Raw genomic sequence first — 123,451 nt, 5'->3', positions numbered from 1 at the left:
TAAAAAAATAACGTTTTCTTTATTCACTCATCGGTTGATGTATATTTATACTGTTTCCATATTTTTGCAATTGCAAATTGTACTGCTATAAACATGTGTGCAAGTGTCTTTTTCTTTTCTTCTTTTTTTTTTTTTTTTTTTTTGAGACAGAATTTCGCTCTTGTTGCCCAGGCTGGAGTGCAATGGTGCAATCTTGGCTCACTGCAACCTCCACCTCCTGGGTTCAAGCGATTCTCCTGCCTCAGCCTCCAGAGTAGCGGGGATTACAGGCATGCACCACCATGTCCAGCTAATTTTGTATTTTTAGTAGAGATGGAGTTTCAACATGTTGGCCAGGCTGGTCTTGAACTCCTGACCTCAGATGATCCGCCCGCTTATCCTCCCAAAGTGCTGGGATTACAGGCGTGAGCCACCGCGCCCGGCCATACAAGTGTCTTTTTCAAATAATAACTTATTTTCCAGGAATTTATCCATCTCTTCTAGATTTTCTAGTCTGTGTGCATAAGGGTGTTCATAGTAGCCTTGAATATCTTTCATATTTCTGTGGTATTGGTTGTAATATTTCCCATTTCATTTCTAATTGAGCTTATTTGGATCGTCTCCCTTTTTTTCTTGGTTAATCTCACTAACGGTCTGTCAATTTTGTTTATCTCTTCAAATAACCAGTTTTTGTTTCATTTATCTTTTGTATTTTTTGTTTCAATTTTATTTAGTTCTGCTTTGATCTTTGTTATTTCTTTTCTTCTGGGTTTGAGTTTGGTTGGTTCTTGTTTCTTTAGTTCCTTGAGGTGTCACCTTAGATTGTCTGTTCATGCTGTTTCAGACTATTTAATGCTATGAACTGTCCTCTTAGTTTTGCTGTATCTCAGAGGTTTTAATAGGTTGTGTCACTATTATTGTTCAGTTCAAGCAATTTTTAAATTTCCTTCTTGATTTCATTGTTGACCCAAAGGTCATTCAGGAGCAGATTATTTAATTTTCATGTATTTGTATAGTTTTAAGGGTTCTTTTTGGAGTTAATTTCCAGTTTTATTCCATTGTGGTCTGAAAAGGTACTTGACATAATTTCAATTTTCTTAAATTTGTTGAGACTTGTTTTGTGGCCTATCATATGATTTATCTTGGAGAACATTCTATGTGCTGATTAAAATATGGTATATTCTGAAGTTGTTGGGTAGAATGTTAGGTAAATATCTGCTAAATCTATTTGTTCTAGGATATAATTAAAGTCCATTTTTTCTTTATTGACTTTCTGCCTTGATGTCCTGTCTAGTGCTGTCCGTGGAGTATTGAAGTCCCCTACTATTATTGTGTTGCCATCTATCCCATTTCTTAGGTCTAGTAATAATTGTTTTATAAATTTGGGAGCTCCAGTATTAGGTGCATATATATTTAGGATTGTGATATTGTTCTGTTGGACCGATCCTTTTATCATTATAAAATTTCCTTCTTTGTCTTTTATAACTGTTGTTGCTTTAAAGCTTGCCTGATATAAAAATAGGAACATCAAAAGACATTCCTCCATCTACAACCATGCAGGTGTTCCAGCAATGAGAACGAGGACAAATCTCTCAGGAGAAACAATGCTCATGGGTGCTCGAGAAAACTGCATGCTTTTTAGTTCTTGAATACTGAAAATTACTTTTGGCCCTTTTTGGACTCTAGAACAATGATTCATTATATTTATTTGTTATTCTGTCATTTCACAGTTGAATGCAAGACTCCAACGTCCTTGTCATTTGCAATATTTTAATCATGCTCCACAGCCTGACTTGCAACCCTGTTAATACTGAATGGCCTTTGATCCTGCTCCAGTTCACAAATTGAGCCCTGAAGTCTTCCATTTTTCCCATGGACCATTACCAACTGAAATCTCACAGTAAGAAACCAGTCTTTTAGAGTGGGTCTACTTAGCCAGGCGCAGTGGCTCACACCTGTAATCCCAGCACTTTGGGAGACCAAGGCGGATGGATCACCAGGTCAGGAGATCGAGACCATCCTGGCTAACACGGTGAAACCCCGTCTCTACTAAAAATACAAAAAATTAGCCAGGTGTGGTGATGGGTGCCTATAGTCCCACCTACTTGGGAGGCTGAGGCAGGAGAATGGCGTGAACCTGGGAGGCGGAGCTTGCAGTGAACCTAGATCACACCACTGCACTCCAGCCTGGGCAACAGAGCAAGACTCCGTCTCAAAATAAATAAATAAATAGAGTGGGTCTACTTAAATTATCCACTGCCACAGCCCAAGTATAAGGTATTCTGGATAGACGTTCACCAGTAAAGACTTCATTTAGTGCTGTCATTCACAAATGTCAGAGTCCTGAAGCCTCAGATCTTTCACCACGAACTTGTCCAATGTCAAGGGCTCTACTATGTTGATTCGAATTTAGTTGCTGTCCATGATGTCCCACAGGATTGGAGTTTATGCTAGTTCCTTCCAGATATGATCTGATTACTGCCTCCATACTGAACTCACTATTATAGACCTTTGGTAAGCCTCCTGGAAAGAAATGTGTGTATTGAACAGGCCAACATAAGTGACCCTCAGGTAGTCCTGGATCAGAGTTTACCCTGTAACTGGTTTAAGTTTGTACAAGACTTTACTCACTGGCAGACGCATTGCACCATCGCCTTCTGCAGCTATGATAGCACCCGCCCAATAGACAGCTTCCTCCTCATATTCACTGCTCTCTACCAGATTAACCTCAACTTCCATATCCCATAATCTGTAATACATTCTACATCTTTGCTGCAAATATGATGTGGTTCAATAATTCCACTATAGCTACATTCCGTCAATGCAAGCAGTTGCTTCCAGTCCTCCTCCAGGAGCTCTGCTTAATGGTGCCACTGCTGTTGAAACTCCTACTGGGTGGTTTTAGCCACCACCAGCTGGGAGGGGTGGAAACCATCATTAGGGTGGCTGCCACAGCCCACCAACTCACATGGCTGCATCTGCCCCAGATGCCAGTGGCCACCACAGTTACCACTGGGCCTTGCAGGGGAGCATCCCATGCCTGGGTTTTGCAGTGCTGCTGCCAGGCCACCTGCACGTGAGGATGGCTGCCAAGCAAGAAGTCTTGGAAATGTCATCTTTCACCCAGCCAAGGCCACAGGCGCAGACTCCTGCCTGTGCTCCCAGCTTCCATCACTAGGATTGTGGGCGGCTGATGCTGCATTGACCTGTAACATCATCCGAGAAGACAGAGGTTAAGTTCAGGGACATGACTGGCCCATGACATGAAGGGGATGTTCTAATGAATTTGTAGTACAGTCTCTTATCTTCTAGGTGGAGTATGTGACATTTTTACGTTTAAAAATCCATCTTCATTTTGAAATATCTTTATTATTTTGGTTACTTCTACTATTGATTCAACAGTATTCCAAGTTAATTTTTTATCTGGAATTTAATAATTTAATCTGAGTGGAGAGGGGAGTCCTGCAGCAGGACAAATAAAACACACCATGTTCCTAGAAGAGATATAGAATTTGAAAATAAAAATCACACATATGAAATGCATGTGGAGGGTATGGCAAAAATACATCTTTTGACAGTATTGGGCACATGGAATGATAATAACAAGGCAGGCAAGGATAGTTAAAGCCAGAGAGTGAATGTCCTTGTGTGTCACAGTGAAGTGATTGATTTTTTTAATTCAATTGAAGTGAATTAATTACTTAAGGAGGATTGGGAACTGTTGGGCATCACCACTGGGGACATTTGCTGAGAGGTGGTGTGGCCAGGCCACATTATTCACCTCACTCTGCTGCTAATTCCAGTGCAGGAGGAGTTGCCTGTTACTTCCAGGTGACAGGCCTGGCTGAGTGAGCATAGACGGCATGTAGGACTCTGAAAAGGATGCATGGAGCACCCTACTACTGACACAGAGCCTGACACAGGGCGGGCATAGCCACCTGTGCATGCCGACAAGTGACTGGCATTTTTCATTTACCATAAACCCCTGCTTCTGAAATCTGAGGAGTCTGTGCTATCTGCTCTGCTGACACCTTCCAGTGCACCTTCTCAGAGGAAAACCCATATAAGTTAACAATAATTTTTAAAAATAAAGCACTAACATTACTAATCTACATGCTGTTGAATTTTTGTTTTATTTTGGGGTTTTTTTGGTTTTTTGTTTGTTTGTTTTTTTGAGACAGGTTCTCACTTTGTCACCCAGGCTGGAGTCCAGTAGCACAATCTCGGTTCACAGCAGCCTCGACCTCCCAGGCTCAAGCAATCCTCCGACCTCAGCCTCCCTAGTAGCTAGGACTATAGGCACATGCAGCCATGCCTGGCTAATTTTTTTTTGAGACGGGGTCTCGCTCTGTCACCAGGCTGGAGTGCAGTGGTGCGATCTGGCTCACTGCAACCTCCGCCTCCCCGGTTCAAGTGATTCTCCTGCCTCAGCCTCCCGAGTAGCTGGGACTACAGGAGTGCATGCGTCACCATGTACAGCTAATTTTTGTATTTTTAGTAGAGACAGGGTTTCACCATGTTGGCCAGGATGGTCTCGATCTCTTGACCTCATGATCTGCCGCCTCAGCCTCCCAAAATGCTGGGATTACAGGCATGAGCCACTGCACCCGTCCCTGCCCAGGCTGGTCTTAAACTCCTTGGATCAAGAGATCCTCCTGCCTTGGCCTCCCAAAGTAGTTGGGATTACAGGTGTGAGCCACTGCACCTGGCCTGAATTTTTTTAATTTGGTGTCCGCAGATAAGAAAATATTTCACCATAAGAAAATATTTCACCATTTGTTCAAATTTTCTTTTATATCAATTACAAAATTGCTAATTATTTTCTAATAGATACATAAAATGTTTATTTTTTATACTGAGACAGAAAAATGTAAGAATTTTTAACTTTATAATAAATTTTATTAGTTGTGAATTTGGCATTTTTTAATTCATTCTAATACATTTTCAGTACAATTTATTTTATTCTTGGTAGATATTCATAGCTTTCAAAACTTTCAAAATAAATGAATTCTGTCTTTATAATACTAGTGTCTATTTTTATTGCCTCTGTTATTGAATTGGCAGAGATTCCAGGCTAAAACCTTGAACACCAGCTGTATCTGTAGCCATCATGTAGGATCCCAGATTAAAATGCAAACAATCCTAGTAATTTTTCTTTAGAAGTAATGGTTCCCTCTAGTTTAAAGATACACAATCAGTAATGCATTATGGAAGTGTATTTTATTTCTATATTTATTTTCATAAAGGCAGGAAATATGATTAAATTTAATGGAAAGCCTCATAAGCATTTATTAGAAAAATCGTGTTCATTTCAGTTTAAATCCTTTGCAATGAGAAAAGGATTAACAAAATGGCCTTAAGAAATCCACATTTTCCACCCTCACAACTGATCCCACCTTTATCCCTCTGGGTCATCATGAGATCCTCATGTTTGAGTCCCAACATATGCCAAGTAACCTTCACCCTCTTCTTCCAGAATGTTCCAGGGCACTGACAGATCTAAGGCCAGTGTCTTCATTGTGTGACAAGTAGATAGGGTAGTTGTCATCTTTGTCTTCATAAACTGTCATGGACTTCTCTGGATCTGGATAATGAACCGCACATTTGCAATCTTGACTCAGCCAGGAGATCAGGAAAACAGTCCTAAGAACTCAGGTGCACAGACACAAGTAGGGCTGGTTTGTTTCTTTTCACAGGATTTTCTGTGCGTGGACAGTCTTAAAATCTGCCCTCACTTGTGTTAGATCCCCTGAAGCACCTCCTTTGTCTTGTTGAGAGGTTCTCTGAGGTGACCCCTGAGCCCAGATTGAGTGGAAAAAGCTCCTGGACCCCGGGTGGCCAGGAGAAAGAGTCAGAGGAAGGGAGGAGGGTGGGAGCCTGAGTCTGGCCCAGCAAAGCTCAGCAGTGAGGTTACTGCCATCTTCTGGTGGCTCCAAGGCTCCGTCACCCCTCAGTCCTTCCCATCTTGCCAACATTAAGAGACACTGTTCAGGACAGGTCGTATCTATGCTGAGAGGATCTCAGTGGAACCATGATCCTGTGGAACAATCTGTGATAAGAGGCTGAGCCCTGTGTCCTACAAAGACCCTGAGAGCCAGAGCCACAGGTAGGTGAGCTCAGTGGGCGGGAGAAGGGATTCTGGAAGCCAGTCCTCTACGGGATGGTTTTCAGTAACAGATATTCATATGGACCACTAAATATACCCTAAGGAAACAAGTTTTTGGAAATTCCTGAAGGGACTTATTTCTTTTTTTTTTTTCTTTCGTGGTGATAGACTCTCGCTATGTGGAAGACACTGGTCTCAATCTCCTGGCTTGAAGCAGTCCTCTTGCCTCAGCCTCCGAAAGTATTGTGATTATAAGCATGAGTCAGCACACCTGGCACCTAAGAACTTACGCTTTTAGAAATTCCTCCCTACTCTGTCTGCATAAATCAAGTTATAATTTTTGCTATGGCTTGAGATTTAAAATCTGTTTCTGAGTATTTGGGGGGTTTGAATGGGAATTTAGGAGAGTAGGATTATGGAATATTAACCTGACATCATTATAAATGGAGATCCCTATGAATAATTTTATGATAATAAAAGTAGGTTCTTCCCAAACATTAACGCTAATAAAAATCTCATGTACAGCTTGTTAAATACAGGCTATCTGTCACCAACACAAGTTTCTGACTTAGTAGGTTTAGGTTAGAGAATTACATTTTTAACAAGCCCCTTGAAAATGCTCCCACTTCAGTGATAAATAAAATATTCAGTCAGCCTCCATGGTCAAATTAATGAGTGAGCATATGCCTGTTAATTCTCTATGAATAAGAAGCATCTTCCTGGAGCACTGGGGTGTCTGTGACTCACTGTGAGCTTATATATTTTGTAGATAATTCTCCCTCCACATTATTCTCGGTGGAGAGGAAGCACAGCCATGGAAAAGTCACACTGGGAAGGTGGACACACCCGGGGAGAGACTGGGTGAGGCACCTGGCAGTGAACCCCTGCATCAGAGACTGGGGCAAGGAGACTCCTCACTCACCGTGTTGACCATTTCCACCCTCTCACTTTCCCTCCTGTCTGTAAGGGCTGAACTGTTCTCAGTATATAAAGAGGTTTTAGTTGCACTTCCTCATAGGTTTAAATCACTGTGGAAATGCCACTACCCATATACAGCAGACAGTAATAATCAGATTCATCATCTGCCTGAGCCCCCGTGATGGTGAGGGCAGCTTTGTTCCCAATGATGGAGCCAAAGAAGCGACCAGGGACCCCAGAAGAGCGAGTGTTTGTGCTGTAGATCAGCGTGCGTGGAGCCTGGCCTGGGGTCTGCTGGTACCAGCTGGGGTAGTAACTAGTAGAGACTGAGCCAGAGCTCAAGCCACAAGTGAGTGTGACTGTCCCTCCAGGGGACACTGAGAACGGTGGCTCCTGGGTCACCACAGTCTGAGAATCCACTCCTAAAATGAACAGGAGAGACACAGTTATGATCATGAGGATGAGAGTAACCTGGACCCTGTTTTCTGTGGTCCCCCCAAGGATAGAGTCCCTTCCCCTGACCTGATCCATATGCGAGGAGTCCGAGGAGAAGCATCATCCAGGCCATGGTGGGGACACTCATGAAGGCTAAGTGTTCTCAGGCTTCCCAGCTGGGGTTTGTTTTCCTCAGGGCCTTTTCATGCCTCCCCAGACCCAATAGGTTAAAAAAAGTTCTTTATGCAAATCAGCTTCCCCTCTCTTCCTGCCCCAGGTTTCACCCTGCTGTCCTGCGGGGAGACCTTGAGAGAGGCAGCTGCTGAGACCTCACACAGACCCATGATCACACAGGACCGAGACACTAATGAATAGGTGTTGGTGCCTTTCCCCAGATTAGCTCTCCCAATTTCGGAGTGGCCAAAGGATGGGGGATATGTCCTCCCTCCTGCCACACAATCTGGTTTATAACTAAATCTAACCCCATCCTTGTGAGCATTTTCTTTTCTCCCTGCTGAAATGCTTGTTGGTGTTTTTTGGGAGCGAGTAGCAGGCCCCAGCATCCTTTGATTGCCCCCTAATGGAATCTCTTTGATGACTGAGGAGGATGAAGGAGAGAGGAATCCGGGCCATGACAGAGATGGCCCCAGTTCTCTAATTTTGAGGCACTCACTATGTCTGCAATTGAGACCTCTATTCCCCAAGAGTCTCTTATTCTGTCTTTGTTAAATTTCAGAATGTACATTTGTTCCTGCTGTGTGATTGTCCATCTGTCTGTGCCTGGACAACCACTCCATCCCCACTGGATGCAGTAGCAGCACCACTGCCCACTGGCATCGTGAACCTGGTGTCCATCACTGAGCTCTGCTGGGGATAGTCTACGTGGCAGCTGCTGTAGCTCTTGCTCAGAGTGCTGGTGAGTTTGACCCTTTGTCCCAGGGAGGCAGATACAGAGGGTGGCTAAATCAGCACAGATTGGGAGAAAGATGCTGGAAAAATAGATACCCATTATGGCCTGAAGGAAGAAGAGGGAAGGACATTCCTGGCATGAGTTTGGGAGCTGATGTCAGTGACCTGGGGGATCAAGATGCTGGGGACCATCCTAACCCATGCAGTGGAGGAGGAGGATGAGGAGGAAGACTAAGGTTATCTACTAATGGCTTGCCATTTTATTTTTGACCTTTCTTATTTACTTGGTAATATTAATACACATAATGTGGATTTGTGGGGAAATGAACCTTTTAGAAACGCAGAATCCCAGGCTCACTCCAGACCTACTGAGTCAGAATTCACATTCTCCAGAATCCCAGAGAATCTGTGGTTTGGACTTACCTTTGCGGGAGAAACGATAAAGTTGAGCAACTTCTTTTTGACTCATTAGTCAATTCATGTCATCTTTTCAGAAATGTCCATTAAGGGCCTTTGCCCAGTTTTGCTTCAGCATATGTGTTGTTGTGTTTTTGTTTTGTTTTGTCTTTTTTGTTGTTGTTGTTGTTGTTTTTTCCAAACACAGTGGTATTAGTTTCTTGGACATGTTAGATAACAACCGCTTTCAGAGATACAGTTTTTCAGATCTGTCTCCAAATCTGTAGGACACCTTCTCTTTCGGTTCATTGGTTTCATTCCTGTGGAACATCTCTAAAGCTTTCCATAGTCCTGCGTGTTTCTATTTGCATGTGCATGTGGTGACTTTGGTGTCCCGTCACAAAAAAAAGGAAAAAAGATCGCATTGTCTGTGGGTTTCTTCCTCTTACTTTTCCCTTTTGTTTTCTTTCCTTTTGGCAATCTGTGTACATAGATTAAAGTTTCACTGAAGTAAACACTCACCCTATGTTTTCTTCTAGGGTGTGAAAACACCCTGTGTTTTCAGTTTTGGGTGGAGATCTTTACTCTATTTTGCACTGATTTTTTTTGTCTTACATAACATGAGGATCCATTTCAGTGTTTTGCAGGTAGAAATTCATTTTACTCAAAGACAATTAGCAGACTTCTGTCTTCACTGTTGTGATATTTGGTGTTCTCTTGAAAAATGCATTCACCATATGTAATTTTGGGCTGCATTTTTGGCTTTCTCATTTTGTCCATAGGTTAGTGTTTCTGTGTGTTTGCCAGTGAGGGATTGTTTGGATAACTATAGATTTTACTTATTGTTTTGTTTATGTAGCTCTTAAGCTTCTTCGTGTGTGTGTGTGTGTGTGTAATAGTTTCTACTTTTATTATAGATTAAAGAGTACACACACAGGTTAATTATATCTGTTGGTTGCATAATACTGAGGCTTGGGCTCCCAACAACTCCATGACCCGGGCAGTGAGCAGAGGACGCACAAGGTGGGACGCATAAGGTCGGGACGCAACGCCCCCTCCCTCCCATTTGCATTTTCTTTTTGGTCTGGTAGTTATTCCTAATGTAATCATTCCCTTCTTTACGTTCAGGTGCATTCATAGTTTAGTTCCCACTTATAAGTGAGAATGTGTGGCATTTGGATTTCTGTTCTGGCCTTGAGTTCACTTAGGATAATGACCTGCAGCTCCATCCATGTTGCTGCCAAAAATGTTATTTTTGGGGGCTGTGTAGTGTTTTGTGGTGTATACATACCATATTTTCTTTATCTTATCCACTGTTGATGGATGCCTAGGTTTATTCCGTTTCTTTACCATTGTGTATAACACTGCCGTGAGCATACAAGTGCCTGTGTCTTTTGGATAGAAGGATATATTTTCCTTGGGTAGATCTTCAGGAGAGGGATTGTGGGGTTGGATGGTAGTTCTAAGTTCTTTGAGAAATCTCCAAACTTCTTTCCACAGTGTCTGTACTAGCTTGCTTCCCCCACCAAGACCATATCAGCCTTTCCTCTCCTCAGCTGCCTCGCCAGTATCTTTCTTTCTTTGTCTGCATAGTCATCGCTGCTCTGAGTGGTGTGGGATGGTATCTCGACCTGCTCTTGATTGACATTTCTCTGTTGATGAGTGAGTTTGAGCATGTTTCCCTCTTTGTTGGTCACTTGCACATTGTCCTATGAGAAGTGTGTGTTCACATCTCTTTCCCATACCCTAATGGGATTTTTTGTTGTTTTTTGTTGAATGATTGGCATAAGATCCTTGAAGATTCTGGATATTAGACCTTGATCAGATGCAGTTTGGGAACATGTTCTCCCACTCTGTATGCTGTCTCTTACTCTGTTGCTAATTTATTTTGCTGTGTGGTGGCTCTTTAGAGTATTAAGCCTGACTTGTCCATTTTTGTTGTCATTTCCTTTGGGGACATAGTCAAACAGATTCTTTGCCAAAACCTGTGTGGAGAAAGGTATTTTGTATGTTTTCTTGCAGAATTTTAATAGTTTGAGGTCTTCCATTTAAATCTTTCATTCATCTGGAGTTTCTTTTTGTGTCTGGTTAGAGGTCGGGGCCCAGTGTTACTCTTCCGCATATGGCTAACCACTTATCCCAGCACCATTGTTTGAATAGGGCATCCTTTCCCCCTTGCTTATTGTTGTGGATTCTGTCAAGGATCAGATGGTTTTTGGTGTGTGAGTTTACTTCTGGGCTCTCTCTTGTGTTCCACTGCTCTGTGTGGAAGCAGGTACCCAGTTTTTCCATGAAATTTGAAATCGGTGGGTGAGATGCATCTGATGTAGTCTGGATGTCTCAGGATTGCTTTGGAAGAAATTCAGGGTGATTCATGGTCCATGTGAATTTTAGCATCATGTATTTATATTTCTTTAAACAAATTTGCCGAATAGTAAAGGAATACAATGAGAGGGTAGAGTGTGACATTTTGGTCTTTGTATACATTGTGGAATGATGGAATCAGGGTATTTAGTGTCTCTGTTATTTCATACCATTGTTTATTCTTTTGTGACGAGAAGCTATTGTATCTTCCTTTCAAGCTGTCTAATACTGTTAACCCTGGCCACCCTGCTGTGGAATAGAAAAACAGGATTTCCTTCCTTTCATGTGTGGAACTTTCTACCCCTTTCCAATCCCTGCCCATTCCCCTTCTTCCCCCCAACCTCTGGTAACCATGATTATGCTTTCTAGGTCTTTGAGATAAAGTTTCTCAGCTTCTGCATGAGTGAGAGGATGCAAAGTTTGTCTGTCTCTGCCTGACTCATTTCATTTACCATCATGTCCTCCAGGTGCAACCGTGTGGCTCCCGTGATGGGAATTCATTGTATTTTTCTGGCTGAAGAGTATTGCAGTGTCTACGCATGGGACAGTTTCCTTATCCCTTCATCTGCAGATGGACAGGTAGGCTGATTTCTTATCTTGGCCATTCTGCATAGTGCTGGATTCCACCTGGGAATGCAGATAATCTCTTCCATGGCTTGATTTCATGTACTCTGTATATACAACTAGTAGTAGATTGCTGGATGAAATGGTAGTTGTGGTTTTAAGGTTTGGAGGGACCTCCAAGTGGTTTCTTTAGTGTGTACTAGTTTATGTTCCTACGAACTGTGGAGACAAGTTCCCCCTCTGGAAATCCACACCATCATTTTTTTGTCTTTTAATATTTTTCAACTTTTTTTTGTAGTATCCATTCCATCTAGAGTGAGATGGAATCTGAGTGGTGGTTTTCATTTTGTGTGTGTGTGTGATTAGTTATATTTGCCACATTATTGTTAATTTGTTTTGAATTTGATGTGTAAAAGTGGGCAGAGGACCTGAAGACATGAGGTTGATGCACAGGTAAGAGATAAGATTATCAACATGGCCGATTCACACCAAAACATGATTGAAAACCACACTCAGATTCTATGTCACTCCAGTTAGAATGAATACTACCAACATTTGATGGCAGTTTCATTACTATAGAGTGTATGTATATAACCAGAGGGTGCAAGGGACATTTTGATATATGTATACGTAGTGTCATGATCAAATCATGGTGTCTGGCTTCTTATTATTTCCCTGTGGAGAGAACATTCAGAACCAACCTTTCCAGCTGTTTTTGAAAAATTCCCCTAGACATTGTTGACCCTGGTCACCCTGCTGTGGAATAGAACATCAGAATGGATTCCTCTCCTCTGAGTGTCACTCTGTACCCATTACCAATCCCTGCCCAGGCCCCCTCCTCTCTCCAGCTTCTAGTAACCCCTATTGAAAGTTCTGCTTCTAGAAGACGGTGTTTTTTGGATTCCATTTGCCTAATGTCATGCAGTATGGGTCTCTCTCTAACAGGCTCATTTCATTTCACCTAATTGTCTTCCAGGTTTCTCCACATGGCTGCAGATCAATGATTTCCCGAAGTGTTACGGCTGAAATGCCTTCCATCGTGTATATATCCAGTTCCTTTATCTCTTCATCTGTGGATGGACAGTTAGGTTGATTCCATATCTTGACTATTGTGACTAGTGCTTCAGGACACATGGGAAGGCAGATACCTCTTCAATGCAGGGATTTTTTTTCCTCTAAATATGTACCCAGTGGTGGGATTGTTAACCTGGAGTGGTGGTTGTACTTTGACCTTTTACTTTTTTAAGGAACCTCCAACAGTTTTGCATAGTGTGTATACTAATTTACATTCCCACAAAGAGCGTACAAGAGTTTTCCTTCCTGCAATTCTACACCAGCCATCACCTCCAACAATTTTGATTTTTATCTTTTGCAATATTCATTTTAACTGGAATTATATGGTACCTGAGTGTGGTTTTGATTCACTTTTTTGTGAGGATTAGTGATATTGAGAAACTGTTAACCTGTGAGTCAATTTCCTGTCTTCTTTACACACATGTCTATTCAGATCCTCTTAGCTTGGGTATTTGTTGTTGTCGTTCTTGTTGTTTTTCACTTAGTACAGTCAGTTTATTGTAGGTGTTAGATAACAATCTCTTTCAGAGGTAGGACTTTCCATAATTCTCTCCTAGTCTTTAGGATGCATTTTGTTTGTTTGTTTCTTTCATTGTTTCTTTCCCCCTGTAGAAGTTCTAAAGTGTCACTAGTGTCTTTGTTTATATTTGCATGTTAGCTGTAATTTGTGTATCCAAACCTCCACCCTACAAAACACACACACATACACACACACATATATAGCCAAGCCATTGCATTGTCTGTGCATGTAGTTCCCCTAATTTTCCCTTTAGTGTTATGATTATTTTTCACCTTTTGCAGCCTGTGTGCATAGATACAGGCTTCCTAAAATATACACCCAACCTATGTTTTCTTATAAGACCTTTGCAGTTTCAAGATTGAGTTTAGGTCTTTAATTTATTTTGTGTTGATTTTGTGTATCGTGCAATGCAAAGGTCTTATTTCAGTGTTTTGCATGTGCGTATTCAGTTTTCTCAAAATCACTTCTTGAACCAGACTCTCCCTTTCCCATTGTGTCTTTCTGGTGTTTTGAAAAATGTGTTCCCTATGTATCATGTTGGGTTGAGTATTTGGCTGCCTCATTCTGCCCACTGGGTCCTTGTTCTGTGTTTGTGACAGTCATGGATAGTTTGGATAACTATAGATTGTGTTTTTTCATTTATTATTTTCTTCGCTTCTGATCTTGACTTTTTCTTTCAATGCTCTTTACTCTTACTATTCTAGTTTAAAGGGTACACATGCAGGTTAGTTACATCTGTTGATTGCATGACACGGAGGCTTGGGGTCCCAACAACCTCATGACCCAGGCAGTAGGCAGAGGATCCACAGGGTGGATCCTCTTTTTTTTTTTTTTTTTGGTCTGGTAGTCATTCCCAGTGTCTGTTGTTCCTTTCTGTATGTTCGGGTATATTCATAGTTTAGCTCCCACTTATAAGTGAGAACATGCAGCATTTGGTTTTCTGTTCGGGGCTTAGTTCACTTATGATAATGGCCTCCAGCTCCATCCACGTTGCTGCCAAGAACATAACTTTCTTTTATGGCTGCATAGTGTTCCGTGGTATATAAGTAACACATTTTCTTTATCTCGCCTACTGTTTTATTTTTTATTTTTTATTTTTTTAATTTTTTGAGACAGCCTCCCGCTCTGTCATCCAGGCTGGAGTACAGTGGCACAATCACAAGTCACTGCAGCCTTGACCTCCCAGGCTCAGGTGATCCTCCCACCTCAGCCTCCTGATTAGGTAGGACTACAAGTGCCTGTCACTGCATCTGGCTAATTTTTGTATTTTTTATAGAAATGGGGTTTTACCATGTTGCTCAGGCTGGTCTCGAACTCCTGGACTCAAGGGATTCACCTGCCTTGGCCTCCCAAAGTGCTTGGATTACAGGCACGAGCCACCGCACCTGGCCTTCTCACAGTTTTTGAGGCTGGGAAGTTCAGGATCAAGGCACTGTCATCTGATAAGTGCCTTTTTTCTGTGTCCTCACATGGCAAGAAGAGAGACAGAGCACACCGCTACCTCCAGCCTTTATATAAGAGACCGATCCCAACCGTGAGGTCTCCGTGTTCAAGACTATATCACCTTTTGAAGGCCTACCTCTTAGTACTATCACACTGGCAATTAAGTATAAATCCTTTTGGAAGGGAGACATTCAAACCAGAGCACGATGAAAACAGCAGCACTGGAAGGCAGGGCTCCTCACGTCAGTCATTTACTCCAGGGGGACGGGAGCCACCCTGCAGAATGCAGCTCAGTCTTGGGGAGAGAGACGAGGGGATAAGAATGGGACTAGGAGTAGACACGGGAGTGCCCCCTGCTCACAGGACAGAGAGGAGAAGCATCAAATCGGGTAAAAATAATGAATGCCTCATTTATTTCTTCTAGCACTTATTCAATCGTTTCAGTAATACATATTCATTAGCCAACTACTCCTCAGGTGTGGGCTCCTGGCGTCAGTGGGTGAATTTGGTTTTTCAGGTTGTTCACATATTGTTATGTGCAATTTTTTTTCTGCTGATTCACTCAGTTAATAGAAGTGTGTGCTATTATTTATAACTATAATTGGGAATTGATTCTTTTCTCTTCCTTAGTCCTGCTAATTTATATTTTATATAGATTATATTATTAGGGACATGTTTTTTGGTTTGTTTTTTTGTGTGTGCTTTTTTTGTTTTGTTTTGTTTGTTTGTTTGTTGTTGTTTGAGATGGGATCTCACTCTGTCACCCTGGCAGGAGTGCAGTGGCGCTATCTTGGCTCACTGCAACCTCCACCTCTCAGGCTCAAGGGATCCTCCTACCTCAGGCTCCCAAGTATCTGGGACTACAGACACATATGCCACCGTGCCTGGCTAGTTTTTTTTTCTGTACTTTTTAGAGATGAAATTTTGCCATGCTGCCCAGGCTGGTCTAGAACTCCTGAGCTCAAGCAATCCACCCACCTTGGCCTCCCAAAGGGCTGGGATTACAGGCGTGAGCCACCATGCATGGACTGATGTGTATTTTATAATTGTTATGTGTTCTTGTCAAATATTTCATTTTATATACATAAAATGTCCCACATTTCCTGATGTAAATAATTTTCATTAAAATTATTTGGTCTGATACCAAGATAACCACAAGAGCTTTCTGCAGGTAAATGTTTGCATAGTGTATTTTTAGCATCCTTTAAAATATAACACACAAGTAACTTTATTTTAAGGAAATTATTTTTATCTGGTTCATCAACACATTTACATTGAATATAATTGCTGACATTGTGTGTGAGTTTACCTTTCTCTTTATTTTATTTGGGCTTTTTGCTTTATTTCTTTTCGCTCACTTTTTATTTTTCATGAATCAAGCATTTCTAACTGTATCATTTTACATTAGTACCTATTTAGTTTTACATTCTATAAGTTCAATAGGAACCCCAGATACTGCAACATATAACCTCACCTTATTAGTGCCCACATTATTTATACATTTTGTGTAATTATTTTATAACACAGAACCTCATAAAAGTTTACACAATGCCTGTCCTTTGTGGTAATTATGGTTGCTAGAGGTTGTATATGCACCTAAGTATGAATGATGAAAACCATTATCAGTGGTAGAGGTGGTGTTTTCAACATCAAAGTCATCTTATTATGTACCCGACACGTTCCCTTCCCTGTGCTGTGACCCTGCAGGATTTCTCAGGTGAGTGCCTGGCAGGTCCCTGTCTCTTAAGCACCAAGAAACTGCAGAAATCCCCTCCACCTGTCTTTCAGAGATTTTGTCTCATCTTTTTAGCCTCTTTCTTAATGTGGGTTGGAATTCAGCATCTGTTTGCACAAGGACCTAATGGGGGTTTGAAGCCCTCAATCTCCAATTTGTTTTTAATTCTCAAGGACACTGAATTACCCTCAAAGCTATTTCAGTATTCTTTGGCATGATCAAGTGCATACTTGCTGTTTAGCCCTTGCTGACATCTGTACCCTCGTCCTGTCTTGTCTTTTTGTCTGGGACAAAAAAAAACCCATCCATTCTATGGGATGTTTCCTCTCCATTTATGGAGAATCTCAGAAACCTGCAGGCTTCAGGAAGCTGCCTCAGGTACAGGGAAGGGCAGGAAGGTGTACAAATTTTATCTTTGACAACACATTCTTCCTGGACCATGTGGTGACCACTCTCACTCCTAACCCCAAACCTGACCTTAGTCATGGACACAAACACACACCAAGTCCATGTGCCGAGAAATCTGGAATCAACAAGAGTATTTTCTGTCTGAGCTAGCTGCCTGTCTGTATGGCAATGCCCAGGCTGGGAATGTTTTATCCTGAAAGCCCAGTATATAGGTCGACTGCATATGAGGCGACAGACCCAGGGAATGGCCTCATTCCATCAGTCCTGGAGGAAAAAATGACTGCAGGAATGTCCTGAGTCAGGTGACAGTCACACAAAATTAAAGTGAGTCTATAGGCCAGGCTGTGGGATCAGATGGGAGGCTTGTGCCTCATGTCCCCATGAGACAGGTGTCCTGGGTTAACCTGGGGCTCTTTCCACATCCTGAACAGTGATCATCACCCTCATCCTCATACAGGATCCCAGAGTATTGCAGAAGCCCAAGTGGCCAGACCTAGAGCAAGAGCCCAAAATCAGAACCCTGCAAGCTGGAGACCAGCAGGCATTACCATCTGGGGCTCCCGTAGGAGCTGGCGGTGCCAGGCCACGCTGTCCACTCGACTCTGCTGCATGTTCCAGTGCATGAGGAGGTGACCTTAACTTCCAGACAATGTGGCCAGATGAGGGAACACAGACTGCATGGAGGACCTTGGAAGAGTTTGCGGGGCACAGCCCTGCTGGCACAAAGCCTGACACAGAAGGACACAGACACTCCTGCACGGTGAACAGTGACTGATACTTGTCATTTACAAGCCTCTTCTTCAGCTCATCCCCATGTTGAAAGCAAGAGCTGCTGAGGTAGGGTTACATGCTGCCAAAAATGAAAACTGAGGTTCAGAGAGTATGTGATTGCTTCAATGGGCCCAGAGTAGTGATGAGATATCCCCAGTGCTGATGTGACAAAATCTTGCCATTCTACTCATAGTGTTGCTTCTTCCAGGGCAGTGGATGTAGGAGTCTCTTCTGGGAGCTGAACCTTTGCAGGAGGCTGGACTAGCAGGGAGAGATGCAGAGAACTGTGGGCACAGGACAGGGTCCACCGATTGCGAAAGCAAGAATGGAATGAGAAGTATGAGCAATGGATCAATATACTAGTCGAACCGAAATAAGATATTGTCAGAACTATTTGTCCAAGGAAAATCAGATGTTCACAACAGAAGTTACATTCTGAGCTAGATTTATCAGAGCCTCCAGCCAGGATCACTGCACCAGGCCTAGAGAGCAGAGGGAAGATTTGTGTCTCACTTTCCCATGGGCCTGGAGCCCTGTGTAAGCCTCAGAGCCACTGTGAAATCCACTGCCCCTGTGCAGACCCCGAGACAGACCCATTCTCAGGCTGCAGCACAGCAACGTGCAAAATCCTTGCACAGGCCGACGCATCTTTAGATCCCAAGATGTGGCTGGGAGCCCCAGAGCCCTGTTTCTTACTTGAGTCCACGTAGAAGTTCACGAGATATTAGATAGGGTTCCCTGGATTCTGCCAGAACCAGTCACCGATTTCTTCTGATGGAATCACTGATTCATTGTGGTGATTATCCAAGGGTGTATAAATATCTTAAAACACACAAAATTGGGCACTTTAAATATCAGGGGTTTATTTTGTTAATTATTCCTCAATAAAAAGACACATAAAAAATAGGCTGAAACAGGCCGGGCATGGTGGCTCACGCCTGTAATCCCAGCACTTTGGGAGGCCGAGGTGGGCGGATCACTTAAGGTCAGGAGATCGAGACAATCCTGTAAATGGTGAAACCCCATCCCTACCAAAAATACAAAAAATTAGCCGGGCATGGTGGCGGGCGCCTGTAGTCCCAGCTACTCGGGAGGCTGAGGCAGGAGAATGGCGTGAACCCGGGAGGCGGAGTTTGCAGTGGGCCGAGATCGCGCCACTGCGCTCCAGCCTGGGCGACAGAGCGAGACTCCATCTCAAAAAAAAAAAAATAGGCTGAAACAAAAAGAACAGGAAAACACACTGAGGACCAGTGAGAGGAAGACACTGCTTTGAAAACTCCTGGAAATAGCAAAAGGATGATGGAGATGCAGGTTCCCCATCAGATGTAGATCTGAGATTTCACTGCTGGATTTGTCACTCCAGCCCCTGGACTTTAGAGCAGAGACCCTGTGTCCAAAGTTGCAGGGTACAGGACATTCTGTTTTCTGGAGGCCGTTTTCCTAGAAAGGGACTGCTGTGGGTGACTCTGAGGACGGAGGGGAGGAGAAGCATCTACTCCCACGTGGGGCCCTGGATGCTCCCAGGCCCACTGGGGAAACAGCAACCGCAGAAGCCACTGGCCAGGCCTGTGCAGTAGCTGCTGGGCACTCACCCTCCTGGGAAAGGAGGAAGGGGGTTCTTGTCTCACTCCCCTGCAAGCCTGGAACACTGTACAAGCACTCAGCAGATGTCACGGGACTGGCAGTGATAATCAGTCTTGTCCTCAGCCCAGAGCCCAGTGGTGCCCAGAGAGGCCAAGTTGCCAGACTTGGAGCCAGAGAATTGGTCAGATACCCAGGAGGCCCAATTCTTATCACCATGCCTGAGGAGTTTGGGGTCAGTTCTTGGGAGCTACTGCCAACAGTTTACGTTATAGCCAGTCCCAGTGTTGGAGCTGCTTCCAGTGCAGGAGACAGTGAGCCTCTGCCTTGTGGCCCAAGACACTGAGGGTGGCTGAGTCAGCACAGACTGAGCCCAGGATCCTGGAAGTGGGAGAGAAACAGTCATGGTGATTCTGGGTTGAGAGACAAAAGGAGAAAGCAGGGCCCATGGGCTTCCTAGGGCTTTAGCCATGGCCTTATATCTAGTCACCTGTGCAGTGTGCAAGGAGAGTGAGGAGGAGAGGAAACCAGACCATGCTGGAGATTGTCCTGAGTCCTGCCTTCCTTCTGTGCCCACAGCTGAGACAGAGCTTCCCCAAATCTCTCCCTTCCCCTCTTCATTCTCTGAGAATGAAGGTCCATCCATGCAAATTAGAGCCCCCCAGCCTTCTGATGACACGCTGGCCTTGGGTCAGGCCCCTCTCGTGGATATCAGGGATACAGGCAAGGGTGAAACTGTGTGTTCCGGGGCATCAGGAGCTCACCACTGTGATCACTGAGCAGAGGGCACCATGCAGGCAGTTAGCTGATCGCAGCTCTGATCTCCCCTAGATCACTTGGTAATGAGCCCTTCATGTCCCCAGGTGTCCACATCCAGACACACTCTCTTGTGACATGATGACCAGATGTCCCCAGAGCCAGCTGTGCATTCCCCCTGCTCTGATCACTGCCCCCAGGCTCAGCACCAGGCCAGACAGACCCTTTTTGTGACCTTCTCATTAACTCAGGGCAGTTCATGCTTTACTGGTCTCCTTAAGGGCGAATCTGTCCAGGGCTTTTTGGATGTTCCTTGGTGAGGACTGAAGTGGTGACTCTATACCAAGTCCTCTTAGGTCAGGTCAAGTCCAGAGCAGCGACTGGTTCCCATGACTCACTACCCTGGTCACGGGAGACACCAGGTCCTTTCTTCTGTGGCTCCTCCCTGCTGGCCAGAGCTCTTCGTCCTCTGTGGACCCTGCAGCGCTGAGGAGAACAGGAGCTCTCTTCTCTAAGGGTGGTGAGGTTATGGGGAGAAGCTCTGGGGGGCATTTCTGGTAAAATTTTGTTCTCTAATTTCCACAGACTTGGGGTAATAGCTATTCAGATGCTGTGGTCAACTTCTCACTCCTAGGAGTCTGTCCTCCAAGCACTGAACAGAGTCAGTGGCATGGCAAATAACTTTCCAGCATTTTTATTGAATAGCAAAAATGGCAAATTTGCTCAATATTTGAAGACTGCAAGAGATAAAATTACCAATTGTCAGTGTTTGATCCCAGGTGAGGTGGAAACATGGTAGCTGGTAGGATCAGCCACTCCAAGTAGGATGTTTAGAAAATATAAATATGGAGCCAGGCAGGTGGCTCAAGCCTGTAATCTCAGCACTTTGGGAGGCTGAGGCAGGCAGATCACTTGAGGTCAGGAGTTCAAGACCATCCTGGCCAACATGGTGAAACCCCATCGCTACTAAAAATACAAAAATTAGCTGGGCATGGTGGTGGGTGCCTGTAATGCCAGCTACTCAGAATGCTGAGGCAGGAGAATCAATTAAACTTGGGAGGTGGAGGTTACAATGAGCCGAGATTGTGCGACTGCACTCCAGCCTGGGTGATAGAGTGAGTCCCTGTCTTAAAAAAAAAAAAAAAAAGAAAGAAAGAAAATATAAATATGGTTTACATTCAGTAATGAGTGCTGTGGGAGTAGTATAAACATAAGAGAAATTATTAATCTCTGATTTGTAATGACATCTAGTATGTAATATATTTTTTAAAAAACAATAAGCTTAAACAAAAAAGATTACTTTATCTATCAAAACATAAAATGAAACAAACTGTGTATGTGGCTACAACAGTTCTGATATTACATTCTGTGAATTCATAATGAATTTTTGCTGGGGTTATGCAGGGGTAGAGAAGGATAGCAGGATTGTCACATTGATATTTATACTGATGAGTAGATTACTAGGCAGTTGCAGTACTGTGAGATTTTAAATACACCATCTAAAATGGAATAGTGACATATAATATCATAATATTGTCTTCTAAATAAATCCAGGCCACATATGGAACTGAAAATAAATGTGTGCCATGTCTTAGATTTGCAATTCAGGGGTGTCATTGTTTGAGGTTTCTCTTCTTCATAAGCTGTGGTTTTTAAAAGCATAATTTACAGTCAGTTTTGTAAATAGTTATTGTTTACAGAATACAGGCAATATTGAGTTTTATTCAATATTAGGTAGAAATACATTATTACCACTGTGCTTGCATCCTGTGTTTTCTTGTCATTGCCTCCTCTGTGTGGATGCATAGAAGTTCCTACCGAATTTTGTTTCCCTTTTCTTCCCATCTGAATGAATAGGGATCCCCCAGTCTGAGCAGTGTCTCACCTGCCTGTGACCTCTCCCTGCCCCTAGGTGCTCTCCCTCGTGGGTGCCCCCTCAGCTCTCAGGCTGAGGACAGAGAGAGGAGCAAGTTTACAGCTAATACTCCCAGTTTAGCCCCATCCTGAGCTCACTACAATGTGTCCAGTGTGGTGAGAGGCAGGTCCGCATTTGGTAAAGGTTTATTGAGTGCCTACCATGTGCTGGGTGCTTTTTGACAGTGGGTATGTGAGCCTCAAGGGAACAGTGTTTTCCCTACCCAGGGAGCTGACCCTGAAGGGAAGGATGAGGATGTGATACATGCAGGGACATCCTTTCTTCGCCTTCACCATTGGAGGTGGTAGGGAGACTGGAGAGGGGACACTGCCACACTCAGGAATCTGAGAGGGGGTGGTGTGCCTGAGCTCAAAGAAGAGGAGAGAATCAGAGCAAACATTTAAGAGTTGAGAGGATAATTCTTTATTTCTAGTGCAGATGAAGAGCAGTTTCTGACGTGGATATAGCTGGAGGAACACAGAGACGAGCGATGAGGTCCATGTGAAGGGGCTGCCAGAGACCACAGGATTAGGATTGAGGAAGGAGAATCTCGGCAGGACCAGAGTCTTAGAAACCCAGGAAGATGACCTCTCTCAGGCCAAGGAGGCTGCTGACTGGTGGGTTTTCATCTACAGAGAGTGTTGATGTTGGCAGGAAAGGTAGGCTGGAGCCTTGAATTAGAGGGTGTGACATGAACAGCACGTGAGAAAATTGAAAGAGGGAAAATAAGTCCTCCCACAGAAATGAATAGGTGGAAAGTGTAAAATGAAGCTCACCTACAAGCTACACATCATCTTCTGGAAACTTCATATAGTGAAATTGTGTTAATGTGTAGATTTCTATGAGAGGGGGCAGATGAAGTTTCTGGTTTTATTAATCTGCAGGATATCAGACAGTTTATCTCCACTCAGAAAGTTTGCATCAGAGGTTCTTTTCTTCTGCATTTTAGATCCTGTGCTGTTAAATGTTCATTCCCAAAGCTTTATCATCCAACTGGCCTCCTCCCTAACATATCATTTGAATGAAGCATTCAACAGGGTAATTCTGTCTTGTGTAAGAGCTATGCGCCTATCATTGTAAAAATTACTCCCTTGCCCCTTGGCAGATGATCCATTGAGAAGCCAAAGAGATCCCTGATCCTTTGTTACAAATTATATTGTGTTCACCCTGAATTTTCATGTTATAACTGAATTGACAATTTATCTGTATTGGGAGATCTGGACACTAAGATAATTAAGATACAATGAGGTCATAAGAATGAGTCTCTAATCCAAGAGGACTAATGACTTCATAAGCAATCTGTACAAAAACAACACACAGACCTGGGAGTGGCCATGTGAGGACACAGTGAGAAAAGAGCCATCTGGAAGCAAAGTAGCTTTCAGCTACATCCATATTTTGCAAAGAACATGGTTTTGTTGTTCATAATGGCTGCATAGTATTCCATGGTGAATGCGTATCACACATTTTATTTTTACTCAATCCACTACTAATGAGCACTTGAGTTGATTCCATGTTATTGCTATTGTGAATACTGCTGCAACAAACGAATGAGTTCAGATAGCTTTTTGGTAGAATTATTTATATTCTTCTGTGTACACACCTGGATTCCTGGGTCCAATGGTAGTTCTTTTTTTTTTTTTTTTTTGAGAAATCTCCAAACTGCTTTCCACAGAAGGTGTACTAATTTACATCCCCACCAACAGTGTATAAGCATTCCTTTTTTTCTGTATTCTTGCCAGCATCTGTTATTTTTAGACTTTTTAATAATACCCATTCTCGCTGGTATGAGATGATATCCCGTGTGGTTTTGATTTGCACCTCTCTGATAAGTGAAGTTCTGCATGTTTTCATGTTTGCTGGCTGCTTTTGTGTCTTCTTTTGAGAAGTGACCATGTCCTTTGTCCACTTTTTAATGGAGTTAAATTTTTTTGTTGACTTAGCTTTCTTATAGATTCTGGATATTAGTCCTCTGTTAGATGCATAGTTTGCAAATATTTTTCCCATTGCGTAGGCTGTCTGTTTACTCTGATGAGAGTTTCTTTTGCCATGCAGGAGCTCCTTAGTTTTATTTGGTCCTGATTGTCAAGTTTTTTGTTGCAATTTCTTTTGATGATTAGACATACATTATTTGCCCACAGCAATGTCCACAAGAGTATTTTCCAACTTTTTCTAAGATTTTAATAGTTGGGGGTCTTACATTTTAGTCTTCATTCATCTGGAATTAATTTTTTATATGGTAAGAGGTAGGGGTCCAGTTTTACTTTTCTGCATTGTAGGCCAGTTTTCCCAGCATCATTTATTGAATAGGGTATCCTTTACACATCGTTTATTTTTATCAATTTTTGAAGGTCAGTTTGTTGTAGGTGTGTGTAAAGCCAAAGGATTTTAAGAGGTGGGCAATATTGAGGATAAAAGAATGGAGTATATTCATAAACGTCTGCTCTTATAATAACCCTTTAAAACCAAAAAAATACAAGTGAAGTTCTACAGAACATGAGAGTTACCTAGACATAAACATTTCTAGCTCTTCTGAGGCACAGCCACATTTGTCAGCGCTGATTGTATTTATTGAAAACTTAAGATGTCAATAATCTTGTGTCAACTACACAGGGTCCTTAATGTTTTCTCACTTAGCTGCAGCTCACCTATACCCCTCACAGGTCCTGAGATCCCAGCTGTGGTCCCTGTCTCCCCACACTCCATTCCTCAGCACCTCCCACTTCTGAACCATGCAGACATGACCTTTCACCGTTTGCGTGTTCCGCCCATGTCCAGGACTCCACAGCCTAATGTTTGTGTCAAAACCAGAGCCTCATATGGCCCTGCCTGGACTCTCACTTCCTCTTAGTTCACTTTATGTTGCAGCAGGTGAATTTTACAACCTTCATCAGTCTCTGCATCTTTGTCATCAACCCCTCTAAGTCTGCTCACCCCACCTCACCAAAACACACCTCTCTTCATTTTCCTAAAGCATGTCATATTCCTATTGATACATTTACTGATGTGTTCTGTTTTCCCCTAAATAGCATCAGGTCCTGGAGGACAGGGACCATCCTGTCTTATCCACGCTGTACCCTGAGCACCAAGAACACATCCAGAATCTGCACATAGTAGGAGCTCAGAGGAATGGAGTGACTAGGTGGCCTCTGCAGCATCACCTCTCCTGGGTCAGACACAGATGGACTCTGGGTCCCTGGACCCCTGATCCTTTGTTACAAATTATATTGCATCCACCCCGAATTTTTTTTTTTTTTTGAGATGGAGTCTTGTTCTGTCACACAGGCTGGAGTGCAGTGGGTGATCTTGGCTCACTGCAGCCTCTACCTCCTGGTTCCAGTGATTCTCCTGCCTCAGACTCCCGAGTAGCTGGGACTACAGGCATGTACCACCATGCTCAGCTAATTTTTTGTATTTTTAGTAAAGATGGAGTTTCACCATGTTAGCCAGGATGGTCTCAATCTCCTGACCTCGTGATCCGCCCACCTCAGCCTCCCAAAGTGCTGGGATTAACAGAAGTGAGCCACCGAGCCTGGCCCCCTGATTTTTTATGTTATAACTAAGTTACCAAGTTGTCTGTATTGGGAGATCTGGACACTAAGATTATTAAGATTCAATGAAGTCATAGGAATGAGTCTCTAATCCAAAAGGACTAAAGACTTCATAAGAAATGTGTACAAAAACCACATGCAGACCTGGGGGTGGCCATGTGAGGACACAGTGAGAAAAGAGCCATCTGGAAGCAAAGGAAAGAGGGCAAAGAGAAAACCAAACGGGGTGGCACCTTCATCTGGTCCTTTCAGACTCCAGAACAGTGAGACAATACATATGTGTTGGTGAAGACTCCAGTCTGTGGTGTGTTGTTGTGGAAGCCCCAGCTGACTGATTCACCCAAATGTACTCCACCACAGGGCAGCTGGCCTCTGGCATTCAGTACCAGCTGCTACCTCTGAGAAAAGAGCACGTGGTATTGTTGCCAAAGAGTGAATTTGGGGCAGATATTGAGAGGGTGAGGACACATTCCCTAGAAAAATTACCCTGAAGAAGTTCTCAGGCCCCAGTTTTAGGACAAACAAGTGAAAGAACACATTGACTTAGCTGCAGAGTAGGGGGTGCATGGGAGAGCTTCATGGCTGGGCACACTGCGTGTTTTGGTCTGACTTACTTCAACCCGGAGCACTGTGAAAGCACTCAGGCTGTTTTTGTAGAATTGGCAGTGATAATCAGCCTCATCTTCAGGCTGTAGCACAGTGATGGTCAGGAAAATGGAGTTGCCAGACTTGAAGCCAGAGAATTGTCAGGGACCCACAGGTGTCACCAATTGTTTTTATAGATGAGGAGTTTGGGGGTCATTCCTTGGAGCTGCTGGAACCAGTGTACATCACACCAATAACCAAAGTGGAGCTGCTTCCAGTGCAGGAGATGGTGACCCTCTGGCCCAGAGCCCCAGGGACTGAGGGTGACTGAATCAGCGCAGATGGGACCCAAGGCCCTAAAAGTGGGAAAGACACAGACATGGTGATTCTGGGTCTATAAATAAGAGGAGAAAGCAGCTCTCCATGGGCTCCCCAGGGCCCCTTCCATGGCCCCATGTCCAGTCACCTGTGCAGTGAATAAAGAGGGTGAGCAGGAAAGGGGACCAGGCCATTCTTGAGATTGTCCTGAGTCCTGCCTTTTTGCCCCACAGTTGAAGTAAAGCTTTTCCCAACTCTCTCCTTTTCTCTCTTTATACTCTGAGGCAGGGAGGATCTCCTCATGCAAATGGGAACTTTTCTGATCCCACCCTGAGCCCTGGATCAGACTCTTCTGCCTGAGGGCGCCACAGGGATAAGTATAAGTAGTGCTGTGAGTGGTTCAGGGGTGAGGAGATCACAGCTGTGAGCCCAGAACAGAGAGCACCAGACAGGGGAAGTGGCTGGTCTCAGCTCCGAACACCCCCAGACCCCTCAGGAACAGGCTCCAAGTGCCTTCTGCTGTCCATGCCTAGACACACCACTTTATAATACGCTAACCATTTATGTTTTGTATTATTGTGGAAGTAAAATAAACTCCAATTACCTTCAGAAATAGGGTATTTTTGTATATATAATATTTTTTGAAACAAAAATAGTTGAAGCTGTCCAAGTTCAATTTCAAATACTGTAGAGACTTCATCTTGAGTGTGACGTTGGAAATGAATATATAATTCACGAATACCCTAGGATCTCCGGCTGTTCATTTACATGGGAGCAGCAGGCATTGAGGACACCATACACCCAGTCTGTGCAGTGACTGGGGCTGATTATGGATCGGTGTCCACTGGAGATATACTGTCCCTCAGTTCTTTGTTTGTTTGTCTGTTTTTGTTTTTTTGAGACAGAGTCTTGCTCTGTCGCCCGGGCTGAAGTGCAGTGGCACAATCTCGGCTCACTGCAACCTCTTCCTCCCAGGTTCATGCTATTCTCCTGCCTCAGCCTCCCAAGTAGCTGGGACTACAGGTGCCCCCCAACCACGTCCGGCTAATTTTTTGTATTTTTAGTAGAGACAGGGTCTCACCGTGTTAGCCAGGATGGTCTCAATCTCCTGACCTCGTGTTCTGCCCGCCTCGGCCTGCCAAAGTGCTGGGATTACAGGTGTGAGCCACCGCGCCCAGCCTACTGTCCCTCAGTTCTGTATCTCCCAGAATGCACTGTGCCACACCAGCCTATTGTGACCCTCAGTGGAGACCCATGAATTTAACCCAATGTCATCTGTCTGCAGCGGGTGCAAAGCCTGCAGGTTTTCAGGTGTAGGGATACCAGCAAAGGATTAGATTTCAGAGCCAGATGGGGACTTGTTCTAAATTACTCTTACTGTCTCTCAAATCAACACATTTTAGTCTCCTCAAATTCTGTTATTGCATTTAGGTGGCATTACTTTCAACTAGCACACATGAGAGTTTTTGTATAAAATATGTTGTTTATTTTACAAAAGCATATAAAATAGAAATGTTGAACAGTAAATACAAGAGATATCATAGATCAACAGTATAAACACACATAAACATTTAACATTTGTGTTTGATTCCTTTCCTTCAAATTTTGTGTTCCTTCAACATAACAGTTTTATAATAACACTTTCTATAGAGAAAGAAGGAAAATAAATCAAATGGAAATATCACACATTGTTTCGCCGTCTTCTGCCCAGGTTAGTGCTGGATGCCATACAGCATGTGCTTGTAGTATATAGCTTCCAGCCCTGCACCGTTACGGCCAGGATCCAGGAGAGTCAGCTCAGTAGGAGGTAGGAGAGATTCCAGAAGCCAGTCTACATGAGATTGTTCTGGGAACAGAAATATTCATATAAACGACAAATCATATTTTTAGCAAACTTACACTTGTATTCCTACCAACTACTGGCTATTGTTTGAAGTCAAGTTACACTTTTTAGCACTGATATAAATATGATTTTGAATGTTCTTGGATTTAGTACAGCCACTATGGAGAACAATTGGAGGTTCCTCAAAAAACCTAAAAATAGGGCTACCATATGATCCAGCAATTTCACTGCTGGATACATATCCTAAATAAAGAAAATCAGTATATCAGAGAAATATCTGCACTCCTATGTTTGCTGCAGCACTGTTTAGCTAAGATTTGGAAGCAATCTAAGTGTCCATCAACAGATGAATGCATAAAAAATGTGGTAAATACACACGATGGAGTACTATTCAGCCATAAAATAGAATAAGAGTCTGTCATTTGCAACAACAGGGATGGAACTGGAGATCATTATATTAAGTGTAATAAGCCAGGCCCAGAAAGGCAAACATCACATATTCTCACTTTTTTATGGAATCTAAAAATCAAAACATTTGAAACTCATGTACATAGAAAGTAGAATAATGGTTACCAGAGGCTGGGAAGGTAGCAGGGAGTAGGGGGTGATGTGGGGATGGTTAATGGGTACAAAAAGTAGTTAGAAAGAATGAATAGTACCTACTATTTCATAGCACAACAGGATACCTATGGTCATAATAACTTAATTGTACTTTTTTGAATTATGTAAAGAGTGTAATTGGATCATTTGTAACACAAATGATAAATGCTTGAGAGGATGGATACCCCATTCTTCATGATATAATTATTTCACATTGCATGCCTGTATCAAAACATCTCATAAACCCCATAAATATATACACCTATTATGTACCCACGATAATAAAAAATAAAAAAGAACAAAAGGATAAGACATTTATCATGCATTTCATCATAAATGCATTATGAATTCAATGTGACTAATGAGTCATCTTGGCCTCTGACAGCTTTCCTGGGGCTGCGTTTCCTCTCCTGAAGGACTGTGCTAATGCAAGTTGCCTGCTCTTTACTAGAGCATTAGTGAGCTCTATTGCAGCATATCCAGTATCTATCTTTCTCTCCCACAGGGTATCAGGGAAGCTGCACTGGAAGCCTCGAGGCTCTTTCCCTGATTGGGGCATCTAACATACAGCTCAGCACCCCTCATACCTGCTGTCCCTCCAAAGTTCATGCTTATTCCCCACCGACCTCACAAATGTCCTGTTCCTCAGCCTAAATCCTAGAGGTCAGAGGTCCAGCATGGGTTCTACTTGTGAATATGCTGAGGAATTTTCACATCTATGTTCATAAATGAAATTGCTCTATTTTATCCAAAACCCAGTGCTCATGTGGGTCCTGCAGCCCAGGTGCAGGAAAGTCATTCTTCAGGGAGGTCACTGCTTATCCAAGTGTGTAAGAGCCAGTGGAATGTTGTCTGATGTGGCCTGGTAACCCTGTCATCTTGGGATCCATCCCACAGTGCCCCCGGCTTGCCTCAGATCCCAGGTCTTCCAGCACCCCTGGTACTGTGCAACCCTCCTGGAAGGGCATTCTGACTGTTGGCAGATGGATCTTTCTGATATCACTACTCAGGGCAGCAGAATGAGTAAGTCTTTCTGTGGACAACACTGCAGCTGGCACATTATTTCTTCCAGGCCATTAATGACCTCTGGGCAGCAAATTACAGGATGTGTTACAGGATTGTAAACCAAAAATAAAATTCTAAGACTCCCATCCATCTAAACAGACCCCTCCTTTTGGCCAAGGGCATTCCAAAGTTAATCTGAAAGAGAGTTCAGGTCATCATGGGAAGGGGGAGCCAGATATGCCTCCTCATTTTTGGAATTTCTGAGAGAACAGACTTTTTACATCTGATAAGAAAGATTTACAATCTATTCTCTCTGCAGCCTGCTACCTGGAGGCTTCCTCTGAGCAACAAAACCTTGGTCACTACAATGCCTTAATTTAACCCAGGCATTCCTTTGGTTCTAAGTCTTTAGACAATAATTTAACTCTTTTAACCAATTATCAAAAAGACGATCTTTGGAGCCCCGCTACTTTGAGTTGTCCTGCCTTCCTGGACTCAACCAACGTACATCTCACATGTGTTGATTGATGTCTCATGTCTCCTTAAAATGTATAAAACCAAGTTGCAGCCTGACCACCTGGGGTACATGTTCTCAGGATCTCCTGAGGGCTGCGTTGTGGGCCATTGGTCACTGACATTTGGCTTGGAATAAATGTCTTCAATATTTTACAGAGCTCGACTCTTTTCATCGACAGTTCCTGTGAGCTCGGGATAGCTCACTCATCCCACACAAGTGATATAAGTTATTTTAAGATCTAAATTTCATCAAAGAACAAGACTCTGAGCAGGCTGAGATTTTGTCCCACTTCCCCACCTGTGTGTGTCAGCATGAGAAGCTCTGCTGTGCTCGATCATACAGTAATAGTAAGCCTCATCCTCAGACTGGAGATCAGATATGAGCAAGAGCCCTTTATTGGACCGGCCTTCCATTAATCCAGAGAAGTGCCTGGGGACCCCGGAGCCCTGGTCATGAAGTGAATTTTGGTAGTGGCTCAGGAGATACTGGGGAGGCTCCCTGGTTTATGCTGGTACCAGTATATCCAGTAGAAATCAGCACTGAAGCCACTGCTCAGGGTGCAGGAGAGTCTGGCTGATCCGGAGGTGCAGAGAGGGAGGGCGGCTGAGTCAGCACAGGCTGGGAGAGGGAACCTGCAGACACAGATGCACATGGGGGTTGGGCCACCTGCCAGCATAAAGTTGCTGTAAGATTTTAGCCAGAGGGGACTGGTGAAGCCTGAGGGACATGCCCTGGACATGGGAGGCCTGTGCCTACCTGAGAATTGAGAGAGAAACAGCAGGAGAGGCCCAGGCCATGGTCAACACAGTCCTCCTGAGGTCCACAGCCGTAGTGGGCTGCCTCAGGCCTCTTATCCTCTCCACTGACCTCACAGAGGAGGAGTTATGGACCCAAATATGTCCCCCACATTGCCTGCCTCTACCTCACCCTATGTATTTATTCAAGTCCTAGGGTCTGGTGGAGGGGGGAGTCTGGCAGGCCAGACCTGGGAGGAAGTGGGTGCTGGGACCACACCCAGGGAGGACACAGCTGCTGAGTCAGGCTCAGTGAGGGCAGGGTCCACTGCCCAGCCCTGAGGAATTTGTGGGGTGGGAGGGGTTGGCACAGCTGTGGATGCCCACTGGGCAGACCTACAGTGTACCCTGCTGCTCTCTGTCCAGACTGCATTCTCTCAGTGGAAATCATGTATGTGGTGTTGGCCTGGGAGCCTGGTGAGTATCAGTCCAGAGGCATTTATGGGCCATGCCCTGGTCATGCCCCTGATTACTGACATGAACAAACAGACTTTTTCAGTAAGTTTTTCTTGGATTACTAGAAAGGCATGTGCAAACTATCACCCCCATCCAATGAAAGGAGGCTGCAGGAAGTTGGGAATGCAGAGGGCTCTGGGAGCAAAGCCCTGAGCAGCTCTTTCCACAGGGGCCAGGGAAGGAGGCGACTGTGACTTGGCTGTCACTGGGATGTGAGGTCCTGCTCTGGGACTAGCAGTCACACAACATTACTAGGGAGAGATAGGACTTTGGAAATGAAGAGGCATTTTAAATGCCAGATTGGATTCAAACGTCCTCACCTGACTTGCCACTCACACTTCACTTGTTCAATCTTCTCATCAATGATGTATTCTGTCATCCCCTTAGGAATTCATGGCATGTCTCTGTGCTTTAGAGTGAGGGGCTTGGCTTGATTCACTATCAGAGGTTGTTTCAGGTTGTGAACTGGGGGCAGAATAGATGAAACTGACACTTTAGAAAGACATCCTTTGGTGTCAGGCTCAACAAAGAGCCTGAAGGCAGCCAAGCAGGAGAAGGGGTGTCGGGCGGGGTGATAGCTGATCCCAGGGATCTGGAAGAGGAAGAAAGTGAGAGATGCCAGGGGAAAAAACCCATGGGATGACTGTGTCCCTCGATGGAGTGTGAGAGAGAGATAGGGATGAAGCTGAGTGTTGTAGATGGGTTGGTTAGGTGGGTTTTATCGTCATTAACTGGCATGCAGGATGAGAGAGAGACAGAGAGCTTCTCCTGGGAGCTGGTGGGGCCAGGCCACACTGTCCACCCAAATCTTCTGCTTATTCCAGTGCAGGAGGAGGGGACTGTTACTTCCAGATGATGGGGCTGGCTGAGTGAGCACAGACTTCAGGCAGGACCCTGAAAGGGAACATGGGGCACACAGCTCCTGGCACAGAGCCTGACACAGGAAGGCACAGTCTGTCTTTTATGATGATGACTGATGGGTATTGGCGCATCCCTGCTTTGACATCTGGGGAGCCTATACTGTCTCCTCTGCCGATACCCACCTGTGCACTTTCTCGAGAGAAAAAACATATATCAATCATCAATAATAAAATGTGCCTTGATAACCTCTCTACTCATTGCTGACATTTTTACCTAGTGTCTTTAAGTAAGAAAATGTTTCAATATTTGTTCAAATTATCTCCTGTATTACTTGCTGAATTTTATAATTATTTTTCTATAGATATGAATGAAGTTTGTCATTTTTAGTGATACCAGAATAATAAACATTCTGCACTATTTTTAAATTGCGTAAGAAGAAATATACTTGATTTTATTAATTATAAACTTGATAATTTTATTATTTATTCCAATAAATTTTTAACAATGTTTTTATTTTATTCATATATAGTTGTCATTAAAATGTTAACACATTTATACAAATATTTTTTGCCATTCTAATATCCTTTCTTATTTCTTAGAAATAAATTTCCACCACAGAGAAAAATATAAGACGTAATATCAAAAACAGAGTATATTAAGAATGTTTAAAACCTTCTAAAATATGACTTCCAAGTAATTTTACACAGCAGGTTATCTATTATGTGTTTCATACTAACAGATCTATTCAAGCAATTCTCTTTCCTTGGGATTAAAGGTAGGTTTGGCATTTTTTTCAAGAAAGTATTTTTACTCTGTTTCTGTGGTGTGGAATTTTACTTCATTATAAAGTGATTTCTTCTGTGTGTCATTAAAATAAATCAAACCATAAACTACATCCAGCTCTGGGAAACATTACATTTTATTTTGTTTATCTCTGATGCATTCTATAAGTTCTTTGCTATGTGTGTCTATGTGGATACTCTTCACCAAAAAAAACAAAACAAAACAAAACAAAAAAAACAGATTCTTCTGGAGTAATTTATTCTTAAAATGTATAAGAACAACATGTTAAATGCTGGCAGAACTAAGAGTCCTTAGCTTGACTCTCCATCCTAGCACTCACAAAATTTACTTCTAAGCTCACTAGACACAAGTTCCATAAGGATAGAGTCTGTTTCATTCATCAACGTATACCCAGCACCTGACATAGGAGAACATGGCGCAGAGTGGGTGTTCGATAAATATTTGTCAATGATTAAACAACAGTTCTAACCAGTAAGTGAACAGAAGCACATGACTTTGAATAAAATGGCATGAGATAGCAACTGTTTCATTATGCAAAAACAGGAGTTTTTATACATATTCTAGGATTATGATAAGTAAATCAAAAATTAGATAAAAATTATTTCATCCAAAAACAAAGGAATTCTCATAATGGAGAAATAAGAAAAGCCCCTGCAGGGCAATTGACCAGCAGGGAGAGATACAAAGACCTGTGAGCACAGGGCAGGGTCCACCTGCAGTTGGCAAAAGCAGGGAAGAAGCCCTGCAGGAGCCTCAGGAGCCTGTGTCTGGGTCATGTTTCAGGACAGTGAGGAGGAGGAGACCCAGGGAAGGATGGAGACACCCATAACCCTGATCCTTAGGACCCAAAAAGAAGGCAGAGCTGCTTCAAATCCCTTACACACATTTATATCCCAAGGAGAGATGAGGCTGAGATGGGCATTTATATGTGTAGTAGGAGGTAGATCACAGTACCCAGACGTATGGCTAGTATTAGGTAGGCCAAAAACCTGAGATGTCAAAGACCTGAAAGCATAGATCAGGGTATACAAGACGTTCCCATAAATAGTGGGCACCATTGCTGTAAGACAAACCCACACTCTTTCTGAGACAGGCCAAGGCAGCTATTGGAAATAACCCTTGATTATGTAGAAAAGGATCTTGGGTTCTCTACACAAAAATGAAAGATGCGGGTTCAATTTCCAACCTTTGGAAAGACAATCAGGGACCCTCATATCACACTGGTGCCCTCTCCTGTAAAGAGCTTTCTGAGTCCTCATCCTCCAACAGATAACAGGTCACAGTGTCCTTCCCTGGGGTGAAGAACAACCAGAACCATGTCACCCCAGGGGCGCACTGCAGGTGACAGCATAATTTCAGCTCAGCAGCACCCAATGCCAGGCCTATTGCACCCACACTCTGCCCATCAGCTTCAGATATGTGTGTTCTGCTCCTGGTCTATGCTCTTCTGACTAAAGCTGCCCTCCCTTGGCTCACCTTGGTCACTCAAAATGACATCTGTGTTCCTGGATTTGGCAGCCGCCTTCCTACTCACCCCTTTCTTAAATACAGTTAGATCCCATGGCAGCTGAAAAGGATTATCCCAGGTCTGTTGTTTCATTGATGTTTTCTGTTACAGTTTCCATTTCTTTGTTGAGATTTTTTTATCTCCTCATTCCCTGCAAACCTATTTTTACTGAAGACCTTACAATGATTCCTTAGATAACTTTGGAAAGAATTGTCATTATAAAAATTATAATCACATTGAGTTTTCCAACTACAAACAAGGAATATCAGTTATTTTAAGGTTTTTTTGTAATGACTCACAACATTTTATAGTTTTCAGTTTAAGACTTTCCATTTTTTAATATTTACCCTTAAATATTTTATATTGATGTTATTATAAATTATATTCTTTTTATTTCAAAATCTGTGATGGTTTGTTGCTAATATAGAGAATACAATTCCATTGTGAATGCTGGTATTGTATCCAATGCCTAGATTGAAGCTCTGGGACCAGAAGCATCTCTGAGTCACTCCTAGACTCCGAGCTGGGCATGGCCCGAACCACTCTCTTTTGGTCTCCTCCAAAGTCTCAATTTAGAGAATGTTTGTCTCTGAGCAAGGGATTTCTGCCTGTGAAAACCAGAAAGAAATGAGAAGGTATGAGCATGAATCAATATGAAAGTGGAATTGAAGAAAATAAAGTCACACTTTCAGATCTACTTGTCTGAAAAAAAGAATCAGGTGCTGGTTGAAGATCTAAAATATAAGTCACCCAGTGAGATAGACTTTATTAGAGCCAGCAGCAGGAGTGACTACACCAGGCCAGGAGATCAGAGAAGAGGTTTTTGTAACCTCCCAGTGGGTCTGGAGTGCTGACTTGGAGCTGCTGTGCAACGTACAACAGTAATAGCCTCACCCTCAGCCTTCAGCCCAGGAATGTACAGAATCCCTGCATTGGCTAATGTATCATTGGATCCAGAGAAGTGGATGGGAACCCCAGGGTGCTGAGCGATATTTGAGTCTGAGTAGTATCTCAGGAGACACCTGGGAGGGCTGCCTGGCTTCAGCTGACCACTATATTGCAAAGTTACCAACTCTGAAGCCACTGCTCAGGGTGCAGGTAAGTCTGGCTCATGCTCCCGGAGATGCAGAGAGTGAGGTCATCTGAGTCAGCACAGGCTGGGAGAGGGAACCTGCAAGCACAGACACTCATGGGGGCTGGGGCAGGAACTAGAGATACATGTCTTGGGGATCTGAGCCAGAGGGGCTGACGCAAGCTAAGGAGCTAACCCTAGACACCTAAAACCAGTTCTCACCTGAGCAATGAGAGAGGAACATGAGGAGCAGAGGGGTCCAGGCCATGGTGGACACCGCCTCCTGTGGCCCCACAGAGGAAGCTGCTTAGCTCAGGCCTCTTTTATCTTCTCCAGTGGCCTGAAAAGGGAGGATCTGTCCACACAAATTTGTGTATCTTCCTGGTAATCTTTGTTCCACCCTAGGAAGAGCTGAAGTCTGAGCATGATTCTTTAGACATGGTGGGCTGGTGGGTGAGACTCAGTGTTTGCCTCACGGGAGGAGTAAGTGAGGAAGCAGCTCCTGCACCTTCCACAGACCTGTGAGTAGGAGACTCTACCCAGCCCAGAGAAGACACAGCTGTGGTATCTTCCTCAGTGAGTGCAGGCTCCATTGCCCAGGGATAACAGATATGTGGGCACCACTGTTCAGAGCTTGGAAAGACCCAGATTTCCCCCTGCTGCACACTTCAGTCTTTCAGTCAGAATCATGTGAGTGGAGTTGGCCTGAGTGCTGGGTCCCTGTCAGGTCACAGCATCCATGGACCACACCCCTGCTCTGTCTCCGGTAACTTATATTCATAACCATCCTTTTTGATTGAGGGATTTCTAGAATAACAGGAACAGGAGAAATGAAAAACATGACAATTGTTCATTGTGAGGAGGCCGCAATAAGGGGAAAATGCAGAGGGCTCTGGGAGCAAACACCTGAGCAGCTCCTTCCACAGGGGCCAGGGAAGAAGGCAACTGTGAACTGGCTCTGAGTGGAGAGTGGGGTCCTGCTTGGGGACAAACAAAGCAAACACTATTTCTAGATGTAGTGCATCTTCTAGAAAATATAGTGATATGTACAAACATTGAGACATCAAATAGTGTGAGGTGCTGGGGAACGGCAGAACTTCTCACAATCCTAGATCTCTCTCATCTGTTGGCTGATTTTTGGCCAAGACACACTATGTATCTCCATTTTGTCACTTTTTCTGCTGCAGATGACTTTTCCCTGCCAACCCAGCACAGTGAACAGATAAGTCAGAAGAGTCTGGGAGCAGGACCCTGAAAGATGGATGTGATGTCGACTTTCATGGTACTTAAGAAAATGTGTCTTCTCATTTCAAAAATATTTATGAAAAGATCAGCACAGGCCAGCAGAGGACCAGGCATAGGGATATAAAAGGTGAAAACATAAAGTTCACTGTGGGTAAGTCGGGGACAGTGAGAACAGGTAGGAGGATGGAAAAAGAGAGGAGAGGTCCCTACTGATGACAACAGCATTTGTCATGGAGAATGTGAAATTAACTTAATTAGTTCTCCTTAATGCCCTGGCCATCCATGTGAGGACTGACTGATGTTTTTGAGGTAGGACTTCTTACCAGTTCAGGCTCTGTCTTTCTTCCTCTTCCTTTGCTGCCCAGGTGAAGGGGTTTTCCAAGGCCACATTCACGGAGGAGCTCAAAAGTGTTACTCTTTCTAGTTTGACCATTTTCTGTTGAAGGCCAAGACTTCTCTCTCGTCCTCATAGAGTGAAACAAAATAGGGGAGGGGACTGTTTACATGATTCTACCATTGATAGACACTGGCAGACGAGCACCAAGGACAATAAAGAAAATCATGCCCCTCAATTTGAGGAATTCAGTTTTGAACAATCAAGATTAGAAAGTGGCCCATGTGCTTTGATTCATTTATATTTAAATATTTACCCAAGGAAGATGGATAAGACATAGTGCATACAGAATTCCTGTAGGGTATTAACAATGAAGTCATGGAGTATAAGAAAAAGGCCAGGCCCAGTAAGCAATCCACTGGAATCAGAAACAGGGAGGTGTCTGCCATGGTCCCATCACATCTCACTGAAAGCAGACCTCCAGGCCTAATTCCACCCACTCCGCCACCTCCATTCCCCTCTCTCGATGCATCCAGTTTCAATTACTTCACATCAAATACTACAAAACTTAGCAACTGCAAAGATGTGCAATCCCACAGTTTCTGTGGGTCAGAAACCTGGGAGCAGTTTAGCAAGGTGGCTCTGGCTCAGATAGGCTCATGAGGTTGAAAATAGGATTTCAGTGGGGGAGCTAAAGCCATAAGAAGGCTTTACCAAGGCAATAGAATCAACTTACAGATTCACTGAGCCACAAAGCTGGTGGCAGGAGGCCTCAGCTTCTTGCTGCATGAAACTCCCTGTGGGACTACTTGAGTGTCCTCACACATGGCAACTGGCTTTCCCCAAAGCAAGTGATCTGAGAGAGCAGAACGCAAAACTCAAAGTGTATTATGGCCTGGCATCAGTCATTTTCTCAATATCCTATCAATTGTACTAGTGATCCCTTTTCAATATGTACAGGGATGTGAGTGCTAGGAGACAGAGATATTTAGGTATAACTTGAAGTCCAGCTGCCACCCATGGTAAATTCTTAGAAAACACAACTCTGAGGTCACAAATGCCTCAGATTGACACAGAGTGAAGCAAACTCTACATGTCAGCAAGACCATGGAATTCCCACACGTCCCCAGAGAATAGGGGCCTTGTGTGCAGAATCTTTGGGATCTTTTTCAGTCTGCATGTCCAGATATCACTTTTCCTTTTATCATCATCATTTCAGTGGACATAAACATGATGTATTAGAGTTGATTTAACAGTATCATGATTCACAGGATATACAAGATAGTCCATATAAATATTCTTATAAATGGGCCACTTCTACCCTTGAACTCCTTGCAAAGGGTAATGAGCCAATAGCTGCCTCCTGTGACTAATGGGATGGAATGGAAGTGCAGTGAGGGGTGTCAGCCCTGGCTTTGGGGAGTACAGCCAGGTAGGAGGTAGTACAAACCGTCACCTGCATGTGTGACCCACAGGTACAACCAGAGAGGAGCCAGCTAGTGGGGAGGCATTGTCCTCCTGCCTGGACTCCCACAGTGGGTGGGTGAAGCAGTTAACAGGCGATGCTCTGTGAAAAGGCACAACAGTGCCTGAGTTGACGGACACCATAGCAGTGATTTAACTGTGAGCCTCATCTGCTGGAAGATGTAGCTCTGGGTGAGCACCTTGCGCTCTACAGCTCTTGGCAAAGATGTCAAATCTAATGTATTGTTTGAACTTCACCACAAGTGAAGGAGGGCATGAGCAATCTTTGTAGGAAGTGAAGTGAAATGAAGCTCTCAGAAGTTAGAGGTCAGCCCTGAACATCACACAGCTAAGTTGTGTTAGGTTCTGTCTTCCTCCAACCCATGTGTATGTTTCAGGTAAGCAAGGATGACCAGTTTGCTGTCTAGAAATATTAGTGCGAGGAGTGGATGCTTGAATGCTTGCACAGGACAAGGCCCTCTGACTTCTCTACGCATCTTATGGAGGGTCCAGGCCCATATTCTAGACAAGGAAGGAAGCGGATGGAAAACAGTAAATGATGAGTTACTTTTAGGGTCTCCCAGAGAAGAGGGAATGAGCAAGTAATTGGCAAAATATGCTAGTAATCTCCTAAATTATCATGCCCTAGTTTCTTTCCATTTAAGGCTTCCTCCCTTACTTCACATTTTTCATCTCAAAATTTTACTGTAAGCAGCAAGAATGAATGAGGTTATACTTTTAATACTTTGCTTGGAAATATTCTCAGCTAAATATCCAAGTTTGCTGCTCACCTGTTCTGCTTTCCATACAATTGCATGATACAATCCAGCCAACCTGTTTTCCACCAAAAAAACAATGATCCCCTTTCCTCCGGTTTTCCCACAAAAGTCAAAAGAGTGCTCTTAATTCCCTGTGAACTCCCATCAGTGCACCATGAGCTCCTTTACTGGCTGTATTTCTTTTATCTTCTTTTCTTTCTTTTTTTTTTTTTTTTGAGATGGAGTCTCACTCTGTCACCAGGCTGGAGGGCAGTGGTGTGATCTGTCTGGGCTTACTGCAACCTCCATCTCCCAGGTTCAAGTGATTCCCCTGCCTCAGCCTCCTGAGTAGCTTGGACTGCAGGCATGCACCACCACACCTGGCTAAAGTTTTTTGTATTTTGGTAGAGACAAGTTTTCACCATGTTGGCCAGGATGGTCTCGATCTCCTGACCTTATGATCTGCCCTCCGTGGTCTCCCAAAGTGCTGGTACTGGCTGTATTTCTACTTCCAGTCTGTATATGTATAATTGGGTATTTGCTAAGAAAAATGTAACTAGACCAGGCACAGTGGCTGATGCCTGTAATCCCAGCACTTTGGGAGGCTGAGGCAGGCAGATCATTTGAAGTCAGGAGTTGGAAACTAGCCTGGACAACATGGTGAAACCCCATCTCTACTAAAATTACGAACCTTAGCTGGGAATGGTGGCGCACACCTGTAGTCCCAGCTACTTGGGAGGCTGAGGCACAAAAATCGCTTGAACCCAGGAGGCGGAGGCTGCAGTGAGCCAAGATTGTACCACTGCAATCCAGCCTGGGCAACACAGCAAGACCCTGTCTCAAAAAAAAAAAGAAAGAAAAAAAAGAAAGAAAATGTAGCTTTTTCGCTACCATGCTTCTGACTTCCTACTGAGCCCATCCCAGCCAAGTCTTTAGCAACCATATCTGCATTAACACCATGCTCAAAGCAATCTAGGATTTTTCTATCATGCTTTCCAAAATTCTGCCAAACTCTATCTCTTGTCTGCTTCCAAAACTATTTCCATATTTTAAGTATTTTTTTTAACAGCAACACTCCTCTTCCATTCTTTTCCACATATTTTTCTGTTCTTGTTGTGACAAATTACTACAAACCCAGTGGCTTGGTGGGTGAATGTATATTTAGCGAGACAGGGAGGAGAAAATGGGGTGATATCTGGGGCTGGATATTCCAGGACAGAAGATGTGGGTTGGTTATCACCTGAGAACTAGGCACTTTGTCCTCTACGGATTTGGAGCTATTAATGTCTAGATCTAGATCTATCTATAGAAATAGATACTTATTTCATAAAAAGGAGAAAGAGGTGCCGGGCTTCTGTTACAGAGAGCTTTCATGGAGTAGAGATTGGACTTAGGTTAGGGTTCACACAAGGAAGGGCAATGTAGGTGTGATGGAACAGGACAGCGCCATAGAGCCAGAGGACAGATCTGGGGGATGTAGAGGATTTCAATCTCCAGCTTCAGTGACCAACTAGAGGTGCCATACGTATACAGCAGAGAAACAAATTAAACTCTGAGGCTTACAATGTCTGTGACCAAGAAAGTGGACATGCCATAAAAGCAGATAAAATATACTATAAGGGGTGCATGTTTGGGAAGATGAGATAACCCTTCCAGCTTGGAGATGAATATGGTATCTGCTTTAGCAAGAATATGTCATGTTTATGAAAAGTGTTTCAAGATAAAACTATTCTCCAATCTTTCTTGCCTTGAATAAATAATTTTTTCAGAGAGTCAATGAATAACAGTCACATCTACAGTTATCACCCATTCCAACAGGTGATTATAAAATAAATGTTTACCTAAAATATATCTTGTTCAATTACTTAGTAACTGGAGGCTCATCCTTTTCCATGGTCTCTGCACAAACCCATGGGACCCAGTCCATCCTGCTGGTCACCTTTCCAGCACTCAAGTTCATATTCCTCTCCTGTTCTCTAAACACGGAGGTCAACATTCTAATTTAATATATCCCCTTGAATCAATTCACAACCCAAACTCAAAATACACATAAAGCAGTAAAAATCACTTTATTTTCCTCAGATCTTTTTCTCTTACTGAGAATTCTATTTAGGTGAATTCACATATTCGTTCAACAAACATGGTATTAATTGGCTCTTTGCGCTAGGCTGAGTCCTAGGGTTTGTAGATACAGTGGTGAAAAAACAGGACAGAGAGAAAAAATATGAATCTTAGTTCCCAGTAGGGGAAGGCCTATTCATCAAATTAGAGCCCCCTGCAAGATGTCATGTTTTGCCCAACCAAATCCAAAGGGGCCTCATGCAGAGCGCAGGGACCTTTCTCTGTGTAGCTGCCTGCTTTTCAGTGTCTTGCTCTGAAAGTCTCAGCCATCTTTGTTTTTCTGACTTCTCATCTGTGTGTTCTGAGCTGTGTAAAAAGCTCACGATTATCTTGGTCACCACCTCCTTCTGGGCCAAAAATTGTCTCCAAAAAAAAATCTGTGGGCCAGGCGCGGTGACTCACGCCTGTAATCCCAGCACTTTGGGAAGCCGAGGCGGGCAGATCGCGAGGTCAGGAGATTGAGACCATCCTGGTTAACACGGTGAAACCCCGTCTCTACTAAAAAAATACAAAAAATCAGCCAGGCGTGGTGGCGGGCTCCTGCAGTCCCAACTACTCGCGAGGCTGAGGCGGGAAAATGACGTGAACCCGGGAGGCGGAGCTTGCAGTGAGCCGAGATAGAGCCAGTGCACTCCAGCCTGGGCAACAGAGCGAGACTCCGTCTAAAAAAAAAAAAAAAGATATACTTAATGTTAAATGACGAGTTAATGGGTGCAGCACACCAACATGGCACATGTATACATATGTAATAGACCTGCACGTTGTGCACATGTACCCTAAAAGTTAAAGTATAATTTAAAAAAAAAAATCTGTGTTGGCTGGGTGCAGTGGCTCACACCTGTAATCCCAGCACTTTAGGAGGCCGAGGTGGGCAGATGAGTCAGGAGTTTAAGACCAGCCTGACCAACATGGCGAAACCCCCTCTCTACTAAAAGGACAAAAAAATTAGCTGGGCATGGTGGTGAGTGCCTATAATCTCAGCTATTCGGAAGGCTGAGTCAGGAGAATTGCTTGAACCTGGGAGGCAGAGTTTGCAGTGAGCGGAGATCACATCACTGTACTCCAGCCTGGGCGACAGAGCAGGACCCTAACTCGAAAAAAAAAAAAAAAGTAAAGAAAAAGAAATCCATGTCCACTGCAGTGCTCATTTGCTTGTTAGGGTCCTTTCTCTGAGGTTACATAATCAAGTTATCCCTGTTGGCCAATATTCACTGTCTGGAAATAGTCATTACATGCACTTGATTATGTCTTAAAGTGTTGTTTATGGTGTAAGAACTCCATTTATTGCATCATGGCAGGAAACAGAAATTGACACACTTTCGGTGTAACTGTCTTTGTCTATTTGACTTTTTAGAACTTAGTAAGCTTTATCCCACCATGACGCTTTCCATAAGTTTTATATCTATGAGTTCCGATTAATGCTGATTAAGGTTTATTGAACTTTTTAGGGATTAAGTATGTTTCTTTTCGTCAAATTTGGGAAAGTTTTGGTTACCATTTTTCAATTACATTATTCTGTTTCTTTTCCTCACTCTTACCCTTCTGAGCCTTTCATTATGTGTATATTGGTACACTTGATGGTGTCAAGAGGGTCTTTAGGTTCTGCGTATTTTTTCCACCCTTATTTCATTCTATTCCTGTAATAGGATAATATCAATTAATCTATGTTTATTTCAATGACTCTTTTATATCTTTTTATTAATATTCTTTATTTGGAGATACATTCTTTTCATGCTTTTTTGAACATTTTTACATTTTTAAAATTTCTTTGAGCAAATGGAGAAATAATGGAGTTGAAGTATTGGTCGAATAAGACCAGTGTTTCTGCCTCTTTGAAAATAGTTTTTGTCAACTTTTAATTTTTTTGTTTTTTTAATGTTTTTTTCTTTGTTATTTTCCGTTATATATGGCAGTATGTTCCTGTGTCTTGAACCTACCTCATTATTTTGCTTTGACAAATGGAAATTTTAAATAATACAATGTGACAGTTCTGGAAATTAGAACCTTTTTGTAAAGCGTTTTGGTTGATGTTGTTGCTGTTTTTGCTATAGTTGTTATTGTTGATGATGTATTGTTTCATGGTTTTCCAGGAGGGTTCTGCAAGTCTGTATTCTTTGCATGTGAAGTTAATGAAGTCTCTGCTCAATTACATTAGTAGTTTCCTAATTACTGGACAGATATTTCCTGAAGCAATACTTCCTTCAGCTTTTGCCAAGGACTCCATGAGATGTACTTATTTTGAAAATAAATAAATAAATAAATAAATGAAATCCTTCATTCCAGATCAGGGTTACCAGGATGATATTCATGGCTATTTCTATTCCTCCTTCTTTGGTAACTTTCTGCTTATCTGTTGTCATCTTCAGTGTGTTGGAAATAAGTTCTCCTCCTTATCCCTTACTCCCAAATCCCAGGCACTGAACACCTGAGAATACCTTCAGAAACCCCCAAAGGGTTTAAAGCTTTTCATCTCAATCTCTATAAATCTTTATTCTATTTTTATTTATCTGGAATATGCTTTCTAGCATGTTGATAGAATTCTAAAATTTATTTAAGTCAGAAGTTTTCTTCTAAGATTGATCATTTAAATGATCTCAATAAGACAGGACTGAGGTATGCAGCTGAGTCCCAGTGTCTGAATATGAAAAGGAGAATTTCTTTGCACCCCCCTATATAGCCACAATACACCAGACCAGCAGGAGGAGACAGGCTCTATTGTAATATTTGCACAATAATTACAGATCAGAGTGCACTCCCTAGAGGCCTGGTCTAAAAAGCTGTTTCCAAGGGAACTTGAAGCAGGAATCAGAAAATATCTGGCTCTCTACTCATAAAATTAAAGCACACACACACACGCGTTCACACACACACACATAACATATTTGAGTATGCAGGTCAGCAGACACTGGTTCTGAGAGCCATTTTTCAACCTTGGTAGCAGAGTAGAAAAACAGTTTTTGCCTCATTTCCCCATTTATCTGTGCTTTACCCAAACGGCACACCAATGCTACAATCTGTACCACAGATATAGCCAGCTCCATCCTCAGACGGGATTGTAGAAATGACACTATAGTGGTCAGCTCCAGTCCTGGAGACTGAGAACTAGTGACTGGGAATCCCAGCCCCCTTGGTGTGGCTTCCATCACTCTTAAGCTGCATCAGGTACTGATGGGCCTTCCCTGGCTGCTGCCGAAAGCATTCAATGGCACAGCTGCTATGCTGACTGCTGAGTGTGGGCGAGCTTGGCCAGGGCTCCCAGGGAGGCAGATGCAGAAGTCGACTGAGTCGGCACGGGCTGCCAGAGGGATCCCGAAAACACAGACAGCCATTATACACCGAATAAAGGAGAACAGGGAAGGACAGTTCTGGCATGAGTTGGGAGGTGGTGTCAGTGAGCTGGGGGATCAGGATGCTTTGTGCCGTCCAGGCCTGTGCAGTGAAGGAGAATGAGGAGGAGGAGTGGGGTCAAGGCCATGGTGCAGACTCCCTGGATCTCTGCAGAGGAAGTCACGCGGCAGGTCTCTCGTGTTCACCCCCTAGCCTTAGAGGAGAGAGATGGGCCTTTCATGCAAATGTGCTCCTCTTCCCCTGCCCAAGTGTGCCCCTCCCTGGGCCCGTGTGCAGTCCCAGTGGCTGGGTCATTTCTGGGAAGAGTAGGCCTGGGATGTACCTGGACTGAGGCTCCCAAAGGGCCCAGAGAGGACCCAGCTGCTGGCCCCAGTGAGCCCTAGGCAGAGGCCAGGGCCAGGTATCATTTCCCAGCTAAGAGCCCCACAGACTCTAAGTGCCAGCCCCACAGCGCCCCCTGCTGCCCAGGCCCAGGTCCATCGTGCCTGTGACCAGAGGCCAGGTGGACCCAACAGAGGTGCCATCCTCCACCGGGGCCTTGACCAGTGCTGGCTCCCTACCTCAGGGCAGAGTGAGGTTCCCTCTCAGAGCAGTTTTCTACATCATCTCAGTCTTTAGTTTTCCACATTGGCCTCCTCAATGGGAAAAAAGACACACAATTCACCGCACTTTATAAGGAGTCCCCAGGGGAAGTGTGTCTCAGGTACACATTCTATGTGGTACACATATCTATTCTGTAATGGGATAATTTCATTGACTAGAACAAAATGTTTTAATTCTGCAGTAATGGAAATGTTGTGAGTACGCATGGGGCACATGAGTATATGTGTTCATAAAAAGCACACTGAAATTTACAATTAAGATCTGCAAATTTCACTTGACATATTATGCTTCAAGATAAGTTTTAAAAATAAAAAAGAGAAAAAATACCATTTTTTCAGACAAAAAAACAATAGAATTTGCCACAAGATCTACTCTAAATGAAATTCTGAAGCTCTTTTTTAGTAAAATCTCAGTAAGCAGCCACCAAAATTTTCAAGAAATAAGTGTTAAAGAAAGTGGGGAAATGTGGATAAACCCAAAGGAAAATTGAGTCTGTAAAACTACGATTATAATAACATCAGTTGATGTATAAATGCATATATATATAACATAAAACATATGTGTGAACTTATGAACATGTATTAATAGATTTGTGTGCACATGTGTAAATATATGACATAACTATGTTTTGACATTATATACATTTGTAGAGATTAAATGGAATTGAAGTGTTTACACTCAGACTCTACTCTCTGAAGTTTTATTTTAAACACTGAGCACCCCTAGTCTGTTCATATTTCCCAATCAAGGGGACAGCCTCCAGGGGATATTCCAGTTTGCATTTAGTCTCCAGAGAATCCCTTTCTTGTGATGATATATAGGAGTAACGCCCCACCCAAATCCCCTGAGCAGGACAATGTATGATAACAGCTTCAGATCAAAGGGCAAGGCTGCCGCAGTCAGAGGGTTAGCATCCTGCAGGGATCTCAAAAGGGCATCCAGCATAGTGAATATGAACAAAGGGATCACTTCTATTCTTTAACCAGAGTTCCCCAGCACACTTGAGGGTCCAGGGCATCTGTGATATGCAATATAATCCCATTATCACATGGTCTGTGACAATCCCAACCAAGCAATCTGACCACCATCACAAGGGGTTGCCTCCCCTCCCCAGATCAGCTCAGCTGTTTCATGCTCCAAAATATTCATATTCAGGAGGAAGAACTTTCCTCACTGGGCACCACCTGCAAAGGAAACAGAACAATGTCCTGTGGCATTGGCACTAATCAGGCTTTATTGGAGGCATTTTCAGGAATGGACTCAGCATGGGTCACAGCCCTTGTACCTCTCATCAGCCTCATAAGAAGCAGAGCTGGCCTGGGCTAGGGAAGCTGGGTGGATTTGGGGCTAAAGTTCAGGATAAGTACTTTGCAAAATGCTTTACCTTTTAACACATTGAGTGGGTGACAGTCCATAAATGGAGATGTAATGAGAGGAGAGTCAGAAGCTGCTCAGGGGAGGTGCAAGGCCAAGACTGAAATCAGTGCTTGTGGCACCTGGAGAATTCCAGAGAAGTTGAGATCTCTGGGGAGGAGCCAAGAGTAGTCCAAGCTAACTAACATAAGGAAACCCTGAGTTAGACTTTGGAGTCACCCACAGACTGTCTTGTTTGACTCTCACTATTAATGGAGGCCAGTAGAAAGGTCCCACCCTGTACTGAAGAATGAAAAATACAAACAACAAAGCTGCTACTGATGAGCCACACTCGGTCCCAGACAGTGTATTGTTGCCTGCCCAAGGCAGAGAGAATGCAGGGGAGGTTCTAATCTCACTTCCCCGTAAGTCTGGAGCACAGTGAAAGTGCCACTGTTGCTGTGATATGTAAAATAGTAATAGTCGGACTTGATCTCAGGCTGCTCAGAAATATGCAGAATCCCTGCACATTGCCCGAGGGATCTTTGGATTCACAGAAGTGACTGGGGACCCCAGAGTCCTGGTGCTTACTTGAGTCTGAGTAGTATCTCAGGAGATACTGGGGAAGGCTCCGTGACTTCTGCTGGTACAAGAATATGTGACAGCCTCCAACAATGCAGCCACTACTTGGGGTACAGGGAAGTCTTATAGCATTTCTCAGATGTGCAGAGAGGGAGGGCAGCTGAATAAGCAAAGGCTGAGAGAGGGAACCTGCAAGCAAAGATGATCGTGGATGAGGAATCAGGACAAAGGGTGAGAGTGAAACACAGGGCAAGAACTCAGGCTAGGGGGCTTCCCCAGGACGTGAGACCTGTCCCTACCTGAGAAATGATAGAATATCACAGGAGAATAGGTGCCCAGGTCACAGTGGACACAGCCCTCCTGAGGTCCAGAGCTGGAGTGGCTTCTCCAGGCCTCTCTTATCCCCTTCAGTGGCCTCACAAAGGAGGGGTTATGGATGCATATGTGTTGCTCCCACTGCCTACCCCCCCAACTCTCCCCATGGATTTATCAGTATCTGGGAGCTGTTGTCGGGGTGTCTGGCACGCAGGACTTGGAAGAAGGTGGGGGTGCTGGGACCATATCTAGCTGCTAAATCTGTGTCAGTGAGTGCAGACTCCATCTACCTAGCCCTGGGGAGTTTGGGGGGGTGGCAAGTTTTGGGTTTTCACTGTGCAGACACTGAGTGTGACTCACAGTGCCCTGTGTTGCTCACTGGCCAGACAGCAGTCTTTCTGTGAAAATCACATGAGTGGAGTCACCTGAGAGCCTGGTCATTGCTAATCCACAGCATCCATAGACCACACCTTTGCCCTGTCTGGAGATAACTCATATTAATAAACAGCCTTTCCACTGAGGATTTCTGAATTACTAGAAAAGCAAAAATATAAGGTCCATCCAACATGAGGAGGCTGCAGTGATGGCAGAATGCAGAAGGCTCGGAATACACAGGGAAGGTCTCTTCCAAGATGGCCAAAGAGGAACAGCTCTGGTCTGCAGCTCCCAGTGAGATCGACGCAGAAGACAGGTGATTTCTGCATTTCCAACTGAGGTACCTGGTTCATCTCATTGGGACTGGTTGGACAGTGGGTGCAACCCAAAGAGCTGAAGCATGGTGGGGTGTCACCTCACCTGGGAAGCACAAGGGGTCGGGGGATTCCCCTTTCCTAGCCAAGGGAAGCCTGACAGACTGTACTGGGAGAAATGGTACACTCCTGACCAAATACTGCGCTTTTCCCACAGTCTTAGCAACCGGCAGACCAGGAGATACCCTCCCGTTGCCTGGCTCAGCAGGTCCCAGGCCCACAGAGCCTTGCTCACTACTAGTGCAGCAGTCTGAGATCAACCTGTGACACTGCAGCTTGACGGGGGGAGGGGCACCTGCCATTGCTGAGGCTTGAGTAGCTCACAGTGTAAACAAAGAGGCAGGGAAGCATGAACTGGGCAGAGCCCACCACAGCTCAGCAAGGCCTACTGCCTCTATAGATTCCAACTCTGGGGGAGGGCATAGTAGAACAAAAGGCAGCAGACAGCTTCTGCAGACTTAAACGTCCCTGTCTGACAGCTCTGAAGAGAGCAGTGGTTCTCTCAACATGGTGTTCGAGCTCTGAGAATGGACAGACTGCCTCCTCAAGCGGGTCCCTGACACCCATGTAACCTGACTGGGAAACACCTCCCAGTAGGGGCCGACAGACATCTCAAACAGGCGGTGCCCCTCTGGGACGAAGCTTCCAGAGGAAGTATCAGGTAGCAATATTTACTGATCTGCAGCCTATGCTGGTGATACCCAGGCAATCAGGGTCTGGAGTGGACCTCCAGCAAACTCCAACAGACCTGCAGCCGAGGGGTCTGACTGTTAGAAGGAAAACTAACAAACGGAAAGGAATGGCATCAACATCAACAAAAAGGACATCTACACCAAAACCCCATCTGTAGGTCACCAACATCAAAGACCAAAGGTAGATAAAACCATAAAGATGGGGAGAAACCAGAGCAGACAAGCTGAAAATTCCAAAAAACAGAGTGCCTCTTCTCCTCCAAAGGACCACAGCTCCTCGCCAGCAAGGGAACAAAACTGGACAGAGAATGAGTTTGACGAGTTGACAGAAGTAGGCTTCAGAAGGTCGGTAATAACGAACTTCTCCGAGCTAAAGGAGCGTGTTCTAACCCATCGCAAGGAAGCTAAAAACCTTGAAAAAGGTTAGACGAATGGCTAACTAGAACAAACAGTGTAGAGAAGACCTTAAATGACCTGATGGAGCTGAAAACCATGGCATGAGAACATCGTGACGCATGCACAAGCTTCAATAGCCGATTCAATCAAGTGGAAGAAACGATATCAGTGATTGAAGATCAAATTAATGAAATAAACAAAGAAGACAAGATTAGAGAAAAAAGAGTGAAAAGAAATGAACAAAGCCTCCAAAAAATATGGGACTACGGGAAAAGACCAAATATATGTTTGATTGTTGTACCAGAGAGTGACGGGGAGAATGGAACCAAGTTAGAAAACACTCTTCAGGGCCAGGTGCGGTGGCTCATGCCTCCTAATCCCAGATCTTTGGAAGGCCGAGGTGGGCAGATCATGAGGTCAGGAGATCGAGACCCTCCTGGCTAACATGATGAAACCCTGTCTTTACCAAAAAATATGAAAAATTAGCCGGGAATGGTGGTGGGTGCCTGTAGTCCCAGCTACCCGGGAGGCTGAGGCAGGAGAATGGTGGGAACCCAGGAGGCAGAGTTTGCAGTGAGCCAAGATCGCACCACTGCACGCCAACCTGGGTGACAGTGGGAGACTCTGTCTCAAAAAAAAAAAAAAAAAAAAAAAAAACCCTCTTCAGGATATTATCCAGGAGAACTTATTCAACCTAGCAAGGCAGGCCAACATTCATATTCAGGAAATACAGAGAGCACCACAAAGATACTCGCCAAGAAGAGCAATCCCAAGACACATAATTTTCAGATTCACCAAGGTTGAAATCAAGGAAAAAATGTTAAAAGCACCCAGAGAGAAAGGTCAGGTTACCTACAAATGGAAGCCCATCAGACTAACAGTGGATCTCTCAGCAGAAACCATACAAGCCAGAAGAGAGTGGGGGCCAATATTCAATATTCTTAAAGAAAAGAATTTTCAAACCAGAATCTCATATCCAGCCAAACTAAGCTTAATAAGTGAAGGAGAAATAAAATATTTTACAGACAAGCAAATGCTGAGAGATTTTGTTACCACTAGGCCTGCCTTACAAGAGCTCCTGAAGGAAGTACTAAACATGGAAAGGAACAACAGGTTCCAGCCACTGCAAAAACATGCCAAATGGTAAAGACCATTGATGCTATGAAGAAACTGCATCATTAACGGGCAAAATAACCAGCTAACATCATAATGACAGGATGAAATTCAAACCCAACAATATTAACCTTAAATGTAAATGGGCCAAATGCCCCAATTAAAAGACACAGACTGGCAAATTGGATAAGGAGTCAAGACCCATCAGTGTGCTGTATCCAGGAGACCCATCTCGTGTGCAAAGACACACATAGGCTCAAAATAAAGGGATGGAGGAAGATCTACCAAGCAAATGGAAAGCAAAAAAAAAGCAGGGGTTGCAATCCTAGTCTTTGATAAAACAGACTTTAAACCAACAAAGATCAAAAGAGACAAAGAAAGCCGCTACATATTAGTAAAGGGATCAATTCAACAAGAAGAGCTAACTATCCTAAATATATATGCACCCAATACAGGAGCACCCAGATTCATAAAGCAAGTCCTTAGAGACCTACAAAGAGACTTAGACTCCCACACAATAATAATGGAAGGCTTTAACATCCTACTGTCAATATTAGACAGATCAATGAGACAGAAGGTTAACAAGGATATCCAGGACTTGAGCTCAGCTCTGGACCATGCAGACCTAATAGACATCTACAGAACTCTACACCCCAAATCAACAGAATATGCATTCTTCTCAGCACCACATCGCACTTATTCTAAAATTGACCACATAATTGGTAGTAAAACACACCTCAGCAAATGTAAAAGAAAAGAAATCATAAAAAACTGTCTCTCGGACCACAGTGCAATCAAACTAGAACTCAGGATTAAGAAACTCACTCAAAACCACTCAACTACATGGAAACTGAAAAACCTGCTCCTGAATGACTACTGGGTACATAACGAAATGAAGGCAGAAATAAAGACGTTATTTGAAACCAATGAGAACAAAGACACAACGTACTAGAATCTCTGGGACACGTTTAAAGCAGTGTGTAGAGGGAAATTTATAGCACTAAATGCCAACAAGAGAAAGCAGGAAAGATCTCAAATCGAAACCCTAACATCACAATTAAAAGAATTAGAGAAGCAAGAGCAAACACATTCAAAAGCTAGTAGAAGGCAAGACATAACTAAGATCAGAGCAGAACTGAAGGAGATAGAGACACAAAAAACCCTTCAAAAAATCAATGAATCCAGGAGCTGGTTTTTTGAAAAGATCAACAAAATTGATAAACCGCTAGCAACACTAATAAAGAAGAAAAGAGAGAAGAATCCAATAGACACAACAGAAAATGATAAAGGAGATATCACCACCCATCCCACAGAAATACAAACTGCCGTCAGAATACTATAAGCACCTCTACACAAGAAAACTAGAAAATCTAGAAGAAATGGATAAATTCCTGGACACATACACCCTCCCAAGACTAAACCAGGAAGAGGCTGAATCTCTTAATAGACCAATAACAGGTTCTGAAATTGAGGCAATAATTGATAGCCTACCAACCAAAAAAAGTCCAGGACCAGACAGACTCACAGCCGAATTCTACCAGAGGTACAAAGAGGAGCTGGTACCATTCCTTCTAAAACTATTTCAATCAATAGAAAAAGAGGGAATCCTCCCTAACTCATTTTAGGAGGCTAGCATCATCTTGATACCAAAGCCTGGTAGAGACACAACAAAAAAAGAGAATTTTAGGCCAATATCCCCGATGAACATTGATGCGAAAATCCTCAATAAAATTCTGGCAAACCAAATCCAACAGCACATCAAAAAGGTTACCCACCACGATCAAGTCAGCTTCATCCCTAGGATGCAAGGCTGGTTCAACATATGCAAATCAATAAATGTAATCCATCACATAAACAGAACCAGCGACAAAAACCACATGATTACCTCAATAGATGCAGAAAAGGCCTTCGACAAAATTCAACAGCGCTTCATGCTAAAAACTCTCAATAAACTAGGTATTGATGGAATATATCTCAAAATAATAAGAGCTATTTATGACAAACCCACAGCCAATATCATACTGAATGGGCAAAAACTGGAAGCATTCCGTTTGAAAACCAGCACAAGACAAGGATGCCCTCTCCTATTCAACACAGTGTTGGAAGTTCTGGCTAGAGCAATCAGGCAAGAGAAAGAAATAAAGGGTATTCAATTGGGAAAAGAGGAAGTCAAATTGTCTCTGTTTGCAGATGACAAGATTGTATATTTGGAAAACCCCATCATCTCAGCCCAAAATCTCCATAAGCTAATTAGCAACTTCAGCAAGGTCACGGGATACAAAATCAATGTGCAAAAATCACAAGCATTCCTATACACCAATAGTAGACTAACAGAGAGCCAAATTGTGAGTGAACTGCCACTCACAATTAATACAAAGAGAATAAAATACCTAGGAATCCAACTTACAAGGAATGTGAAGGACCTCTTCAAGGAGAACTACAAACCACTGCTCGATGAAATAAAAGGGGACACAAACAAATGGAAGAACATTCCATGCTCATGGATAAGAATAACCAATATCATGAAAATGGCCATACTGCCCAAGGTAATTTATAGATTCAATGCTATCCCCATCAAGCTACCAATGACTTTCTTCACAGAATTGGAAAAAACTACTTTAAAGTTCATATGGAACCTAAAAAGAGCCTGCATAGCCAAGACAATCCTAAGCAAAAAGAACAAAGCTGGAGGCATCACGCTACCTGACTTCAAACTATACTACAAGTCTACAGTAACCAAAACAGCATGGTACTGGTACCAAAACATATATATAGACGAATGGAACAGAACAGAGGCCTCAGAAATAACACCACGCATCTACAATCATCTGATTTTTGACAAACCTGACTAAAAAAAGCAATGACGAAAGGATTCCCCATTTAATAAATGGTGCTGGGAGAACTGGCTAGCCATATGTAGAAAGCTGAAACTGGATGTCTTCCTTACACAGTATACAAAAATCAACTCAAGATGGATTAAAGACTTGAATGAAGACCTAACACCATGGCCGGGCACGGTGGCTCACGCCTGTAATCCCAGCACTTTGGGAGGCCGAGGCGGGCAGATCACAAGGTCAGGAGATCGAGACCATCCTGGGTAACACGGTGAAACTCCGTCTCTATTAAAAAATACAAAAAAAATTAGCCGGGCGCGGTGGCAGGTACCTGTAGTCCCAGCTACTTGGGAGGCTGAGGCAAGAGAATGGCAGGAACCCGGGAGGCGGAGCTTGCAGTGAGCCGAGATCACGCCACTGTACTCCAGCCTGGGCTACAGAGCGAGACTCTGTCTCAAAGAAAAAAAAAAAAAAAAAAAGACCTAACACCATAAAAAACCCTAGAAGAAAACCTAGGCAATACCATTCAGGACATTGGCATGGGCAAAGACTTCATGACTAAAATACCAAAAGCAATGGCAACAAAAGCCAAAATTGACAAGTGGGATCTAATTAAACTAAAGAGCTTCTGCACAGCAAAAGAAGCTATCATCAGAGTGAACAGGCAACCTACAGAATGGGAGAAAATCTTTGCAATCTACCCACCTGACAAAGGGCTAATATCCAGAATCTACAAAGAACTTAAACAAATTTACAAGAAAAAGCAAACAACCCCATCGAAAAGTGGGTAAAAGATATGAACAAACATTTCTCAAAATAAGACATTTATGCAGCCAACAGACATGAAAAAATGCTCATCATCACTGGTCATCAGATAAATACAAATCAAAACCACAATGAGATACCATTTCACACCAGTTAGAATGGTGATCATTAAAAAGTCAGGAAACAACAGATGCTGGAGAGGATGTGGAGAAATAGGAACGCTTTTACACTGTTGGTGGGACTGTAAACTAGTTCAACCATTGTGGAAGACAGTGTGGTGATTCCTCAAGGATCTAGAACTAGAAATACCATTTGACTCAGCCATCCCATTACTGGGTATGTACCCAAAGGATTATGAATCATGCTACTATAAAGACACATGCACATGTATGTTTATTATGGCACTATTCACAATAGCAAAGACTTGGAACCAACCCAAATGTCCATCACTGATAGACTGGATTAAGAAAATGTGGCATATATGCACCATGGAATACTATGCAGCCATAAAAAAGGATGAGTTCATGTCCTTTGTAGTAACATGGATGAAGCTGGAAGCCATCATTCTAAGCAAACTGTCACAAGGACAGGAGACCAAACACCGCATGTTCTCACTCATAAGTGGGAGTTGAACAAGGAGAACACATGGACACAGGGCAGGGAACATCACACACCAGGGCCTGTTTGGGGGTTGGGGGCTGGGGGAGAGATAGCATTAGGAGAAATACCTAATATAAATGAGGAATTGATGGGTGCAGCAAACCAACATAGCACATGTATACCTATGTAACAAACCTGCACGTTGTGCACATGTACCCTAAAACTTAAAGTATAATAATTTAAAAGAAGGTTAAAGAAAAGAGTTATTGTCCCAGTGAAGTAAAAAAATTACATTTTTTTGAAAGGTATGACAATAAAAGTCTGTAAATTATGTGTGAAAATATTAACAAAATTTGAACTTTTGAAGTGTAATTTTGAGAAGTTTTAAAGAGAAATAGATGTTAAAATTAAAAATCAATGTTTAAACCTTTTATTTAGAGTAAATTAATATTAAGAAAACTGTGTTTGGACATAGAAAATCAAAATATTCAGTTTTGTATTTGTGTATTTTCAATATTAAAGTTTAATATTTAGGAAGACATAATTTTTAAAATTATAGTCCTGTTAATTATACTTAATTTTATTAAATAATTCCCAAATGTATTTTACTATAATTTACATAGAGTAAGATATGTTGGGACATAATTCCCAAATGTATTTTATTATAATTTACATAGACTAAGACTTGTTGGGACATTTTGATTTGTCTTCTTAAAATAGTAAATCATCTTATTTTAGGACAAAAATTATATAAGATTGTTCAATATAAAATTATGTTCTAATGTTTTTACAAAAAGATATCTATATTTATAATATTTTATATCTCTCTAATTTATTTTATATTGCTTTATAAGTAACCATTATATAACATCTTAACTTGGCAAAATTATTTTAATAAAGCATATATTTTATGACTTTGCTTTTTTAACTTAAAAACATATATTTAGTATTTTTATTTTTGTCTTATTTTATATATTGAATTATATATTAATTAGAATTTTTAATTCTTTTAACAATAATTTTTACTCAAAACCTAGGATGTAAGAAACTTTGAATTGTCTCTCATAAATTCATCTTTTATAGATGAGAACTATTTTAATATTTTTATAACTATATCCAAAATATATATTTTTAATTTTAAATGACCTACACTTTTTTAAAAGAGTACCTATCATTTAATTTATTTTTTAAGATTTTAAATTATACAAAAAGTTTAGATAGAAGTGTTTACTTCACTTATATTCATCTAATTTAGTTACTTAAAAATTTATTTAGATTATATGTGAAAACTGAGACACAAGAAAATTATTTTTATTTCTCTAAATCATTTTTTCTTAGTAATATTAGTAGTTGGTATATGCAGATGTTTACCTAAGTAAGATCCTTAAAGTGAAAAATATGCAAAATTTATCTATAACTTAGAAGACACAGCTATTTTATTAAACTAGCAATATTAAATTAATTTTATTTATTGAAAAACTGTATAAAGAATATTTTGTTTTTGGCTGGGTTTGTGGTTTACAACTTTTGTGCCAAATCCTTACACCTTAGTCTATTTAGCAGAGACAAATATAAAATCATCTGTCCAGTAAACCCAGGGGGAAATGTGTGTTAATAATTTTGAATTTTTTGTTTTATTAATAATTAATATTTAGATAAGTGTTGCACAGCACATCGTTATAACATATTCTTGCATAACTAAAACTTTACACCTCTTGACCAGCAACTCCCCATTTCCTCCTCCCCTCGGGTCCTGGCAGCCACCATTCTGCTCTGTGTCTCTGGAATTTGTATATTTGAGCACATTATGACTTCAGACTGAAAATTCAGCAAGTCTCAATACCACGTTAAATACAAAATTGCCATAAAGCAGAAAGAGTGGTCTTAGACACTCTCATTACTTGCAGCTTCTTGGGAAATTTTTTGAGATGATGCTCTTCTCTAGGGCTCTGGAGCCTTTGAAGAATGGAAGAGGAGCTCACCGAGACAAATAGGTAGTACAAGAAGGAGGTAACAAGGCTCAGGGCAGAAAAGAGCACAGCAGTTCCCAGGAGGGCAGGAACTGGGAGGGGGCATTACAGATGAGGAGAGGGGTGGTATGGGGGAGCCCCAGCAGGACATGGGACATAATGAGGGCGAGGGAAATCACAAGGCTGAGAATGAATTTGAAATATATTTAGGAAACACAATACATAGGATGAGTAAGTTAAGTAATAAGAAAAAAATATATACCAATATGAACAATGTGTTAAGAAAGCGGACACCAGGGGGATTGATGAATATACTTTCCTGCCCTGGAGTACTCAGGAAAGAAACGGCATACCTTTTTTTGGATAGCAAAATGCTTAATTCAAATATTTTACATTTATCTTTAAGAATTTGTGTTTGAGAATAATTAGCTCTTGCCATTCTACTACTCTGTATGTATGTGGGTTATCATTCTTGTGTCTTTCTTCTGCTTGAATAAATAAAAAGCAAGAACAAAAACCAATTATGCTTCAAATCATCACTTAAAGTAAATAAGTTGTAAAAATTCCACAAATGGCACAGGAGTGAACCTACGCTTCTAATCAGTTGTCTAACTTGTATATCCACAGCTCAGGAGAATTATTTTGTCAATTCTGTGTGTTTTAATGTTTATTATGGTGACAGCTTAATTAAATATTTGCCAATGAATAAAATGAAACATCATGCAATCTCCGTAGTCTACTAAATGTTCACAGTATTGCATCAAATCAAATTATGTATATATATTTACATTAATATATGTAATATAGATTAATTATTATATACTTATATAATATGTAAGTATTATATACTTATATAATATGTAAGTATTCTACATTATATACTTATATAATATGTAAGTATTCTACATTATATACTTATATAATATGTAAGTATTCTACATTATATACTTATATAATATGTAAGTATTCTACATTATATACTTATATAATATGTAAGTATTCTACATTATATACTTATATAATATGTAAGTATTATACATTATATACTTATATAATATGTAAGTATTATACATTATATACTTATATAATATGTAAGTATTATATATGATATACTTATATAATATGTATTATATATGATATACTTATATAATATGTAAGTATTATATATGATATACTTATATAATATGTAAGTATTATATATGATATACTTATATAATATGTAAGTATTATATATGATATACTTATATAATATGTATTATATATGATATACTTATATAATATGTAAGTATTATATATGATATACTTATATAATATGTAAGTATTATATATGATATACTTATATAATATGTATTATATATGATATACTTATATAATATGTATTATATATGATATACTTATATAATATGTATTATATATGATATACTTATATAATATGTATTATATATGATATACTTATATAATATGTATTATATATGATATACTTATATAATATGTATTATATATGATATACTTATATAATATGTATTATATATGATATACTTATATAATATGTATTATATATGATATACTTATATAATATGTATTATATATGATATACTATATATTTATTATATATTAATATAATATAATTAGTATATGATATAATGTAATTTATATTATATATATTTATAGATAGATGTTAATTTTGTCATTGTGGCTCCCCACATTCACTTATAATTTCCATAGCACTCAGTACTGGCTAGGCTTGGATGCAGTGAGAAATTGACAGAAATCTTGGTGACTCACAACAAATGTATATTTCTCACTCCTCCACCATTCCCATCTCTGATTGAAATGCTTGGGGCTTCAGTTCACTTCACCTTCATCCCAGGATGCAGGATGGTTGAGAGAATTCTGTGAGAACACTGTGGGTGTTACGTCAGAGATGATAGAACTTGACAAAGCACAGGCTAATCTTACATCTACTGCTCAGAAATTACACCTCTCATTTCTGTTCATCTTATTGGCCAATACTAGTTACATTATCACTCCTCCGTTCTGTAGGAAGAAGGGGCCGAGGTAATACTCCCACAGAGAAGAGTGTTCCAGACTGTGAAGAGAACTTGAGTGTTACTATATCCCCATTACAGGTAATGAAGAAACTGGCCTAAGGAAGTGTTAAATAGATTGTCACAGACTGTGCTGTGCAGTAGAACTTTATGCCATTGTGCAGATGCCCTGTGTCTGAACTCTCCAGCATGAGAGCCATGGATGGAGAGCATGAGTCCAGGAGGCAGGTGAAATGAAGCTGGTGTGGCTGAGGAATATTTTTTAAAGTTTATTTAGTTTTAATTAATTAACTTTGAAATATCAACATGCAGTTCATGGGGACTGTACTGGGTGGAGCAAGCCCAAGAACACAAATGGCAGCTGGTAAAATTTGCATCCAGCGCTAGGGCTAAAAAAAGGACTACACTGACGGCTCAGTTCTGAGGCTGCTCTTGTCTACTGTCGTCTACCCATTCTAAAATGTAAACTCCACACATACGAGGCCTTGTCATAATTTTGTACACCATGCTTGAAAAGCAACCCCTAAGAGGATAAGTAGAGAAGAATGTGTTATGTTTTAGCTGTTTTACCTAAAAATTTGAATTAGCAATTATGCACACAGTTTGGTCAAATGTTTTACTCCACACTCTGGTCAGCAAGAGATGCTGTACATTGGGTAGCAAGTTTTCTGAACTCATGGTGTTCAGAGGATTATTCATCTGTCAACATAACCTTTGGAGTTGTATCCCACACATTTGTTTAACAGGAAATTTGGAACTATCGAGATATAATGCATGTAGCCTTATGTTCAGTAGAATGGGATAAGGAGGGTTCAACACAAAAGGCTGCCCAATACGTGAAACCATGTCCTTTTAATCCAGTGGTTCTCAGACAAGGGTGATTCTGCAGTGCTATCTCCCTAGGATATTTTGCAATGTCTACATTTTTTGCTTGTTTGTTAGAATTTGGGAATTAGGGTGCTATAGGCATCTGATGTGTGAGTCCCAATAATCTTATAAATGTCCAACCATGAACAGAACAGCCCCCCTCACACAATGAATGACCCAGTGCACAATGTTAAAATGACAATGTTCAGAAGCCATGTTTTAAACTAAATATTCTTCATAAAGTAATTTCACAGGGATCAGAAAAACCATCCATGAAGACAAGAAAGAAAAAGTTGTGTATTTTGGAAAGAAAATAGAGAGACACACAAACAGAAAATTTGAATTCAAACATTCAAACAGGGGACAGGAAAAAGCAACCCATGCTGGTGGGGAGAGGCTGATGGCAGACTCAGGGTGAGGGTGCTCTGGGGAGTTTTCCTGTCACTGCCCAGTGGGCCTGCAGCACTGTGAGATTGTAGCTTTCATCATGAGACTGACAGGAGAAGTCAGCCTCATCTCCAATCCACAGCCCAGAGATGGTCAGGGAGGCAGAGTTGGGGGAGCTGTCCATGGAGCCAGAGAACTGATCAGAACTAGGTAAGTGACATGAATATTTGACATAAGACATGAGAATGGAAAGTAAACAGGAGAGTTGAATTTAAAAGCGTTTTGGAGAGAGAATCCACATGGCTGGTGACCAGTTGGATCACTGGGTAGGGTAGAGAAAAGAGTCCAAATAAATTGGAGGTTTCTCATTTTGTGGACCAGTTGTGCGGGCTGCTCTTAACTTTGGTAGGAGATTTTAAATAGAACCTAATTATGACACATTGGTAAGAGTTTATTTTCCTATTTCAGAAAGGCAAGCACCAGGCAATGAAGCAGGTGGGGCTATGACAGTGAAGCTTTGCCACCTATTATCACAGACACACAGTCACACACGGTGGACTCTGTCCATGTGATGAGTTGTCAGACTGAAATGCAGTGAGGGATCCCCGGCTACCTATGGGGGCCACAGAAGAGACATAAAAACCTTTTTAAGTGAGAAAGTCCTCATTAAATTATTGAAGGTTTTATGCAATTCTTTGTGCAATATATATTTATAAAGAACATACTAACATCAGCTTGGTGCCAAATAACAATGTCATCTGAAGAGCCGGGAGGGAACCCCACACTCTGGTGTGCTCACTTCGGTGGTTCTGTTAGGGATGAGGATGGTGAGCCTGCTTTTAGCTTTCCTGTTTCCCAGGGTTTTCCCCTGGGAGATGGCGTCAACACCACCTGCTACTACTAACACAAGTAGTCAGCCAGCAGGCTCCTCTCTGCTGGCTACTTCACACTTTCCCCTCTAGCCTCTGGCACCTCTTTCCACATATTCCTTCTATTGTCCCTGATTTATCTTGTCAATGACATCAGAAGATAACTCAACAAGCTTTTCTACCCACTCTGAGCTTTTCGAGTGTTGAAGGTGAGGGGCCACAATTTAATCAACTCTAGGTATTCACATTTCCTTTATTTTATTTTATTTTATTTTTTTTTGGGCTGAGCCTCACTCTGTCACCCAGGCCAAAGTGCGATAGCGTGATCTTGGCTCACTGCAACCTCCGCCTCCTGGGTTCAAGTGATTCTCCTCCCTTAGCCTCCTGAGTAGCTGGGACTACAAGCATGCACCACCACACCTGGCTAATTTTTATGTATTTAGTAGAGATGGGGTTTCCCCATGTTGGCCAGGCTGGTGTCGAGCTCCTGACCTCAGGTGATCCGCCCACCTCGGCCTCCCAAAGTGCTGGGATTACAGGGTTGAGCCACCATGCCCGGCCCACATTTCCTTTATATTGCACCTGGCATTCACAATTATGTCCTCTAATCTTTTACCTATTAGATTGCTCTCAAATACTTGTATTTTATTTCATTGATTAATCTTCTCCTTACAGAACAATTTTCCACTTACTATGCTTATAGGATGCATTAGGTATTAACTTCACAGTAAGAATCAGAGTTTCTTAAGAAGTGTAAGTTTTCTAATAAAGTATATTTTAATTGTTGGTAAAAGTCTAAAGTCTCACATGCCAAATAAACAAATAGGGGTCTCTGCAAAGAGAAAAAGGCCCTTTGATCAATGTGTTTTCTATGTTGTGGTTGTATGGGGATCGTCTAAATGATGGGTGAAGATGGGGTTGGGGTTGCTACTCACTTCACTGGAGGAGCGGGCAGAAACCTGCCTCTGCATTGCAGTTGCATAGGACACAGTGCTCTCTCCTGGGTTGTATATTAACAAGTGAATGTCCCTAGAGCCATGTGGGGGGCAAAGATGTTGGGGGCTTTGGTCCGCCATTAGAAATGTGGTGCTGTCACACATGCATTTTTATCTCGATGGAAAACTATCTTTAAACTAGATATTTTCCCCAAAATATCAAAAATCATTTTCAACTACAAGCTAATGCTCCCACTTCATTTGTTCTTTCCAGATACTGCCTGAGGTATGTCAGAGGATAAGGAAAGGGCACAACAAGAGCACACACATGGGATCATTGTCTTGTGTGGGTGTTGGGGGCAAACAGGGACGTAGGGCCCAGGAAGCCTCAACTAAGTGTGAGGAGCAAGTCTGGGTCTGTAGAAGGAATAAAGAGAGCTCTGTGACAGAGGGAAAGGGGATTCTAATGAGAGGACAGGCATGGGCCCAGGTCACAAGAAGGTGGGATAAGGTTGAGGTGACCCTGCTGAACACACACTCAAAGGCAGACCACTGGAACCTCTGAGCATTTAGTCCAGCGTCTCCAAATAAAAGAGAAGGAAAATCTGGGAAAATAAATATTTCCTTAGTTTACCCTTGCATTCATTTTTACTAATGATTAATGCATGTGTATGTTCATATAAGTATCTAGCCACAAATATATTCACAACGTTTCCTATAAATATTCATTAATACTGCAGATTTAGTTATTTTAACTCATGATATTATTTTTAATAGTTTTGAATAGCGCACACTTTGTCACGTGGAAACCAGCCCTTGTCATTTTTGGTTTAGTTTAAACAGTGCTCTATGAGGCCCCCGCATGCCGAGTGAAGCTAGGGGAGCTCGTGAGTTTTCGTCTCACTTCCCCTGAGGCACTGTGTGAGCACTGAGGCTGCTGTCCCAGGCTGAGCAGTAATAGGCAGGCTTGTCCTTGGTCTGGAGGCCAGAGATGGTCAGAGATGCCATGTTCCTAACCGGGAGCCAGGGAATCTCTCTGAGATCCCTGAGAGTTGGCTGTTTTTCCTGTTGATCAGGTGTTTGGGGGCATGGCCCTGGTGCTGCTGCAGTCAGACAGCTCCATCTTTGCCAACATTGTTGCTGTCCCCAGTGCAGGTGAGTGTGGTTGTCTGTCCCAAGCCCTTGGATACAGAGAGCTGCTGAGTCTGCCCTGCCTGGGCCACAGACACTGCAGGGGGACAGAGAGGGCCATGAGAGCAGGTTTACAACCCAGTGAGCCAGAGAGTGAGGGGGTATGGAGCAGAGCTGGGTGTGGATCCCCCGACATAAGGTTCTTTCTCACCTGAATAGTGAGGGTGGAGATGGAGGAGAGGAGCCCAGAGCATGGTGCAGATTTCCAGCTTCCTGGAGCGCTGCTTTGGAAACTGAGCTCCTCTAAGTACCTTTGTATCTCCCAAAAACGTCGTAAGGTAGAGTCACTGTATTCACATAAGACATTGCTATGTGTCTCTTACTTGTCCACCCTGCTCTGGGTACTCACAGGTCAGAAGGAGAAAAGATAAAGAGGAGATGAGCTGACCCAGTGGGTGGAGGTGGCCTGGCTCATTATGACTCTGGGTCCTGGCAGGTCAGTGTTGCATCCCAAACCTAGTCCAGTGAGCTGATGGCTGAACTCCCTTGGAGGACCTGAGTGGTTTTCATTTGGGCAGGATCATCTCAGTGATGATCCTCACTGTCCTCAGACCCAAAATATTTCCTGCCTCTCTGCCACATCCCGGCATTTCAATGAGAGGAGCATCGGTTGTCCTGATCCTCTTTTCTGAAGCTGTTCATGAGGTTGGAGAGGAACCCAGGGTAGCTGGGAATTCTAAACAAAGCACGCATCAGGCTTAGCGATGCCCTTCTTACTAACAAAACGTTTGTCTTTCAGCTGTATCACCACATACATTGTGATTTCACTTAAGTCATCTATTAATATTCATTTTCTGTTTCAATTTTTTTATGAAAGCAATGCTCACAGGGTTGAATCACATTCATTTTATTGGCACTCATATCCTCAGCTACTGAAATAACTCTCTATTGTTTTAAATTATCTTTTAATCTTCGTATGTGTTTCCATCTTTTTCAGAGGCTCTTACATAAGTGTATATAATGTGCTTCCAGTCTAACTTTCAAATAGCTCATGGTATAAACTTAAAAAAAATTATAGTGCATGTTCATATTTTAAAATAATTTATTTCTTTAGCTCTTGGCTTTTTAATTTTATTTATGTATTTATTGCCTTTGAAACTCACAATAATACTTTGATTTTATTACTTCCAACTAGTTAGCATTCCATCAGCTAACTGCAGGTTATAAATTCCCCTTGTGTTTGACAACTAGCTTGCTTTTTATACTTTTCCCCTAGTAAGGACCTTATCATAAACATTTCCTTGTGTCTCTGTACAGAGTGGACTTGGTGCAAGACAGATGCTCACCCTCTTAAGGTATCTTCGTGCTGAGGGACTTTGCTCAAAATAGCTGAATTTGTTTATACAACCTGCTGTGAGTGAGAGTTTGGGATTCCCCACATCCTCACTGGCATCTTTTTTTTTATTTAAATTTGCAATATCATTTAACAGCTTTCCACCCTCAGTGGCTTCATGTCTTACTCAGAAGTATGCCCACAGGAATCAAAGGTCACTCAAATCCCACATTATCTACCTCTTCTCTCTCTTTTATCTTTCTGGCCCAGGCTCTAACACTCTAAACTTTCTTTTCTTGGTTTCTCTACAAAAGGTCTTCTCACTCCCTTCTTGCTCTTTTCTTACTCTCTTTGCTTTTTGCAAGGCCTGGAAAGCTCCCCATGCACAGACATGCTTGGCTCATTCCACAATTTCTACTTGAAGATCTTATTCCCTTCTCTTTGTCTCTGGTGGAATTTAACGTATTTTGATGTCACATTTATCTGCTCTCATTTTGAGACCCGTGAATGGCTTGTTTGTGTCCTTTGAACATTTTTACTGGGTTTCCTTTTTTTCTGTCTTCGCTCATTTCAAAGTTGTCTTCTGGATGCAAACAGCAATACTTTGTGCTTGCCAATGTCTTTCCACTCTTGCATATCCTTCTCTCTTTTTACCAACTGTGGCCCTCTTTGGGAAAAAAAAAAGCTTCAAATAATTGCAACCAAATACTTCAAATTTTCTTTTATGAATTGACTTTTGGGTTTATTTAAGAAGTACTTTCTCATATGAAATAAAAATAATATTTTTATTTTTCCAAACTAAAGTTTTTAAACTTTTTCTTTTCTAAATTATACTTTAAATCTGTTTGGATTTTTTAATAAAAGTATGAATTAGGTACTCTACTTAATTTTATGAACAGAGTTAGCCATATTTCCAAGGTCACATAAAAAATCATCAGTCCTATCTACTCTAATTTTTAAGAGAATTATGTAAATGTCAAGATCTCAATCATGCATGATTTTAGCTAATATTGCTTGGTCAAATAACTCAATATCTGGTATCACTTCCATTACAAATTTTTGGTAAATAATCTTAGGTAATTTTTATCTCAATTTTCAATTTGAATTTTAAAGTAAGTTAAGCAGTTTCCTAAAATATTACTGAAATTTTAATTACACTTATATTAATTTGATGGATTCATCCTAGGACACTGCCATCTTTACAATATTGATTTATACAATCCATGACATAGTATAACTCTTATAGTGTATTGGTATTTTGTATTTTTTAACATTGTTTATTATTTTCTCCTATTAACCCCTTATACATTCATTGTCACATCATTTAAATACATTTTCATAATTTTTAGTTAATATGCATTATCTGTGTTGTACTTTTTAGAATAAAAAAGAAAAGTTCAGCAGCAAGGCCTCTATTCCATGACCATAATCCCATAGTGCTGCTTTTGTTGGGGCTTCAGGAGTCAGTAGTAAAAAGGAGAGTGACAGATGAGAAAATAGAATTAGTTAAATCTGAGTTCCTTTTCCAGTCGCTGGAGACACATGTGAGACCCAAGGATGCTGTGCCAGCTCAAGGGTGGTCTCCATGTCTTTCTTGCTTTCTGATGTGGCTGGAATTAGCCTCCCTCCATCCACACCATTATCTTTCTGAACAGATTCTGCAACTCCAGGGACAGGACATGTATTACCCAAACCAGTCTGACAGTTCACCCCAGTCACCACGATGGTGTCAGGGGACATGGTGTGACTGATCTGGTCAAGTTGTCCTGAAGGCCAGAATTCCTGATCAGTGGGTCAGGGATGGCAGGTCTCGATCATTCTGGGGGGATTGTGTGCAAATTGAAATCCTGGGACTGAGGAGGTAATTTGCTCCCATGTGAGCATTCATCCAGGGGCAAGAAACGGTCATGAAGAAAGAATATCTCAAAGAAGTCTAAGAGGGAGATTCCTCTCTTGCCATCTTGAATGAAAAAGTCTCTTTGATACCTTTGACAAAGGCTAACAGGCAGTTTGATATTTCCATTGGAGTAATGAGCTCAGGGCCTCCCCCAGCCCTCTTGCCCATGAAGGCTCCTTCTGCAGCGTGACTCAATACCATCCTGTCCGTGTTCTAAGGCCAGCCTTGAGCCCTCTCCCCTCACCCAGGCTTCAGTCCCTCCTCCCCACAAACATATGCTGGGTCTAAACAGTCTCCCCCAGTGACCCTAGCTGGACCCACAGCCATCATGCTTCCCACCTCCTTGTCCATCTTGTCTGAGGCATCTGGACTTTTCTTCACAAACTTAGCTCAGATCCTCTATCTTCCTTGTCCAACCCTCTGATGGCTCCTCTACCACCATTACTGAGCTCTCCTCTTCTCTCCTCACTAAGTGATGACATCTTATTGTATTGATATTATTACTCAATTGTCTCATCTCTTCCACCAGATGGTGTCTGGTCCATGAGGACAGGGACACTTCCTGTCTTGTCCACCCTGTTTCTTGAGCCCCTAGACCTAAGGCTGGCACGTAGTAGGTGCTAATTGAATGGTGTGGATGGACAGACGTCTGGCAGTTGAGGCTCTTTGGTCAGACACAGTGGGTGCTGTGTTCCTGGTCCTGTCCTGATCCATGATGGACTTGGTTCCCGGGGAAGCCTGACCCTGGTATTGAGGAATTGATATGGCTTGGCTCTGTGTCCCCACCCAAATCTCATGCTGAATTATAATATTAAGTGTTGGAGGAGGGGCTGGTAGGAGGTGATTGGATCATGGGGGCAGATTTCTTTCTTGCTGTTCTTAAGATTCACTATCATGAGTGAGTTCTTGTGAGTTCTGGTTGTTTAAAAGTGCATAGTATCTCCCCTTCTCTCTCTCTCCTGCTCTGCCATATCAAGATGTATTTGCTCCCCTCATCCTTCCTCCATGATTGTAAGTTTCCTGAGGCCTCCAATTCATGCTTCCTGTACAGCCTGCAGAACTGTGAGTCAATTAAAGACTGTGAGCCTTTCTTCATAAATTACCCTGTCTCAGGTAGTTCTTTATAGCAATGTGAGAATGGACTAATATAGATATTTATTTCAATATATGACAGTATGACAATTTATTATTGCCAAGGGTTGGATATGGGGGTAGAATTGAGAGAGGACTGGGAAACATTATTTAGGCCACGTTTGCTTCAATGCATCTCATACCCCACATTTTGTCCACCAAACAAAATCACAGTTAAGCACTTATTTGGTGAATGGGTTGGGGGCTGCACAGGGAAACTCTGTCACTGGAAAGACAGCATGTCTTTGTCTTCCTACCCCGGTGGCCTACAGTTCTGTGTGAGCATTAATGCTTGTGTGCCAAGATAAAGAAAAATAGTCAGCCTTATCCCCAGACTGGAGCCCAGAAATGCTCAGCGAAGCCTGTGAACCAGGGCAGGACCCTGAAGGCCAATGGCTGTTTTCACAAATGAGGAGCTATGGAGCCATTCCTGGGAGCTGCTAGTACTCATTAACATGAAAACCACCCCCAGTGCTGGTGGCACTTCCAGTGCAGGAGATAGTGACCCTCTACCTTGGGGCCCCTGCCACCGACGGAGGCTGAGTCAGCACAGACTTGGCCCAGGACCCTGGAAGTGGAAGAGACACGGAAGTGGTGATACTGTTCTAGAGACAAGAGGAGAAAGCAGAGTCCCTTGGGCTTCCCAGGGCTCCTCCCCTGGCCCTGTGTCTAGTCACCTGTACAGTGAGTGAGGAGTATGAGGAGGAGAGGGGACCAGTCCATGGTGGAGATTGGCCGGAGTCCTGCCTTCTGTGCCTACAGCTACCGCAGAGCTTCTCCCAATCTTTCTCCCTCTCTTTATACTCTTTGAGGAAAAAAATCCACCTATGCAAGTGACAACCTCTCAGCTTTTTGATCCCACTCTGTGTTTGAGTCAGGGTCAGGGCCCTGTGCCTTTGGGGATCAGGGGAATGAGCAGGAGTGGAGCTGTGTTGTCCCATGGGTTTGGAAGTTCACAGCTGTGAGGCCTTAGCAGAGGGCAGGAGACAGAATAGGTGGATGATGCCAGCTCTGAGCACACACACACCCTTCAGGAATGGACCCCAAGCACTCTCTGTTGTCCAGCCCCAGACACACTACTGGCTGATATGCTAACCATTCAAGTTTAATACCATCATGGAAGTAAAATAAATTGTAAGATTTATTTTTCAGAAACACAGTAGTCTAGGTAATTTTTGTAAAGATAATATATATTGCAACAAAATAATTGAAGCTCTCTGAGTCCAATTTCAAATATGATAGAGATCTCAAGTATGACACTGAAGGAGAAAATATAATTGACTAATATCCTATGGCTCTTGGTGTTTATTTATGTGAGGCAGAATGCAGTGGAGAAACCCTGTGAGCAGTCTCTGCAGTGACTCAGTCTGATAAGAGAGCAGAATCCACTGAATACATGTTGTCCCTTCATTCTGTGCCTCCCATAATGCATTGTGCCACACCAGCCTATTGTGACTCTCAGCGGGGACTCATGAATTCAATACCATGTCTTCTGTCTGCATTGGGTGAAAAACCTGTAGGTTTGTCTGTAGAGTGGGACACTGGATCATTGGATTTCACAGCCAGGCAGGGGAGCTGGACTAAGTTATTCTTACTGTCTCTCAATCAACACACTTCAGTCTCCTCAGATTCTGGTTTTTCGTGTTTGTTTGTTTTGGTATTGAGATAGGATTACTTTTATCTTACACTCATGAGATTGAAAAAAATAACAAACATTATTGGTTTAAAATGTAAATTATTTTCACTGTGTCTAGCTAGGGTACTGTCAGGCTAGATAATACACCATTTTTTTGTTGAAAGAAAGTAAGGAAAGCCTTCTGTCCTGCATTGTTCCATCACCACTAACATCATTGTGACTCTTCACAATGTCACCAGGGGACAATGTGAAACTTCTGAGGTCAGCAAGGCCTGAGGCAAACTCAAATGGTTCCTATTTCAACAAAGTTGGACTCTTGCTTACAGGCCTGTGCACATGGTGGAGCAGGTGCTTCCTCCCCAGGGGCAAACTCAGAACTCACAGCCACCCTACACCTCCCCTTTAGAGAGGAGCTGTTCTCTGGGATGAAGACTCAGAAATGTATGCCTATGATGGTGGTAAAAAGAATCAGGTTTGAATAATGGACCAGACAAACACTGACATTTTACCAAAAAATATGAGGGAGATAAAAAGAACATTGCGGTGTCCAGCCTCAGTTTGAAGACCCAGGGGTTCCTGCAACATCCACACCATGGCCTGGACTCCTCCTTTCCTCCTACTCTTCCCTCTTCTCTCACACAGCTCAGGTTCATGGAGATCTGGGTGGGGCTGGGCAGATGAGGGACCAGAAGGCCACTCGAGAGGGGGTGTTCTAGGCTGACCAGTCTCTAAGGGAAGAAGGTGCATCACCAAGTACATGTGCCCCTTGAGCCTCAGTGGGCTCATCTAGAAAATGGGTTTTTCTCTCAGCAGAGCCCATCTAGATGGGTGGGGGCTCAGTGGGGTGAAACCTCACCCGTGGATCGCAAAAAAGGGCGACATGGAGAGAGGCGCCTGAGAGATGCCAGAACCAACTCTGACCATCTGGCCCTCAACTCATCACCTTGTAGATGCTGCCTGTTGGCCAGGCCTGGTTAATTGTTTTCCTTCTTCTCTGCCTTGAATAAACAGGGATTCCCAAGGGTAAGCAGAGCCTCACAAACAGGATGAGGCTACTAATGTGCCTTCCCTGCCCATGGGTGCTCTCCCTGATAGGTTCCCCTTCAGCTCTCAGGCTGAGGGCAGAGACAAGAGCAGGTTCACAGCTGACTCTTCCAGTTCAGCCCCATCCTGAGTCCAGTACAATGTGGCCAGTGTGGTGAGAGGCAGGTCTTCAATTGTCAAATAGTTATTGAGTGCCTACCTTCTCCTGGGCACAGAGTTTAGTGTTGGGAATGCCATGATGATCTAGAGAGCCTCATTCCTGCTTCATGCTGACCCTAATGGGAGCACAAGGATGGAAGGCCACAGGGGACCTTCCTTCCTCCCTTCTGCCACTGGGGGTAAGGAGGCCAGAGAAGCCTCTGCTGCACTCAGGGTTCTGATGCAGGATGACCTGGTGGGATCATAGAGGAGGAGGGAACAGGGTGTGACGTGAGAACTGAGGAAGCATCAGCATGTCCTTAGGCTTCCTGGGATTCAGGTGAAGATGTAGAGAAATTCACAAAGTAGACATGGAGGGAGAAACACAGAGCTGAATAACAGAATCCAGGAGAAGAGAATTCCCAGGAATACAGGGATTGTGATTCAGAAAGAGAGACCCTGGCAGGGCAAGCGCCTCAGAAATCCAGTAACATGCGATGTGGTTTCCTGGGGCCAGGAGCCTACTTACTGGCAGGGCCTGATCTGTTAGGGCTACTGGAAAGGAAGGCAGGAGAAGCCATGTGTCAGCAGGCGGAAGCATGCAGAAAGGTGAGAACACGGGCAGAAGGAGAGTAGATTTCACTTGAGGAGAGGCTGGAGAGGAGGTGTGAGATGGGAATGTCCAAAATCTTTGCTAGATATTTTATATAAATTGGATCCTGTCACTTTGTAGATTTTTTCTTACAGGAGAAGATAAATTCAGAGCTTAGAGAGTTCTACTATTGTTGTTTAAGACAGTGTTTCTCTAACACAGGAAATTATCCTCACAGGTCCTGCCCTAGTGGAATAGAAACTCTGTGTGTTTTAAAATGTTCTTTAAAATTATTCACCATTTTACTGGTCTTTTCAGAAATATGAGTCGATTAAAATTTTTGACATGTTCATCTTGCATTTTTGAAAGTAATGTATAATCTTTTTATTATAATCATACTCTAACCCTTTTGAGGTTATTCATTGAGAAAACCAAGAAAATTTACTACCTTGTATTTACACTGTTGTTTCTAAGGAGTGAACTCTTGAATCTCTGGAATTTATTTTCTTGGATCATGGAGTAGTTCCTATGAGGAATTAAAACTTTTTCCTTGTTCACCTGTATTTTTCTAGAAGATATCTCTCCTCTGTTCCTTTCTTTGTGACCATGGGCTATTGATAAATGCTTTTCTTTTTTATTCCTGAAGGAGGTAAAATAGATAAATGTTTTGGCATCATTAGCTAGTTAGTGGAAAATAAGCCATAAGAGGGAATAAGAACTTAAAAGAAGGTGCAGAATTTGGGGAAAGAAGTGGCTGTAGGCCTGAAGACATAACTTGATCTTATTGGATAGAAACAAAATATTCTAGAGAGACACTGAGAGGGAGAGTCTAAAGTTTCAGGGCAAAAAAAGGAGAATTCAATTAGAGCTTTAATAGCTAGATTGGTGTCCTGAAAGGACAGAGACAGTGCTGAATTAAACAGGCTGACACTGATCCCAGACCACTGGGACAAGGGCCCCATGAAAAGTAGACTCTCAGCAATGACACAGATGTCCCAGAAAGCAGTAGCTTTGGGAGGTGAGCAGAAGGAGGCCCCACTTGGAAGTGTGTGGGCATTGGGAAAGGTGCAGGTGCTGGACCCTCAGGCTGCTTCTCACCTGAGGGAGGGACAGGTGCACAGGTGGTGGGCAGTGGCCACTCCTGTGGCTTCCTGACCTCCTTGCCTTTCTTACCCCCTCTGGGACAAGGAGGCCATCATGGGGATGTGTATCTGCTTCCTCCCTCTCCTGAGACTACCTGTATCTCAGGTCAGTGCCTGCATGGCAATAGTGTGTCTGTCTAAAATTGGTCTGTGGGAAGAATGTCAGCAACATCAGGGAGCTTGAACTTTGTGAGCCAGAAATTGCCTGGCTTGTGATCCTGTCCAGGTCCCAGCATCTACAGGACAAAACCCAACATGAACTAAGGATGGGAGTGGATGACAGAGTGATGCACATTGTGGGATCACGTAGGCAAACCTCCTTTTTTTCCTGTTGTCTGGACCCAAAGTCTCCCAGCCATGAGATGAGCATGTGACTGACCCCAGCTGCAACTACAGGCATCTGCATTCTGCTGTCCAAACCGATCAGACAACCCACTGGTCAACATGATGGCGTCAGGGGAGATGGTGTGAGTGATCTGATCTAGTGTTCTCAAAGGCAAAAATTCCTGGTGGGTTGGTCAGAGTGTATTCCCTCATTCTGGAGCATTTGTGTGTGAATGTGATACCTGAGACTGAGCAGTATCTTGTTTGCGCATGGGAATTTAGCCTAGGGACAGGACAGGACATGGAGAAGAGACATCTCAAGTAAAACTCATAGTGGGATTCCCCCCTTGCCATTTGGAGAGAAAAGCGTCCTGTGACAACTTTGAAAGAGGCTGGGAGGCTGTTGTCTGAGTTTCCATCATGGTGATTAGCTCATGGCCTCCCCCAGCCTCGTTGCTCATGGAGGCCCCCTCAGCAGGGGTTTCGCATCCACCCCCTCCACTTTCCAAGGCTATTCCTGAGCCCTCTCTCCTCACCCAGGCTTCAGTCCCTCCTCTCACAAACACAGGCTAGACCTGACCTTTCTCTCCAATAACCCCAGCTGGCCCCGTGGCCTTCATGCTTGCTGCCTCCTTGTTCATCTTCTTTGAGGCATCTGGACTTTTCTTCATAAACTTGAGTCAGATCCTGTGTCTTCCTTGCCCAACCTTCTGATGGCTCCTCTACCCCCAACTGAGCTCTCCTCACTGTGTGATGACATCATATTGTCGCATTGACATTTTTACTTGATTGCCTTATCTGTTCCACCACTCAGTGTCAGCTCCATGAGGACAGGGCCCCTTCCTCTCTTGTTCATCATGTACCTTGAACCCCTGGATCTGAGCCTGGTGCACAGTAGCTTCTCAGTGAATGAGGTGGATAAACAGACCTTTGGGAGTCGACTATCCTGAGTCAGACACAATGACCCTGGTCCTGTTTTGACCCGTTATGGATTTGGTTTCCAGGACAGCCTGATCTTGGTATTGAGGGATTTCTCTTAATATGAGACAATACGACAATTTGTTACTGCCAAGGGTTGGGTGTGAGGGTAGAATTGAGAGGACAGAAACACATTCTCCACACTGCGTTCACTGGAGTGAGTTTTAAAATCTAAATTTTTACTAAACAAATGAAAAGCAACGTTAATCAGCTGACTTGCCCAAGAAGTGGGGGCTGCACAGAGAAGCTCCATTGCTGGATGGGCAGCAGCTTTTTCTCCCACTTCCCCACTGGCCTGAAGTACTGCCTGAGCCTTGGTGCTTGTGTCCCAAGCTGAGAATAAAAATCAGCCTTTTCCTCTGCCTGGAGTCCAGAGATGCTCAGAGAGGCCATGTTCTCCAACCTGGAGCCTCAGCATTGGGCCTATGCCCCTAAGGGTCAATGACTGCTTTTATATATGTGGAGCTCTGGGTCTCTCGGAGGCATGTTTGTACCAGAGCACATGCCCGTGCCCAACATTGCTGCTGCTTCTAGTGCAGGAGCTGGTACCCACCTGCCCCACAGATGCATGCACTGCAGGTGGCTGGGTCAGCACAGGCTGGGCTCAGGACCCTGGACATTAAGACAGACACAGGGTGAGAGGTGGGTCAGTGGACAGAGACACATGCATAATCCTTGGTCTTTTGATCACCAGCCCTGACACTGAGCCCTAGCCACCTGTGCAGTGAAGGAGAAGGCGGGGGAGAGACCATAGTGGAGACCCATACATAGCTCTACATCCTGAGGATCATCAACTGAGCCTGGGCTCTCCAAGTCCCTTGTACTCCCTCCAGCAGCTCAGGGTGAGGAGGGCATCCTTCATACCAACCAGCCTCCTCCCCTGGGCTGTCCAAGCCCTTTCCTGGGCCATGACTTCGATCCCTCCCTGAAAAGCTGACACATGAAGAGGATGGTCCTGGTTGATGCTGTTCTGTGGCTCCGTGGGGGCCTATAAGGAAACAGCTGCTGGTCTTGTGAGCGGGGGGTAGAGGGCTCCAGCCCAGGGTCAGGGAGTGGCTCTCGTATGGGGTCTCCAGCACAAGCTTTAGGGACAGACCACAGAACAGCCTACTGCTTGAGGTCCAGATGCACCCATGTATCCTGTCTCCTCCACTGTTCACTTTGTCATCCCCAAGAAGGATGGAGATGGGCAGTGTTTAGGCCATAACACACCTTAGTCTCACATTTCCACAGACCCTCCTTCCTGGATATACTTGCTTAGCTCACTGTGAGGTTTATAGGGCAGTTCTGGGAGGCTGGACTCCCTGAGGAGCCTCCACTAGGGGACATCAGAGCAGGAAGCCCAATGGGGACAGGGCAGTGCCTCCCTCCAGGACACAGGGAGCTGCTCCCTCTTTCTTCTCCCTGGGCTGTCTAGAGCCTGCACCCAGACTGCTTTGTTTCTCTCTGGGCCTATTTCTTCTTCTCAGCCCCTCAAGAAATTAGACTGCAGAAAAGGAAAAGATTAAAAAATAAATTTAAAAATATTTGCCAGCACCAAGCATAAATTCTAGGGCAATATGACACCAAGTGCAATTTTGAGAGGAGAGAGGGGAGCCCTAGGTAGGCTTCTGATTCCTAATTATCCTTCCTTATTTGGGCACTGAGAGGCAAATAACATCTTCCAAAGGGCAGGGTCAGCACTCTCTAAATCTGTCCTGAGTACATGGAATGATGACTCTTTCAGGATTTGGAAACAATTTCTAAGGCTCATTTTTCTTCTGTCAAGAGAAAATGGTTAGCTCCACAGGCACTGAATTCAGCACATTTGGAAAATTAGGTAATATTTCATAGTCATCATGATATTTTTGTTTCTGTTTTTAGTTTTCCTGAGACTTCAGAAAACTTGAATGAGAAATTGAGAGTAGAAACATTTTAAACCAGACGGTGCTTCCAAGTGGAGTGTGTACATATAAAACATATTTGAAAATTTAAAACTTGTCATATAACAAGACCCTGAGCAGGCTGAGGTTTCTGTCCCACTTCCTCATCTGCCTGTGTCACTGTGTGAATGCCAGTGTCCCAGGTCTGACAGTAATAGTCAGCCTCATCCTCAGACTGGAGGCTGGAGATGGTGAGGTAGCGCTCAGCCCCAGAGCTGGAGCCTGAGAAGCGATCAGGGATCCCGTCCCCCTTGCTGTGGCTGCCATCACTGTTAAGCTTCATCAAGTACCGAGGGCCCTTCTCTGGCTGCTGCTGATGCCATGCAATGGCGTAGCTGCTGTGCCCACTGCTCAGAGTGCAGGTGAGCTTGACCGAGGCTCCCAGGGAGGCAGAGGCAGAGGGCGATTGAGTCAGCACAAGCTGGGAGAGAGACCCTGAAAACACAGACACCCATTATCGGCTGGAGTCAAGAAAAGAGGGAAGGACATTCCTGGCATAAGTTTGGGAGGTGGTATCAGTGAGCTGGAGGTCAGGGTGCTGAGGGCCATCCTGACCTGTGCAGTGGAGGAGGAGGGTGAGGAGGAGGAGTAGGGTAGAAGCCATGGTGCAGACTCCCCAGAGCTCTGCTGAGGCTGACAGATGCAGGTATTTCTTACCCACCCTGTAGTCCCAGAGGAGAGAGAGGGGCCCTTCATGCAAATGTGCTCCTCTTCCTCTCCCCAACCAAATCACTCCGTGTGCCTGAGTGTCAGTCCCAGTGGTGGGGTGACATTTCTGGGAGGGGTTACCTGGGCTGGGCCTGGCCTGAGGCTCTCCAAGGGCGCAGAGAGAGCGCAGCTGCTGGCCCCAGTGAACCCTGCGTGGAGACCAAGTTCAAGTGTTTGGTTTCCCAGCTGAGAAACCCACAGAGCCCTCAGCAGCAGACCAACAGCACCCCCTTCTGCCTAGGCCCAGGTCCATCGTGTCTGTGACCAGATGCCAGTGGGTCCTGACAGAGGCTTCTGCCCGGACCAGGGCCTTGACCACGGCCTGCTCTCTGTCCAAGGGCAAAGTGGGACCCCTCATCAGGGCAGCCTCCTATTTTATTTCAGACTTTAGTTTTCCATTTAGCCCTCTTCAGTGGGAACGGGACACACGATCCACCCCACTTTGCAAGAAGTCCTCAGGAGAAAGGTGTCTCTCATACACGTTCTATTTGGTAGGTGTAATGGGATAATTTACGTTGACTGGAACAGAATGTCTCCATTCTGCAGTAATGGAGATGTTGTGAGAATGGATTGGACTGTTGGCTACATGAGCATCTGCATTTGTAAAAACCATCAAACTGTATAATTAAGACCTGTGAATTTTACTTTATATAAGTTATCTTTCTATATAATAAACAGAAAAAACAGGAGAAAATGGCAACTTTTCAGACAAAACCCGATGGAATTCGCCACCAGCAGAACTGCTCTACAGGAAATTCTAAAACTGTTTTTCAGTGAGATGAAAAATTATCTGTTAGTAGCCTCCCAAATTAGAAATAAATATTTTAAAAAGTGGAGAAAAGAGGGTAAACTCAAAGGAAAATTGAGTACATAAAACAATGATTTTTACATCAGTTGGTGTTACATGCATATATGTGTAAACGTAATGGTGCATGTGTATCTACTTATGAACACATATTAATAGAGGTGCGTGCATATTTGTAAACATAACATAACTGTATGTTTTGATATTAGGTAAATTGCTAGAGAGTAAATGGAATTGAAGTTTCTGCACTCTGACTCTGTACTCCCTGAAGCTCTATTTTAGACCCTGAGCTGCCCTAGTCTTTTTATAGTTTCCCAAACAATCAAGGGGACAGATTTTCTACCTTGAAATAAAAACTTAATGTAGGGCTGTCCCCACCTCACCCCTTGGCCTGGATGCTCCCAGGCCAGCAGGAGAATGAGAAGAGAAGAGTTGAGCCTGGGGAGGTTTCCAATGGGGAGAGGACACTTGGCCTTTGATAGGCCCCGGGTCCAACAGGTCAAAGCTTTGGGCCAATCAGGGAATGGGGAACTTGCCATCTGATCAAACCCGAGGGAGACCCCGAGTGTTTTCCCAGCTGGTGGGACCGTGTCAGGAGAGCTTCAATGTCCCTGACTGATTGCCGGCCCCAGTTTCTATCAGGCCTCTTCGACAGGCCTGAGCCCTTCCCTGGAGGGTCCTAGATGGCCTGGATCAACTTTTCTAGTGCTGCTGCTGCTCATCACCTCAGAATGGATGTATCGAAATTCCAAGTTCTAGATGAGCATTGTTGGCCCAGAGGAGACAATCTCACTGGGACTAAGTTAGAGAAGACTTGTCTTCCATCAGCATAGCATAGGAGTAATAGGCTTTTTAATTAGATCAAATAGAGCAACCCAAAAGAAGTAAAACAGGAAAAAAAGAAATCTATCTTTCCACGTTTTAGTATCCTGGATGCAAAAAAATTAAATTCTTTCTACTGCTCATGCATTGGGTAAACCCCTCACCAGTCAGTTTTAGGCACTTATTTTGTTTTATTTTATCTTTTTTTAAACCTTTATTTCTTATTCAAAAGTACATCCCAATGTCCTACAGTTAGTACTCTGCTATGTGGAAATAATAAGAAAACATCTAATTTGTTTTTCTTTTTTTTTTTTTTGTATTTCTTTCTTTTTTTTTTTTAATTTATTTTTTCTTAATTTTTTATTATACTTTAAGTTTTAGGGTACATGTGCACACTGTGCAGGTTAGTTACATATGTATACATGTGCCATGCTGGTGTGCTGCACCCACTAACTCGTCATCTAGCATTAGGTATATCTCCCAATGCTATCCCTCCCCCCTCCCCCCTCCCCACCACAGTCCCCAGAGTGTGATATTCCCCTTCCTGTGTCCATGTGATCTCATTGTTCAATTCCCACCTATGAGTGAGAATATGCGGTGTTTGGTTTTTTGTTCTTGCGATAGTTTACTGAGAATGATGGTTTCCAGTTTCATCCATGTCCCTACAAAGGACATGAACTCATCATTTTTTTATGGCTGCATAGTATTCCATGGTGTATATGTGCCACATTTTCTTAATCCAGTCTATCATTGTTGGACATTTGGGTTGGTTCCAAGTCTTTGCTATTGTGAATAATGCCGCAATAAACATACGTGTGCATGTGTCTTTATAGCAGCATGATTTATAGTCCTTTGGGTATATACCCAGTAATGGGATGGCTGGGTCAAATGGTATTTCTAGTTCTAGATCCCTGAGGAATCGCCACACTGACTTCCACAATGGTTGAACTAGTTTACAGTCCCACCAACAGTGTAAAAGTGTTCCTATTTCTCCACATCCTCTCCAGCACCTGTTGTTTCCTGACTTTTGAATGATTGCCATTCTAACTGGTGTGAGACGATATCTCATAGTGGTTTTGATTTGCATTTCTCTGATGGCCAGTGATGATGAGCATTTTTTCATGTGTTTTTTGGCTGCATAAGTGTCTTCTTTTGAGAAGTGTCTGTTCATGTCCTTCGCCCACTTTTTGATGGGGTTGTTTGTTTTTTTCTTGTAAATTTGTTTGAGTTCATTGTAGATTCTGGATATTAGCCCTTTGTCAGATGAGTAGGTTGCGAAAATTTTCTCCCATGTTGTAGGTTGCCTGTTCACTCTGATGTTAGTTTCTTTTGCTGTGCAGAAGCTCCTTAGTTTAATTAGATCCCATTTGTCAATTTTGGCTTTTGTTGCCATTGCTTTTGGTGTTTTGGACATGAAGTCCTTGCCCACGCCTATGTCCTGAATGGTAGTGCCTAGGTTTTCTTCTAGGGTTTTTATGGTTTTAGGTCTAACATTTAAATCTTTAATCCATCTTGAATTGATTTTTGTATAAGGTGTAAGGAAGGGATCCAGTTTCAGCTTTCTACATATGGCTAGCCAGTTTTCCCAGCACCATTTATTAAATAGGGAATCCTTTCCCCATTGCTTGTTTTTCTCAGGTTTGTCAAAGATCAGATAGTTGTAGGTAAGTGGCGTTATTTCTGAGGGCTCTGTTCTGTTCCATTGATCTATATCTCTGTTTTGGTACCAGTACCATGCTGTTTTGGTTACTGTAGCCTTGTAGTATAGTTTGAAGTCAGGTAGTGTGATGCCTCCAGCTTTGTTCTTTTGGCTTAGGATTGACTTGGCGATGCGGGCTCTTTTTTGGTTCCATATGAACTTTAAGGTAGTTTTTTCCAATTCTGTGAAGAAAGTCATTGGTAGCTTGATGGGGATGGCATTGAATCTGTAAATTACCTTGGGCAGTATGGCCATTTTCACGATATTGATTCTTCCTACCCATGAGCATGGAATGTTCTTCCATTTGTTTGTATCCTCTTTTATTTCCTTGAGCAGTGGTTTGTAGTTCTCCTTGAAGAGGTCCTTCACATCCCTTGTAAGTTGGATTCCTAGGTATTTTATTCTCTTTGAAGCAATTGTGAATGGGAGTTCACTCATGATTTGGCTCTCTGTTTGTCTGTTGTTGGTGTATAGGAATGCTTGTGATTTTTGTACATTGATTTTGTATCCTGAGACTTTGCTGAAGTTGCTTATCAGCTTAAGGAGATTTTGGGCTGAGACGATGGGGTTTTCTAGATAAACAATCACGTCATCTGCAAACAGGGACAATTTGACTTCCTCTTTTCCTAATTGAATACCCTTTATTTCCTTCTCCTGCCTGATTGCCCTGGCCAGAACTTCCAACACTATGTTGAATAGGAGCGGTGAGCTAATTTGTTTTTCAAGTATTACATTTTTTACCCATGAATTATCCATACTGGGCCAGGTGTGGTGGCTTATGCCTGTAATTCCAGCAATTTGGGAGGCCAAAGCAGGAGGATCAGTTGAGCCCAGTAGTTACAGACCAGCCTGGGCAACATAGTGAGATGTTGTCTCTACAAAAAATAAGCAAAATTAGCCAGGCATGGTGGTGCGTGCCCGTAGGCTTAGCTACTTGTGAAGCTGAGGTGGGAGGATTGCTTGAGCCTGGGAGTTTGAGGCTGCAGTGGGCCATGATTGCACCACTGCACTCCAGCCTGGGCAACAGAGTGAGACACTGTCTCAAAAACAAAACAAAACAAAAAAAAGCCAGGCGTTGTGGCTTATGCCTATAATTCCAGCTCTTTGGGAGGCCGAGGTGAACACATCACCTGAGGTCAGAAGTTCGAGACCAGCCTCGCCCACATGGCAAAACCCCATCTCTACTAAAAATACAAAAATTAGCTGGGTGTGGTGGCGGGCACCTGTATCCCAGCTACTCAGGAGGCTGAAGCAGGAGAATCGCTTGAATCTGGGAGGCAGAGGTTGCAGTGAGGCAAGACTGTGCCACTGCACTCCAGTCTGGGCAACAGAATGAGATTTTTTCAAAAAACAACGACAACAACAAAAAAGAAACGGAAAGAAATATCCACACTGTATGTTTGTGTTATTAATTCAGGATTACATGGTAAAACTTTTCCATCATTTACTTTCATTTAATGTTTTCTGTAAACATAATTATAGATACACGTTAAGGTGAAAAAATATGTAATAAAGGTTTAGTTACACTTCAACCAGTTTTCCTCAAAAGTGGCATCTTACAACACAATATGCAATTTACAAAATCAGAATGATGCAATTAACATTGAAGTAATGCTTTATGCCATTTTAACTAGGTGTTTATTTGTGTTATCATTTTACTTTTGTGTATATACTTCTATTTAGAGTTTATTATAGAATCGCATGCTTGCCTCTTGTTTTTTATTTTTCTCAGTGTGACAAACTCTGTGTTTAATATATGTGCTTAGTTCATTTACATTTAATGAAATTATTCACATGGTTGGATTTAAGCTTACAATTTTAGTGTAAGTTTCCTTTTTCTCTTTATAACTTTTGTTCCTCTCCACCCTGTTTCTGCTACTTTTGGATTATTTGAGTATTATTTAGTGGGCTCTTTTGATTTTTATATTGATTTTATATTGGTATTTCTGCACAGTTTTACATTGGTTGCTGTAAAGATTACAACATGTACACGTAACTATTCATGATCTATTTAGATTTAATAATAGGTCTAATATTTTCCCAGTCATGTAGACCCCTTACAGTTCCTTCTTTTGGTTGAAGTTTCATATATATATATGTGTGTGTGTGTGTGTGTGTGTGTGTGTGTGTATGTGTATATATGTATATATGTGTATATATGTATATATAATATTTTTCATAAGTAGAAATTATATCAAAAATGCTATAACTTAGCTTGTGATATGCATATTTTCCAGAACTGTAGAGCTAAAAATTTGGTCTTTTACTACTATATTTATTGGTTATTCTTCCTGCATTCTTCGGGTTCAATGTTTCCATTATCATTTATCTTCCACCTGAAAATTTTCTCTTAGAGTTGATTTGTTTTGATTTTTTTTAGATGAATTCTTTCAGGTTTTCTTCATCTGACAAAGTCTTATTTTTTACCTTTTTTTAAAAAAAAAAAAATCTTTACCTGGATATAGCATTATGACTCAACAGTTCTTTCTTTCTTTCTTTTGACTTTGTAAGAACATAACACTGCCATTTGGCCTCAATGTATACTCATAAAATACCTCTCATTGTTTGAATTGTTGATTTTCTGTATATATTATAAAGCTTTCTGTCTGCTTTCATAATTCTGTCTTTATCTTTGGTTTCAGTAATCTATTATTACGTGCTTGGGCATTTGAAAAACCTAGCTGTTTGGCATCACTGAGTTTCTTAGGTCTTTAAATGCATGTTCTTTACAGAAAGTCTTTAGCGATGACCAGTGGCTGGGGAGAAAGGGTGAAGGGTGGCTGCTAATTGTGGGGGTTTTTTTGTGGGGTGATGAAAACGTTTTAAAATTAGATTATGGTGATAGATGCATAATTCTGTAAACACAATAAGACAATTTAATTGTACATTTTATACGAAGTGAAATTTATCTCACTTTTTCAAATAGAGACAATGTGGGAACAAGGCCCGCTAACCCTTTGCAGGGGCCTGTGGCTGAGTCTCATTTCCTCCCTTGCTTAAACTGTAGGATCAGCCACAGGCACCCTCTTTGTTTGTCATAGGCAAGTATGGAGTGATCAGCCTCGGGACAGGCCAAGGGCAGGTTTTTGTCTCGGTTCCCCATGTGCCTGCAGCACTGTGTGAGCACTGAGGCTGTAGTCCCATGTTGGACAGTAATAATCAGCCTCGTCCTCAGGCTGGAGGCCCGAGATAGTCAGGGAGGCTGTGGTCCCAGACTTTGAGCCAGAGAAGCGGTCAGGGATCCCTGAGGGCAGAGAATTTCCAAACATCACAGTTTTGGGAGCACCGTGAGAAATCTGTTGGTACCAGCCCACAGCATAATTTCCAACGTTGTTGCTGTTTCCAGTACAGGAGAGGGTGACCTTCTGTCCCACGGTCCCTGACATCGAGGCTTCCTGGGTCAGCGCAGACTGTGCCCAGGACCCTGGAACAGAGGAGGCAGGCACAGAGAGGTGAGTCTGGGTTCACTACCCACCTCACAATGTTAAAATATAAGAGAAAAGTCATCCCATGTGTCCCCAGTAATCACTTTGGCATTCCACAGGCAGTCACCTGAGCAGAGGGTGAGAAGCTGGAGGAGGAGAGGGGTCCAGGCCATGGTGGAGATGCCCCAGGCTCTGCTTCCTAAGCCCACAGCTGAGCAGAACTGCACAGTCTCTCTTATCCTCTCCTCCTAAGAGGGCACAGAGCACCCTTCATGCAAATCACACCCCTCCCCCTGCTATCCCTGGGCCTGAACTTGGGGAAAGTTGAGTGTGGGGCAGGGCTAGGGGAGCCTCTTCTGCTCCTGGGAGGTCCCAGCTGCTGGGCCCCAGAAAGCACAGAGCAGAGGGCCCAGGGTAGGGGTCCAGGGCCTGGTTTCCCAGTTGAAACCCCCACAGACCCTCAGGGACAGGCCACAATTCCCTCCACTGTCTCAGAGCCCAGGTTCATTCCTGACTGGCTTGAAGGTCCTCAGCACTGCCTTGCGCACACCATCCCCACACAGAGGCAGCGCTCATGCCCCTCCACCCCCACCCAGGCTCTTTGTGCTGCAGGTGCTCACCACAGCACATTTCTCGCTGCAAGATGGGCCTCCTCAGCATGAAGTCATCCTCTGCTTCTTCCCCATTTAGATTTTTGTGTGGTTGGGGCCATAAGTGAGTGAGCCTCAGAGAGAACATGTCCTGCACCCAGTGGCCAGGAGGGCAGGAGGGTTAACAACCCTCCCCAGCCTCCATATGGGCCTGAGGGCACCTGCTTCTCTCTCTCATCATACTCCACATCCCCCCGTGGGAGGCCGGGCTCCATGACCCTCATCACTGTCCTCATCACACCCTTGATGGGGTGAGACCCTTAATGAAAATGCACAGGGAAATTATTCAAGAAGAGACCATCATTATGAAAGAGAGAAAAGTCTGCTTCTCTTATGGATACTTGGACCTGAGGAAGATGACCAAGGTCACCACTCTCCCCAGAGACAGCCCAGAGAGGGGCCACCGGGGTGACTAGGCACCAGGTAGGATGTGCACATCAGGGTGAAATTGGGAATGGGGGAGGTTAAGAATAGAAGGGTTAGAGTTTTATGGAAAGATCAAGAAGATGACCCAAAAGTTCCGAGACACCTTGTCTAAGCCCTTTACTCACAGTCCAATGTGATTTAACCATTCAAATTTTTTTTTTTTTTTTGAGAATGGGCTTTGCTCTTGTTGAACCTCCGCCTCCCAGGTTCAAGCGATTCTCCTGCCTAAGCCTCCCAAGTAGCTGGCATTACAGGCACCCATCACCACACCTGACTAATTTTTGTATTTTTAGTAGAGACGGGGTTTCACCGTGTTGCCCAAGCTGGTCTCAAACTCCTGACCTCAGGTGATCCACCGGCCTCGGCCTCCCAAACTGCTGGGATTACAGGCATAAGCCACCGCCCCCCGCCTCAAGTATTCTTTTATAGCACTTACTTTGCGTCAGGTACCATTCTATTTGCATCGTGAATGTTAACACGATTATTTTTCCGAGGACCTAATCCACAAGTGTAGTTTCAGTGGCATTGTATGCTGAGATAGATTACACATACACACACACACACACACAACACACACACAAACGTATATGTTTGTGTATGTGTTTAATGCTTTCATCTGCATGATTCAGAAAAAATTTAGCATGGTATCTTTCACAGTGATCCACACAAAACAAAAAGATGCCTGTGACCTTGACAATTTGATTCTCCATGGTAACGCTAAAACCTGTATAATATTATTACTTAGTAGTCACGCAGTAAATATTTTTGAATTGAAAAATTAGTGAATATTTAAACACACACACACACACACACACATTTCCACCTATCCCAACCCTGGGTAAAAAAATACGATGACAATATTCATTTCAGTCTTCCTCTTTTATTTAATAATAATCCTCCATCTAAATTCTCAGCCAGTTTGTTGGGAGTCAGCCGAGATAGATCTGCTTTTCTCACACACAAGCTCCAAGCCCTCTCCATGTCCAATGTATTCTACAGCATAAAGTGACAAGGAATCTGCTCTCTCCTCTTTACCCCACAGTAACTCACCTAGATCTTCCCACCAGGATGGCATGAGCAACCACATCTTGTCTTCCTGTCCCAGGCCTCTCCATTCTATTCTCATTACAGCTGGAGAGTCACTGATCAAATGCCAATGTGAGTTCATCTCTCCCACCTCACAGCCCCGCAGTGGCTCTGTGTGCTTTTCTCAGGAGGCTGATCTGCCCCAATCTGCACCTCCAGCTCTGCAGCCACCCTAAGTCAGAGGTGTTGGAACCAGAGTGACTCCATCTTGAATAGGGGCTTGATTAAATGAGGCTTAGGCATGCTGGCCTGCATTTCCAGGAGGTTAGGCATTCTTAGTCACAGGATGAGCTAGGAAGTCAACCGGACTGGGATCACAAGATACAGGTCATCAAGACCCTGCTGATAAGACAGGATGCACTAAAGAAGCCGGCCAAAACCTACTGAAACCAAGACGGTGAGGAAAGTGACCTCTGGTTGTCCTCACAGTTAGAAATGCTATGGCAACATCCACAAGTTACCTTATGTGGTCTATATTTTTAAAAAGAATTCCTGAAAAGCTAATAAATAATCCACTCCTTATTTAGCACATGATCAAGGACTATCTATACAAATAGCCGACCAGCAGTGTTTGGTGCTGCCCTGTCTATGGAGTAGCCATTCCTTTATTCATTTACTGTCTTAATAAACTTGTTTCCACTTTATAGACTCCTCCCAAATTATTTCTTGCATGAGATCCAAAAACCCTCTCTTGGGATCTGAATCAGGACCCCTTTCCAGTAACACCTGCAGGAAGCACATCCTGGCCCCTTCCCTGCTCCACTGACTGGAGGCACAGGCCAAGGTAATTTCACTGTTTGACTTGAATGACCAATAACTCATCTTTGGGTTCTCACCTCTGATTAGAATCTTCTGACCCTCACCCTCCACCCATCGCCCTCCTGCTCATTCCGAAAGTCCCACATGAAACCCACTTCTGTGGCTTAGGCCTCTTTGGCAACTTGCCACCCGCTCTCACTCCCACACCCTCATAGAAACCCTTCCCCATATGGATCTTGTGTTCTTCTCTCTCTCTTCCCTCTCAGCTCCTGCTCAATGGCTGAAGCAGATTTGGAGCCACGAACACGCGTCTGGCAGAGCTTTGCTTTTGTTTTTAACTGGGAAAATCTTTATAACTCTATCAGGTGAAAAGACACATCCAGATACTAAGGCAGAGTTCAGCGTAACATTTCTCAGGGGCCTCAGTCAAAGTTTCTGATGTAGGCTAGTCTTTGAGGCCCGTCCCGACATGTACAGTGAGACAGGATCACAAGGAGGGGAGGAGTCAAGGCCATGGTGGACACAGCCCCTGACCCCACCCCACCGTGGAGCTGAACTGCCCCAGGCATCCTTTTCTTCACCACCCTCTGCAGAGGAGGGGCGGCTCATGCAAGTGTGTTTCCATCAGGGGACTGCCCAGCCCCTCCCTGAGCCCTGGAGCTGGAGCTCAGCTCACACTGCAGCCTGAGGAGGAGGAAGGTTTACTTCCCGCCTTGGGAGGGCCCTGGGAGGAAGCACCTGCTGAGACCATACACAGGTCCCTGCTCAGGGGACTCTGCCAGGCCAGAAAGGACGCAGCTGCTGAGTCCCCATCAGTGAGCACAGGGCCCAGCTCCAAGCCCCGGGCTCCTTGGAGTATATGGTTCTTACTGAGCTGTGTCCTGTGCTGGTTACAGGACACACTCCTTCCGTGGCCCAGAGACCTGAGAGCCCAGCCTGTCTCTGTAGTTCACCATCCATCATCACTGTTCACACATCCATCATCCGAATCCTACCTTCTGTGATCCTGATATGTTGTACTTTATTATTGTAGTTTCTCACTCCCAGAAGGAGTCTTGGTTTCTATGTGGTACAAACTGCTGTGAATGTAACTTTTTAAGGTGTTTGTACCCCCAGAGTATATTCTGGAAAAAGTTGAATGACCCACATGTGCCATCTGGTCAGCATCACAGACACTGTTACAGTTGATGGTTTCAAACGTGTAGGGGCTGTTCAAGGAATGGCATTGAATGGAAAATTCCCAGGAGATAAGGTGGGTGGCCTTCTTAAAAGATGGCAATTCTCAGCAAACATTTCACACAATGCTTTACCTCTAACAGCACACAATGCTCTTAGAGTTTTGATAGGGCTTAGATGTGATTTACTAATAGTCATGGTCTTGGTAGGCCTAATACACTAGTTAATAGTGTATACACACTTTTTATTTTATGAAGTGAGGTTTATTTTTTAAAGTTTGTAGTTTTCTAAATAGTTGTTCCAGATATTTTATATCAGAATTTGGACTTAGTGTCATATAATGTGTTTACATTTAAACCTTTTTTTAAAAAAACCTGTATTTGCTTATTCTTTGTTTTGGTTAATTATGAAGCTAAGAGAGACATTTTAATGTGTTTGTAGACATGTAGAAAACTTGAACAGGAAAATTTAGAAATCATCACCTCCTCATCATACTCCATATCCAAATTTACTTTAACTGTGTGAATGATCCCCCAAATCCTCAGCTCATGGGCCCATCCAGTAACAACCTACACACAAAATCCCCTTCTTCCCCAGGTACTCTCTTCCCAAACATCCAGAGAGATGTTTTTATTCATGTTGGGCAGGTCACCCCGTGGATTAGAATCCTGCACTGACTCCTCATTGCTGTTTGTATAAAATTCACACTCCCCAGCTTCCCTAAGGCACATTCCTGGTCTGGCCTCTGACTGGCTCACAGCCCCTCCCCTTGATTGGGGTTCCAGCCTTACTCACTTCTCTGTCATGGGAATCCTGAGTTTCTGTCCCTTCCATGGTCTCCATACCAGCTCCTCCTCTGTCTGTTGGGGGGAGATGGGATTCAACTGGAAGTCAGGGTGGAAGCTTATATTTTGGCAACTTTCAGAATTCCACCTGTGACAGTGTGTGTGTGTGTGTATGTGTGTGTATCAGGTAATTTTTGAAGTTACATAAACTACAGAGACTAGTTCAACAAACTCTCCACAGGCATAGACTAGCCTCAACCATTCCTTCTACCTCTCATGCTAATCTCTCACTGAATGATATTAAAACAAATTACAAATATCACATGACTTCACTGGTTTCTGCTTTACTATATATATAAATATTTAATGCTTCCAACCAGACACGTAGGAGTCATCTTAGATGCCTTCCTTTTCCTGCCACGGGGCACACACTTAATTTTTAATTCTCTCCAATTACTCTTTCCTTCTGGATTGTAGATTGCTAACTTCCCTTCTTCTCCACTGTCACAAATCTAACAAAATATATTGTCATCTCTCCGTGAAATATTGTCTTTGATGCCTAACTAGTCTCCCAGTCTCAGATGTTGCCTCAGTTTACCCTTTAATCCACTCTCCACTCTGTACCTACAGAGCTCACAGATGCCAGAGGAGGACACTTCAGTGACTACCATGGCCTCTGCAGTCAAGCATATGCGACCTCTTAATGATCCATTCACATCCTTCCTTTAGGTCACCCAGACTCACCTAGAGTGGCTTCCCCTGACCCTGTCCCCACTGAGATCTGCCACACTTAGGCCCAATGCAAGCTCTCTTAGTAAATAGAATCAACAACCAGATATTCTTTTCAAAAATATTATTGACAAATGCTGTTAACAATGCCTGGAACATTCCACCATCATCCCTTATAGCTCATTTTCATTAACCCTAAAGACATCGTAGCAGATATCACTTCTTGTGGTCAGGCTTCAGTGGTCCAGATCCTCCCCAAGCACAAGCGCTCCGTGGGAGTTAACTCCATTGTACCCTCATGGCCACCCTTAATTCTCCTCAAACAGCTGAGTTCAAGGACTGCTGGAAACAGGAGGAGATGGGGCTCTAGATCTAGGCACAAGTTAAGAGACTCAGTTCCTGAAAACTAAAGAGGAAAGTTGTGTTAGGGGATCACTGTTCCTGTGCCAGAGATGACAGGAAGGAGCCAATCGACACAGTTAATGATAGACAATCTACATAATTGTTCCCTGGTCACTACATGGAATTGAAAGATAGGCGAAAAAAGCAGGTAAGTGACGATTCCTTCAGCTATTCCAGCAGCATTCTCAGTTCCTTCTGAAACTCAATCAGGGCCAAGTAGATGCGTCTAGACTCGCTGTCCTTTACAAGGTATGGAATGCCTAGTATCACACCCCAAAAATATTTAGAATTCTGTTGCATATAAATATGTGTCTAATGAATAATTCTAAGCATTCTTAATTGGATTTATTGAGTTTTGGTAGTACTCCCAACTTAAAAAGAGCCCCTTTAGATAACAGCCCCTTCAAACACAAAACACTACCCACCAGAAACCCACAGGCCACCATCCACCAGAAACCCACAGGCCACCACCCACCAGAAACCCACAGGCCACCACCCACCAGAAACCCACAGGCCACCACCCACCAGAAACCCACAGGCCACATCTCCTCACATTTCATTGGCCTCTTCTTCAGGAGCCTGAAAAAGTCAGAGGAAGCCCCCAGGTTTTTATTTTATTTCCTTGTGGGCCTCCAACACAATGCAACCATTGTTGAAAGCTGCTGTCCTGTACTAAATAGTGATAACAAGCCTCATCCCCAGGCTGGAGCCCAGAGGAGGCCAAACTGCCTGACCTGGAGCCAGGGAATCTCTAAGATCCCTGAGGAGAAGTTGTTATTCCTAAGATCAGGAGTTTGGGGGCATATCCCAGGTGTTGCTGCTGCATGGGTAGGGTCTCTGTGGAGTCCTCACCCCACGGCAGGTCAGCCCTCATCTGTGCAGAGTGAGGAGAACTAAGAGGAGAGTGGCCAGGTCATGGTGCGGTCATCAAAATATCTGCATCCCAAGACTCCAGCATGGACTTGAACTACCACTATTTTTTTTTTTCAGACAAGAGTTTATCTCTTGTTGCCCAGGCTGGAGTGCAATGGCATGATCTCGGCTCACTGCAACCTCCACCTCCCGGGTTCAAGCGATTCTCCTGCCGCAGCCTTCTGAGTACTTGGGATTACAGGCATGCACCACCATGCCTGGCTAATTTTGTGTGTGTGTGTGTGTGTTTTTTTTTTTTTTTTTTTTAGTAGAGACGGGCTTTCTTCATGTTGGCCAGGTTGGTCTCGAACTCCCGAACTCAGGTGATCGGCCTGCCCTCCCCTCCTAAAGTGCTGGGACTACAGGTGTGAGCCACCACGCCCAGAAGAAGTACTACTAATTCTTAGTCTCTACAAGTCCCAGTGGTGGAGAATTTTTTGCATTCAAAGGAATGCAAAAATGCATCCCTTGTCAAAGAAAAAAATATATATCAGGACCCCAAATTCACTATGCCAAAGGTAAAGTTACACCTGGGAACCGAGTTGTGCAAAAGCTGCCTTCCTTGTGTTCACAGAGGTAGCTGCAACTTCACATATTGACTTAATCTTATGTAAAATGTAGATTCACCATTCAGAAGAGGCATGCATGGTTGACTTCCCCCACTCATTTCTTTTCATATGTAAACTGTAGATTCACTGAGCTCATCCAGACTCATCTATAATTGCTTCCTCTGAGCCTGTCCCTACTGAGTGGTCACAAGAATGTTACCATTTGCCTCATTGCCTACCCCCCCACTCTGATTTTTCTCCTGCTTTTTCCTTTTCTCCTTCCTTTCTAACTTACCCTTTCCCCTTTAAATATTGAAGTCCTCAAAACCCTCTTTGGAAAAAGCACAGGATACAGATTCTACTATGACTTGTGTTTCTTTTTCCCTCTAAATTGATTAAGATCTGCGTCTGTTCCTTTTTGGTTTACATTCTGGACTCTGACCAGCCGAAGGGATTGAGAACACTAAACAAGTCAGCAAACCATTAAGAAAGCTGATTTCAGAGAAGTGCTGTGAGAACAACAGAAGACCCGTACGGAGGGCTACTGGGGTTGTGGGTTGGGGGCTACTCTACTTGAGTGGTGGGGAGCAGTGAGGGTCAGAGAACAAAGGCTTGTCTGTGAACGTTACCAGTGACTGACGGGTGAGGGTTGAGAAGCAGCCAGACATCAAGAGAGATAAGGAGAGGCCTCTCAGGCAGAGAAATGAGAGGCACAGCAAGAAGGAATAGGGCCGGGTGCGGTGGCTCACCCCTGTAATCCCAGCACTTTGGGAGGCTGAGGCAGGTGGATCACGAGATCAGGAGATCGACACCATCCTGGCTAACACGGTGAAACCCCATCTCTACTAAAAACATACAAAAAAATTAGCCAGGCGTGGTGGTGGGCGCCTGTAGTCCCAGCTATTCGGGAGGCTGAGGCAGGAGAATGGCGTGAACCCAGGAGGCGGAGCTTGCAGTGAGCAGACATCATGCCACTGCACTCCAGCCTGAGCAACAGAGCGAGACTCCATCTCAAAAAAAAAAAAAGGAATCAGGGAAGTGGAGGATGAAAGATGGGCCAAAACTTTTGATGCTGCAAATGGAGAGTCATGGAACCCTTGGCCCTTCATGTGGAGTCACCTGGAGAAGAAGCAACTGGGATGGAACAAAGGTGATTAAGGTGGAAACAGGCTAATTAAGTGGAATTGTTTTAATATTTTTGTTGCATACGTTACTGATACTAAATGCATGTCTCATTCCCATGCCGCCCCTCACCCATCCTGCACTCCTTGAGAACTTCTATTGCTATTCTTCCTTCTAATTCTTAAATAATTTATGGATACTTTTGTGTTTTCCGTATCATCTGCAATAACAGCAATTGTATTTATTCATTTCTAATCCTGTGTCTTTAATATAATTTTCATTCCTTAGCACCCTGACTAGGCTCTCCAGTACAGTATTAATTAGAATACATGAACGTGGGTGTCCTTGTCCCTTCCCTGACATTGTGAGATATGCCTCCGACACATCTCATTTAGAATGAGATGTCCTTGTTCAGGATAAAGTTTAGTAGCATTCCCCTATAAAACTATCTTGGCTTGGTGCTTCCTGCATGGTAGTTTCTGATAACTTTCTCTGTTCTTCTATGGAAATTAATAAACCTTTACATTGTGATAAAATATATATATAAACAAAAGTAGTCATTTAAATCATTTTAAGTGTACCATTTCATGTTGTTACTTTTCAAAATGTTCTGCAACCATCACCATTATCAATTGCCAAAACATTTTCACCACCCCAAACAGACACTCTGTACCCATAAGCAACAACTTCTCATTCTCCCACCTTCCCACTTCCAATAACCTCTAATCTACTTTCTGTCTCTATAAATTTGCTTATTCTAAATATTTTGTATGCGGGAAATCACTCAGTAAATGGTTGTTATGGGTTGAAAATCTCCAAAGCAGATGTAATGAAGTCCTAATCCCCAATACCTCAGGATGTGACCTTATCTGGAAATAGAGACTTTACAGAAGTAATAAAATTAAGATGAGGTCAGCCAGGCACAGTGGCTCATGCCTGTAATCCCAGCACTTTGGGAGGCTGAGGTGGGTGGATCACAAGGTCAGGAGTTTGAGACCAGCCTGGCCAACATGGTGAAACCTCGTCTCTACTAAAAATACAAAAAATTAGCTTGGGCATGGTGGCGGGTGCTGGGCATGGTGGCGGGCACCTGTAATCCCAGCTACTCGGGAGGCTGAGGCAGGAGACTCTCTTGAACCTGAGAGGCGGAGGTTGTAGCGAGCCAAGATCGCACCACTGCACTCCAGCCCGGGTGACAGTGCAAGACTCCATCTCAAAAAAAAAAAAAAAATTAAGATGAGGTCATTAGGGTAGGCCCTAGTCCATTATGACTGGGGGAAATTTGGACATAGAGACATGCACTCACAGAGGGAAATGTTTGACTGTGAAAAAGTCACAGGTAGAAAGCAAGGAACATCTAAAGCTACCAGGAGCTAGGACAGAGACCTGGACCAGATCCTTTCTTTCCTAATGCCTGCAGAGAGTGCCTGGCCCTGCTGAAACCTTCATCTCAGACTTCTGGACACCAAAACTGTGAAACAATACATTTGTATCGTTCCAAGCCAACCACTTAGTGGTACTTTTTTACGGCAGCCCTGGGAAACTAATACAATGGCCTTTTGTGGCTGACTTCACTTAGCATAATGTTTTCAACACTCATCCATGTTGCAGATGTATCCGAACCTCATTCCTTTCTAGGTATGTATGTACCATATTTTGTTCATTCATTCATCTGTTGATGGGAACTTGGATTGTTTCTACCGTTTGGCTCTGGTGGGTACTGTGGTGAACATCAGCATACAAGTATCTGTCTGAGTCCCTATTTCAAATTCTTTGTCATATACCTAGGAGCAGAATTGCTGGGTTATATGGTAATTCTGTTTAACCTTTTGAGAAATCACCAAACTGTTTACCACAGGGTCCGCACCATTTAACAATCCCACCAGCAATGTACAAGTGTTATCCTTTCTCTACATCCTCATCAATACCTCTTATTTCCATTTTGTTTTGACTATAGTCTGGTAGGTGTGAATTGCTATCTTCCGTGGCTTTAATTGACATTTTCCTAATGACTAATGATGTTGAGCATCTTTTCATGTGTTAATTTACCATTTGTATATTTTCTTTGGAGAAATGTCTATTCAGATCCTTTGCCCATATTATAATTGGGTGTTTCTCTTTTTGTTGTTGAGTCATAGGAATTCTTTATATATTCTGTATGTTAAGCCCTTATCAGGTTTATGATTTGCAGACATTTTCCCATTCTGTGGGTTGCCTTTTCACATTCTAGATAGTGTCTGCTGATGCATAAAAGTTTTAAATTTTGATGAAATTCAACTTATTTATCTCTTCTCGTGTTGCAGTGCCTTGAGTATCAGTTTAAAAAAAAACATTGCCAGACCAGACACAGTGGTTCATGCCTGTAATCCTAGCACGTTGGGAGGCCAAGACCAGAGGATTGCTTGATCCCAGGAGTTCAAGACCAGCTTGGGTAACGTAGCGAGACACGGTCTCTATTTTTTTTTTAATAAAATTAAAAAGTTAAAAAAAAAACCATTGCCAAATTCAAAGTCATGAAGATTTGTCTCTATGTTTTCTTCTAAAAGTTTTGTACTTTTAACCTTTATATTTAGGTCTTCAATCCATTTTTAGTTAATTTTTGTATACAGTAGAAAGAGTCCAGCTTCATTTTTTTATATGTGTATATCCTGTTTTCCCAACAGTTTCTTTGTTGACAAGACTGTTCTTTCCCCCATTGAATAGGCTTGGCACCCTTGTTGAAAATCAAATGATCATAGATGCGAGAGTTTATTTCTGGGCTCTCCATTCTATTCCATTGGTCTATGTGTCTACCTTAACGAGTACTGCACTTTTATGATTACTGCAGCTTCATAGTAAGTTTTTTAATTTTGGGGGAACAGGGTCTTGCTCTGTCACCCAGGCTGGCGTGCAGTGGCATGACTATGACTCACTGCAGCCTCCTCCTCCTGAGCTCAAGTGATCCTCCTGCCTCAGCCTCCCGATTGTTTTTTGTTTTGGTGGTGGGGGGAGGTTGGTAAAGACGGTCTCGTTTTATTACATAGGCTGTCTCAAATGCCTGGATTCAAGCAGTCCTCCCACCTCGACTTCCCAAAGTGCTGGGATTATAGGCATGGGCCACTGCACGCAGTCTGCAGTAAGTTTTGAAATTGGGAAATTGGGTTCTCCCAACTTTTGTTCTTTTTCAAGATTGTTTCAGCCATTTAGGATCCCTTGAAATTACATATCAATTTTAGGATGAGTTTTTCCATCTTTTTCCTAACACTGTAGAGATTTTTTTTTTTTAAGATGAAGTCTCGCTGTGTTGCCCAGGCTGGAGTGCCATGGCGCAATCTTGGCTCACTGTAGTCTCTGTCTCCTGGGTTCAAGCGATTCTCCTGCCTCAGCCTCCCAAGTAGCTGGGATTACAGGTGCGCGCCACCACTCCCAGCTAATTTTTGTATTTTTGGTAGAGACAAGGTTTTGCCATGTTAGCCAGACTGGTCTCAAACTCCTGACCTAAGGTGATCGCCTGCCTCAGCCTCCCAAAATACTGGGATTATCGGCATGAGCCACCACACCCAGCCACACTATGGGGATTTTGATAGGGATTGCATTGAATCTGTAAGTCACTTTGGGTAGTGTATTCATGTCCTAGTGATGCCATAGAGAAGTACCCAACTGAGTGGCTTAAAACCAAAATTTGTTCTCAGAGTCCTAGAGGCTAGAAATGTGAAATTAGGTGTTAAAGAACCATACATCCTTCGAAATCTCTAGCAAAGGATCTTTCCTTGCCTATTACACCCTTTGGGTCTCTGCAGACATTCCTTGGCTTGTGGCAATGTAACTCCAACCTTTGCCTCCATCGTCACATGCTTGTCATCCCTCTGTCTTTGGGTCCAAATTTTTCTCCTCTTCTTTAGGGCTGAATAATATTCCATTGTGTATATATACCACATGTTCTTTATCCATTCGTCTGTCAATGAACACTTAGGTTGTTTCCGTTTCTTGGCTATTGTAAACAATACTGCAATAAATTACACTGCAGTGAACATGGGAGTGAAGATACCTCTTCTTGACTGTGATTTTATTCCTGTGGACATGTACCCAAAAATATGATTGCTGGATCATATGGTAGTTCTACTTTTAATTTTTTGAGGAATCTTCATACTGTTTTTTCATAAAAGCTATATGAATTTATATTCCCAGTAATAATGTACAAGGGTTCCCTTTTCTCCATGTTCTCACCAACACTTGTTATCTTTTGACTTTTTTATAATAGCCATCCTAACAGGTATGAGGTGACATTTCACTGTGGCTTTAATTTGTATTTCTCTGATGATTAATGATGTTGAGCATATTTTCATGTATCTGTGGACTATTTATGTATCTTCTTTTGAAAAATGTCTATTTAGGTCCTTTATACTTTTTTTTTTTTTTTGAGATGGAGTTTTGCTCTTGTTGCCCAGGCTGCAGTGCAACGGTGCGATCTCAGCTCACTACAACCTCCGCCTCCCAGGTTCAAGCAATTCTCCTGCCTCAGCCTCCCGAGTAGCTGGAACTACAAGCACCCGCCACCATGCCCAGCTAATTTTTGTATTTTTAGTAGGGACGGGGTTTCACCATGTTGGCCCAGGCTGGTCTCGAACTCCTGACTTTGTGATCCACCTGCCTTGGCCTCCCAATGTGCTGGGATTACAGGCGTGAGCCACTGCACCAGGCCTATCCATTTCTTACTTGTTCTGTTTTTGCTGTTGAGTTGTATGAGTTCTTATATATTTCGGGGGGTTTTGTTTGTTTTGGTTTGGTTTTTTTTGAGACACAGTCTCACTCTATTACCCAGGCTGGAATGCAGTGGCACAATCTCAGTTCACTGCAACCTCTGCCTCCTGAGTTCAAGCTATTCTCCTACCTCAGCCTCCCGAGTAGCTGGGATTACAGGCGTGTGCCACCATGCCTGGCTAATTTTTTGTATTTTTAGTAGAGACGGGTTTTGCCATGTTAGCCAGGCTGATCTTGAACCCCTGGCCTCAGTGATCCACCCGCCTCAGCCTCCCAAGTGCTGGGATTTACAGGTGTGAACCACCTCATCCAGCCTGTAATTTTTTCTTGATAGCCCAACATGACGTATAGGATAAAAAGAACTGTAATAAATAGGCTTTTAGTAATATGGTAAGGTGTGAGGGGAGGAAAGTCGTCAGTATTTTCATGACTAGGTCTTGATCTTTTAGTGAGCTTGTGCCTCTGGACTGTGAACTTCACAGGTGCTTCCCAGTTCTTCTCCCCAGTTAGGTGGGAAAGGATGGCTACAGCTGGCTGGAGCTGAGGTTTTCTCTTCTTCCAGGTCATTAGGCTCTGATAAAACCCTAACAGGTTAGGTTCTGGTTAAATACAGTAAGTCCTCACTTAACATCAATAGGTTCTTGGAAACTATTGACTATGACTTAAAGCAAAACCAACTTTTTTTTCCTCATCACCATTGTAAGGAAATGACATTGAACAAATGGACATTATTCAAGGCCATATGTATGTCATTTTGCTTAGAGTTGCAGTTTCCAAGAACCTAGTGATGACACTGAGGACTTACTGTAGTCTCTCTTGCACATGTACCCTAAAACTTAAAGTATAATAATAATAATTTTAAAAAATAATAAAAATAATAAAAAAAAAAGAACAGAACTGGCCAGGTGCAATGGCTCATGCCTGTAATCCTAACACTCTGGGAGGCTGAGGCAGGAGGACTGCTTGAGATCAGGAATTCAAGACCAGCCCGGGAAACATGGCAAAACCCTGTCTCTACAAAATAATAATAATAATAATAATAAAATAATTTAAAAAGAACAGAATTGGCTGGGCGCGGTGGCTCACGCCTGTAATCCCAACACTCTGGGAGGCCAAGGCAGGCAGATCACGAGGTCAGGAGATCGAGACCATCCTGGCTAACACGGTGAAACCCTGTCTCTACTAAAAATAAAAAAAATAAAAAAAATAGCCAGGCATGGTGGCGGGCGCCTGTAGTCCCAGCTGCTCAGGAGGCTGAGGCAGGAGAATGGTGTGAACTCGGGAGGCGGGGCTTGTAGTGAGCCCAGATCGTGCCACTGCACTCCAGCCTGGGCAACCGAGCAAGACGCCGTCTCAAAAAAAAAAAGAAAAAAAAACAGAATTATCTGGAATGTTTCAAAATCATTTTTCCTCTCTCTACCAAAGCCTGAGATTTCTCTCTGATATTTACTGTGAGAACTGGTAGAGCTTCAGGAAGTAAAACTCAGAAAAGTGAGGCCCACCCAATAGCTGGGTCCCCCTGGAGTTATCTCTCAGATATATCTACACTGAGCCTCCAGTAATTCATCGATTACAATTCAGTTTTCTCTACCCAGCACTGATTCCTGTGGAGGTTCCTGCTCATGGGTTTCTGCTCTGGTAAATTGTAATTCTCTGTATCTGCCCATCTGTATCTTCAATTTGGGGGGAAACAGTTTGCCCTGTGGCCTCACTTCTCTTGCGGATCTAAGAAGAACTGATTTTTCAGTTTGTTCAGCTTACTACTTGTTAGGATGGAGTGATGACTTCCAAGCTTCTTATATTTCAGACCAGAAACCAGAAGCCTCGCTTTTTCTTTTTAATCTACGAAAGGTATCTCCATGATTTCTTCAAGTATTTCTTCTCTGTTTCATTTCCCTGTCCTTCTGGGATCACAATTATCTGGATGTTTGCACTTCTTTTCCTCCATTGCTCTTAGTTTTGCTTTTATATTCTTTATGTCTATTCAAAAGTGACCAGCTGTCCTGGTTTGCCCGGGTCTCTCCTGGTTTTGGCACTGACAGTCCCATGTCTTCAAAACCCCGCAGTCTCAGGCAGACTGGGACAGTTTGTCACCCTGGTTTCCAGCTTGTTTACTCAACATCTTCTTCAAATGCACTCATTTGTTCCTTGTTCTATCCATTTTCCCCATAGCAGTGGTTTTTTTAATTGATTCAGCTATTCTGTATGCATATTTCTGCTTAATTCTCTTATTTTCTCATTTTATTTTAAAGCACCCTTTACCCCTGTTAATATGCTTATTTAGGCTAATTTTAAGTTCTGTGTTCCTCTTTTCTAACGTATTTGCTTCTGGTGGCATCTTTAATCCTGTATGCTCTTTTGCATTTGAAATGGCTGAGCTTATTTCCCTCTACAGCAGGCTCTTATATACGGCAAAGAAATGGATAAAGACCAGATACCAAACCCTGTCATCTCCAACTGGCTGAGGGGATACAGAGTGGATGAACCCTTGGGTGGAGGGCACCAGAAAAAACAGTCATTGCCCACCCTACTAAATACTCAGGACCAGTCTTCAACTTCTGCCTCTTAAGAGAAGCAGTCTTGGGGGAGACTATCAGACTGTAACTGCTCAGTTCTGTGCTTTGGAGGTAAAAGGATGAGAAAGCAACTCCCTTGAGGCCATTCTCCACTTTTTCTCAGCTCACCACAAGCCAGGCCTTAAACTGCATCCCAGGTTTCATACCTGAATACACCTGATTCAGAACGCTGAGTTCTGGGGGCACTTTTTGTCCCAAGGCAGTGAAACTCTAGCAGTCCCCCCAACCTATTCTGTCCTCCAATAGGCAACCTCATGACAAGGTTGAACTTTACCTGAGCCCTGTGCTCTCAGGACACAGTGATGGCTAGGAAGTACCCCCATCCTTTTGTTTTCTAGACCACTCCCTGCCCCCCTCAAAAAATCCTTGTGTTTCTGGAAAGAGTTTACCTCAAAGAACTACTCTTCCCCATATGACTTACATAAGACTCATTATCTACTTTCTCACAACTTCCATGAGTCAAAGATGACTCCTTTGGCAAAGCCAAACAGTCCCTTTTGCCTGAGCCTGCTCACAAGGTTAGACCCAGATGCTCCAACCTCCTATTCTTTGATTGATTAGCAGATTAGAAGAGTCTATCCCACTGAAACTGACCACAGAGAAAACATTTGACGTTCAGATAACCAAGACGTCCCCTACTTACAAAACAACACCTTCTGCAACTTGTTTACCCCTCGCTATAAAAGTCTAAGGTAGAACCACTGTGCTGAGACACTTTAGCCATTGGATCTGGGGTGCTCTCTCTACTGCAATAAGCTGAATAATATCTTCTCCTTAATTGTCTAATGTATTGTGTCTTTCACACTAGTCTACTTCCTGCTCCAAGCCAAAACCTCCATGCCACACATCCTAGTTCCAAACAGCCCCCCTCACCCCACAGACATGTTTGTCTCCGTTTTCCTTTTCTAATCCTGTCAGAGTTGATTTTGGAGGCTAGAATTTTGATTGGTATCATTGAAAAAAAATCTCATCATAAGACTTGCTATGCCTATCACTTTGAATAAATCCCTTCGGCTTAGGAAAGAACAATCATCATTAAAAATAAATGTAACACCTCTCTCCCACACTATCTCAAGAAGAAAAAGTTCCAAGAGAAAAATCACTTATGTTAGAAGAGAACATTGATTAAGCACATTCTGATTTTTGCCCCCTCCACAGTTTTCTTATAAAGCTGTTATGAAGCTTTTGTTATGATGGGCAGGTAGAGAGACAATACACCAGGCACACAAATATGACAGGTATTAACAAGTCGTGTAAAGGAAAATGAAGAAGAAGGGGAAGAGATGGTATCTGCAGCCAGGTTAGGACTGAATCTAGCCGGGTGCGGCGGCTCACGCCTGTAACCCCAGCACTTTGGGAGACTGAGGCAGAAAGATCATGAAGTCAGAAGTTCGAGACCAGCCTGACCAACATGGTGAAACCCCGTCTCTACTAAAAATACAAAAATTAGCTGAGTGTGGTGGCACGCGCCTGTAATCGCAGCTACTCAGGAGGCTGAAGCAGGAGAATAATTTGAACCCAGGAGGCGGAGGTTGCAGTGAGCCGAGTTTGTGCCACTGCACTCCAGCCTGGGTGACAGAGCGAGACTCTGTCTCAAAAAAAAAAAAAAAAAAAAAATACTGAATCTATACATATTAAAATGACAAAATCAATTCAAAAATTGTAAAGATAACTCCAATCACAATGTGTTCCTTGTTTTGATCCTGATCTAAACAGACAATTTATGAGATGATTCAAAGTTTGAGCATGGATATTTAATGATATTACAGAAGTATTAATTTTTTTTTTTTTTTTTGAGAAAGAGTCTTGCTCTGTCGGCCAGGCTGGAGTGCAGTAGCATGATCTCGGCTCACTGCAACCTCTGCCTCCTGGGCTCAAGCAATTCTCCTGCCTCAGCCTCCCGAGTAGCTAGGATTACAGGGGTATGCCACCATGCCCGGCTAATTTTTGTATTTTTAGTAGAGACAGGGTTTCACCATGTTGGCCAGGCTGGTCTTGAACTCCTGACCTCAGGTGATCCACCCACCTCAGCCTCCCAAAGTGCTGGGATTACAGGCGTGAGCCACCGTGCCTGGCCAGAAGTATTAAATTTTTTTACACATGATAAGATGGTATATTTTATACTCCATCTGCTGAAATATTTGCAAATGGAGCTATATGGAGGAAGGAGGGTGTGGGTGTGGATACAAAGGAATCAGCAAAGAATAATTATTCAAGCTGAATTATGAGTACATGGGATCTGCTGTAATATTTTTTTCCTACTTTTGTGTCTCCATTAAAAGAAGCTTTAAAAAAGAATACCTTAAAGAAATAAGTTAGAGAATTTAAATTAATGCCAGGAAAGTTTACCAAGTACAGCTTTCTGATCCTATAATACTCACTTTAGCAAAGCTGTAAAATTCTAGTGATCATAGGCTTTTAAAAATGTGAAAGATTGGCTGGGCGTGGTGGCTCACACCTGTAATCCCAGCACTTTGGGAGGCCAAGGCGGGCAGATCACTTGAGGTCAGGAGTTCCAGACTAGCCTGGCCAACATGGTGAAACCCCCAACTCTACTAAAAATATAAAAATTAGCCGGGTGTGGTGGCGCACGCCTGTAATCCCAGCTACTCAGGAGGCTGAGGCAGGAGAATCGCTTGAACCTGGGAGGTGAATGTTGCAGTGAGCCAAGATTGTTCCACTGCACTCCAACCTGGGCAACAAAGACTCTGTCTCAAAAAAAAAAAAGTGAAAGATTAAAAGATGCAAAATACTAATAATCATAATGAATAGGATATATTGAGATCTTACTATGTGCCAGGCATTAGGGTAGGGCTAGCTGTGAAATATCTTACTAACTCCTCTTAACGACTTCATGATCAAGAGACTCCTGTTCCCATTTTATAAATGAGGAAATTAAGGGTCAAATAGGCCAGGCATGGTGGCTCATGCCTGTAATCCTAGCACTTTGGGAGGCCGAGGCAGGCGGATCACGAGGTCAGGAGTTTGAGACCAGCCTGACCAACATGGTGAAACCCCATCTCTACTAAAAATACAAAAATTAGCTGGGCGTGGTGGTGTGTGCCTGTAATGTCAGCTACTTGGGAGGCTGAGGCGGGAGCACTGCTTGAACCCGGGAGGCAGAGGTTGTGGTGAGCTGAGATCGTGCCATTGCACTCCAGCCTGGGCAATAAGAGCGAAACTCTGTCTCAGAAAAAAAAAGGGCGGGGGGGGGGTCAAATAAATTAGGTAACTTACTCAAATAACTTCGTTGGGAGTAAAGTTTCAAGCCCAAGCAGCTTGACCCCATGAAAAAACCGCACTCATAACCACTGTGTTTCTGTCTTGTCCATGTGAAATCACAGTGGTTTAGATGTTGCTGCCAATACCTGAAGTAAGATGACGGAAAGGTTCTCTCAGGAAGCAAAATTGTATCTCCCATTCCCTCTCCTTTTCTCTAGTGTGGCATGTGGGATATACATCCTCAAAACTGTTGCTGAATGAGGCTAAATTAGCAATAACGCTACAAGCCAGATTTTTATCCAGATACCTCCAAGATCCTCTCTAAGGGGGCTCCCGAAAAAGCCACAACCAACCACTTAAAGTAGAGCATTTCTTCATGCCACATCATGTATAAAACTGAGATGTCACTTTACCTGGTATTCTATGGAAAGCTGGCCTCATTACCAAGTGAAGTAGCTGTAATTTGCTAATTCCATGTTGTCTATATTTTAAGATATATTTGTTAATCTAATGCATACATTACAACTACATGATCAGGAAGGATAATTTGAATGACAGCTCCTTAACGTGACTTACAAGGCCATAGAAGATCTGGCCTGCTTTCCTCTGTATCCAGACTTCTCTCCATTCCTTCATTAATAAGTCAGTTCAAACAGGGCTGACTTCAGTTCTCCAAGCCTGCCATGCTCCAGCTCATCTCAGGGCCTTCTCACACATTCCATTTGCCTGGAATGTTTATCCTCTCTTCTAGGGGCTCATTCCTCCTTAGCTCCATTGTTTCATTTTGATGCCTCTTCCCTGGAAATCCTTTCGTGAACCTAAAGGCCCTAAACTATGGTGACAATCTACCTTACAATGTTATTTTGCCCTTTGTAACACAATGTGAACCAACTTATTTATCCTCTCCTAAAATAAAAGAGTTTTCAGTCTGTGATGAATCTGTTTTGGCCTAGCTGGTTTGCCAAGAGGGTGCCGTATGCCACTAGGACAAAGATAAAGCAAAGTAGAAAAGACTTTGCATCAATGCACATAATGTTAAAAGCACATGTGTCAACTGAGCACTTACTGGGCACAAGGCTCTGTGCTCTGTGGTGTATATATTTTGTAACAATAACTCTAAAACAAATATAATTTCTTTCTGCATTTTAGATGTAAAAATAGGAGGTTTACAGAACTTGAGTAACTTACCAAAATCACACATAGCCAGGATTTAAGCACAGATCTGTGTGACTTTATTTTTAGAGAGGGAGTCTTGCTCTGTTGCTCAGGCTGGAGTGCAGTGGTGCAATCTCAGCTCACTGCAACCTCTGCTTCCCAGGTTCAAGAGATTCTCCTGCCTCAGCCACTCGAGTAGCTGGGATTACAGGTGCACGCCACCACACCAGACTAATTTTTGTATTTTTTGTAGAGACAGGGTTTCACCTTGTTGGCCAGGCTAGTCTCTAACTCCTGACCTCAGGTGATCCACCCGCCTCAGCCTCCCAAAGTGCTGGGATTACAGGCATGAGCCACCAAGCCTATGACTTTAGATTGCAGCTTGTGTTGCCATATAACTCCTAAGCTATAAGAAAACCCCCAGAGGAATGGCTGAGGCTGGGCGCAGTGATTCACACCTGTAATCCTAGCACTCTGGGAGGCTGAGGCGGGTGGATGGCTTGAGCTCAGGAGTTCGAGGCCAACCTGGGCAACATGGTGAAACCCCATCTCTACAAGAAATACAAAGATTATCCAGGCATGGTGTCTCGTGCCTGTAATCCCAGCTACTTGGGGGGCTGAGGTGGGAGAATTGCTTGAACCCAGGAGGCAGAGGTTGCAGTGAGCCATGATTGTGCCACTGTACTCCAGCCTGAGCAACAGAGTAAGACCCTGTCCCAAAAAAATAAAAAAGAGGAACGGCTGAGACCAAGGCCACGGTGGAGATACCCACTCCCATAGATCCTTTAGGGCTTTCCTTAATTCTTTCCTTTAATTAAGACTCTGGTTAGTAAAGAGCTTTATACAAATTCTCTGCGTCCAGTCCTAGGAGGAGGAAGGGGCACATCTCACCCTGCCACAACTCCATCATGTCTCTCCCTGGCTCTCCCAGCTTCCTGGGCCTTTCAGGGCCAACCTAGCCTAGCCTGCAGAAATGGTTTATGAATACCCAGTACAGGGCTCCATGCCTGGGCCCTGAAGGGCCTCGCCACATTCAATCTCTTTTTTTTTTTTTTTTTTTTTTTTGAGACGTAGTCTCGCTCCGTCGCCCAGCTCCGTCGCCCAGGCTGGAGTGCAGTGGCGCGATCTGGGCTCACTGCAAGCTCCGCCTCCCGGGTTCACGCCATTCTCCTGCCTCAGTCTCCCAAGTAGCTGGGACTACAGGCGCCCGCCACCACGCCCAGCTAATTTTTTACTATTTTTAGTAGAGACGGGGTTTCACCGTTTTAGCCAGGATGGTCTCGATCTCCTGACCTCGTGATCCACCCGCCTCGGCCTCCCAAAGTGCTGGGATTACAGGCGTGAGCCACCGCGCCCGGCCAAGGTGTTTCTTTTTTCCCTCTTTTGTCCTATTAACTTGGTAAATTTTATTATATATGGTGACTTGATTTGCTCATATTGGACTCTCTTTGCATTACTAATATTTCTCATTTACTGATACTCCATTATTATTTTCATGTGCTGCTGGATGCTGTTAAAAGATAAATTTAGGCACAATAAAATTTGAATGACTTTATTTGAGCATTCATTGATTCATGAATCAGGCAGCACCAGACCACAAGTAGTTCAGTGCTCCACTGTGGGTGGGTAGGAAAGGGGGCAACAGAGGAAATTTGATAAAGTATTCACAGAAACAAGACAAAGAAAACATATTTGATTGGTTAAAGTGGGAAGTCCCTAGTTAGAGGTTAGTTGGCAGTTTCTGATTGGTTAAGCTTAAATTTCATTTTACTTTTTACATTGAATTGGGTTTTGGTTGGCTTTAGGTAGAAACTCAAGGTGCTAGAGACATCTTAGCCTCATGACTTCCCAATTAACTGTCTTAATGGTACCATTGCATTGATATTCGTAAGTGAGATTGGTCAGTAGTTTAATTTTTAGAGACATCATTTTCAATTTATGTTTTAGAATTTGGTAATGAAATAGCGCTGTAAATTTTAGTCTGTCTCGTAGAACTCAAACTTAAATCTAGTATGACTTGGGATGAATAAGCTGGCTGAATGATGGATTCTATCCTATCCTAGGTGGATAGGATAGTTTTCCACTGAAGTGGATCACAACCCTTCCAGGTTGTCTCTCGTCTTTCATTGTTTTGAGCTACTTTAGAAGACTGGTGATAGCACTGCAACATAATTCTCATCTCTAGACATGTACATTTTGTCCTATTCAATTGGCTTCTCTCCCTACTGGAAGCCAATTTTACCTCCATTTGCATATTCACTTCAATATTCTGGATCTTATTTTGGATTCTCCCTAGAACTGATTTTAACACCTTCTCAGTTTCCTCACTAACCAGTTAAATAACATCTTTAACATGTGTTTATTTATTGATTTTGCCCAGGCTCTGGAGTGGAATGGTGCACTCTGGAGTGGAGTGGTACAATCTTGGCTCACTCTGTTGCCCAGGCTGGAATGGAGTGGTACAATCTTGGCCCACTGCAACCTTCACTTCCCAGGCTCAAGTGATCCTCACACCTCAGCCTCCCAAGTAGCTGGAGCTACAGACACGTGCCACCAGGCCCGGCTAATTTTTGTACTTTTTATAGAGATGGGGTTTTGCCATGTTTCCCAGGCTGGTCTCAAACTCCTGATCTCAGATGATCCACCCACCTCGGCTTCCCAAAGTGCTGGGATTACAGCTGTGAGCCACTACACCCGGCCCCCTCAGGAAGAAATTTAGAACAAAGAATGGTGGTCAAAGTTCAGTCCTCAACTCTCTTATCAAAGGTCCATGAGCCAACAGTTGCATTTGGTGAGGGTCCAGGCTTCTGAAAGACAACTCAGAGATATATGTTAAGATGTTATTTTTAGTTTTTATAGGAAAATTGAACATCTTTAGATCTAATTTCCTTGGCAATTATTTTAGGCTACTATTATCTTTTTTTTAAAATAAGACCCTGCAAAACATGATACCTTTTTATCAAGTTATTTATTTTATTTTTACGTATTTGTTTTTCGAGAGGGAGTTTTGCTCTGTCACCGAGGCTGGAAAGCAGTGGTGCAATCTTGGTTCACTGCAACCTCCACCTCCTGGGTTCCAGAGATTGTCACGCCTCAGCCTCCCGAGTAGCTGGGACTACAGGCATGCACCACTTAGTAGAGACGGGATTTCACCATGTTGGCCAGGCTGGTCTTGAACTCCTGGCCTCAAGTGATCTGCCTGCCTCAGCCTCCCAAAGTGCTAGGATTACAGGCATGAGCCACCACACCCAGCCCCGAGTTACTTATTTATTTTTTAGGACTAGCTAGATATCTAGAATTTCCCTTGGAGGAACTCAAGAGTTTTAAATTTTTTTATGTTTGGGAACTTCCAGGCTCCTAAGAGGGGGTCCCTGTCTTGTGTCATTTCTCACCCACCCAAGCTCCTGGAAACCTCCATTCTTACTGTCTTTATGAATTTGACTATTGTAGATATCTTTTATAACTGTGCTGGGAGGGAAAGCTTTTCCTCTGCCATCTCAGGTCCAGTAGTGTATGGGAGCTGCAAATTAGCAAATTAACAGATTAACAGGGGGAGAAAGGTAACCAAACAATGGACAGATTAACAGGAGAAAAGACAAGATTTCTTTACATGTGTGTGGGGCAGCATTTAAATGAGAAGCTCCCTGAAGAACTAGAGATAGGGATTTATACACCAACTTTATAGGGGAAAGGGTGAAGGGAGAAAGGGTTTCCATGGGAAAGATAAATGGCCTTTTAGGAGAATAAATGGAAGGTATGACACTTGGTGATAATGTTTGCTTATACATTTTCTCATCCCATAGCAAGTGGCCCTGTCTGGGAGTGAAGCTCTCCTAAAGAGAGGATTTATGACAACTTCATTCTTAGAAGGCTCTGCCTGTAGCCAGATAAGGGAAGCTCTGAAATGGCTTCTTTCTGCATCTGCCATATCTCAAAATGTCTTCAGTTTAAAATAATCTTCAATCTGGAAATACAAGTGGGGTCATACAGTATTTGTCCTTTGTGACTGGCTTATTTCACTCAGCCTAATGTTCTCAAGGTCCGTATGTGTTGTAGCGTGTGTCAGAATTTTCCTCCTTTTTAAGGCTGATTAATATCCCGTTGTATTTATATATCATGTTTTGTTTATCCATTCGTCTGCTGATGGACATTTGTGTTGCTTCCACCTTTTGGCTGTTATGAATAATGCTGCTGTGAACATGGGTGTACAAATATATCTTCAAGACCTTGCTTTTAGTCTTTTTGGGTATATTCCTAGAATTGAAATTGCTGGATCTAATTTTAGTTTTTTGGGGAACCACCGTACTGTTTTCCCAGCAGTTCGACCATTTTACATTCCCAGCATTGTACGAGGGTTGCAACGTCGCCGTATCTTCACCAACACATTTGTTTCTATTTTGTTTTTTTGATGGTAGCCATCCTAATGGATATGAAGTAATAGCTCATTGTATTTTTGATTTGTGTCTCCCTGATTAGTAATATTGAATGTCTTTTTATATGTTTATTGGCCAAAAAATTATCTTCTCACTGTAACACTGTACTCCACCTTTTAGCACTATTCATTCACCAACCAAGGAGTCCCACTCATTGTTCATTATGGATGTGTCAGAGATTGAAATCTCAGAAAAATCAGTATGGGTCTTACCTTCATAGGTATCAGTTTTATTGGCAGGAGTTTTTTTCTTTCCTAGGTGGTGCATCTTACAAATCTACCTCTCTCACAGCCATTTGACATTTGGCAAGAGAAGACAGAGCCAGGGAACCATCCTGGAGGGTTTTTTGCTGCTGGGTTTATGGCATAGCTCTAAGGGTAGGGAACAGAGGGTAGACAGGGTATCCTGCTGCCAAGGCCTTGACTTTGTTAGACAGCTTTCTTCAGTTAGGTAAGCTACAATGGAATCCTCTCCCAGAAAGTTCCTCTTTTTGCCTAAGCTACCTATGGTCAGGCTCTGTGGATAATGAAAATCAGATCTTTCAATAATTCTACGAGCTCTTGGGAGAGCTTGCTCTATGTGTTTTCATGGGTTGATTTCTGTTCTCAGGTCAAAATAATATTGTTTTATGTAAACATATGGTAATATTAGTGTTAATGTTAAATAGTGAGATCAGAACACATGATTAAATATAGAGTTTATTTGCACACAAAGCTTGAGTATAGCCACCCAGGAAACACTAACTCCAGATGAATGGGGTCAGCGTTCCAAAGCAGTGAAGTTAAGGTTTCACTTATGTAGGCAGAGACAGAGAAATTTTAGCAGGATTACAGAGTTTTCCATACAAAACCAGTGCATTCATTACAGTGATTTGGTTGGTTATAGAATGCTATATTCCAAGAAAGATTACTTTGTTACTCCCTAAGAAGAGATAGTGATCTGAAGGGGTCTTATATCCAGTGCCATTAGGTCTTCCTAATTTTCTATAGTACAAGAATAAGGAAGAAAGTTGATTTAAATCAGAGAAGTAGAAGTTGCAGCTGCATATTACATGACTCAGGCCACATAGCCACATTTCTCTCAAGGCTCAGAATAATTTCAATTTCCAGTAACTTTAAGTTTGAATTTTTTTTTTTTCTTTGAGACAGGGTCTCACTGTCTCGCCCAGACCGGAATGCAGTGGCCGGATCTTGGCTCACTGCAACCTCTGCCTCCCGAGTTCAAGTGATTCTCCTGTCTCAGCCTTTCGAGTAGCTGGGATTACAGGCATGCACCACCATGCCTGGCTAATTTTTTCTTTTTTGTATATTTAGTAGAGACAGGGTTTCACCATGTTGGCCAGACTGGTCTCAAACTGATCTCAGGTGATCCAGCCGCCTCAGCCTCCCAAAGTGCTGGATTACAGGCATGAGCCACCATGCCCAGCCAGTTTGAATTAATTTCACATTAGTATCTCTCCAATAGTCTTCTCTTAGTTTTGTTTTTGTTATTTCTTCTAGATTAAAGTCATAATTAGACATTATTTAAAATGTCCTAACTATAACAATATTTATATCTTTTCAATATTTGCTCTCCTCATCCATTTACATCTTTCCATTTATTAATTTTACTCCATTGCATTAATTTTTTAATTCTTAATACTGTTTTCACATTTATTGTCATCCCTAGATGACAGAAAAAAGTGAGTGAATGGTTTATTTCATACGTCTACATTACTTCTGCCATTATACATTTACAGCTCAGTTCTTGCTGGAAATACTGGGCACTCTTGTGCAGTCACATCAGCAGAAATACTCCTATTAATTATATTAACTGTTTCCTATTTTATCCTTTTTAGCTTTCAATTGTTAAAAGATAATTTTCAGAAAAGTAGAATTGTGACTTTATACAGATATAGAAATGAACATGTATTAAAGAATTTGTTTTACTCATATAATATGAAGTACCAGGCAGATGTTAAAGAAGAGTTAAGACAGCACATATTTATATGACATGAAGGGATGTTGAGATGAATTTCAGATGGAGACAAAATTTTCCACAGGTGGAAGTTAGGAGAAAATTGTTACCAGACCAGACAGAATTTATATGTCTATCAGTTACCTACAACTTATAAAGTTAAAAAATAGCTCAAAGATAATGAACAGGACTCAAATCTGATAACCCAGAAGGGTACATTACAGAGGATCCATTGCTTTCCATTGTAGAGGATAAAAAATCATAGCTTTTCCTCACCCATCTCAAGGGTCTTTGCTGATACCCCTATTTTAAAAAGGCAGATTAACAAGAGGACATCATAACAAATGTATCAAAGTTTTGCGTGATACAGGAACCTTCAGAAATGAAGACTCAAAGACCCAGGGAGAACTGTAGTTCTTAATTTAAAATTTTTTTTAGAGACTGGGGTCTTACTATATTGCCCAGACCGGCCTTGAATTCCTGGGCTCAAGCAGTCCTCCTGCCTCAGCCTCCCAAGTACCTGGGATTACAGGTGCATGTCACTGCAGCTGACTATCTGTATATATGTATGCTTAGGTTTGATGAAGGATGGACAGTCATGTACAAGTATGATTGGACAAAAATCCTGTGGTCTAATGGTAATAAGCTGGGGAGAACTTAGCAAGTCCTGTTCGTTCAGATTCTTCTTGGCCCCTCTGTGTAGCATTTCTTTCCTCCTGGTAATAGGACAGGACACCTGTCACATGGGGTAGAGGTCTCACTGCCTACTTTCAGGAAAGGAAGGTCAGAGAATTCCTTTATGACTAGCTCTCACACAGAAAGGCAGGGAAAAGTCAGAGAGACACCTTCAAAGTTCCGTATTTCAGGGTGACATTCTGAGCCGCAACACCATTTTTTCCCTACACTACGTACATAATCGTTTGCCTCTTTTTATTGCCCTAGACAACCCTATTGTTATGTGTCTTACTGCACCGGCTACAACTTTCCCAAACAATGTTGATAGCGTGCATGCTTGTTTCTAATTCAGACATCAACAAAAATACCCATGATACAGCTCCTCTCTTTCCCTCTCTCTTTCTTTCTCTGTCTCTCTCTGTCTCTCTGTCTTTCTCTGTCTCTCACACACACACACACACACACATATTATATATATATATATGTTTACATATAGAGAGAGAAAAAATTTTGATTAGTCATGGAGAAATAATGATAAGACAAAAGAAGTATGAGAGTATGAGCCAAGTGTAATAAAATGGCAGAACAGCGGGCCTGTGTGTTCAGATCCCTCTTGGCAAGCGTTCATCTTTGGAAATAAGGATATGCCTTTCCTTCCTGTATAGGGGGAGTACCTCTCACAGGAGGGTCTTATACCTACTACAGGGGAAGATCAGAAAATCCTGCCTGCCCATGCCATTTCTCAAATTCCTTCAGCTTAAAATATTCAGTATGCCAAGTTGCTGTATTTTGGGAAGGCACATCCTAAACTCCATCAAAGTCCTGCTAGAAGCAGATACCAAGATGGGAAAAGCATCCAAGGATTTTTACTAGGGGAGCCCCCTATGAGGGGCATTGAGGGGTGAGCGGGAAGGCATGGAGACCCCACTGACCTACATCGCTGTGTTTGGTGAAGCAGAACTGGAGGGAAGGTTGGGTGGAAACGTGTGCACTCAGGAAGATTTAACAAAGCCATCAGGGAGTCCTGAAGCCAAAGGTGGTTGTCAGAGGAGTGATGTCTCCCAGGAACTAGTCTGTCACATTGTCTCCCAGGAACTGATCTGTCCCCAATCATTGTTGGTGAGCAGCATGTGGTGGTGTGACTTGGGCCTTAAGGCTGCCAGGGATTCCTAAGGGCAGTGGGTGGGGCCCTTGGTTCAGGTGCATTTCCTGAGTTGGAGGTGCAGGGCACACTCTCATGGTGGCCACACCGTCTTCATCTTGTTTCTAACTTTAAAAGCAATGTTGGCTGGGCGCGGTGGCTCACGCCTGTAATCCCAACACTTTGGGAGGCCAAGGCGGGCGGATCACGAGGTCAGGAGATCAAGACCATCCTGGCTAACATGGTGAAACCCCGTCTCTACTAAAAATACAAAAAATTAGCCGGGCGTGGTAGCGGGCACCTGTAGTCCCAGCTACTTGGGAGACTGAGGCAGGAGAATGGTGTGAACCCAGGAGGTGGAGCTTGCAGTAAGCCAAGATTGTGCCACTGCACTCCAGCCTAGGTGACAGGCGAGACTCCGTCTCAAAAAAAAAGCAATGTTTATAAAACACCACTACTAAATATCAGGTTCAGAACCTTGCCTTCTATTTCTTCTTTGATTTTCTCAAATGCATTGACATTAATAATTAATAAACCTAACATTAACCATTCTTGCTCAATCGTACTTGATCACTATTTGTAAGAGATATTTATAGATTTAGTGTGCCGGGCCTTTGATTTGATTTGCTAGTATTTAAGCCTTTGCTAGATAGCTTCCCATGTATGATTGGCCAATAATTGTCCTTTCTTATACTGTCCTCTGTCCTTGCCCAGTTTGTTGCCAAGGCCGTAGTGGCCTCATACAAATAGATTTCATAGCTTGTGAGACTGTGAATGAATGTTTCTTGTCTCTGACTAGCATAGATTCTAGAACTCTGCCGTCCAGAAGTGTAGCATCTGGCTACATGAAGCTATTTAGATTGTAATTAATTAGAATTTAATTTAATTTAAAATTCAGTCCTTTAGTCATGCTAGCCACATTTCAAGTACTCAGTAGCCACATGTGGCTTGGGGCTCCCGCATCAGACAGTGCAGGTCTAGAACATCCCCCTCCTTGCACAAAGCCCTGCTCTGTGGTGGACCGTGGAAAGTGATGGGATGGGGCTACACTCCCGCATTTCACTGGGCAGAAACAAAAGAGGAATTTGGGCAGTTGAAAGAATCCATAACTAACCTGAACCTGATGCTCTGTGAGAGCATAGAGAAAAAACGTCCATTCCACATTACCCTCAACTCCATCAGTGGGATTGTGGTAAGCGTGTATTGTGCAAACTTGCTCTTGAAATGCATTTAAAATATATCCTGCTTGTCTGGTGTATGTCAGGAACTATGTTTATCACTCAGACTACAGCAGTAATGAAAGCAGACACAGCCCCTTTTCTCATGGAGCTTATAATTTAGCAGAGGGGAGACAGATAATATACGACTGTGTGCATTTATGTGCACGTGCATGTGTGTGTCTGCGTATGTGTATGTGTATAAGAGAGACAGAAACAGAAAACTGGTGATATAAGAAGTGCTGTAAATCAGATTAGGAAAGATAAAGCTGTAATTAAGGGATGGGAGTGCTATTCTACTTGGGTGGTCAGGGAAGGCCTCTCATGTGAAATTTTAACAGAAACCTGAATGAAGTAAGGGGGCCAGCCATGAGGATATTTGGGAGAAGACACTTCTAGGCAGAGGGAACAGGAAGTGCAAAGGCCCTGAAGCAGGGCGTTGCTGGTGTTTGAGGAGAGAAATGGAGTCCAGTGTAGGTTGCTGGTGCAGAGTGAATAGTGAGGGGAGTGACAGGAGGTGGGCCCTGAGATGCTCGGATGCTAGACTCTGAGGGCAGCTGCAGGGTGGGTTGTATTCACAGTGAAAATGAAGCCACTAGAGTTTTGAGCAAAGGAATGTCATGATCTGACTTTGACCACAGGGCGCACAAGGACAGAAGCAGAGAGACAAGTTAGAAGGCCACTGCAGTAATGGGGGCAAGAGATAATGGCTTGGTAAAACTGGAAGTGATGAGAACTGCTCAGAATCTACATACGCTTTGGGAGAATTGATGTGGAGTTTTGGGACAGTGTCCTTAGTTAGGTGTTCATGATGTTAATGGTGAAGGCAGAAGAGGAGAGTGTGGGTCAATTCCAAGCCTCTACAGCCTAGCAAGGAATAGATCTAAACCCCTAAGGTTCTGGATCCCATGTCCCCAGGGTCTTAGGGCTCCAGGGTCTCAGGCTTACAAGACCTGAATTGTGGGGTTTTGGTCTTGAATGGAGGGAGAAGCCAGCATTTGGTTCTGTTACAGATGCGAAAGGCCTGCATCTCCCACATTGGCCTGAGAGTGATGCTGAGCCATTAGTCTTCTGAGGATTTCTACCTTCTTCTGCTCCAGGTCCATGGAGGTGAACCACCCAGCACCCCTCAGCCTCTTGGAACTTGCAGCCCACAGCCTGCTGAGCAATGAGGCTTCAGTTCCACTGGTGTTGGAACAGCTCACAGTGAACCTTTTCCCGCCACTACTCACTGCTGCATTTGCCAAGGGGCACAGAAAGGCTCTGAAGGCCTTGGTGCAGGCCTGGCCCTTCCGGTTTCTCCGTCTGGGCTCTCTGATAGTGCAGTGGCCCAACCAAGACAGCCTGCAAGCTGTGGTGGATGGGCTGGAGGCCTTTTCTGCCCACAGGGCTTGTCCCAGGTAAGGGGGATGCTGGGAGCAAGACCTCAGTTCAGAGCCAGAAGGAGGGTGAGCTGAGGTCCAGGGGAGGGGAGCGTTAAATTGGCTAGAGGGACAAGTGGGGAAACTATATGTTTCTGAGTTAAGTGGTTGATGGTACAGCTAGAAGGCTTTAAGGAGAGGGCTTTTTACCTTCTAGGGGTGGTGGTACAAGCTGTATGAGGAATAGGGGCTGACAAGGAGCCTGAGTGAGGGAGGAAAAGCCTATTGCAGAGGAGAGGTGAGGCGGGCTGGTGCTGGGGCCTGGGGAGCAGCCCAGGGCTGCTGCCACTCATCTTACCTGGGCTCCCCAGCATCTCATCACACCCCTCTCCCCGCAGGAAGTCAGAACTGAGGATGCTGGATTTCACCCTGGACTCTGAGCAAGTCCTTTACTGTGGTAAAGGGGCTTCTGAAGCCTTGGCCAAGTTCCCATTTTGGTTACCATCAGCAGTCAAGGCAGAGATGCCCCAGGCCACGGCCAGGCCCAAGCCAGCAAAGAACACGAAAAAAGGACGAAAGCAGCCATGGGAAGCAGTGGAAATACACATTGATCTTTTCCTGCGAGGCTTCTTCAAGTTAGATAAGTTCCTCTCCGACCTCCTGACGAAAGTGGAACAGAGCCACGGGGCCCTGCATCTCTGCTGTAGGAAGTTGCACATTGAGAAGATGGCCGTTGACAGTCTGCTGAGGATCCTGAAGACACTCAGGCTGGATTTCATCCAGGAGCTGGAGGTGTTTTACTGGTGTAGAGACTTCTTGGTATTGGCAGAGCCAAACCTATCTGCCATACAGCTGGGAAGGATCTTCAACCTGCGCAGCCTCAAGCTCTTCTACTACAAGTGGGCCTTCTCCTCATGGGTCAGGCAGCCCTCCAGCTACTTCTTCTCCCAGCTCACCATGCTGGGCCACCTCCGGAAGCTGCACCTGTCTCACTCCTACCTCGTAGGCAAACTACATTACATACTCAGGTGAATGGGTAGGCAGGGGCGTCAGAAGAGTCCTCTGAATACTCCCAAGTGAGGTCAGGTCAGGGGAACAAGACAGGAAATGGGGCTTATTCTTAGATGCTCATGGAATTGTGGGCACAGCCTGGGAACTGAGGGTTCAGATGCAGCTGATGGCTGGGATCTGCTTTGGAAACATATTTGATGGGGAAAGATGCATGTTGCTATAAAAAATAAAATCCACTTTGGGAGGCTGAAGTGGGAAGCTCATTTGAGGCCAAGTTGGAAACCAGCCTGGGCAACGAAGTGAGACCCCATTTCTACAAATAAATATACAAAAATTAAGGCCAAGCACGGTGGCTTATGCCTGTAATCCCAGCACTTTGGGAGGCAGAGGCAGGCGGATCACTTGAGGTTAAGAGTTTGAGACCAGCTTGGCCTACATGGCGAAACCCTATCTCTACTAAAAATACAAAAATTAGCCGGACATGGTGGCATGTGTCTGTAATCCTAGCTGCTCGGGAGGCTAAGGCAGGAGAAGCTCCTGAACCCAGAAGGTGGAGGTTATAGTGAGCCAAGATTGCACCACTGCACTCCAGCTTGGGCAACAGAGCAAGATTCCATCTCAAAAACAAAACAAAAACAAAAAGAAAAATTAGCTGGGCATAGTGCATCTTTAGTCCCAGCTACTCAGGAGGCCGAGGCAGGAGGATTGCTTGAGCCCAGGAGTTTGAGGCTGTAGTGAGCCATGATTGTACCACTGCACTCCAGCATGGGCAACAGAGTGAGACCCTGTCTCAAAAAAAAATTACAACAAATTTAGTTTAAAGATCTAATTGGCTTTTTTTTACTCTTTAGAGACAGGGCGTCATTTTGTCACCCAGGCTAGAGTGCGGTGGCACGATTACATCTCACTGCAGTCTCAAACTCCTGCGCTCAAGCTACCCTCCCGCCTCAGCCTCCTAAGCAGCTAAGACTACAGATGCGCACCACTACACCTTGCGAATTTTTTAAAAACTTTTTTGGAGAGACAAGGTCTTGCTTTGCTGCCCAGGCTGGTCTTGAGCTCCTGGCTTCAAGCCATCCTCCCACCTCAGCCTCCCAAAGCACTAAGATTAAAGGCATGAGCCACCATGCCTGGCCTTCTAATTGGCTTAGGTTTGTGATTCACAAATTGGGGCAGCCTCCCATTCTATAAAATAGAATAAGAGCTCTGATGAGCTGAGCAGAAGAGACTGGCTTTATAAGCATAAAAGTGATGAAAAAAGCCAAAACAAAAAGCAGATTGGTCAGTTGACGGTTACTTTCCTTATGGGGTTGAAACAGAGGGCACTTCCTTATCATCCTGGGCCCCTTCTGATTGGTTGGTGTGAATCTCCTGTTTTTTGGAAAACTGACCAGTTTCGAAGTTCAGTTTGATTACCTGGCACTTAGCATGAGTGACTGCATTCTGGTTTGCTCTGGTCTTTTGAGGTCTAGTGCAGGAGCTTAGTCCAAAACAGTGGCCTTCCATGAATTTAATTTAATTTTTAATTTTTTTTTTTTTTGAGACAGAGTCTCTGTCACCCAGGCTGGAGTGCAGTGGCATGATCTCGGCTCACTGGAATCTCTGCCTCCCAGGTTCAAGTGATTCTCCTGCCTCAGCCTCCCAAGTAGCTAGGATTACAGGCATGGGCCACCATGCCTAGCTAATTTTTGCATTTTTAGTAGAGACGGGGTTTCACCATGTTGGCCAGACTGGTCTTGAACTCCAGACCTCAGGTGATCCACCCACTGCGGCTTCCCAAAGTGCTGGGATTACAGGTGTGAGCCATTGCGCCTGTCCTAATAATATGTTTATTTACTCAACAAACATTTTCAGGCACTGCTGAATGTTATGCTGGTCCCCAAGAAAAGATCCTGAGACAGCACAGGTTATGCCTCTTCTTCTGAGCTCATACTGCCCCAGACAGGTGGGTACAGAGCCCTGAAGGACAATCAGTATCCACTCTGTGCACGTCTCCTAGAAATTTCAAGATAGGGCATTCAGGACCCCCAGCCCTGGCTTAAATGGAAGCCTGAGCAGCAGCTTCCCCAAACCCAAACCTGAGGAATAATGGCCTCAGCCTATGGTTACTTCTCATCAGATAAGCGCTTTCAAATGGCTCCTCTCAGCAGTCTTATTAGGTATGGATAATGTGCATCTCCCTTTCACTGAAGAGAAACTTAGAAGGGTTCGTGGAGGACCTGGTAGGTCTGTTGAGAGAGAGCCAGGCCTTGGGACACCAAAGGACATGCTCCTGACCCTGCTGGTAAATGGCTTCCCTGATGAGGGGGTGGCCATAGGACTAGCCTCCTCCATGGACAAATAGGTGTTCTGGGTGGGGTGCCTGGGCCCTCCTCTCACAGAGCCACCCTTCTCTCCTCAGCTGTCTGTGGGTCCCACTACATTCCCTGGAGATCTGCAACTGCAAGCTTCTGGACACTGACATCACCTACTTGTCCCGGAGCCATCATACCACCTGCCTGAAGAAGCTGGATCTGAGCATCAACGACCTGTCCTACATGATCCCTGGGCCCTTGGGGACCCTGCTGAGGGCGGTCTCAGGGACACTGCAGCACCTAGACCTGAAACACTGCTGGCTGAAGGATGCCCACCTCAGTGCTCTCCTGCCCGCCCTGTGCCGCTGCTCCCACCTCAGTTCCCTGAGCCTCTCCGACAACCCCATCTCCAGTGCCTGCCTCCTGAGCCTGCTGGAGCACACGATGGGGCTGATGGAGCTGAAGCAGGTACTCTATCCCATCCCAGTTGACTGCTGCATCTACCTGCATGGCGTCTGCCGGGGTCCTGTGAACGAGGACAAGCTGTGCCAGTTGCAGGCCGAGATACAGAAGCAGCTGCAAGCCATGCAGCAGGCTGACATGCAGTGGAGCCCCTCCACTGTCTTTGCTTATGCAGCTGGTGCAGTTTGAATGAAGAACAGGAGCCAGGCTCAGGGAACAGAAGTCAGAGAGGGCAGCTGGAATCACAGCTGAGGCCACATGTTGTTTGCAAGGAACATAAAATAAACTTCCATGGGAACTGTCTGACGCTTTCTTCATTCCTCTCGCTCCCCTTCCCCAGTCGAAAGCCTGGCCTGTTTCACCTGTTCATTCAATCGGCACACGTTATCCAGGTGGCTCTACCGCCAGGTCACCAGAGACCCCAGAGGTCCAGCCCTCCCTGGCGAACACTCCCTCTTCTGGCCACTCACTCAGTTTCTCTTTGTCTTATGCTTCTGGGTAGAATGAAGTGGGTCCTTAGCTGACTTCCCCACCTTTGGACATGAGCTGTGCACTGGAGGTCTGAACAGCTCTGGGGGCTGTTGGGAGACTGGAAGGAGGCACATGCCTGGCACCAAACCCAGAGCACGCGGACATCAGTCAGCTGATCACCATCGAGCGTGTGCTTGGGCCAGGCGCTGCTGTCCTCAGACCGGACATACATGGAGAGCATGGGTCACAACCGTTTAGGAAGTCCCTACAACAGGGCAAAGTCAGAAGAATCAGGAGTGGCTGCCAAAGCAGGTCAGGGAAGGCACCTCAGAGAGGAGACCTTTGAGTCCAGTCCTGAATCTGTGGCAGAGATCTGGAGTCAGGCACCCTGGGAGGGGCCCGGCAACAACAGCAGCTGAGAGCTGGGCCTGAGTCTGACAGGAGAGGACAGGTCAGAGGTTCACAGGCCCAGGCCCCCAGCACCATGTGGGTGGAATATAGTCAAGGCTGATGTAGATGGAGACAGAAGGCAGACGCAGGGGAACTTATGAGTGACCAAGATATGGACAGGGGCTTCATAGAAAGGCCTGGACCAAACTGACACACAGGGCCATAGAAAGCCAGAGTATTACTGCTGGGTGGGAGAAGTTTACAGAGCAGCCTTCAGTCCATTCTGCTAGTCCACTTGTCAGTTTCTGTTTGTTTGCCTGTCCTTGCTGAAGGTCTTTTGTAGGCATCCTGGTTCCACCCATGTAAACCCTGGAACCAGAGATAGGTAAGAAAGCCTCACTTAGCGGAAGAGTCCTCAGTGCCTTGCTTGCTGAGTGCTTCTTCCATCCAGGCGAGGGAGCTTGCCTGCTCTCATGAGCCATCTTGCAGCAGCCTCAGCGCCTCCCGAACTACCCTGACTCCAGGTTGTGATAGTGCCCAGCAGATTCCTCATAGGATTCCTACAGAATAGCACAGTCCTTGTGCACCCACCTTCCTCTGTGTATCGGTCACACTCAGAGGGCCAGTCCAGAGGCCATACAGTCATCTCCAGCAGCCTGGCCTGCGAGTGGAGCATGGTGATTTTTCACATTGTCCATTTAGGTAACAAGTACTTGCTAAGTGCCTCCCAGGTGACAGGTACTTTTGCAAGGGCAGAGGATGCAGCAGAAATAACTCCAAGTTCGTGCCCTAGTGGAGCATGGGCTCCATGCAGATAAGCAAGCTGGCAGGTAAATGACACGTTTTCAGGTTGAGAAAGGGTGAAACAAAGGGAGTGGGGCCCGCTGCTGAGGGGTGGAAAGGGAACTGTTTGCGATAAAGAACACACAAGGTCTGTGTTAGAGCAGAGACTAGAATGGAGGCAAAACCTCCAGGCAGAGGAACAGAAAAGCACAAGTAGAGGAAGATCGAGATACAGAGAAATGCACTGGGGGCTTGATGTACTGTGCCGTTCCTTGCTGTGCTGAAAAAATCAGATGCCTCCCCAAACCCTGACTGGCTAATAGCCTCTGATCCACACAATGCGCCTCTCTCCGATGCAGCCACGCAGGCATGTAACTGCAGCTGCTCCACATGACACTATCAGAGCTTAAGATCAGATTGCATGAATGAAATCCCATCGCTTCCTGTAGGTACCTTCTGGTGACACGTCTTTCCAGCAGTGTCAGGGCACAGGTGCTGCCATGACCTCAGACTCGCTTTCCTCCTTACCCTGCCCACTCACTTGCTTCTTGCCTGAGTCAGTATTGCTCTTTAGTCAGATATGGGAGGATGCTTGCTTCCGGAAGTATCTGGACCAAATTTCCCCAAGATCATAAGACCTTCCTCCTGCTGCACCCACTTGAGAGCTTGCTTGAAGGTTTCCTGCAGTCCAGGCCGAGGGTCAAAACTCAACCTCTGGGTTGGGGCTAGGAGAGCTGACTGTGATTTGCATCCACTATTTTGTGCCTCAGTTTCTTCATCTATGAATTTAAGAATTTTGAATCACAAAGTTAATCATAGTCCTTACCTCACACCATTACATGTGTGTTGAATAAGTTACTTATTTAGAAGGGTTACATGCTGAGAACAGTGCCTGGCATCTAGTAAACCCTCTTGGAAAAGAAGGGACTCTTCTGAGTTCCCATAGCAAAGTAGAGTGGTCAGAGGAACCTGGCTGGGAGGCTTGGTGGGAGCATTCAGGGAAATGATCCATGGAAAATCTTCGGGAGAGTGGTGGTCATGTGGGTCTTTTTCAATAAGTCCTTCCCCATCTTGGTGTTGAGTGGACAGTCATCTCCAGGGGATCCCTACGAAGAAGCAGTAGGTGCACGATGCACCAGCAAGCCCCACGCAGGCCTCAGTCAAGAGAGGAAATGCAGGAAAGAGGAGAGGGAGAGTGGAAAAAGAAGGGAGGGAGGGAGAAAGCCAAACATTTCAGTAGGATTAGAGGAAAAGAATGGGTTGCCCGCTGTTGCCCTGTAGAAGCAGGACTGTGGTGGGTAGGGATCTCTGGGCCAGGGCCAGATCAACTGCTTTCCCAGATATTCCCTGCTTCCAAAGCATCCTCCTGCCTCGGCCTGCACCACACCCACTTCCACACACAAAGGCAGCATGTGCCAGCTCCCCAGAAACAACCGAGGAAGCAGGTGGCGCCTGCACCCCCAGAAACCACTCACGCCATCACTACAGAGACACTGTGCACCCTGCAGTATTAGGGGTGTTGCTTGTACTATTTGGCAAAGTCAGCTTGGAGCAGAGAGAAAGTTATCTGAGTAATGGATACGTGTTTGGGTCTTTCAGTTAACCCCTGATTCTTGGTCACTGCAAACATGAAACCAACATGATTATCAAAGTAGTGGTGGCCAGCCCTTGATTGTTGACTGTCATACACTGTGCTGTGTGTTTTATATACATTTTCTGAGATAATTATCACAGATCACTAGAAAGTAAGGCCCAAGAGAGCAGACGTTTTTTTCTGTTTCATTCACCATCGTATCCACAATGCCTGGAAATTAGTAGGTACCCAAAAAATACTGGATGAGTGTGAGAATAAAGGAAGATATGAGTGGACAGATGTTTTCCAACATGGCTATTGCGGCGAGCTCTCAGAGATGTTCCTTCTCTCATTTCCATTTATCTCATGGGCCTGTCTTGGGCTCTTGTGGCTTTGTACTAGCTGGTAACATTTTTATCTCCCCATTCTCTCCTCATCCTCCTTGACTTTTTTTTAAGGCAAGGTCTCACTCTGTCATCCAGGCTAGAGTGCAGTGGTGCAATCATAGCTCACTGCAGCCTCAACCTCCTGGGAACAAGCCACCCTCTCGCTTCAGCCTCCTGAGTAGCATGTGCCACCATGCCCAGCTAATCTTTTTTTTTTTTTTTTTTTTTTTTTTTTTAGACAGGGTCTCACTATGTTAGGCTGGTCTCAAACTCCTGACCTCAAGTGATCCCCTCACCTTGGCCTCCGAAAGTGCTGGGATTCCAGGCATGAGCCATTATGCCTGGCCCAATATTCTTGTTTGTTTATTCTTCCACATGAAAGGCACATTCATTTAGTCATATCCCAAAATTACCACTACAAGAATTTCTTCTTAAAATAAGAAAATATTATAAAGAATTGAAATCAACACCATTCAACATTCCAACAGTAATCTGACTTGCCTTTTATTTCACTGGGCAAAATAAAATTTATTATGGATATCGGCTTCATGTTTGTCACTATGATATCCTTTGACATTTTAGGCGAGGCAGGGAGGTAGCTTCTCCTGTGTAAAGAATTCACTTTTGCCACCATTTATTTACGTAGGTTTTTTGCTGGTGTTCACAGAATATGCTGGCACCTTCTGGTTGTTCTTCAGTTGTTTCTTTTGTGAAGAAAGGAGTATAAAGATATGGTGATGTCTGGCATGGTGGCTCACGCCTGTAATCCCAGCACTTTGGGAAGCCAAGGTGGGCGGATCACGAGGTCAGGAGTTCAAGACCAACCTGGCCAACATGGTGAAACCCCATGTCTACTAAAAATTTAAAAAATTAACTGGGCGTGGTGGCGCACGCCTGTAGTCCCAGCTACTCAGGAGGCTGAGACAGGAGAATTGCTTGAACACGGAAGGGGAGGTTGCAGTGAGCCGAGGTCGCGCCATTGCATTCCAGCCTGGGTGACAGAGCAAGACTCCATCTCAAAGAAAAAAAAAAAAGACATGTTGAGTTCAGGTCATAGGAGAGGCTGCCAAGAGCTGTTTCTCCACGTACCCTGCAAATGACTTGGGCTTCTGTGACTTTTTAAGCTCCACCCACTTCTGGGGACAGCAGAGTGACAGAAGTCCCCCTCCCAGACAGGGGAGAAGGATGGCCTCAGCACACACCCAGTCAATTTCCTGTTCTTCAGCGCAGGTTTCATTGCCCTTTTATTCAAACTTCAAAAAGTAATCTTGGCCAAGCGCGGTGGCTCACGCCTGTAATCCCAGCACTTTGGGAGGCCAAGGCAGGTGGATCACAAGGTCAAGAAATCAAGACCATCCTGGCCAACATGGTGAAACCCATCTCTACTAAAAATAAAAAAAATTTAAAAATTTAAAAAATTAGCTGGGCTTGGTGGTGTGTGCCTGTAGTCCCAGCTACTCGGGAGGCTGAGGCAGGAGGATCGCTTGAACCCAGGGGGTGGAGGTTGCAGTGAGCCAAGATCGTGTCACTGCACTCCAGCCTGGCGACAGAGCAAGACTCCTCTAAAAAAAAAAAAGTAATCTTTAAGGCTGTGCATGGTAGCTCATGCCCATAAATCCCAGAACTTTGGGCAACAGAGTGAGACCCTGTCAAAAAAAAAAAGTGGCTTCTGGAACTAGGTTGCTCTGCCACTTCCATCATTGTGTCCTGCTGCTTCCTTTTTTTTTTTTTTTTTTTTTTTTGAGATGGAGTTTTGCTTTTGTTGCCCAGGCTGGAATGCAATGGCATGATCTTGGCTCACTGCAACCTCCGCCTCCTGGGTTCAAGCGATTCTCCTGCCTCAGCCTCCCGAGTAGCTGGAACTACAGATGTGCGCCACCATGCCCACCTAATTTTTTGTAGTTTTAGTAGAGACGGGGTTTCTCCATGTTGGTCAGGCTGGTCTCTAACTCCTGACCTCAGGTGATCCCCCCGCCTCAGCCTCCCAAAGTGCTGGGATTACAGGCGTGAGCCACCGTGCCTGGCCTATGTGTCCTGCTTCTTTATGTGTAAAATAAGGATAATAATAATATCTAATTCCTAGTGTTGTAATGAGGATTGTGTCAGTAACAGAACAGTGCCTAGAACAGAGTAAGTAAGCACTGCATG

General features: G+C 43.6%; 1 protein-coding gene, 1 long non-coding RNA gene and 2 gene segments (V, D, J or C); 2 read left to right on the top strand and 2 right to left on the bottom strand.

Moving 5' to 3' along the window:
• Nucleotides 1–7,030: 7,030 nt before the first annotated feature.
• LOC100993516 (immunoglobulin lambda variable 8-61-like) lies at nt 7,031–7,586 on the bottom strand. The segment is given in 2 exon segments: nt 7,031–7,425; nt 7,526–7,586. Coding segments are annotated over 2 exon segments (381 nt in total).
• Nucleotides 7,587–8,216: 630 nt separating this feature from the next.
• On the top strand, nt 8,217–13,008 carry LOC117977442 (uncharacterized). The gene is made up of 3 exons (XR_004668593.3): nt 8,217–8,354; nt 11,575–11,686; nt 12,648–13,008. It is a non-coding gene; the product is annotated as an uncharacterized LOC117977442 (long non-coding RNA).
• Nucleotides 13,009–69,521: 56,513 nt separating this feature from the next.
• Nucleotides 69,522–118,003, top strand: LOC100986365 (PRAME family member 20). 2 transcript variants are annotated; one of them, XM_063603064.1, is made up of 8 exons: nt 69,522–71,054; nt 82,784–82,889; nt 82,982–83,935; nt 92,878–93,095; nt 93,761–93,888; nt 113,673–113,972; nt 114,332–114,961; nt 117,346–118,003. In XM_063603064.1, the coding sequence occupies exons 6-8, from the start codon at nt 113,677–113,679 to the stop codon at nt 117,887–117,889; spliced, it is 1,470 nt and encodes a 489-aa protein (XP_063459134.1). In that variant the 5' UTR covers nt 69,522–71,054; nt 82,784–82,889; nt 82,982–83,935; nt 92,878–93,095; nt 93,761–93,888; nt 113,673–113,676; the 3' UTR covers nt 117,890–118,003. The 2 variants fall into 2 exon arrangements, with proteins under 2 accessions (XP_063459134.1, XP_063459133.1); XM_063603063.1 differs by having other exon boundaries at nt 82,784–83,935.
• On the bottom strand, nt 74,272–76,031 carry LOC103784298 (immunoglobulin lambda variable 4-69-like). The segment is given in 3 exon segments: nt 74,272–74,469; nt 75,504–75,838; nt 75,959–76,031. Coding segments are annotated over 3 exon segments (582 nt in total).
• Nucleotides 118,004–123,451: the final 5,448 nt, after the last annotated feature.

Source organism: Pan paniscus, chromosome 23 (genome assembly GCF_029289425.2).
Source record: "Pan paniscus chromosome 23, NHGRI_mPanPan1-v2.0_pri, whole genome shotgun sequence".
In the NCBI taxonomy this organism is placed as follows: Eukaryota; Metazoa; Chordata; class Mammalia; order Primates; family Hominidae; genus Pan; species Pan paniscus.
Note: the sequence above shows the minus strand (reverse complement) of the source record. Positions and strands in the feature narration are given on the sequence as shown.

Bases quoted from the DNA above. Each gene is read 5' to 3' on its own strand.
- LOC100986365 (XM_063603064.1), top strand. From the start codon at position 113,677: ATGGAGGTGAACCACCCAGCACCCCTCAGCCTCTTGGAACTTGCAGCC. The intron at 113,973-114,331 runs GTAAGGGGGATG...CTCTCCCCGCAG, and splicing joins GCCCACAGGGCTTGTCCCAG to GAAGTCAGAACTGAGGATGC. The intron at 114,962-117,345 runs GTGAATGGGTAG...TTCTCTCCTCAG, and splicing joins AAACTACATTACATACTCAG to CTGTCTGTGGGTCCCACTAC.